General features: G+C 38.7%; 11 protein-coding genes across 17 annotated transcripts; 7 read left to right on the top strand and 4 right to left on the bottom strand.

The window, feature by feature from the left end:
* Positions 1 to 45,806: 45,806 nt before the first annotated feature.
* LOC108039334 (lachesin) lies at positions 45,807 to 69,626 on the top strand. The gene is made up of 9 exons (XM_017116295.2): positions 45,807 to 45,986; positions 53,964 to 54,073; positions 54,422 to 54,607; positions 56,363 to 56,463; positions 59,132 to 59,223; positions 59,305 to 59,433; positions 66,664 to 66,783; positions 67,617 to 67,787; positions 68,349 to 69,626. The coding sequence occupies exons 1-9, from the start codon at positions 45,881 to 45,883 to the stop codon at positions 69,002 to 69,004; spliced, it is 1,671 nt and encodes a 556-aa protein (XP_016971784.1). The 5' UTR covers positions 45,807 to 45,880; the 3' UTR covers positions 69,005 to 69,626.
* Positions 65,338 to 67,389, bottom strand: LOC108039333. Its single transcript, XM_017116294.2, has 2 exons — positions 67,276 to 67,389; positions 65,338 to 66,113 (listed from the first exon to the last, which is right to left on the bottom strand). The coding sequence occupies exon 2, from the start codon at positions 66,091 to 66,093 to the stop codon at positions 65,746 to 65,748; it is 348 nt and encodes a 115-aa protein (XP_016971783.1). The 5' UTR covers positions 66,094 to 66,113; positions 67,276 to 67,389; the 3' UTR covers positions 65,338 to 65,745.
* Positions 69,627 to 78,335: 8,709 nt separating the features above from the next.
* On the top strand, positions 78,336 to 84,234 carry LOC108039335 (dynein regulatory complex subunit 4). Of its 2 annotated transcripts, XM_017116297.1 has the most exons (6): positions 78,350 to 78,439; positions 78,536 to 78,626; positions 79,928 to 79,970; positions 81,933 to 82,097; positions 82,174 to 82,477; positions 82,885 to 84,234. In XM_017116297.1, the coding sequence occupies exons 2-6, from the start codon at positions 78,624 to 78,626 to the stop codon at positions 83,807 to 83,809; spliced, it is 1,440 nt and encodes a 479-aa protein (XP_016971786.1). In that variant the 5' UTR covers positions 78,350 to 78,439; positions 78,536 to 78,623; the 3' UTR covers positions 83,810 to 84,234. The 2 variants fall into 2 exon arrangements, with proteins under 2 accessions (XP_016971785.1, XP_016971786.1); XM_017116296.2 differs by having other exon boundaries at positions 78,336 to 78,626.
* A 2,394-nt stretch (positions 84,235 to 86,628) lies between these two features.
* On the bottom strand, positions 86,629 to 90,050 carry LOC108039347. Its single transcript, XM_044461199.1, has 7 exons — positions 89,995 to 90,050; positions 89,716 to 89,918; positions 88,305 to 89,347; positions 88,114 to 88,237; positions 87,851 to 88,041; positions 87,613 to 87,794; positions 86,629 to 87,250 (listed from the first exon to the last, which is right to left on the bottom strand). The coding sequence occupies exons 2-7, from the start codon at positions 89,882 to 89,884 to the stop codon at positions 87,109 to 87,111; spliced, it is 1,851 nt and encodes a 616-aa protein (XP_044317134.1). The 5' UTR covers positions 89,885 to 89,918; positions 89,995 to 90,050; the 3' UTR covers positions 86,629 to 87,108.
* A 1,240-nt stretch (positions 90,051 to 91,290) lies between these two features.
* LOC108039353 (mitochondrial import inner membrane translocase subunit Tim29) lies at positions 91,291 to 92,067 on the top strand. The gene has a single exon (XM_017116331.2). The coding sequence runs from the start codon at positions 91,407 to 91,409 to the stop codon at positions 91,980 to 91,982; it is 576 nt and encodes a 191-aa protein (XP_016971820.1). The 5' UTR covers positions 91,291 to 91,406; the 3' UTR covers positions 91,983 to 92,067.
* Positions 92,068 to 92,172: 105 nt separating this feature from the next.
* LOC108039352 (alanyl-tRNA editing protein Aarsd1-A) lies at positions 92,173 to 93,862 on the bottom strand. Its single transcript, XM_017116330.1, has 3 exons — positions 93,736 to 93,862; positions 92,907 to 93,673; positions 92,173 to 92,773 (listed from the first exon to the last, which is right to left on the bottom strand). The coding sequence occupies exons 1-3, from the start codon at positions 93,772 to 93,774 to the stop codon at positions 92,269 to 92,271; spliced, it is 1,311 nt and encodes a 436-aa protein (XP_016971819.1). The 5' UTR covers positions 93,775 to 93,862; the 3' UTR covers positions 92,173 to 92,268.
* Positions 93,863 to 94,677: 815 nt separating this feature from the next.
* LOC108039350 (sodium-dependent neutral amino acid transporter B(0)AT3) lies at positions 94,678 to 101,954 on the top strand. 3 transcript variants are annotated; one of them, XM_017116328.1, is made up of 7 exons: positions 94,678 to 94,917; positions 95,663 to 96,142; positions 96,571 to 96,881; positions 97,377 to 98,334; positions 98,876 to 99,079; positions 99,219 to 99,640; positions 99,897 to 101,954. In XM_017116328.1, the coding sequence occupies exons 2-7, from the start codon at positions 96,053 to 96,055 to the stop codon at positions 100,093 to 100,095; spliced, it is 2,184 nt and encodes a 727-aa protein (XP_016971817.1). In that variant the 5' UTR covers positions 94,678 to 94,917; positions 95,663 to 96,052; the 3' UTR covers positions 100,096 to 101,954. The 3 variants fall into 3 exon arrangements, with proteins under 3 accessions (XP_016971817.1, XP_016971818.1, XP_016971816.1); XM_017116329.1 differs by having other exon boundaries at positions 94,678 to 94,974; positions 96,066 to 96,142; XM_017116327.1 differs by having other exon boundaries at positions 94,678 to 94,974.
* A 3,403-nt stretch (positions 101,955 to 105,357) lies between these two features.
* On the top strand, positions 105,358 to 116,575 carry LOC108039354 (glutaredoxin domain-containing cysteine-rich protein CG12206). Of its 2 annotated transcripts, none has more exons than XM_017116335.2 (5): positions 105,358 to 105,627; positions 106,925 to 108,396; positions 115,431 to 115,664; positions 115,727 to 115,792; positions 116,132 to 116,575. In XM_017116335.2, the coding sequence occupies exons 2-5, from the start codon at positions 107,137 to 107,139 to the stop codon at positions 116,303 to 116,305; spliced, it is 1,734 nt and encodes a 577-aa protein (XP_016971824.1). In that variant the 5' UTR covers positions 105,358 to 105,627; positions 106,925 to 107,136; the 3' UTR covers positions 116,306 to 116,575. The 2 variants fall into 2 exon arrangements, with proteins under 2 accessions (XP_016971824.1, XP_016971823.1); XM_017116334.2 differs by having other exon boundaries at positions 106,922 to 108,396.
* Positions 116,576 to 117,219: 644 nt separating this feature from the next.
* Positions 117,220 to 118,914, top strand: LOC108039358 (E3 ubiquitin-protein ligase MARCHF5). Its single transcript, XM_044461096.1, has one exon. It carries the CDS (start codon positions 117,437 to 117,439, stop codon positions 118,649 to 118,651), a length of 1,215 nt encoding a protein of 404 aa, XP_044317031.1. The 5' UTR covers positions 117,220 to 117,436; the 3' UTR covers positions 118,652 to 118,914.
* Positions 118,915 to 119,113: 199 nt separating this feature from the next.
* On the bottom strand, positions 119,114 to 122,887 carry LOC108039357. Its single transcript, XM_017116338.1, has 3 exons — positions 122,198 to 122,887; positions 121,068 to 121,768; positions 119,114 to 119,632 (listed from the first exon to the last, which is right to left on the bottom strand). The coding sequence occupies exons 1-3, from the start codon at positions 122,820 to 122,822 to the stop codon at positions 119,225 to 119,227; spliced, it is 1,734 nt and encodes a 577-aa protein (XP_016971827.1). The 5' UTR covers positions 122,823 to 122,887; the 3' UTR covers positions 119,114 to 119,224.
* A 156-nt stretch (positions 122,888 to 123,043) lies between these two features.
* LOC108039337 lies at positions 123,044 to 124,470 on the top strand. 3 transcript variants are annotated; one of them, XM_017116301.2, is made up of 2 exons: positions 123,044 to 123,275; positions 123,643 to 124,470. In XM_017116301.2, the coding sequence occupies exon 2, from the start codon at positions 123,656 to 123,658 to the stop codon at positions 124,259 to 124,261; it is 606 nt and encodes a 201-aa protein (XP_016971790.1). In that variant the 5' UTR covers positions 123,044 to 123,275; positions 123,643 to 123,655; the 3' UTR covers positions 124,262 to 124,470. The 3 variants fall into 3 exon arrangements, with proteins under 3 accessions (XP_016971790.1, XP_016971789.1, XP_016971788.1); XM_017116300.2 differs by having other exon boundaries at positions 123,334 to 124,470; XM_017116299.2 differs by having other exon boundaries at positions 123,328 to 124,470.
* The last annotated feature ends 17,618 nt before the right edge of the window (positions 124,471 to 142,088 follow it).

Raw genomic sequence — 142,088 nt, 5'->3', positions numbered from 1 at the left:
GTAGGAGGACCCGTCGACTCCATTGAAACAAGTTCATAAAACACTTAACCTGACCGAGCTGACCAAATGTCCCCTGGGAATTCGAATGCGAGTGCGAATGCGAATGCCCGACTGAACTGAACTGAACTGAACCGAGCCGAGGTCTTGTTGACTTGTTAGCAGTTGATGTGCGATGCCCTTCGAACCACCTACGGAGTTGCCCACTGAACCACCCACTGAACCACCCACTGAACCACCCACTGAACCACCCACCGAACCACCGGATGTATCCGAATCGATGAGTGACCAGGCCGAAAGTTTCCCTCCGTCTGCGACTTGGCCTGCGATTCGGACTCCTCTGCCGGGCATCATCAAAAGTTACCAGCAAATTGACCTAATCTATGTACATATGTATGTCCAGCGTGGTGCTGGGCACATATGCACCAAAGGATCTCCGAAATTACACATGGAGAAACAAGTACCTCATACAATACGGTATCGAAATCCTTATCCAAGTCTCCTTCTTATAGTAAATTTTTGAAGAACAAACAATACACATGGTTTGACGATATTATGGATATTGATATATAATATATAGATATCCTTTTGATATTATTCAGTTATAAATTAAAATATTAAGTATGCAAATGATTTCGAGGTTTTTGTATATATCAATACTCATAAAAAATACGTTTCATTGCAATTTAAGATGGACTTGGGAAAACATTAGGCAAAGCTAACTATAATTTGGGCATTACTATAAATTGTTTCATGCCAAACATCAACATTCTCTTGCTTGATTTTGGCGGAACTTTCCAGACTGTGTAGATATTTTCTCGCAGTGTATTTTGTGGAGGAGCTCTTCGTGTTGAGCAGTTGGAGATTGGTGAAGGTGTTTGCCGCCGCCCGCTGTGCCCCGCCATTAGAAATCGCTTAGGCCGATGGCGACGATGCAATTTACGGCGGCTAATAGCAGACAGATGTCTGCACATATTTACGGGTGTGCATCATAGGCACACATCACTGTGTTGTATGTGTGTTTGCCAAATACCTACTAATAGGCTGAAAAGAAGTCGTTGAGGTGGGAAAGGGCTTTTTAACTTCCATTTATACCAGGTATTTTCTTGAATACAAAATGCATAGGTATTGTGATAATATATAATAAAAATACTTATAATATTATTAACTACATGGCAATATATTATAAATATTTTGTAGTTGTATAATTGCAAGTAAAAACAGTTTGAATGTTTTCAGATAAGATGTTGTTGGGTTAAAGGTTAAAAAGCGATAATCTTAGCCAGTGTTCACTGCTAATTTTTCGGACTATTTAAGCTGGCCCCAAGCAAACCAAGCTGCTTTTCCCGAAGGAAACATTTTCCAAAAAAGGGGGGATGCGAAACACGAAATCGTCGAACAGCATCGTGAAAAATCATAACTTACCCCATGCATGTACGTATATATCCAGGCGCTATGTGTGTGAGTAAAAAATCTGAAAATGATAGAAAAATGATTAATTGCAGTTGGCAGTAGTTCAGCAGTCAGTTACTGCCACAGCTTTTCCCCGCCGCTGCTGCTTCTGCGGAAAATGCAGAAAATGCACTGGGTTTTCCACACAATGGTGTGTGTATGTGTGTGTGCTGTGTGGTGTGGTGTGTTAGCATTCATGGCCGCCCATGTATGTGTGTATGTGTGTAGCGGCATTCTTCTTTTCCTCCGTCATTTTTCCTTTTTCCTATTTTCCAAGAGTATTACCAATTTCCTTTAGAGTTCGACAAGCCTTTCAAAAAGCGGTCTTTTTTATGGTTTTTTCTTGTTTTATTTTATAAATTTATTATTACAACCACAGATATTTATATACATAGCTAAATCTTAATATTTAAATTTCAAATAAGCAATATAGATTTTAATTGCATTCTTCAATGTTTAAAGCTATAATTTGTGAGTGAGGGTAGAGATGTATCCTAATCTTTAACTTAGTCCTAAGACGTAAGTGAAATTTAAATCTAGCAAATCTAATACTTTCATTTAAGACTTATATATTTTAGCATAGAGTATTTTTGTTCAGTTCAGTTTTTCGCTTTTGTTTCCCATTTTTTGCCTCCTTTTTTTGAGCACAACAGCAGCTGACTGCAGCGATATTAATGATAGATATGCGTTCGCTTCAATGCGCTGCTCCTTCTGCCCTTTTTCCGCTTTCACTCTGCTTTCTCCTCCCTCTGTGAATTATACGATAATATTCCTGCTATTTTCTGGGAAAGCAGACGCTTTAAATGAGAGCTGTGTCATTTAAAGAGCAACTACAAACATAGATCCAGACTACCAATAAACAGTGTGTGGATTACTACTGAACAATAGATTGTAGTCCCGAACAGTTACGGAAACAATTAAATAAAATAAATAAAAATATAGATAATTACAAGTACATAGGTTAAAACGATATAAATCGCCAAGTGTATAAATTAGAAAGTACAAGAAAAAGTAAAATAGGCCAATAAAGTAATTAATCAAGCAACAAAGGTCGTATAATAAATTAAATGCTGAACTAGAAACTCTCATTAAAAGTAGGCCTTCTAAATAAACTATGGAAAATGCATTGGCCAGATGCTTTATTTTTGAGTACCGCTCTCCGCCGAAATTTGGGCTTTTTTGTCCGCAGGTCCTGATGTCCGTAGAAGTCTGTCCGCAATTCTGTCCGTAAATCCGTCTGTCGTCCGTTCATTGTGTGCGCATCGTTGCCTTTTTGGCACTAATTTCCATTTATTCATTTAGTTGCAACATTCATTTCGGCAGCCATTCACACAGACTCATTCACTCAGACGCAGCGCAGACTGTGGATGTGGTCAGGGGTTGTGCCGGGCTGGGAAAGTGTGGGGAAAGTGCGAGGAAACCCCTGTGGAAAAACCGGGAACGGGGGGAGGCAGACGTTCGCCTTTCATTTATCAGCACAAAGCAGTGCAGTTTGGACCACCCTGATGAGTTGGTTAAGGACTGACAAAATGTAACTCGGGCTAAATGTGACAAAAAAGGTCATATGGCAGAAATAAAACAAACAGACGAAAAATAAGGAAAATGACAGCCAATGCTTTGCCACTGTCACTTGTCCGCTCCGTCCCCGCTTTTCCCTGCTTTTCCCCGCTTTTCCCCATTTCCCACCGCATTTTCCCCACTCCGTTTTCTGGGATGCTGGTGCCAAAGCCACGAGTCGAGTTCCCATGGGTTTTTTGTTTGTTTGCGGCTGCCTGCGAGTTGTGGGGCTGCCTGATGAAAGGGTTCAAAACTATTTTCAAACTATGTATTTAGCGTGCATTATATTTGGGGAGTGGGGTCAAGGGGTCAGCCCAGCGCCATCATCATCAACAGGAGTCGCAGTCGTCATCTTTCGGCAGCTGTTTTTATGATGTCCCCTTGGCACAGTGGGATGAAAGCATGGGAATCTAATATTACTCCACCCATTGGTTCATTGAGACATAAATATATTTAAAAGGAATAGTTCCTTCTAACTTTTACTTGATTATTTAGCTTTTATCGACTAACTTAGTTAACTCATTGTAGGCCATTGTGTATAGATCAAAATGTTTTTAAAAATATAAAAATATCTAAGCTAATGTAATGTTGTACAGATATACACAATATTAATTACATTATTAAACCGAATTTTATTTAAACTTTAAACTTTTATTTGTATATATGGCAAAATATCTTAATCAAAAGATTCTATTTTCAGGGACTTTTTTAGTCAAGTGTTTCGTGTATTTCTGATGTTTAAATATTTATTAATTTTAAGATCTAATTTGGCTGCTCTGCGGTGTTGGGCCACAGTGTCCGGACTGACCAGCTGTCCGGCTGAACCCGATTCCGGATCCGGACTCTCGACCTCCGGACACTCCTGCCCACTTGTAACATATTTTTTGGGCAACGGCAGCGGATTAGTTGCACGTCATGTTGCCACTTGAAGTGTTTATGTGAATGGAGTGGCACTGCGGGCTTAGCATTGGATATATATGTGTATACACATATGTATTTATCGCACATATCATGCGACACTTAATAAAAACAATGTGCTCAACATGCCGCCTTAAATGGAAATCCATTTTCACTCCTTTTTGTCCTTCGTCCTTTTCAGTTGGCTTTTGTTTGCCGAGTTATTTAAATGTCTGCATTTGGTCCTTGTTCCTTGTTCCTTGTTTCTGGTCCCCTTTTTACATCATCCCATAAATTTATAATTAATTGTTTTAAAGCTTCTCACTGCCTGTCCGCTTTTTGTGTGAGTGTCGGGGTTTATCCAATGGGACATTATATCACTTTGTGGTTTTCTATTTTCATTTCGCCCAGTCCCCGAGCTTTTTACTTGTGTTATTCTTATGACGATTATAAGCCAGGAACTTGGCTTGTTTTCTGCTGCTTAATCGTTTTAGTAATTAGTAGTTGGTGGTTTCCCCAAAATGAAGTGGATGTAGGTCATGTGGAATACCATTCGCGATGAGTGCAGTCCTTCATCAAGTAAATTAATAATGGGGGGTCTTAAGATGGAGAGCAGTAGCTATACAAATTATAGACCAAAACTACTCAATGACTTAAAAAATCAATAGTTAAAGCAATTCTAGTTAAAATAACTTCAAGCTGACAACTAGACCTTTTGGCTATATTTTAGGGTGGCGTTCTCGGTTTTATTCTTTAATTTTTTATGGCTTATAATAACAAAAACTTAGTTTAAAATATAGGAAATTCATTTATGAACATCTATCAACCTCCACCTCCAAATATTGGAGACAAGCAATCATCAGCAATCGTTAACATTATTAAGAAACTGCGAAAGAAACGAATGGCAATAACTTTCTAGACAGAGGACCTGTCTCAGGCGAACATAAATCTGCCAGCTTTTTTGTTTTTATCGTTGGGCATCCTACGTGCTCTGCGTTGGCGAGATATTTCATTGCTAGACAAGTGATTGACTTAATGCTAATTCGCGACTCAATTGTTTCAAATTTTTGGACCAGCCAAACAAATGCAGCAACCATTGCCCCCTGAAAGCAAACAGAAAAACTGAGAAAAAAAATTTACTTTGCTTTGCTTTTAATAAATTTTCGAAAATTAAATTGCTAATACTAAACTTTTAATTCATATCTCTTCATTTAATTTAAGAATCTTGAGTATAATTATATATATAATTTATAATTTTGGGTCGATATTTTAGACAAAAATTGACCCAAAACCTGCACTTCTAAGTCCATAACTTTTCGATCCGATGTCCGATTTCAAAATTGCATGTCTTAAAATGATCGTGTGCTAATTACCTAAAAATCTGCATTCAAACTTTGGTTTGTAATTTTGGATCGATTTTCCTCACATTTTCATGATGTCACTTTCTTTATTTCCGAAAAACGGCTTTCCCAAAAAATGACCCAAAACCTGCACTCCTAAGTCCATAACTTTTCCAAATGAAGTCCGATTTCAAAATAGTATGTCTTAAAATGATCGTGGGCTTATTACCTAAAAATCTGCATTCAAACTTTGGTTTGTAATTTTGGATCGATTTTCTTCACATTTTTATGGTGGTTACCCTTTCCAAATTTCCGAAAAACGGCTTTGCCAAAAAATGACCGAAAATCTGATGTCCGATTTCAAAATGGCATGTCTTAAAATGATCGTGTGCTTATTACCTAAAAATCTGCATTCAAACTTTGGTTTGTAATTTTGGATCGATTTTCTTCACATTTTTATGGTGGTTACCCTTTCCAAATTTCCGAAAAACGGCTTTGCCAAAAAATGACCGAAAATCTGATGTCCGATTTCAAAATGGCATGTCTTAAAATGATCGTGTGCTTATTACCTAAAAATCTGCATTCAAACTTTGGTTTGTAATTTTGGATCGATTTTCCTCACATTTTCATGATGGCTTTGCCAAAAAATGACCCAAAACCTGCCCTTCCAAGTCCATAACTTTTCGATCCGAAGTCCGATTTCAAAATGGTATGTCTTAAAATGATCGTGTGCTTATTACCTAAAAATCTGCATTCAAACTTTGGTTTTTAATTTTGGATCGATTTTCCTCACATTTTCATGATGGTTACCCTTTCCAAATTTCCGAAAAACGGGTTTGCCAAAAAATGACCCAAAACCTGCACTTCTAAGTCCATAACTTTTCTGTCCGTAGTCCGATTTTAAAATGGTATGCCTTAAAAGGATAGTGTGCTAATTACCTAAAAAACTGTATTTAAACCTTGGCTTATATTTTCGGTATTTTTTTAATGAAAAACCGGCACTTCTAATTCCATAACTTTTCTGACTGTTAATTCATTTTGATAATATAAAATATTACTTGTGGTTATTGTAAGCCCAATTTTTGACAGTGTACATAGCGATGGCGCAGTCTAGTAAATTCTGGGAATGGGGAGCACAATAATGTCGCCTCGTTGCGCTGTAATCCACTCAAGGCGCTTGGCCACTTAAGGACACTGTCCTTCCGTCTGATTGTCCGTCCGTCTGTCCGTCCGCCAGTTTTGTCCACCAGTTTGTCTGTCCGTCGTAGAGACAACAACAATTGACGAAATTGTTTTCGTGACTTAAATTTTTGCGTGCTGCTGTCGCTGCTGGTTGGGACGTGTTTGGAAAGCATATGATGTGATTTGCCATCAAATTGAGTTGTCTTGTCACTGCCGACCCACTACCGCCCCCATATCGCCCCTATATGTATTGCCCCGCCTACAAAGCCCCTTCCTTGATATATGTGTGTCTGTGTGTGTAATCCAGAGCCCGGACTGAAATGCAATTAAATTTGGAAAAATATCAACAGCCAAGACGGAATAATAGTTTATAATGGCAGGCGAGGCGGGGGCAGCAAGTGCCTTACGACAGCCTGAGAGGCTGGGAGAAAGTGCCTATGCTGCCTTTAAATAAATACTCGAAGCACCCGAAGAACCTCCCATTTTGCTGTGTGTACTTTTCGGTGGGATGTGGAAAGTTTGCCCAGGCTGAAACCGGAATGGATGTGGAACTCTCGCCCAGATGCTAATGCCGCCAGAAAAGTCTTGGGCAAATTGTGCTTCTCGGCCAAGTTAAGTTGCGATGGGAATTACAGTGTGGGACGTAACTATAGGGTCAGCTGGGCCGCTTAGAATTTTGGCAACTCTGCTAAAATTGTTGAAATATTTTAAGTAAGTTTTTGTAAAAGTTCTGAAGCTGGTTTCTTAATGTTTTCTGTTCTTTCTGTTGCAAATATTGGTTCTAAGTTGTTTTCTTATTATTTTTTGAATATTATTATTATTATAATTGAAAACTTAACTTTCTTCATCCGTTTTTTCAGCTTCCCCTTGGCCTTATGCCCCTGAAACGCACTGTCTTCTGCCACGCACTTAAAGACTCTCGTCTATATCCTTGTACACATTTTGTAGAGCAACTAAATTACACAATGTTAATATTTGCTATGTAAATACGCATCCGTGTGAGAATGGCTGGATAAATGAATGGATGGTTGGCTGGCCAAATGGATGGATTGAGGAGTGGATGGAAAGTGCAGTGGCAGCGCCTACGGTTCGTTCTGTTTATTTCTTATATCCACAGCCACAAAAGGCCTACACTTGACACACAGAGGCAGAAACAGAAACTGAGATGCCGAGTGGATGTGCAAGTTGCGTCTATTTAAATAAACTGAGGCAAAAACTTGCCACAATTCCAACGCAATGCTCGACACAAATGACAAAATTGCTCTGTTCTATGCCTCTCTCCATACATGTTAGCATATATAAATGAAGATATCCCCCGGGGGCAGCAAATTCCAAGGAAAACATTACCGCACTGAGAGAACGGCTTGTAAATGCACAAATAATCGTATGTACTTGGCATATATACACATATATGTGTGCTCACATCGGGTCCTAACAACCCACAAAGACATTTTCGAAACAAACAAGTAAAATAACACAACGCAAATACAGGCAATTGGAAAGGGGAATCACACACGTTGGCATCGGGTCAAAAGAGCTTTCCGAGTTTTACTGTTGAGTATTTAAATTCTGGAATGTATAGTAACTTGATTCCAATTCTGAAACGTGTGTTAACTAAATATACCAATATTCTTTACAAAAAAACCGCTCAAAATCATTAACTTTACCCAAATAAATTAGCCCGTTTGGCTATTATATAGGTAAATGTAAAATATAAATAGGAGATCATAATAGGAGTTTATAGAATAATATTAAGACCCAGCCCATCTACAATTTTGTAATTTTTAATGACATTAGTAGAATAAAATACTTATTTTATAACCCAATTGGTAGTTACTTTATGAGTGATCTAACCCTATATTTAATGGCCATCAGATAAAGCGTCTTAGAGTTTTATGGCCAGTTCTCTGGGCCCACAAACCTTTCACACCTTTCAATCTCAGTCTTTTGGCCCTAATGAATCTCCGGCAACTTTTCCGGAGGGGAGGGAGGCGATGGAAAATCCAGTTTTCCTCCCCGTTCGTTCCACTTGCACTAAGTGCGAAGACACTTTAGCAAACAATTAATTGCCGTTAGCGGCTGCTGGCGACACACCTACCCAATTCATTTTGCATTCGCTCAGATCCTCAGTTTTCCGCAGGGGAAAATCGAGGTCCGGTGATGGGAAAAGCGGAATATCCGGGGCAGCAAGGAGGATGACCAGTGGCAGGACACAATGAAGACAGCTGCCAAAAAAGGCGTTACGTCGCCAGTTAAATGAAGACCCAGCACTGGGGGGAAAAGCGAGGAAAGGCGAGGGAAAGCGGTGAAAAGGGGCTCCCAAATGGGGAAATCGGTTGGCAGTGGGACAGAGGCAGAGACAGAAGGGTTATCATTACTTCCACATAATTTAATTTCGGCAGGCCAGCGACCATTTGCATTTCAATACCCAATAAGGGGTTAAGAGGTGGGCCGAAGGGGGCAGCCAGGAACATTTTGGAGCGAGCTTCGTTTGTTCCTTTTTCCCTTGTGACCAGCAGAAGGAATCCGATTTCTTTCTCGCACACAAAGTTTTGGCTGCCCTGCTCGTTGCACAAACTGAATTGAATCACCCAAATTATTATCCCCGCCGATCTCCTCATCATCCTGCAGAAGGATCGGATACTGCAGCCGAGGTCCAGCACGATGTCCTTTGCACTGCTGATTTTAATTCTATGTTTTTGAGTGATAAATATTTGGTTTTTGAACAATAACAGGATTTAATTTGAACTACTTCAAATTTTAAACATAATTGATTAGTTTAATTATAATTTCTAATTAGTCTCATTGTTCTACAAATTGAAAATAAAATATTAGAAATAACCTAGAGTTCCACGAATTAGTTCTTATCTATGACCAAAAACTAAACAAAAATGATTTCGCAAATGAACTGCATATAATTCACTTATGTTTAAAATATACAATAAATGTCTAGGTCCCTGTAATTTTCCCAAGGTTTTTCCCGGCCCAGAAAATCTAATTTCTAGCAATGTAATTGGTTGGTCCATGGAAATGCTGCTTTTCCACTGCTGTTGCTGCCAGATTTTCCATCATCATTCATAACAAAAGCAGTTGGCAGTTGCAGCCGCTTCGCTGGCGCCCCTCACCCCAATTTTTCGCCCACGTAGGAACATTTTTTCAACAATCTCTCTTTTCATTTTCATTTTCAATTTTTTCCATTCTTTCTCATTTTTTTTTTTTTGTGACATTTCCGTTTGCATTTGGCAAGCGGAAACGTCAGTAGCCCATTGGACAATCAAGCTGTGGACGTGGCCAGGAAAAGCTCAAGTTTTCCTTTTTCTTGTTGTAATTGTAATTGTTGTTGTTGTTACAGCTGTTGTTGTTGTTGCTGTTAGACATTGTTTGGTGTTGATGGCCGCTCATGAATAACAAATGCATGGGCTCAGGTGGATATGGCCATCTCATCTTTTGTCCCATCTGGAAAGCCCTTTTCGAATACCCCTTTTCCACCTAAATGGTCTATTGATTTGTGGTCAATCGAGTGCAAAGACGTCATCCATCGTTGGCACTAAAAAAAAAAAATATAGAGCTAACACAACAAAAAAATGTTGTGCGCTAACCAATTAAATCATTTTGAAAGCCAAATGCTGTACAAATTTGGGCTTTTGTGATTTTTTGATTGATCTCAGTCTGGATATCTGTATATCTCTATATCTGGCTTCGAGTTTGAGTTTTTGAGTTGCTTTAATCAAGGCCTAAACGTCAATTTCAGTTTGGCTTTTTTTGGTAATAGAAAATGGGAAGGAGAAAACAGGCCACGACGATGTCTCATTGAAATGTCAATTGCATTCTACAATGGCCTCCTTTTCGAGGACTTATCGCCCATTCCCACGGGGCCTCGAATATATAACTTCCATGCATTGCTGCTCTCTTTTTTATTCGGCAACATCCATTGTGCCAGGACCTCTTTCCATTTATCCCTGTGTGTGTAAGTATTTCAATAAGTCCGTAAAATGGCTCAATAACTGATGGATTTGTGTACCCCTCAATGGGCCGAAAGTCTGGGGTATGATGGCCTCGCTTGGAATCTTTTTTATTCATATTTCCTCAGGGATCTCTTAAGGAGTTCTATAAATTTCAATGGAAATAAGTTTTCTATTATATGTTATTTAGAATATTCTTAACTGCAACTGATGTTTTAATAAATATCTCAAAATAACAAATACTTTCTCTATAAAAATCAAATATTTTACAATATATATATTTACGATATCACGAGGTATCGCCTAGTTCGCCTGACAACTTTCAATAAAGCTGCTTTAGTTGAGCGCATAAATGACTAAACCGCAAATCAAAGTTTCACCAATTTAATGTGAATTAATGTATATAATTACCCGATTCATTAGTCGCTTGGCAGTTTCCATGGCGACAGCCAGGCGGATACATCCCATTTCGTTCTGCAAACGCATTCTCATTGTATATCGGGCCTGAATGTAATAATCTATTGAGCCGCTTCGATTTAATAACTGGTGCGATTTGCTGTTTGTCATATTTTACAGTCCCTCTGCAAGGATAAAAAGAGGAAGCTATAGAAATTCATTTTTCTGCAACGCGGACACATTTTGTCATCGGGGAGTGGAAAAGGGGGCTCCATACCCATAGCCCCCCCTTCGACGCCTCTGTTCTCGGCGGATCCCCAAGGAGGGGGCATTAACTAGAACCATCTGAATTGAAATGCGAATGAAAAATGTGCGCTCTGCACATTCTGGACTGCCGATTGTCAAGAGCACTAATAAATTTCCACTTGCCACCGCTCAAATGCAACTCATCCCGCCCCCTAAAACCCAGAAAACCCGGGTAACCCGGAAAACCCCGTTCTCAGTTCCATTTCCCCAAAGCTTATTAGTCACCAGAACATTTTCATTCAAAATTAATTCGCGAGCGCTGTATAAATCATATCCCTTTTTTTTTTTGGTTCTGCTGGGACGTTGGATAAGTGCGATTGGCATTCGCAAAAATTTGCAAAACTGTCACCTGAGTCGGCTGTTTGCATTTTGAAAATATTATGCCCATGGGAAAGGTGGGAGTGCCGGATCTTGCCGTGGGAATTTCGGGGCTTACCACGAAAAAATGATTGCCTAAAATATGACAGGATTTACTAAGGGTATCTTCCTAAGCCAAGTTTATGTAAAATTCAATAGAACCCAATAATGCATTGTATTTAAAGTAAATTGCACATCTTTAAAAATATCCAACAACTTGGCTATTTTTACACACGACCTAGCCAATTAATATGCAGAATTCCCCAAAATAATTTGATTGATGAATGTGTTAAACTACAATTACCAACTGTTTGTATATTTAGTTTGTGTTTAATTTCGTTTCTAAAGTTGCAAAGTGGCCACTGGGTTAAACAATATTTGTGATACCAATTAAATTGGGCACGGCTACATATTATTCAAGCCTAATTAGTAGACCAAAAAATACAATGCTCTGAACTTAAAGCAAAGCCTAAAGATCTAAATACCAGTTCGAAATGTATATTTGGCCTAGTATTGAATGCACACAGCTCAACCCGTCGAATGCAAATCCCTGCGAAACTTTAGCCCAGGCCGTCGGTATTAATTCACTTTACTCAGCAGCGTACAGTTGTGTTTGGTTAATTACACCAGTGTCCATAAATACTCACATTCTCAGTTTCCAAGGAAAAGGATGCGGACAGGGCAGTTGAAAAGTGTCCGATTCAGGAAGGAAGTCCGAGTTCGAACCCGATACTCCAATGATGAGCCTGCCGAGGTGATGTTGGCCAAATAAACAAGCGGCCAGCACTCTGCTCTTGGCCTAAACGAAAACAAATCGAAAAAGTTCTTAGAAATTCGAATCATGTAACGAAATACAAGGCTGAAATTCAAAAGTCCCAAAAACGGACGCACACTAACAACTGCACTCGGAAAAATTACACGGAACTCGGAACTTATAAAGGAATTAATGTATCTCAAAAATGTACCGATGATTTTAAATCAATGATAATTAGCATATATATTTTTATGTGGAAAAAAGGAAGTAGTAGTATGTAATTCCATAACAAATTTGCAATGTTTCAAGTATTTTTTTAAGTGTAAACATGTACAAAATTCTTTAGACTTGAAACAAGACTTTTGTGCACCCTTCAATGTGGTAATTTATGTGTGCCAGAAAGGGATGGGAATAAGTGCAGCAAGTGCATTTTGTGTGTGTGTGTGAGGGCGTTTGTGTGGGTGTTTGTGCGTTTTGCTTATGTGTGTGTGTGTGTGTTTCGTGTGGGTGCCTCAGTGTGTGTTTTGTGTGTATGTGTGAGTGGGCGCAACATGTGCTCATAATTATGTTTTCTCTGTGCGCCCATTTAAGTTGTTGTTGCTGGCAGACACGTGCAGCCTTTGTAAGTGTTTGTGCAGTTGAGAGTGTGTGTATGCATACAAATTACGAGCACAAATACACACACACACAGATATATACACTGGCGCATCTGAACAATCGGATCCCAACGAACATGACCTCAAGCTGCAATTGTAGACGCTTCATTTGAGGTCACAAAGGCAACCAAATGGCCCTGGAATTGTGGCCGAAAAATGTTCGCCAAATATCTCAAACAATGGCTTGCTTAAATCCAGAAAAGCAACTCAAGAACTGTCTGCCAAATGAATAATAATGCTGGCCAAATTTTAAACTCCTCTGCGATTCTATTTACCAAATAAAACCTACTCTTAAAGAGTTTAAATGATGTGATGATTATATGAATATCACTCATACGCCGTGTAATCCCACATTCAAATTGGAATTTACGCTTTTTTTCTATGACTCCAAAAAAAGAGACTTTAAGCAGATAAAGAGTCGAATATTTGTCCTTTTGTCATCTATTAATAGACTTTTCTTATATTATTCATTGATTTGGTTTTATTTCTAGCCTTTTCCATGTTTTTTATCTGGTTTTGCCCAGCTATTTCCTGGCTCGGACGACAATTTACACCGTGTGCCACACGCAAAACGCTTGTCACTTGCAGCAATGCCAACAAAGAGCAGTTTTCCCACTTTTCACGCTTTTCCCACTCTATTTGGGGTGTGGAAAAAAGAGGGGACCTTTTTGGAGGGGGCGGCAAACAAATCCATTCAGCGATTTGTGCCAAATGTCGGCTGTTGGCTTTTGTCTTTTGTATGCGCGCAGTGACCTGCGAAAATGGCAGACGCTCATTGTGTTTCCCGCTTTTCCCCGCCGATTTTCCACACCGTCCTCTCAGTTTCCAAGCCCCCTTTGGCTCCCCAATATCTGTTTTTTCTGTGCACCTGCAACTCGGCAGGAAAATGGTCAGAACAAAAAATGGGAGGGCCAACTTAACGGGCAGCCAAGTGCGTGGTTTTTCCCGCTTTTTCTTGACTATCTCCCCTCTTTTTCCTGTACTGACTTCCCTCTCATTTCACGTCATCTTCCCCTTTTTGCCGCCTTCTGCATTTAATTTAATTCCTAATTATCACACTACAGTCACAGTGCGATCATTTTTTTTATTGCAACTTTTTACCTGCAAATTTTTTGGACAACAAAGTTAATTCTGTTAAATAAATCATATTATTCACTATTTTGATTTTTAAATCAAATGTTAAATTATTCATTAGCAAATTTGATTACAATTGACACCTTCTTGTGTTTCCATTTTTTGCTCTTTAATAATAGTATCATATTAAAAAAAGAAACATTGACTATTTAGTTGCTTTAAGACATTCCTAACATACAATAACTCATAAAATGTTTAGCATTTATGTTTATTTTTATGAGATTACACTTAAGTACGTACCATTATTTAATATTCTAAAACAAGTTACATCCGAATGTCTGTTTCTTAGGTTTTTCCTAATTTCTCCTTTTTTTTTTGCATGACTGTCGCGTCTTGGCCATTTTAATGTCAGTGGCCAAAATGCCGCTGCAGTCGTTTCTTCTTCCGCTCCTGCCAGAATTTTCCTCTTGGAATTTTCCTCGCAGAATTTTCCTTGGGCTATCTCGTTTCTATGGCTGATTCTTTGTTTGCGGCCCTTTTCAATTTGGCCTTGGCAGCAGAAGGAAGAGGGACTTACTTGGGGGTATATAAGGGTACAGACAGATAGCAAAGGACTTTCTATCCTGACGCAGGCAAATATTGTCTTTGCACAGTCGCATCTTTGACAGTCGCAGTCGCATTCTTAGCCCGACTTTGAGGTCCTTTTGCTCCCCGATCTGTTTGCTTTCTTATGTTTTCCGTGTGGAGTGGAAAAACTGCTGCCCCCCTTTTCCAAGTATTTTTGTCACGAATTCAATAAATGATTTTTAAGCACGTTTTTATTACTTTTGCTTGTTGCTGCACTCGTCTTTTCAGGCCTTCGTCTTTGTAATTTCCACCCAGGCAACCAGAGTATTTTTGTGATATCCTGGGAAATATTTAACAATCTTAATGGTTTTATAGCAAATATACATTTCTTTAGGATATTCTTATATTTTGTTCCTAGTAAAAACCTTTTCATTACTAAGTTTTAAAAATAATAAGATTGTTAGACTTATAAAAACATTTTATTTGAAATATAATAATATTCCCTTGACTTAAACCACCGAATTTCTTTGGAGTTTTTTACCAACACACATTTTAAAGACTGTCTAGGATACTTTTAAGTCGTGAGTCGTCCACCAATTTTTCCAAATTCCTCTACTTACTTGAAAAATGATGCTGTTATTTATTGGTTAGCTTGGGATTCGACTGTCCGGAACAGGAAAGAAAATGGGTAACCGTATGGGAAGTGGAAAATGGGGAAATGTGAATCGCAATTTCCAGAGAGTTGTTCTCAAAATGCGTGTGCATGACTCATATCTAAGCGTCGAGACTTGTTACCAAAAAAAAGGGAACAAAACTGAAACAGAACCAAGGACCATTCACTCCATACAAGAAAATGCACTTTGCTAATGAATTGAATTGTCTTCTTACAGCTAGAAACTTGGACTTTTGTTAAGGAGTTGGGGTTTTCCCTATAAATTAGGTTTGTTTGTTTCGAAAGGAGAAATTAAGAAATAATCATGTCAAGCCTGAGAAACAACAGAGAAATAGTTTAACAATATTATTACTATACAATTATATTAAATAATTACTATTACAGTTTTAAAATTTGCTGCAGATTAATTTTTTACCAATACTGAGATTTTGAATGCCTTTCACAATATATAACAATATATAACAATATACAATTTCAAATCAGTTTTCATAACTGAAACAAAAAAAATTTAAAGATTATAAAAATGCAACAGTACTTAATGAGCGTAATAAAAAGGGTATTTAAGTCTTCGATCTGAGTTTCCTTACATGGTTTTTACCCTTGTGTGTGGTCAAAGTTATGTTTGTTTTCCCTCCCTTTTTGGTTGGGGTCAATTTGGAATTGTTTCGCCTGCCAGTTTAATTGTAATTACCAATGAATGCTTGGGTTATTTCTTACTCGATTTTCCCCATTTTCCTTGCAGCAGCTTTAAAGTTTTTCGGCGCTATGTTGCAACTGCTAAATGCGCATACGTTTTGGCCACATCAATAAATCATTGAGCAGACAGCGTTAAAAGCACTCTGTGTGTGAGATTCAGTGGCGTGGCAGCCGCAAGTCGCAGCCACCATTGGGGGTTAGCACCCCCACCCTCCCCTTTCAACACCCCCCTACTACGTCCTTGGATATGGATATAGATAGATATAGACGGCACGGCATATCAATATTCCGCATAGACGGATTGTATTTTCAATATTTGCGCAGCGGCAAGAAGAATGAGCAGAAGAATAAACTCCAGTGGCTCGCGAAGGGGGGTTGTGAGGAAAGGGGAAGGGGCTGTGCCGCAGAAATGGCAGTGACAGCGAGGCAGTGTGCCTTCATCACACGGAAAATAAAAAAATGTATTTTATCTTTTAATTGTGGTTAAGACTTACAGTAATAAAATTATGATCTAATAAATAATATAATATATAATAATTAAATAAAGATACTTTCTTTTTAAATGTCCGTTTACAAATATTAATAGTAGTTTTTATTACTGACGCTATGAATTCAAAAAAAAAAGATTCTAAATAAAAACTAAAATTAAAAAAGAAATGGATATACAAGTAGCTTAAAAATGTATACCAAGCCCTAAGAAATCTTTTAGTATCTTTTTTAAATGATGGTTTAAGCTAATATTACGGAACATCTAAATGTGTAATTGAAAAGAAAGTTTTAAAAAAGTATGCTTAAAATATTATATTTTTGAAAACCTATTTTAGCCATTCAATGTCCGTGTCACATAGTCATAAGCAGTGCGATATCCGTGCAGGAGATGGGCGGCGAAAAGGGGGGCACCGGAGGGTTAAGATGGGGGTCCGTCGACAGCGGCTTTTGTTGGTTTTGTATTGCAATGATTTAGCAGTTTTTCGTCTGTGTTTACGCTGTGGATAAGGTTTGACGGCGTCGATTGTCGTGAGCTCTCTTGTTCGCTAGCCCCCTCTCTTTCTGACCCGCTCTACCCGTCTCTTTCGCCCAGCTCCCCTTTCGGTTGCATAAGAAATCAGCAAATTGTTGTGTTTTAATCGAACCCCCCTACTACTTTTTTTTTTCATGGTGGGGGGTTTTTGGTGGAATTTTCTATGGCAGACAATAGACGGCGGTGCGCCAATAATCTAGCCGTCTCTCTCTGCCCCCCGTAGTCCCATCCCTTTCCCCCGTGGAACACATATTAAGCCGCAGACTGCATTGAATTGCCGAGTGATCAATATATACACAATGCAGCGATGCCTGCAATGCCAGCTACTTGTGTAAATAACTGTCAGCCAATTGTTGTTTAATCGCCAGCTTAGCTCTGTTCTGTCCCTGTCTCTTTCTCCCCTTTCTCCCCATCTCACTCGCTCCCTCTTCAGCTGGTTGATTTGAGGTTAAGTGCTGTTAATTTTTATACAAAAGTTGGTGTTGTTATTATTTTTTAAGTAAAGTAATTCCCGAAGAAGTCCTTTTAGAACCCAAATATATTTTTTTTGTTTTAGGTTTTGCATTTAAAATTGTGTAGCCCAAACTTAAAAAAAAGCCTACCTCACAATCATTGCATATTAATTAAAAATATAATTTTATTAGGCTCCATTAATGTTTAATATTAAAAATCTCGTTACTGTCTTAAATTACCGAGCATAAAGCGAACCAATTCAAGAAGTGGGCGATGGGGAAAGTCTGGTTTTTCCGAAGTGGAGCACAGATCTGGTGGCTAATTAGTTGCACATTTTACATTAATTAATTTTCATGGAATATCTCCCTTTTTTTATTTTGGATGAAAAGTTTTGTCATAAGAAATTCCATGAGGCATTAGCGACAGCCGACGCCATCGTTGCACTTTCCACTTTTCCCCAAAACACCACCCACCGCCCCTCCCCGAAATTCCGATCAGAGTGGCGGCTGCCTTTGATCCTGTTGCCCAGGCTAATTGGATTTAGTTAGAGCTAATAAAAACGTTTACAAAAGAATTTCATTTTTACTGCAAATTGGCCTAAAATAATTATTTTTTGCCTGAACAACAAAAGAAGCTGTCGAAGTGAGTTGATAGAATAACAACATTCCCATTCGTCTCCTTGGTAAAGTGATTACTTTCCCCACAAGTACTTGGTAATTGCGTCCCAAGTTGTATATGTAAAATATAATATTTTGATTCACTAGAATTGATATACAAATATACATTTTATTTGCAATATTTATTTTTTAGTTTATTGCTATTCCACTCACTTGATCTTTGTCCAATTAACCACAGTCTTACAGGGTATCGAAACGCATAAAAATGGCCCTCTCCTCAGCCGCCAATCCACTCTACTGTAGAGCCTAATGAACTGCCCAAGAGTGTCTGTGATAATTGCCTGGAATTTCCTTTTTTCCGAGCAGGTCGTGGGAGTTTTCACAGACCCCAAAGGATCCCACTCCCTGCCACAATACCCCATCCCCCTGACAGACAGACAGCTGTTGACCATTCGAGGAGCTCAAACACGTCTTATCGACATATATCGATAAAAGAATTAGCTAAATCGTGACTGCCACTTTGAACATGTCGCTGCCATTAATTATGGCTGATGACATGACGACACGACAGTGGCGAAAATCCGCATCCGCATTTCATGCGGGTGATTTTATTAGCTGGCCCACTTTCGATTAGGTCCGTTGCCCAAGTCGTGTTCACCTAATTAAAATCGACTTTTTGCGCAATTAATGCCTCCGAAATCAAATTATCCGCTGCGGGCCACAAAGTTTTTCCAGCTCGTGGAAAACTTTGCCAGCGCAACAAGGAACATGTTTTCGATGAGTGTGTGTTTTCGGGGGAAAAGTGGGAAAGCGGAAGCTCGTACTTTCTTTGACATCGATGAATTTTCTTTCTTTTGTTTGCTTGATTTCGAACAACTCAATTTTACTGACAAATTTTTTGAACAATAAATTGAGGGCGCCAATAAAATGAACTAGCTTGTCTTGCACTGCATTTTAGTAACCGATTAACGATTTGTAAATGTGATTTGGGTACTGATAAAATAATCAATCAATGTTAATGAGCCTAGTAAAAAGAGTTAAGATAATAAGTAATATAACTCAGTTTTGTTTCTAAACTCAAAATAAGAAGGTCCCTAAAAAATATCCAAACCAATGTTAATAAATTCGGGTGTGATTTGAAGTATGATCATCCCCAAAAAAAAACCAAAATTCCATTTCATTTGCTTCCACTTGAGGGGTCAAAGTCAAACTAGGAGCATTAACCCAAAGTCAGGGCTCACAAATTGACACAAATAAAATGTTGAGTGGTCCTTCAGCCCAGCCCCCCTCCACCCACCACCCCCCCTTCGCCCCGAGGCCTTTGGCCAACAGTTTATCATGTCCGCCAGGAATAATTCAACTTTACTTATTTCACACTTCAATTTTGTAGGTAAACAAAGTTCTTTTTTTTCGTGTTGTTTGGGGGCCAACAAAAAAAAAAAGAAAATAAATAAAAATACCCCACAAAATACCCTTGAGTGGTTTTCAGGAGGTGGCGAAGGCAAACAAATAAAAATGATGAGCGGCAATATTTGTGGCTAACAACTGGGAGTGAAATCCCTGAAATCCTTGGGGCATATTTCACCCCCCCCCACCCGTCGTCCTTTGGGTCTTTGTTATTCCAAAAAAGTTTGACTCTTTCGTTGGCCAAATTAAAGCACAAATTGTGGCCAAGTTGTGAAAAATACCAACTAGCCACTGGGGTAATTTTTGTGGCTCATAAGTGCCCCCGCATTTCCCCAGTCGTGTGTCCTTGAGGAGCCCTATAAATATTATCATCATCATCATCGTTGAGTGCAGGCATTTCTTGTTGTTGTTGTTGTTGTTGTTCTTGTTGCTGTCCTGGCCGTAACCTTTGACCCCCTCCCCTTTCCCCTCCGTTGTCTGAGCAAACTTTTCCCGGCCAGAACTTTATTGAGGGAAATTATCATCTGCTTCCCTTTGATATTTAAACCTTCCTTGGGATGCATAACTTTCGGGGAGCTGAACAACTTCCTTTTCAGACTTCGGCGAACAGTTCTCGCAGGTCCTGTAATTTCGGCTCTCCGTATCCTATAAAATACTTTAATGTTTTTATACATATTTATAAATGAAACAACAGTTGATTAAATATTAACCTTACAATATTGAATGTTTATTTATTGTATATTACCTTTAACATTATTGCAATGCATATTTTGCCATTTGTTGTACATTTTAAACTTTTGATATACCATTTTTAGAAGTTAGAATAAAAGTTCCTTAGTAACGATTTTTATTTATTTGGAATTACCACATATTTTGTAAAAGTTAATTGCCATTCTGATTTCGACACCCTCAAGGCATATTCCCATATCGGAACCCAAATCTGTTTCCCCTTTGACCTTTCCCCAGTCGTATTTCCCTGACCCCGTCTCAAATTCCGTCTCACTTACATACATACGTATATCACACATTCCATTCAAATAAGCTGAGGCACAGCGGCATTAAAATGTCAGCAGTACAAGAGATATAGACAGGCAGATATATATACGTATGTATAAGATGGGGGATAAAGGACATCGGGACAACTAACGTGGCAATAAAGTCGACTACAATAAAACACACATACTTATTAGCACTTTTTATAGGTAGCAGCGTCTGATTTGTAATTCTCAAGGCTCTAAAATGGGATGTGGGGCTAACGGGGGTTAAACGGGGGTGCGAATGGGGGGAGGGGGGTTAAGAGCAGGACGAAAGAACAGCCCATATCCGTATCCGGAGAAGAGGAAGCGGCAGCTGTGCTCATAAAAATACACAGACGACGTTGGATTTTTAGAGTTGAACATAAGGAGAGTGCCTCAGAAAAGAATATAAAAGCGGCAAATACCCTGGAAAATTGTTTTGAAAAATATACAAGTTAAAGAACATATAAATATAAAATATATAAAAAAGCAAAATATAATTAGATATACTAAACAGATTAGAGCCTTTCCTAGTTTCAATGCATACTTATCTTGATCAAAGATATATATTAAATATAGCAGAAATCATACGTATATTGTTTCAATTATTTTGTTTTATTAATTAATATATTTAGTATGTTTTTCTTTTAAAATAACGTTACCTTAACATTTTTCTAGGGTGTATTAGAATATGGATAAGAAAAAAAAGATTGAGAGGGGGATGGGTTAGGGGAAAAGTCCCTCTAGACATTTGGCATAGTTCGAGGCGAACTTTTTGTCTAAAGCAGCTCGTAAAAATGCCCAAGTGAATAATAATCATCAGAAGTGGGCTTTCCACGACACCTACCCCCCCGCAAAACCCCCGACCATGTGCGGGGTCACATGTGTAAGGACCTTTCCTTCCTTATGCTTTTTTTTTGGCGCACAGAATAGCTTGTAACATAGGAAAAACTAAACGAAACGAAAGTTTTATTGTCCGTACGGAAAAGACGGCGGACAGAGACTTAAGGACACGCCAAAAGGACAACTAGAAAGTAAAGAAATTCCTTCCGAAGTAGGAAATAATTAAGCTTAATTGAGTTAAGTTATTTCCGCCTGCAGTTGTCTTTGGAGAATTTTCCAGGCGAGATTCGAAGGCGAAAAATAGCACTGCACTGTTTGAATGAGTTCTTTGAATTTCTGCGCTAGTGATTTATTTAAAGGATGAGCTGAAATAATTAAACTTGTGCATTATTTATAAAATATTCTTATGAGGGGCAAACTTTTGATTTAACACTCTTGTTAAAATAGGATACAAAAAACGATAACGGATTATTGGGAGGTAAGTATTTGGCAATTTATAAAAAGACGGGTGAGGTTTAAACAGTAGCTTTAGTTTAAATTGAACAATACAATATTAAATATTACAAGCTTTTTATGTTATTTTTATAAATGTTTAAAAATGGGACCAACAAATCATAAACCAATTTTTACATTATAATAGCTTTTGAGTTTGAAAAGCATGTATTTTTATTTTTATATTTTTATGTTTGGTTTTTATCTATCTGGTACTTTTATATCTTTTCAGTGTATTCCCCATCGCTTTCCGCTGCATTTTTTGGTGAATTGTCATTGGGGTAAGTAGAAAATCATTGAAGCGGCTGTTTTGTATCGATTTCAGTTAATGCGATGCCGCAATTCTGTTTTTCTTGCTATCGCTGCTGCATTCTCCTTTTTTATTCCTCGCTTTTCCGCTTTCCCTTTGGCTGCAGCTGTCAAATTGTGTTTTGTGCAATAAGTAGCAAGCTTTTTCGGGCAGGATGGTGGATTTTTAGGGGCCGACCGAGAAAACTTCTTTATTATAGTTGCCGTCTGCGGTTCTCCCTCTCTTTCCTTCGCCATTCCCATCCCCATCTCCATCTCGCTCGCTCTGTGTCGCATTTTATTTAACTCAAATTGAAAGGGAGCACCCCGCCTTTTTGTGCAATTTATTGTTTTTATGCGTTTGTCGTGCACTTTTTAAGTAGTTGGCATTCTGGGGGCATTATTAGATTTTCCAACGCAAACTTTTCTGTTCAAAATGGATCGTGCTGTTCGAGCTGATTGTCAGCACCCCCATCCTATATTTTCCACAGGGAAAAACTAGAATTAGAATATCTACAACGAGTTGACTAGGTTATTTATATTTAAAATAAAAAAGGGGTAAATTTAATTCAATGAAAATGTTAGGTTTCTAAGATTTAATTGTGATCTTATATGATGGATTAGTCTTCTTCAAACATATATCAATTATTATTATTAAGGGCTTACAGTTCTACAGCTTTGAAATTTCTTGCTGTGTGTCCACTTTCTCTGTATACAATTTAATTTCAATGGCGCTTTAAAGCGGGACGGCAACAACCAATTAAAGTAATTAGCCTCGCTTCGTTCGTCGCCACAAGTTGCAGCCTTGCAATGAGGTGACAAATGCCCTTTCACCCCGACCTCTGACCCCTGACCCTCTGCTGTGTGTTTGTCAAATACGTCAACGCTTGTCGACTGCTTGCTTCACTGCTGTCTCACATTGACAAGTTGGCTTTCGCACAGCATAAGTCATCACACACCGACACACAGCGATCGGGAAATGGGAAATGGGGGCGGTGGAAAATGGTGGGAGTGGCAATGTGGGGGCGGCACAGCGAGTCCTAACAACACTAACCAGCAATAGCAGAAGCAGTCCAGTCAACCAATTGAACCAACACCCAACTCACAACTTTCCACCGCCTAGCAACATGCAATTCGCAAATAGAACTGGCCATCTAGACAATTCAAAAACTTAGCTTGAAAATTAAAAATTAACTAATTTTACAATTAAAAAAAATATATGTTACAAAGTTTTTATACCCGTTACTCGTAGAGTAAAAGGGTATATTGTATTCGTGCAAAAGTATGTAACAGCTAGAAGGAAGCGTTTCCGACCCTATAAAGTATATATATTCTTGATCAGGATCACTAGCCGAGTCGAACTAGCCATGTCCGTCTGTCCGTCTGTCTGTCCGTCTGTCCGTCTGTCCGTCTGTCCGTCTGTCTGTCCGTATGAACGCTGAGATCTCGGAAACTATAAAAGCTAGAAGATTGGCATTTTGCATGTAGATTTTAGAAGTTCCTACGCAGCGCAAGTTTGTTTCAAAAAGGTGCCACGCCCCCTTTAACGCCCACAATCGCTAATATACGATTTTAAAAATTTAAATATTTCGGAAAAATAAAAATGCAGTTTTATTATGTTTATCAATACCTATCGAAATGTAGAAGAAATTTTTCAAATCGGACCATTCGTTAAAAAGTTATGCGTGATCAAAGTTTCTATCTCCATCTCCCTCGCACTCCCTTTACCTGAGTAACGGGTATCTGATAGTCGGGGCACCCGACTATAGCGTTCTCTCTTGTTTTTAATTAGTAAATAGCTAAAGATAGGAACAAAATCTGTAATTTATTAATATTTATTAATATTTTATTTCGGCCATAAATTTGGATTTATTAAATTTGGAATAAATGACGAGAGAAATTAGTTTACCTATGTACTCTCCTAAATTATTAAGCTGGCTTAAAAATATTGAAATAGCATCCTTATTTTTTTTATAGCTAACCACTGTTTTTGACTATTTGAAGTGATTTTGTTGGGGTATCTCTATTAAGCGTTTTTGGTCAGCTCGCTTCGCTTCATTCGCCTGTCAATTCGCTCGATGACTAGACAAAGCTATATGTGTCTCCCTGGCACGCCCCCTTTTACCCGCCTTCCTCCCGGGCTGTGTGTGCGTGTGTGTGTGTGGTAGAAAATCTCTTTTAATTGCCAATCGTGTGGAAAAATGAATTTTCCATCGAATTAGTATTCTGTGGCTGAAATTCATTCATGAAGCACTCATTAGGAAATCCTCAACTGATGTTCGCTCTCGCTTTCGCCACCCATTCCCCCTTTGCTCACACTTTCCCACTTTTTGTCGTTGGGTGGAACCAGCCACTCCCCCGCCACTTGCCGCCCTCCACTTTTCCGCTTTTCCACTTTTCCGGGCCCTCATCACAGCCACGTTCTCAGTTACGTTCAGTTTTTGGGCTTGTTATGAGTTGAGTCAACATATTTTGCAACACTTACGGGCTGCTTACAGGAGATGGGCGAAAATACACTGGGATTCAAATCAGGACATTGATTTTCGAGTTTATTCTGTTTGTTTTTTAAGGCTTTAAATTTTTTTTTTGGGATTCTAAAATAATATTATCCTAATAAATGTATACTTTTTATTTAATTATAAAAAAAACACAAAAGTATAATAATAATTTAAAAAAACATATCGAATTAGAAGTAGTTCCTTTATTAAAATGTATAAATACATACATACTTAACTTGTAACCGTAATTGCAGTTTTAATTACTAATTTAGGAGGTATGTAGATGTTTAACTTTTTTTTTCTCAATGTGGGGGTTCGAGGTTCTCGCCAAGGACCCAGCTCAACTACCAGCCCCCGATACTCCCCGAATACCCCCGATTCTGTACCCCCAATTCCGCAACCCTCCGGAAAATCCCCCCGCAACAGTACTTGAAATCAAAATCAAGGAAGTGACTATAATTTTGGTGTAGCATGTTGTCGGTACGTGTTTCAATATGTCAGCATCCGGTGATGAGTTTGCTACGTTCGCCCGTGCCACGCCCACTCCGCTCACCGCCCCCTCACACACACATACACACAGGCACATGATGTGTGTATGTGTATGTGCGGTGATTTTGTGTTGAGCACTCTTCAGTTATTTTATTGATGTTGTAAATTTCTGGTAATTGAGCTTAATTTTTATACAGTTGCCATCGTCTTTGTTTTATGTTGATTACGGCAAAAGAGACGGCAATATGACGCAGGGAAAGAGAGAGGGGGCGAATGGTTAAAAAGAGAGGGAGATACAGGTCCATTGATTGCTTGAGGTATTTCCAGTTTTCGAATTTCTCTAGTGTTCCAGTGCTCTAGGATGAGGATTGATGGGTTAAGTGGGCTGGCGTTGGGTTAAGAGTGGTGGGTCATCGGTGGGTTAAGCGGCGGTCGGGGGTTAAGCAACAGCATTTTGTCTTGTCTGTAATTGAAATTAAATACTTGCAGTTTTTCTTCGTTTTTTTTCGAAGGGACATTTAGTCTTTGACTCTTGGTAATTTCTCGGCACTTCACTGATTATTTGATCTACTTTTTGGGTTCGGTGACCCAATTCTTAGTGCTTAGAACATTCGGTTTTACGATTGCCACTTTTCACTTAGCTTAATTATTTAATTATTTTTTATTGTTGCTTGAATCTTACATTATTATATTATTTTGGAAGCCTGTTTCGTATCTTGCAAACTGTTTTTGAAAATTATTTGGCTGAGTATTTGATAATTTTGTATGTACCTCTTCAACTATAATATATCTAAAGGAAATTTATTTATGTTTATGGCTTAAGACCCCGTATAATACATTTTAAAGAGGTAGTTTTAATTGAATTTATTTGTTGTCTTATAGTTTTCCTTCTTCTTTCGATGTTTTTCCCTTTAAACTTTCTTTTTCCTCTAACTTCCCGTTCGACAGCTATTTCAATTAGGAACTTTGGCATTCAGATATGAAATTAAAATGATTCGCACACAGCTGGGCTCAGCGCTTGCATATGTCTATGGATATATGTATTTATATATTTTAGCACACATTTGAATTGACAGTGGGTGGTTTTGGTCAGCGCATAGTGGACAAAAGGCAGCTGTCATCGAAAATGACAACAAGCCCAAGAGGACCAAATAGAAGAGGGAACCGGAAATTATGCAAAAAAGTAGTGACTGAAACATTTCAGCCGCAGAAAGAAAATGTATATAAAAAAAGTAGAATTGTCTTTTTTTTTTGTTTAGTTGCAACTTTTTTACCAACTTTGGCAATTCCATTTTCACAATCATGCGTTGAACTTTGAACTCCCAGCTTGTACCATGTATGTGTGTGCATTTTGGAAAACTGCTTTTCAAAATATGCCAACAGACAGAAATGCTGGGCAAAAGTTTTCACTCACACCCATCGCTTTTCCCGAATTTTCGGTATTGTCATCGCTTTTTGCCGGGTCTCAGTTGTGGATTGAAACCCCGGACAGTAACCCCTTGACCCCTTGACAGCCCCCCTTCGAAAACCCCTCCATTTCCAATCGTTTTGGGCGTTTTTAGCTGCGGCCATTGAATGTTCAAAAATTATTGTAAACTTTTCAGACCCCGTATGTGTGTGGGAAAGTTCGAGTTCTAGTTGGGGAATCAATTAAAAACGGTTGTTGGACTCCAACCACCACTTTCCCTTTCGATCGCCCCTGCGGTTTTGTCCAACTGGTCAAGGCCTCCAGTCCCCAAAATCCCCAAACTCCCCGAACACAGTTTGTGTTCTTTTTTTTAGCCCCCAAAAACTTTGCGGAATTTTGACTGGAAATTGATACGGGCAATAATCAGTCCAAAAACTGCTCTCATTAAATTTGGAATAATTTAAATGGCAAATCTTAACAGAAGTCTTATTGTCGTGCCAATACAAAATGTTCAATATAAAAGCACTTTGACACCATCGTTCCATAACCTTTCATAACTCGAGATAATAGATATTAAACAAAAAAGGCCTGTATGCAAACATTAAATTTTATTTAAAAAAAAAAATATTTCAATAGAAATAGTGTGTACATCAAAAAGAAGATCGCTGCGCGAAAACAAACAGAAGCTTAAAGCAGTTCGTTCGCGATCAGACTAAATAAAAGCGAAAAAACAAATGCAAAATAAGTGCAACGGGATGGTATGATCTCAGTCGCAAACTAGTTACTCTCCCGTTTTCCTTCTCTTTCGAACTCATCTGCTTTTGTAATTTATCTCTTTCACATACCGCTCTCTTGCTCTCTCTATTTATCTTTCCGTTTCTTTCGCACACTCGTTTTTCCCTGTTCACTCCCTTATGAATGCTTTCTCTACGCTCTTCTCTTTTCTTTCATTCTGTTCATTCGCTCCCAGATTTTATATACCCTTATAATACCGCAAATAATTTCGTTACCATAGTTGATCATCAAATCAATGAAATTAAACAACATGAATAAGTATTCCATGTTTATTATTTTAAAATAATTATCATACATCATGTTTTGTATATCCCATTAGTACCATATGAATAAATAAGAACTCTAAACATGTAGGTTACGTATACGTATTTTTAGTTTATTGCATTCTAAGCTTACGATTCTAGAATGAATTCCCAATTAATGCAACAGGTTGAGTTATCTAAATAGTAAAAAAAATTTTTAATGTGTTATTAGTTTTATATTTTTTGTTTATGTGGGAAAACTCATACGTATACAAATCCACTGAACAAAGCCAATATAAATATGCAGATATTTCGAAAAGGGTGTTTGGACTTCTGTATCCAACTTTCTCGACGCTATATCTTTACTCTCAGCAAACGCCACGGGCTGTTCTCTCATTTATCCCCAGGTTGGGTCCCTTATGATTCCCAAGTATTTATTCCGCGGGAGGTGTGTATATATAGCGCTTTTCAGCGACATTTATCGGCGGTCGAACGCCTCACAGTATATCAAGGGTTGGCCACGTTCCTCACTAATTGTGGCAACAAAAATTGAAGAAAATGGTTATGTATATGTGTTACTACAAGATTATGAAAGGAAATAATATATATGGTACACAAAAAGCTATGAAAACTGAGTTGAAACGATAAAGAGAAATCGAAAAAGCTATAACGTTGAGAAAACAAAACAAACAAACACCCTGATTAACGGAAAACGCCTATAAAGGAAGGGTTTATCCTGCGACAGGAACAAAGTCGGCGTAACGTGCGCGTCATTTAGTCTACTGAGACAAGAAATATTGGTCTACTGAGACAAGAAATATCACCGGGGCTTTTCTACCGTAGAAAGAGAAAGAGCTATGTGATGACCTTTAAAGGGGTCGACCCACTTTGAACAAAACAAGCAAAAAATCCAAAAAAAAAAATCAAGAATAACAAAAACTGTGAGGCGCGCTGGAGGGGAACATTTCCCCTTCCAGTGATCGCTATTTTACTTATTTTTGTTCTGTATTTTATAATTGGTTCCTATTTTTTAAAAGTAGGCGATGGTTGTAAATAGGTTTTGAAAAGGGTTGTCTTTTCACCCTGTTCGGTTTCACCTCAAAGGATTTGTGGAGAAACTAAAAATCTATATCTAGAAACACTTTACTTTTTAAGTGTATTACGTACTAGAACCATATAAATAAAAACTCTGATGAATTTTAAGTGAATGTTTTATTAAGCCATAAATATTTTAATACGTCTTTCAATAGGTTTTTTCATTTAGTTTTTGAAAAATATTCTTTAATTCACATCTGTCAATAAGAACCAATAAAAATGGCTGATTGATTTGTTTTCGATAGACATGTACCTCGAATTTGTTGTTATTTTTTGTCTTTTTGCACGCCCAACTTCCATTAACCTTTTTGCATGGAATTTATAAATTCCAGTTCAAAGTTCTTGGCCCGTACTTTTGTTGTTTCTGATTGCTTTCTAGCCCTGCAGCTGGCTTCGATTTCCCCTCCCCCTGTTTGGACACATGGCCAAGGAAAACTCGATACTTTTTCCAGCTGCCTGTTTTTCCGTATGCATGAATAAAACTCCAGCAAAAAATGAAAAAGTAAACTGTGAGTGTGGCAACAAAATTCAAATTTTAAAGCTCCGCTCATTTCACGCGTGATTTGTTCTTAGAGTGGAATCATCTCAAGGGTTTGAAATTGCGAGGAATGGAATGTAATCGCATACAATGGATTCATCAGCCAAGTACTCTCGACACTGCGAATCTGGAAAGTCGTGGAAAAGAAATTGCAAATCAAGGGGATCAGATATGGGAATGGGTGAAAAAGGAAGGGAGCGAATGAAGGGAAAAGAAATTAAATGTAATATAATCAAAAAAAAAATCAAGTGAAAAACTTTGCAATAAATATAGAAAAATACATAAAGACACAAAATTAACAATGTACATTTTAAATACAACTACAAAATCATTCACCTTCAACACTTGTAGAAGATCAACCAAACAACAAAGCAGATCCGATTGAAGCACTTCGCTTAGTAAAAAAAACTCAAAAGAAGGGAGTGACTGAATTCAAAAGAAACCAAAACCACTTTAAAGTTGGCTTAAACTTGCCCTTTGACCCGTGGCATTGGCATGTTGCAGCCACAACACCAAAAAAAGGGGGAAAAAAGTGTGGCAAAAAAGCGCAGGATAAACAAAAAACAATGTCAACAATGTTGCACTAATTGCGTGACAGGAAGGCGGCGGCATCTTCACTCTCCCCAATTCCCCACACTTTTTCCGCACTTTTCCGCCACTCCACCTGCCAACCGGGAAATCCCCATCCAGTAATTCCTTTGCATTGAATTAAACAAAATTATTTTGCTCGCCGGTTTTTGTGCGTCGGAAAAGGACCGCCTGGCACCAAATGCATTTGCGGAAGTATAACTGGTACAGTGAAACCTGGGTGCAGTTCAATTTTTTCATTTTATACTGATTTAATTTGCATGCATTATATATGAGAATTGATTTGCAAAATACTTAGACCTATTAAAAGTTAACTAACATTTGTTAGGTTTAGCTTAAAATAAGTTAATCTTTCATTAAGGGTAAAGTGTAAAAGTACAGCTAAGTACAACAAAAAAAACCGTGAATGCAACTTGATTGGACATTTTGTAACGAGTTCAATAAGGTATGGCATTCTATTATTGAACAATTATTAGCAATTTTATCGCAAAAACACTGATAAAAGTCAAAATTTTAAAATTTTTGAGATTACAAATTTTTTGAGAGGCTTTTATCATGATTTTTTTTTGAAAATTTTACAAAAAAGCTGTGAATGCCCCTCGATTAAAACCCCTTTACTCTCCTACACCTATTTTTGTTGGTTTTTCTTTTACTCATGAATCATGAAATCTCATGAAATGCCGGTTGACACTTGGCGACAACTGGCCAAAAGCAAAAATTTCTGCCATCCAAGCCTTAAAGCCATGCACTTTATGTATTTTCATTTGGATAATGCTTCCTGTTTTGTTTTTTTTTCTTAGCGGAAGCAAATTATCAATTTGTTATTGTTTGCATTTAACCTAATTTGTATCCATTTTAGTTATGACAAACACGTCTCCTAGACTTTGTGATAAAGAAAAAGAAAGGAAATAAAAGAACAGTGTCGCCCAAAATTATGCACACGCACAGCGACAATTTGGAAAGGGGAAATTCTTGCGGCTGATGCAAATATTTATGGCACTGGGACACAATTTTAAACAGTTTTCATTGTGAAAATATTTTGGGAATTCCGAAAGCGTGTTCCTTATTGACTGTCAGTGTCTGTAGCTTTTTTCCAATAACAATAACCAAAAAAAAAAAAGGAAAAGGGAAAATATAAACTCTGTGGGATTTTTTGTTATATTTCATTGCTCTTGATAGAAAATGCCATGCACGACCTTGTCAACTCCCCATTCTGCCCCTATTCTCGTTACCCACCCTGCGATTTTCTTTCGTCACTGCGGTTTCAATATGACAATGGTCAAAGGAAACTGGGGGGAAAAAGATGGGCCAAACATTAACAAATAGCCCTTATTTAAATTTAAGTAAGGGAAATCGACAAAGAGTTACCTCTTTCAAAATATTTTACATCAATACAATATTAAAATTGCAGTTTATATTCTTTGATTCAAGGTAGCTTATTAAGTTTAAATAATACACTAAAAAATAAAAATAAAACCAAATGTTATTAAAAATGATTTTCAATACCACACTATTTAAGGATTTCTTTACACCAAATAAATACGAATAAAGTTGCCATTGGTTTTTAATTAAAATACTCTGTATTCCAGGCAACCCACAATTAGAGGGTATGAAGGGCTGACCATTAGGTCGTCGGGCGTGTCATTTTAAATAGAGTACGTGGTGGTGTGCCCTCAAAGACCCACCACCCTTCATCAACCACTCCCCCGAGTGACCTCCAGTCCCCCAAGCGCCAATAAAATGCGTTAAGAAAAATAGTTGTAAAACGCTTGATGAATACTAAAATCGCTGGCAATTGAATTTGAGTGCTGGACTAAGGATAACACTCCGATATCAGATGTACGATGTGCGGATGTACTATATCCTGATGTCTGATGCCGGACGCGTTTCGCAGCTCATTACGCATTTTCTGGTTTGTTTTCCTTTTTCTGGGGGATTTGTTAATCGCCGGCAAGGGGTGACCTCCGACCCCGGACTTGTAACCCGGTCAACTGGCGACTGGTAACTGTGTCATCTGTTTGTGGGATTACAGTTAAGCGATTAAAAAGTTCTTTTTTTTACCCCTTACTTTCAGAGGGTATCCATTACGCTGAGTCATTTTATGCTTCAAATATGCAATGAATACTAGTACATTATTAAAATAGTTTTAATAGCCCTATATTTTGCCTACCATTTTATATATATATCGGTAAACCTTATCCAACTGTGCAAAATATAAATATGCATGCTGGATAATCCATTTTTGCTGTGCAATTATTTCCCTTTAAAGTTTGGCCAAGAAAACTTTCTTTGTTTGCTTTTTTAATCGCGCTGTTGACAAAGTCCAACAAGCGTATCGCGTTTTCAGCGGTTAAGGACAACCTCTTTCTGCCAGGACTCCTCCTTTTGCCAGGACTCCTCCTTTATTGTTTCGGACAAAGGTAAATGAAAAGTTTGGGGCCGAAACTCCGGTGGCTTAACTTAACTGCTGACGGTAAGAGCTGCACTGATATCAGCACTCGTAATTGCAGCAGTAATTAATAAACTGTCAAATTTACGAGCCCGAAAAGGGGAAATCCATGGGGCACATGTGGTGACTCCCCCTAATTGGCTCTTAAGCGAAAGTGAATTATTGATGGCTCAAGCAGTAACAAACGGTGGTACCCAAAACAAAGAAAAAACAAAGCGCAAAATATGAAAGCACCGAAAATTCCTTTTTAAATATGATCAAATAATAGCTCGATGAGGGGGTGAGTTCGCGCCCTCGATTCGGAAATATTGGGGTAAATGTGGCATGGCCAAGCTGTCGAGCACTAAACGAAATAATTTCAATAAAGCAAAATGTATGTTACTTTAGTTTTAATTAATAATACTGTTTTTTGATGAAAAGTGAGGAAACACAAATGTTCTCTTCTTAAAATTTGCTTGGAAAAATTTAAATCTAGTTTTTAATCTCCATAAATTAATGCACTTTTTTCTTCGAGAACGTTTTTTTGAATTTAATATGTTCTTAATTGTTCTTGAATAAAATAAACAACTAAGTAAACTTACATAATATTTACATAGTATTTTTATAGGGATACTTTTTTGCCCAGTGTTGGTCCTTCACTTATGTTTTTTCCCATTTTCTTTCCCCTCAAAAAGGACTCCTTCAAACTGGCGTCAGTCATTTATGATGGAGCAATGTGTGTGTTTTTTCCAAAGGAGCAAAAAAGACGAAAAAAAAATGAACGTATGGTTTGGTTATGTACTAATGAGCGGAATGCAGACACACAGAAGAGCACCGCGTTTAAATATTTACTAAATATTTGAGTTTAATAAACAAAATTAATAACAACATAATAAAGAAACTGCATTTAATGTTTAAGTGTTTTTTAAGAAAGATAACCCAGTTAAAAAGAAAGTCGAAAAATATGACAATACCTGCAAGTTACAATAATAAGGATTCTTTCATAGAATTTTTGGATATATTATATTTTAAAATGTTATATTTTAATATTTTTGTATGTTTTAAGACCACTGTGTGCACAGTGTGCTGTGTAACATTGCATAGGTTTTTGGCGTATAAACATTCGGGGGCACATTCCTTTCAAATTATTTGCGCATTCGAGCAGCTGTAAACGATTACACTTTCAACGGAAGGAAAAAAACTGAACACTAAAAGAAAAAATTATATTTCTTTTTTTTTAATAAAACACAAAAATATTAATTATAATTAGAAGACCAACAAAAAACTTTTTTGTCAATCATTAATTTTCTGCGTATTATTAGTTCGTTAAACAAAATATTTTAAACTATTACACTTGAATATATGGAACTAGCTTTTATTAGCCTTTAAGATTGTAATAATTAAGTTTGATGTTTGATTATGAAAATAAATTGTTCTGTTCCATTTTCACATTTATATATTTTGTATCATTTGTAACCTGTTTTTTTCTGTGCAAAACACAAACACTTATCGACAGGCCAGAAGGGTGTGTGTGTTTTCTGTGCGTGTTGCCAAAATGTTGCCAATCGCCCTTGTCTGCGTGGGTGTCTGTATGCTGCAATTTAGTGGGAGGGGGTGGAAAATAAGGGGCGGAGGGGGAATAGCAGCAGGACCCATTACTAAGGAACTGGCATATTATTGAGCCGTCTATGCGCCACATTGCCCTACATTGCCAAAACCGAAAAGGAAAACAGCAATGAAAGTTTAAGAATATTTCAAAAATTTTCCTATACCCTATTTGTGTGTTTTAAATTTAAGAAAGATTACTGTCTTACTTTATTCTTTAAAGTACAAAATACATTTTTGTTTTGATTTGTTAATGCATAATAAGATTTTTAATGTTTTGTATAGGAAACAGTACAATTTTAAAAATATGTACATGTTTGAAAATATTTTTGAGTAACAAAAAAAATGTACAAAAATGTACAAAGAAATTTTTCTTTGTTTTTTCCATGTTTTCCATTCTTTTGAACTTAATATATAATTCTTGCAAAACATGTTGTAAAGAGTTCACTACCCCATAGAAGGGCAAACAGTGGGTACCGAAAAAAGGGCACCGAGCCACATGCGTACCCAAAATACCAGACCACTCCTGCTCCATTACTTTAGTTGCTCTTATTTCTCCAGTTATTTTTTTATGCTGCTTCTTGTTGCTGTTGGTACTTAAGTTCGACAACTCAATAAAATGTGCTTTATGGCTGCGCCAGCAAAGGGAAAATAATAACGGGGTCGCAGGCTCTGTCTAGGCCTGAGTCCTCGCTTCCAGGAACTCCTCTTCACGAAAAGGACCTCTTCTGCAGCGACACAGCTGCTGCTCCAACTTCAAGGATCCCCGGGAAAACCGGACCCCCAAATTGATTTGCAATAATTTAAGTTTTTTTTCCCTGTCCCCCTATATTTCCCTCGTGATTTCTCCTTTAAGTGAGAAAATCGTTTTATGATAACATTCTGCCCCTTTTTTTTTGTTTGCTGTGTGAACATTTGTTTGATTTCTTTTGCTCTGCTCTGATTACATTTGTTAATTTTGGCATCTGGGCGCCAAGGCCAAATTGTAAATGGAGTTTTGAAGTGTTTTATTTTAGGATTAAAGAATAGGAAACTTAAATCACTTATTTAATTATTTGGAATGACATTTGTTATTTTTTAAACATTCTCAATTTAGTTTAATAAAATAAACACATTACTTAATTTGTATTATAAAATGTATATTAATTAACGTTTAAATCAAAATAAAGCACATACAAAGTTGACCTAGAAAAACAAAGTCTTTAAAGTCCCAAACTACCCAAAACTTTTCGCAACTATATTTCGAAGAATCATGAGTGATATGACAAGAAGGTATCCTGCAGGTGAGTAGCCAGAATGTCCTGGCGGGGTGACAATTAAGGAGCGCGTTAAGCGGTCGAATTCTCAGTTGGACACGTACTGTCGAGTCTGGTCTGGGTTTTTCTTGGGTCCCGGGGAAATTCAACGGGGTTAAAGGACGGGAGGTGGCAAGTGTGGCGATTACCGTTAGCTTAAAAGTTGCAACTTTCCGCGGCACTCGCGTCGGCGATAAGAAAACTTACAGCGTCTTGTTGAACTTGAGAATTAAGTGTGGCTCGGAGATGGAAATTTGCCTGCATGACACTCAATTGAAAGTGAAAGAACCATACATTTTACTTTTAAAAATTAGTTTATTATAAAATAAGGGAAACAAAATTATTACTGTACAGCTTTTATTTTGAGTTTAACAAAACTTTTCAAATCAAATAAAAATCTTCTTATAAATTTCATTTCAAATACTAACTAATCATAAGCCCTGATTTTGTGACTTTAATTTACTTTTTCTAGTCAAGAACCAATCTCTTGTGCTATTTATTTATACACCACATTTTTAAAAAACCAATTTTATAATATGTTTTGTTATTATTTTTTTTAAACTCCAGTGTCATAGCTTCGCAAGTCTGAACATCTCAAGGAGTAGCGCAGACGACACGGGTAATTAATCAAATGCTCGTGATTATCGCACTCCAATCCGTTTCCAAGGACGTCGGTGGGTGGTTGTTTGGGTGGGTGGCCAAGGTGGCCATGTCACGTGTGGGCGGCTGTGTGGGTGGGCGCGGCCTGGGTGCGTGTGCGTGGCTCCTCCAGAGTGTAACGAAAGCAAATATTAAAACATATTTTAATCTAGCAAATGCTCGCCCAGAATCCCCGCCCTTTGCCGTTGGCTGGTAAATAATAAATTTATCATTTGTCAGCAGTTAAATGCCGACGCAGCCGACGTGCAGGGACTCCGATTCCGATTCCCATTCCCATTCCCTTTCCGAATCCGAATCGGAATCGGAATCAACAACAGCAACACCAACACCCACACGGACACGGCTCCAAAAACCCGGAGTACAAACCCGGACCCGGGCCAACGAATTAATAATTCATTGCGTATATGAACATCGCGTTGCCACTAGTAGACAGACACACAGCAAACTGTCACATGGCATATTGACAAACACACACAATGACATGTATCCTTTCGAAGGCACTACAAAAAATTAGACATAATAATGATACCAGGTCCTTGGATCGATTCTGGTTTGTATTTATAACTAGGATGCCCGACCAAACATACAAAGCTTGTAAAATGTTTACAAAAAATCTTACCAAATTTATTCTGATATTGTGATGTGTTTTTCTCATTATTTATGATATTTTAATGTAACTCAGTTTCACAATATTTGGTTGCAGTGTATATGCGTTTGTATATATAGACATTTTCACTTGCCAGCAGACGCTTGCCCATTCAGTTGTAATAAATCGTCAAGTTTATGTTTGAAGTGTTTATTGAATCCCTGATATTACACGCTGCGACTGAGGAAAAAGGCAGTGGCGTAGGTGGCAGAAAGGGGGTAAAGGGGGCTTGGCGAGGAGCTAAGAGCAATGCCAAAAGAAGTGCACTGTAATTAACTAATTCGTGACAACTCATGTTTAATAATATCACTGGTTGTAAAGTACTAAGATACATTTGAGATTTTGGGCTTAAAGTTACTTTTTGATTTGTGTATGTTTTAAATTTCTTTAAAATAAGAAAATAAATAAATTCATAAGTAAATATATACAAACAAAAAATTTTAATCATAATAATAAATTCTGCTTTAGCGATAGAATTCTTATTTTTTACATATATGTTCTGGGCTTTTTTTTTCTGAGTGCTTTTGGGAACCAGGGAATCAGCTTTTTCAGCGATGACAGTGCGTCAACGCCTTTGTTCACATGTGACCCCTTCCCTCTTTTTTTGCCTGGCAAATATTTATTCAAGGATGAATTGGCCTGTTTTCCCCCGCTTTTCCAGCTGTCCACTACTGACCCACACACATCACCAGTCCATCTTGTGATATTTCAACTTTATTTGTATTGTTTGGTTCTTTTTTTTTGGCGTAAATCCTTTCAACGTGTCGTGAAAATGAAAACGAAAAAAAAGCGTTGAAATATTTGCACAGACTGCTCATACCGCCGCCTATTTTTCCGAGTTACTTTTGGGTTTGTTTGACATTTGGCCGTGCGTGCGAAAAAGAAGAAAACCGAGGGAAATGCGGTAAAACTGCCGGCGATATGCCTGAGACAAATATTGACATAAATGCTTACTTAGACACACACTCGGAGAAAGCAGGGGTTGGTTGATGGTGGGAGAATGGGGGAGGTGGTTTAGGGAAAAGCGACTTGTGCATCATCCGCTTAAGTGTCAGCTTTTCCTGTTTGCCTTAGCAAGTGATTGCTGTTTACCTTTTCTAGCTGCTTTTCTTTCCTCTTTTCCTTTCCGAAACTAAATGATTTCAATGCAACAGTTGTTAAAGGTGCATTTAAGTATATTTATTATTTTAATAAATAATAAAATATAAAAATAATCATGTTATATAGAAACTTTATGCATTTATAATTAATAAATATCATTTTAGTGCTTATTTGTGAATTGGTTTTTTTACAAAAAGCTATAATATTTGTACCCTTGATCAAGTTCAATAAAACCAGTAAAGAGAAGGCTTAAACAATCTGCAAGAGTTTTGCTGCAAGAGAACGTGTTGAATGTTATTTTTCCAGCGGTTTTAGCATTATTTGTATGTTGGTTGTGCAAAGTGCATAAATCGCTGGCATCAGCTGATAGCGAAAAACCAACCACTTTCGCTTTTAAGAGGGGGTGTTGAAAGGGGTTGGGGGTAAGCCTCCCCGTGTGTGTGTATGTGGGTGTGTGTTTTGCGGGTGTGTTAGCTAACCGCATAACGTGGCTTAGCTTTTCCATGCTGTCCACTAGTTGTGCTCCTGATTTTAACTCCTTTTCCCGCGCTTTTTGTTCCTCTTTTTCCACTAGTTTTTCCTTTTCCTCCTGTTTTCCTTCCAATTTCCTCCCACTCATTTTTCCATTTTCCCCTGACTATCTATGCTGCTGCACCTGCTTTTCTCGCCCCTCCACTTTTCGCCTCTTGCAGTCCATTAAATGAAAACTCACTTCATATTGTTAGGCCCAACTCTCGACTCGTTGTCTCTTGGCCTGCCCTCTTTTCCTACGCCCCCATTTTCCACAATTTTCCAGCCCCCTTTGCCCCCGGATTTTCCACCCATTTCCCGCCGTGTTCGTGTTGTAAATTAAATGATTTTCACGCCGGTTGGCGAGACTCCGGAGTCCTTCGAACAGGAGCAGGCCATTTTTATGTGTTTGTTTGCGGCCAGCACTCACACACAGATACGCCACACACACACACAGGTACTCCGAAGCACACACACACACAGATACAGAGGCTGTCGTGCCTTTTTGGCCATGTTTTAACGTTAATTCATGGTCGTGTTTTTATGTTGCAGGGACAGGTGGCCAGGGGGCTAGAAAGGGGGCTGTAAAGAGAGGGTGATTCCCTGGTCAAAGGAGGGCACTCAGAGGGGTTAACGGGGGAAGAAAGTGGGGAGAAGAAAGCCAGAAGAAAGGGCGAAAAAAGAGGACCTTTATTGGCCATTGGCACGCCGATGCTGAAAAGTGTTTGGTAAATAAGCAGATTCCTGTTGTCTTTAACCCCCACCTGCCGCCATGTGCTTCCTTATAACCCCGCCCCCCTCACTCCGCCCGCCTTAGCCCCCTAAAAATGAAATGACTTTTCGCCTGGCTTAACTCACCTGATGCCAAATGACTTATTTAATTAAATCAGCTTTGCCACGCTGAGCTTTAAAACATTCACCTCACCGGTAAGCCACTTGGCCATCATGGGTTAAGCCCGCTAAGCCGCTAACTAGGCCTGCAAATCTTAACGCTGATGAGCAGTGAATACCCAGGACTTAAGCCGAATTCCCTTAATTTTGACACATTTAAACAAGAGACATCTTTTCTTATTTAAATTTAAATATATACATGTTAAATAGATTGCTTTCATAGATTTCTGTTAGTTATTTTCAGTAAATTTGTTAGATCTGCTTAGTTAAATAGTTATAAATTATTATTATTATTTTTGTTTGATCATTTAAACGTTAATTTATATAATATTTTTGTGTTTGTGCTTTTTTATCACCTTTTACCATCTTTTTTTAAAGCTTGTTGGAATTGATAAAACTGTGCAACTTGCAACATTGCTGCAACAGCTGTCCCCAGAGGGAAAAAAGAAAAAATCAAAATGGGGACAGGCCACAAGAAGACAGGGGCGGCGGGAAGGGGGCAAGAAGAGACACATTGTCAGGCAGTGTCACCAGGGGGCGTGGCCATAGCTTAACGATGCCAACTAACACGATACAGTGAAGGATCCGCCAAAAGGATAATGTTTTAGCACCCAGTTTTGTTAGTTTCCATAAAAACAAGCTACATAAAACCACATGTCATGCGAGTGAAACAGTAGGCACTCCACTATATAAACAGTTAAATAACACGTACAGAAAAATAAACAGGATTATTTTAAGACTCAATCTAATTAATTACCATTTAATAATAAATATGATTTAGATCCGTTTACCTTTCTGGCTTAAATATTTGTCGTTTTAAAATCTCTAAATTATATTTTAGACCTTCTGAGAAATAAAAAATAATTTTTTTGAAATGCTCTCTTACATATAAAATACACAAGAAATAAAAAAATTTTTGGCTGGTCTTGAAAATTTTAAAATATCGCTGCCTAAGAATGTGTTAAGCGACTGTCGTAGCATGGGGGTCTGTGAATGGGTCTGCATGGCGTGGCTTCACTGTACCTGGGCGCTGTGAAATAAATCTCGCACAATAAGTTCGCTGGGCAAAAGACCGAGAGCAACCGGTTGAAGAAAAGCGCTCAGAGCACCGAAAGCAAATGACACACGAGCCGGGGGAGAAAGAGACAGCTGTAGGGCGGTGAAAGAGACGGGGCGAACGGGGGCAACGGCGCAAAAATGCCCTTATCAGTTTCCTGTTTCCTGTCGAAAGTTTTCATATTTTTCGAGCACCGCCGCGGCCAGCAACAACAATAAAAGTAAACAGCAAACGATGACAGCAATGCACTTCAAAAATATATTTACTCCAAGTTCTCCCCCTGATTTTTAATTTGAAATAAAAATATATATTTTTATCTTATTGACAAACAAATGGCAAATAGATTTAAGAAAATATTCAGACTTTATGTTTTTAAAGTCTTAATCCTTAAAACTTACAATCATTTTTTTCTGTGTAGCCCACCACAAAGCAAAGCACACGGAAAGTGTTGCTATTTTTTACGCTTCGCTCCCGTTTGTTCTGCTGTTGCTGCTTCTTGTTCCACTGATAGTTCAGTTGGAGATATATATGGTTAAAGGACATTTTAGATATCCTGGAAAAACTTCAGCTTGATCAACAGCTTATACACGAAATTGTCGTTTTATTTGTAGTGTAAAGATTTATTTAAATAGTCATTATAATATACACCATTAATATGCTAATCATATTCCGTTAAGGTACTTTCGATTTTCAATAACTTTGTTTATTTATTTTAAATATATACTTTAAATAATAAGCAATAGTTGATTTAAATAGCAAGACTATTTGACTATTATCTTAATATTCATATATAAAAATTACTAAAATTAAAAAACTAGGATACTCGAATATTCTACCCTTTATGAAATCCCTTAGTCTTCCACTTCCTGAGCTTTCTGGTTTTTTTTTGTGCCACTTTCTTCATTGTGGCTCTTATTTTTCTTTTTTTTCAGCTTCACTTCAGCTTTTGATTTTTGCAAAAGAGAGGGAGATAGAGATAAAGTGCGAAGGGGACGGGTGGCGAATGTAACCACAATAAAAAGCAGGAAATATTTAAACATTTTTCTTTTAGTTTTGCATGGCAGGGAGGGGAATGGAAAATAGTGGAAAGGGGTGGCATTTTCACACTTATTGTCAGATTTTGTTTTGTTGCGGTCTGCCCCTTCTTCTTCTTCTTCTTGTGAAATGATGCACAGCCGAGAGATAACACGTCTGTGGGTGTAGTTTTTATGGTGCACCTAAAAATGTGGCCAACAGTGTTGCCAGGCTTGCGAGAAAAAAAGAGCCAGAGACAAATAAAATATTGGATGTATATTAATTTATATATTTATAAAAACATAGTATTTAAGAAATAATTGTAGTATAAATGTTTTACTCTATTTATAAATGTAAAAATTTTATTTGTGGACTTGATGAACTGTATTTCTTCCCATAAATATTATAAACTATTGATCCTCTTGATATAGATCCTTATAACCCAATTTCTTATTCCTGAAATATATTTAATTATAGTTACTTATAGGATTTTGTTCAAACATTATTAAACTAAGTTCCTTCAACATTAAAATTCACTTTTAAATGGCGAAATAACTACATTTTTTTCAGATTTTTTTTCGTAAAAAAAGCGTAATGGACAACAGAGTGGTTGAATTTTAAAAGGGGCGATACTGAGCATATGCTGTGCTCTCAATTTGTTTTGCCTTTTGTCTGCCCTGATGACGTTCTTCAATTCACAGGATATGTTCATAATTCCGTAAGGACTCACATCCACAGACACCCTTTAGTGCCACCGAGTTTTCCAGGTTTTCCCGCTTTCCTCCACAGTTAGTCAACAGGCGAACAACGCTAAAGGCGACAGTTAACATGGGAATATGGGTGCCAGATAACCGTGGCACTCATCAACGTTCAACGAGCGGTGGAAAAGCGGGTGGAAAATGGTTTGGGAAATCGCAGTCAGCTTAGTTGGTGGCGTAAAGGAGAAGCACATCCGCAGGTGACCCCTACATGTTCGCCCTGATGAGAGAGCTTTGTGTGGCCGATTTATTAATGGAGTGATTGATTTGCTTGGAGTTGACTTAAAGGTTGAAATTGAGTAAACAATTCACTTATAAATTTCACAACTTACGAAGAAATTCAGTCAGCAATTAATTTATTCATCACTTGATTTAATCATGTTATTCATTCATTAGAAAAATATATGTTTGTTATGAACATAGTTGAAGCCTTGTGACTATGACTTTGTAGAAAACCGCAGCTCCATAAATATAATATGTATTATAGGTCAACTCTTTGTTTATTGTTCTTTTTTGTTTTCGTTTTTATTGGTTCAGCAGCGAAAGCAATCTCACAGATAATTTGAAATTTTCGGCCATAATAAACGCAATGCCATGTGCAATTTCATTACACATCGATCCGAAGGTGTTTGAAATTCGCCGAGCACGTAGTGTCTGAAAAATATTGATATGAATGTTTGTGTTGGTGTGTGTGTGTGTATGTGGGAACTAAATTTGCATATGTATGGGCATGGGAGTGATGGTTCCTGTTCGTGTTTGACAATAAGTTTGTGGATCTGCTCTCCTTTTCCTTCCCTTTGTGTAATGCGAGTAACACTTATCAAAAGTTTGTCGCTAACACATGCAAATTGAAATGTGCGATTTACACAGAAGCACAGGCACACAGTCACACCTACGCAGCTACTCACACGCACATTTGGTCACACTGTTGTCGCTTGTTCGCAGTGTTGTTGTGTTTGCTGTCGCACACGTACGCGACACATGCAGCTGCTTCCAGCCCCCTTCGGCCTCCCCCTTCCCCCCTCCACCCACATTCGTCCTTGTCTACATGGCCTCCAACTTTCGCCCGCTTTAACACTTAACAACCATAGAACAAGCGCGATTCGAAGCGTCCTTTTTTGAGCCAAGAAAGATACCTTTTAGTTTATTTATTTTTTATCAAGTTTTCCAGATATATATTTAATATGGTGTGACAGAAGACAAGCCCAAATTTTATTTGATATTACTTATAATAAGATCTGATATGCCTTTAATTAGAACCTTCTTTATTATTAGCTTTAAAACTGAGTACGCAAACCCTCAGCAACTATATATAAAATTATACAAGAATACCATTTCAAATAAAATATGGTTTATCGCAAGACACATCTATATTTTCACCACAAGCACGGAATGTATATACCTTGCCCCATCCTCTTACAGGATATGCCAGGATATTATAGTCGCTGCATACTTATTACAGCTCCAGCAGGTGTCTGCCAGACAAGGACAAAAGGGGGAGTTTTTCAAATTCAAAATTCACACACACCTGGCCCCATCTTCGCCCAGAATTTTCCCTTTTGTGCGGGGTACTTGGAACACGAGTTTTAGAAACAAAAGTTTTGGTTTTGGTTTCTTCGTTGTCCCAGAAGTTTTTCTGGGAAAAGTGTAGGGAAAGGAGCCGGATTAGTTAACCATGTGTGTTGGTGTGGACATATTTGTGCCCATTTGTATAGGTGTTAATAATCCCGAAATTAAATTGGGGCTTTGAAACTGAGATCTGGAAAGTCTTTTGTTTAAAATGGCATTGACTAGAAGTAAAAAACAACTAAGTTTTAACTCTATTAAAATGACAATATAATGTATTTATTTTTTAATAATTGTATTGTGTAGAACTAATTTAACGCTTAATGCAAATAATTAAAGAAAAGAGAAATAAAGAGAAGAGAAGCAAAAAGTTAGTTCCATAAAATCAATTACAAGATTAAAATGTTTTTTAAGGAAACCAAATTAGGATAATCAGCATCTGATTTAACTAAAACCTCTCATCCAACTTTTCCCTCATGCATCCTGTGATTTTCAGCTTTTTCTGTGGATAATTGCTGAAAAGTTTTCGTCGTGGCATTCAAAGAATCGCACTTTGATTTGTTGCAGCGAATTTCAGCTGATGGCGGAGCAGCTGCAATTCATTTAAGCGGATCGGGTGGTAAAAATTGCATAATGGTATAATTATGCCTTACCATTTCCCCGCTACCCCGCTCCCCCGCTCTCCCTCTCCCACCACTCATCTCCAAAACTCAGAGGCGTAATTGAGTTATTTAGCGGAAAAGTTGAAGACACTATCCACAATTTAAGATGACTGGCATTCGCTGACAAGTTAAATACGCAGCCCGCACATCCAGAATCTACCGTCTATTGGATAATTAAGCCACTTTGTGGCAGCTTTGACAGCCCTGACTTTGGCTCCTGTCACATCCTGGCCAAGGATGTGCTCCCCCAGCGGTTTGGCGACGCCTCCGAGGACCCAAAAAACTGACAGTTAAAGTTCAATTAAATTCCAGTGCAATCTTCCTATTTTCCCCGACATTGAAATATTGAAAATTATGTCAATTGGGATTTCGATTGGGATTGTGTCGCCTGCTTATCTGACAGAATGCAGAATGCAATTCGAAACTTTTTCCGCCCGTCGTTGGGAAAGTTGCTCCTTTCGATGGCCAAAAGGAAATTGGGTGGTGCGAGTTGGGCGGTTGATCAACCACCGAATGTCAGCTGGAGGCCAGTTGGAAACGGACAACTTATGAGTGTTTCGGGGAAAAGTAATTGGCATGAATATGCGAAAACCGAAAATGATTTATATAGATTTACAGAGGAGTTTACAGATCAATGAAATTAAACATAAATTGATTTAATTGGTAGTTAAATAAATATTTGGATAGAAAGTCCAGTGCTTAAATAAAGCACAAACCATCTTTACGCTTATTTCATATTTAAACATTTTTTATACGTACAAATTAATCGTTTTCTTAGCAGCTGAAATGTCTTTCTTCATATTTTTCTATTTAACACAGAGACCGTAATTAAGCGCAATTTTCAATTATAAACGTCACAAATAAAACTGTTTTTTATTTTGTTACAAAAATATATAAGAATCTGACAATTTGGAAAACAAAAAAACGGATCTCAAATCATTTTAAAGACAGGGCTTCCTTAATAGAAGCTTATCAGTCAAGGTTCGGAGAAAACTAGAGCCACTATCTAAACTAGTTACTTTCCATTGGGGTTAAAGCTATTGATAACTATTATACACCTAGCTTCTGCTTATTAGAACTAAAAAGAGGTCCTAATCAAATCTCTGCAAACAGAGTGTTGGAAAAATGGATCAGGTAACATGTTACCAGCTGATTGCTTCTTGGGATGAAGGGATTTTAACACAGTTAGGATATAGCAAGGTCCCGCATTTATGATCTAGTATGTCAGCACTGTACTAAAATTAGTGACCCTACTAAATTGACCCTCGAAACTCCCGGGTCCCAGTAACCTGTCGCAACCTCCAGCTCATCCGAGCTGGCGCCTGTCATGCCACTTGGTTGTTGTGGCCGCAGGAGATTCTGGCAGGCGGTGGCCAAATGCCACCACAGCTTGTAGCAATTGTCGTACCATTTGTCAGACGAATGCGGACGACACTCCTCCTCCGAAGGACACGGCGCCTGCGCCGCCAGGACAGCCCCCCCGCTGGCGCCATCGAGTCCTGCGTTCCACCACGTGCCCGCCATGTGGATCGCGTTCGGCACATGGTGGACGGCGTTCGATTCGAACATCCACTTCGACAATTGGCAACGAGCGTTCGTCAGCAAGACATTCGGGGCGCCACTTCGGTTTTACAGTATCCAACGGCTAACGGTTACGACCGTGCTTCGTGTCGCCTCGTCCCGAGTTCGTGTCCCTTCGCCGCCGAAGGTCCCTTTCGTGTTCGCTCGTTCCGGAGGCTGCAGGATGGCCATTTCGACAGCTGCATCTTCAGTTGATCAACGTCGGCGCTGTCGGCTGGTTGAAAAACGGTCAAACGGAATTCGAATCCTGTCGCAAGCCTCTGCCAGCGTCGCTGCTTACACGGCAAACTCGCGTTGTTAAAAAATTGATTAAAAAAAATTTAGTTAAAAATATAAAAACCTTGACCACATATACATTGAAGTGAATATTTTTTTGAATTTTTTCTGTGCAGTGAAACTGTTCTGTTCGCGTGCCGATCGCAAATGTCGTTACGGAATTGTTGATACCAAATGCGAGTCACGGCGAAACGGTTATTTCGGAATTCTCAACTTGCCAAGTTTGATCGGAATGGCAAAATGCTGATTCATCTGTTGGTCGTCGTTTCGCTCATGGAAGGTAAAAGGATTGAAAGTATAACAAAAGCAAAACGCAGATGAGTCAAAAGAGTCGTTTCAAAAATAAAATAAACTCTAAACAAAATGTAGATTGTTTTTGTCAGCACTTCCATTTATTTTATTTTTGAATATTGTTCACATAAAATTGTTGTATAGGTCGTAAGTTTTTTTACTCTAATAACATCAAATTGACTTGGCATGTCGTACCTCGATCAAAACCCTGGGATATGGTGATCGAATGTTGAAATGTTATACCTCGTTGAATTCGTACCAAAATTTCTAATCCAGAGGCATTTACAGCTTTTTCGTAAAATTTTTGAAAAAATTATGATGAAAACCTCACGAAAAATGTGAAATGTGAAAAATTGGACTTTTAACCATTTTTCGCTCAAAAATATCAGTATTTTTAATATAAAAATGCTAATAATTGTCCAATAATGGAATGCCATACCTTGTTGAACTCGTAACAAAATTTCCAATCGAACTGCATTCACAGCTTTTTTTGTAAAATTTTCGAGAAAACTTATGATGAAACCTCACGAAAAATGTGAAATGTGAAAAAATGGGATTTTAACCATTTTTCGCTTAAAAATATCAGTATTTTTACGATCACAACGCCAATAATTGTCCAATAATGGAATGGCATACCTTGCTGAACTCGTTACAAAATTTCCAATCGAACGGCATTCACAGCTTTTTTTGTAAAATTTTCGAGAAAACTCATGATGAAAACCTCACGAAAAATATGATATGTGAAAAATTGGGATTTTAGCCATTTTTCGCTCAAAAATATCAGTATTTTTACTATTACAACGCCAATAATTGCCCAATAATGGAATGGCATACCTTGCTGAACTCGTTACAAAATTTCCAATCGAACTGCACTGACAGCTTTTTTTGTAAAATTTTCGAGAAAACTCATGATGAAAACCTCACGAAAAATATGAAATGTGAAAATTGGGATTTTAGCCATTTTTCGCTCAAGAATATCAGAATTTTCGCGATAAAACTTTGCGCCTTTACATTGTTGAACTCGTTATAAAATTTCCACTGGAGTGGCAATTTCGCAAAAATTTTATAAATGAAAAATGGCAAAATTGGCACAAAAAAAACCGTTAATAATAAATTGGCTATTAAATAAATTAAATAAAGCTTGGTGGCTGTATAATTAAGGGCGATGCCATTTGAGAAATCACAATTTTAAATAGTTTTTGTTGGTAATGTTTTCCTGCGGCAAAAAGCAACCAGAGTATTGATGCATTTGATGAGGACTTACGGGAGATATCGGAGGCTTATCGGGTGCTTATCGGGGCCACTCTCCGCCTGAGTGCAACCCTGTAATCAGTGTTGTGCAGCGACGAACAGGAAACGGACATCGGACGGACGGACACATACCGGCGGCCAATTGAACGCAAACCGACTTGATAATTGTTTCGCCGTAATGTGAGTCTATTAAACCCTCTGCTGGAGAGCGGGAAAATCGGAAAATCAGGCGATTAATAACTGCTGGAGACTGCTTAATGCACTGTCATGGCTACCATTCTGCATTCCGCATTTCGCATTTTGCACATGGCATTGTTGCCATTGCCAATTGCCATTTGGCATTAAAACGTATAAATAACAAACAAATAAATAAATAAACAAAAGACAACGGGCTACATCGAAAACTGAACACTGGCCATTCAATGGCGATTTAATTGACTCACTCATTCCTTACATTCACATCCACATTTACATTTTCAGAGCTGATCCTTTTGATATCGTGATTCCTGCAAAATCGGTTCAAAGGGATTGTACTGTACAATGTAGCGAATATATAAAGCGGCTTGAAAAATATTTAATTCAACATTTTATGGTGCAAGCAACTGCCAATTGCTAATTTAAAAAAAAAAGTATTTTTACTGAAGTACTTAAAAATGAAATAGATCAGCAAATATTTTTATATAATTGTATTTTGCTAGCTGTAGAAACTAAAACATAAGAAACATAAAATTGGGTAATGACTTAAGATTAAAATGTTTTTACAAAAACAACTTCCAATAGTTGCATAATTTAAGAATACACTGTCTACTCGCTGAATCGTGCGCACATATTTCCCGACTCATTTTAATTGTGTAAAAATTATGTTTTCACCTGCCCAGCTTTTCCGCCTCTCCCCGACTTTCCCCCGATTCACCCTCACCTGGCCGGCGGTGATTGCCTGCCCGTCGTCTGATAATTGTAAAAAATGAAGTGCCAAATTGTTCACGTCGGCGCGACAATCACAAATACTTTCCTTTCCCGCATTAAATATTTACAGCGCCGTTATTGTTTGCGCTTCGTTCTAAAAACAGTTGGCCTTTTGTTTTTATTCCCCAGCGAATGCGGTTAAATCGTATCATTAATTTTGATTTGCCCGGAGCTTTCAATGCTCCGAGGTAGAGTTTTCAGAAATCGGTAGGGGAGTCATTAATTTAATGGATAGTAAACCAAACTTATTTAGAAATCAGCTACAATACAAGTCCATTAAAATTTAATAGGCAGGCCACTACTTATAACTATGTTGTTAGATCAAGGCAATGCTTGAAAGCGGATGTGAATTTAATGGGTCCTTGCTTTTATACACAATATTTTAGATTTATTAAAATGTGGAAGCCGCTGGTTAAAACTAACTGGAAAACCATTCACTAGTAAGCTAAACTACTTTTGAAATGGAATATTAATTTTAATAGTCACCAACAAAATAAGATAATAAATATATTTTAAATATAGTTTCAAGCTCTTTGGTTCTCCGAATTTTGAATATCAGAGATACAACTATTTTTAAGACAAATAGATCACCATAAATATTTATAAATATTTTTGTTGAACGCTTAAACGTCAATTCAGAACTGATGGGAACACACATCGCATAAGCTCGCAGCTTTTTGGATCTAAATCTATAATTTTACATGTGTCAATGGGCGTTTTGCTGGCGTGACTAAACCCACTGGTAAAACCCCAGAAAGTCCGACTAGTAGCACAACTATTCCCATAAAGTTGATAATTATGCACGGTCGTGGCCCACGCTTCGTCCCCGGACCGCATAAATATTAAATACATGCAGATGTGCATATTTAAAGCACTTAAATCACGGCAAACAATAATTCCCATGCGACGATAATGCTGCAGATGGGTATGTGGGATGTAATGGCAGCTGATAATGATAAACATAAAAGTGAAAATAATTTTCAATTACAGCAACATTAATAACCGATAATAATCCTAAGCAAATATAATGTGTATGTGCGTGTTTGTTACTGTGTGTGCATATCAATGATATGCAAATTAATTGCCAAATAGGACACCGCCCGTAAGACCACCCATCGCCGCCCACCCAAATCCACCCACCGGATGTGAAATGTAAGCTAAACCGCAATATGGCCAAATGGCGGGAGCGAGATAGCGCCATTAATGGCCATTTTGTTGCTGTCCCCCGGGTGACTTAATTGATACCAACAACTCCGGCAGTAACCATGATTTTTATACTCCCATACACGGATAAAAACAGAACAATATAAAATATCTGATGGCAATTAGAACTTCACATTGTCCATTTTTGTTATAATGCTTTTTTGCAAACCCCAAGTATAATAATACTTTTTGAATAGCAACTGTATTATTATCATATAAATAGAATATTAATAAATTATATTTTGGTACTACAACATAAAGTAAATATATATTATAAAGTAAAATTGAAAATATCATTAGGTGAAATCGTTTTTGTCTGTGTATATACATTTATTTATTTTTTTAAGTTTCAACTTTTCACTGCCTTTATCCTGCATTTGTTCACGATTTTTTCGTTCTCGGTTCTTCGGCTTTTAGCGCCTGCGGTCAGCGGCAAAAGCGGCAGACGGAGTCACTAGTTTTTTCCCTGTGATGAAAAGTTGCTCCATGCCAAAAAATGCGCGTAATTTGTAATTAATTATATGTGACGCCCAAGGAATAAAGCCCGAAAATGGGTTTGAAAAAACCAAAGGTTGAAGTTGCAGATATTCAAAAGGATTAAATGTCGAATTGGAAGCTTATTTATTTAAAAGCAGATAAAAAGCGAAAAATATTAAATTTGGAATTTAATATTTTAAAAATGTATTTACAGCTATATAGCTTAATAAATTGTTACACAGAACCACCAAAAAATTGTATATTTCCTAAACGAACTTCACTTAATCCTAAATAATATTGAACAATTTGGAAGATTCTCCCGCCTTCCCTTACTAAAACTTGGTCAATTAAAGGAAAACCCTTTTCAAAACACAAAAAAAAATATAACACAAAAGTGTGAAACAGAAATCAAGACACAATTAATTGCTTGACATTTGTTAGGGGGAAAAAGGGAAAAAGGCGAGAAATTTAAATTGAATTTTTGCAGGGGGAAAAGTGAGTGGGAAATTGGCAGTAGTTCAGCCGACGACGATTTGTAAAAATGCTAATTTCAATGCCAGCCGACAGTCATTTGCAGGCATCTCCTTATTTTTTCTCCTTTTTTCTTTCGCCTCCAAAGTCATTTGTTTGTCTTAGCTAAAACTTGACTTTAAGGCAGAATCTGGTTTCAGTTTCAGCTCCTGTTTGCTGCATTTAAGTTTGGTGTCTTTTGGGTCTCAGAATCCCACACTGTTTGCCTTTCAAATTTGCCATTATCACCTATCATTGGTGCTTTGCAACTGGATTTGTGGACCTGTCCAAGTGTGAGGCCATAAAAAACGGACGGCCAAGGAAAAGGTGACACCGTACACTGAGCTAAATTCAAAGATAATGCAATGCTTTCGAAGTGCTTAGACTGGCCATGTATTCAAAACACACGCATAGCTTTGCTTGAAATATATACACTAGATATATAATTTTCAGACCTCCAAGATATATAATTTTCGGACCTCCAATTCGCGCACTTCTTGACCTATTAAAACCGATTTCAAAATGTTATATCTCTGGCCCTCTAATAAGGATTATTTGTGTTGCCTAATTATTTGTTCTTATGTCTTGTCGGCGATCCAAAACTGTACTTTTATAGCTCATAATCTGATTTCAAAGAGTATTACTTATCAAAGTTAGTAGTCTGAACGGATTTGAATTGGAATGCGTGAATAAACGTTTAATAAAAAGCTATATAAATTAAGTTCCTCGTTTTGAATTAAACTTTTCTCGGTGTGCAGAAATCAGAGTTTTCGGTCGCCAGTCCCCACTGTCATTCCCATGCAGATTGGCATCTTTGTATCGCCCGTAACCGAGTCGTGTGTGTGTGTGTGTGTGCTTACCTTGCCACCCACATATATAAGACACCCCAAAAGCCCAGCCAAAACTAATACGTTTCCTTTGCTTAACTTTTTGCCAATGTCCTTAGCCATAAATTTGCTTCGGCAAATCCTCATTGTCGTTGTGTGATTTAAACTTTTTCCCGAGTAAATGCGAAAATGCGAAAGGGAGCCTCGGGATGTGAGCCAAAAATTGACAAGACTCCAAATGGTGGAGCCGAAAATTGAAATGAAGGCGGAGATTTATGAGGCGGGGGACCTGGATTTTGAGTGGACCAAAGTCGGGGGTTAATTGACTCTGGCTTGGCTTCGGAAAATGCCAGGCAGAAAGGCTCCAAGGAGGCTGACCCACGACCAGAAGTCAGGCCAAAGTTCACAAACAACCGGGTGGATTGAGGTGGGGGAGAGGGGGAGGGGGGGTATGGGGGCTTGAGGACCAGTGACAAGTTCATTGGGATTGGCACAATGCTGGAGAACATCTTCGCCTGCATGCAGACTCTACGGCAGATTGACAAACAAGCCGCAGTCAGCCAAGCAGCAACAGCATTTGCCATTTGCCAGGGGGACGGGGGGACGGGGGGTTGCCGCAGGCCAGGCTCCACTGTACAGTGCGCACCCACAACACTGTGGCTTTGGGGCGTCACCTACCCGCCCGCCCACTTGATGCCAAATCTCAGACTTTACTATTCCATCTGCTGCACTCAGAACTAAGTCCAATGAATTTATTTATTTAACACCACACTAAATCATTTTCAAAATTATTTAAACATTACAGCTAAATTTCAGTTATTTCAACAGTGAATCTATAATTTTCTAAGTATAACAATTAAATTAGAATGTATACAGCTACAGTTTCCGATTTATTTACAACTAAAATTTCTGTCTTCAAAAACTTTACATTGCCCTAAAATTAATAATTAAACGAATAAATTCTGTAGGCTAAACTCCTTACCACTTTGCTTTATTGATATTGTATTTAATATAATAACATTTATAATATTCCTCTGGTCAATAGTAGATTTCTAAATTGTATTGTTTATTGTGATTTCCAAAAGTCCATAAATTCAGCAATAAAATCTTCAATGAAAGGCATCCATTGGCCGCACACTTTAAACGTGGCCATAAATTTAGTTTGTTAATTCAGCCTTTGTTCTTTACGGTAAAATCAACATTGAATTCGCCAATAAATCAATAATGAATTCAATCAATTCGATCATGAATTAAATGCATTGCAGCAATTAATTCACCAATGAATTTCTTCGCTTGCCCAAATAAACTTGCCGGAATATATTTTTAGCTTGTGGCCGGCAAGTGGATTATCCAGATTATCAACTGTAGAAGTAGAAGTAGAAGTTCCTGGGACTCCGTTTTGCATTTGGCAGGCACTGGCACACAGTCACCGAAAGTGCGATAAATCATGCCTTTGGCCAATTGAGTCAATTCAGCACATTCCTCAGCACAGCACATCTCGTCGTGCAACTTATATACGCATATATATTTCTACACACAATATTCGCCCCCGATTCCCCCGAAATCCGTTCGTGAGCCAACGGTACTGTCTATAAATATTTAAATTTCAAGTTTGCCAAAAGTTTTTTGCATGCATTACGATGATGTAGACGTCGGTGGAAAGGGGGGGAACGGGGCTATTCGGGGGATTTTGCGGCCAGGACAGCAGTCGTGCGTGGCTGCTGCTGTCTGGTGAGACCCTCGATCCACTCCGCCCATTATTCCCGCTTAACCTCCTTCGGTTCCATTATTTTTTGCATACCCCTCGAAGGGGTCACTTGGATTCCGCAGGAAGTCTATCACATTTTTCTTTCTCTTAATTATCCTAGAAATTTATGTAGTTCTTTTAAAAAATTTAAATTACTCCAAATTTAAGGATAATCAAGAGAACACAGAAATATTTTTACGCCAGTTCATGTATACTTTTATTTAGAGAAAGTTAAAAATTATATTTTACAGAATTCTCTTAACATTTGAATTCTAATTGTTTGTATTTACATAAATTACTATATAAAGTACAATAAATTACTATATAACAAACCTGAAGATTACAGATATTATTAATATTGATGGCAACCGATTGATTTCCAGAAAAAGTAGAGTATTTTTCCGGTTGACTATTTCACTACCACTTACGGATTTTTTCCTTTTTGCGTTTACGGCCTGGCAAACTTTTTTGCAGCACTTGCAAGTGAAATGTTTGATTTTCGATGATTCAATAAATTATTTATATTTGCGTGTGCCCCGTGCCACTAGCCGTATCCGTATCCGAATCCGCAGCCGTAGTCGTAGTTATACTCTTGCCCGGACTCCGGGATTCGTTTTCCGCAGAGTCGGAGTGCCGTAGTCGAAGGACCGGATGTCGATCTTCAATTAGCCGCCGCGGCTCTTTAAATTGTCTGCCGCCGGTCGTCTGGCACAGTTAAGTTGTTGGCAAGGCCGGAATGCAGTGGGTGGTGGGTGAGGATGGGTGGCTTTGGGTGGTTTTGGGGCACATTTAAAAGCGATAAATCACGGACTTTTTGGCAGGCGCAACATGGGAGGTGGATGAGGGATTTCAGGGGGGTTATTTTGGTGTGGGGGGCCTTGAATGCATTGCCAGTGAACTGGCGCGATATCATTAACTGCCACACACACACAAACATACACACACCGATGCACTCTAATCTCGCTCCTTTTTTTCGTCCTTGCAGCAATTGGCGCCTTTCAGCCGGAGTTCGTGGAGACCATTTCCAACGTGTCCGTGGCTGTCGGACGCGATGCAACCTTCACGTGTCACGTCCGACATTTGGGCGGCTATCGGGTAAGTCAACAGTAAACGGCACTACACTGCAAAAAAACTATTTAACTTATTAAAGTTAATAAGTGCTTAAATTTTTTGTATTTCACTTATATTAATTAAATTCTTCAAATGATTCCACATTACCTCTTTACACATAAAGGTTAAAGAAAGTCAAATATATTTTGTACATTTTCACAAAAATTAAATTAGTGAAAAAAGAACGGGAAATCTTTTTGAATTCTATATTAAATGCATTACAAACCCCTCATTAATTTGTACTGTAATACTTACTAATACTAAGCGGAATAATGTTATTTATTTAATATTTAGAACCTTTAAGTAATTTTATTTTACATCCCTTTCTTTAAGGTGGGCTGGCTCAAAGCGGACACGAAGGCGATCCAGGCCATTCACGAGAACGTGATCACGCACAATCCGCGAGTCACCGTCAGTCACTTGGACCAAAACACGTGGAACCTCCATATAAAGGCTGTTTCCGAGGAGGATCGCGGGGGTTACATGTGCCAACTGAACACGGATCCTATGAAAAGTCAGGTGAGGATATAAGTTATTAGTTATTATTTAGGATCTTTGCGTATACTTAATGTGAGATCGAGTTTGGAAGTAAATAACGCATACGCACTGCTTGTCGGTATATAAAATGAGATAAGTAAAATTAAAGAATTAAAATAACTACATGGGCCAACTAAAAAGGGATCCTATGAAGAGTTAGGTGAGGTTATAGGCTATTACATATTATTTAGGATCACTGCGTATACTTAATGTGAGTTCGAGCTTGGAAGTAAATAACGCATACGCACTGCATGTCGGTATATAATATAAAATGAATATATGTAAAATTAAAGAATTAAAATTGTTGGGCCAACTAAAAAGGGATCCTATGAAGAGTCAGGAGAGGTTATAGGTTATTACTTATTATTTAGGCTTACTGCGTATACTAAACGTGGGTTCTACCAAATAACGCATACGCATTGTGTGTCTATATATAAAATAAGATAAGTAACATTAAAGAATTATAATGACTACTCCAAGTGTCGTTCGCTTTTAAAAGTGTTAATTTTGTGTCCAATTTAGCAACGCCAAATTAAATCAGTGGAAAAGTATTTAATCTTTTCTTCATATTTTTCTCAAAAAAAATCTTCAAAATAGTTTTTTTTCTAATTTGGATTAGTTTTATAACCAGCTTTTCGATTCATATTTTATATTCATAATATTTGTGCGACCCCATTGCTTTTTGCACGTTGTTGTGAAAATGTTTTTCCTATTTTCCGATCCATTCTTTTCATGCGGCATTAAACGGTGAAGGAAAATGCGAATGCATTGAGCTGTTGTACTTGCCGTTGTTATTGTTTGTTTTCCGCCATTCCCACATATCCCCCCCCTCGATTTCCCACATTTTCCACCCACTTGTTCTGCTGCTTGTTGGGGAAAAGAAAGCGCAGCAAATCGAAAGCGAAAACTATGCGAAAGGCAGGGGGGAAAAAGGAAAATGTTGGGGCATATAAATTGGCAGCATCATGTACGCACACATACATAAATTCCGTATGGCTGTGCGGGTGTTTTTCGGCCGTGTGTGTGTGCGGGTGTGTCCGCTCACACGTACACTCGTGTGTCCAGCGAAGTGAAGTTTATGGTGCCAATAAAATGTATTTCATGCTTCCTTAATTTTTATTTGCACTTTTACGCTTTTCACAAAAACAACAACAGCAGGGTCAGAGTGCACCGTACTGCCGCCCCCTTTGGTCGCCCACCCCCCCTTTTTGTCCCAAACTATTCACCTTGGCTTAGTTTATTCTTAGTTTATTCGACATCACTTCGCTTTATTCACCAGTCGCCATATAAAACACTTTGCCGTTACTCCGCCTTTACGGGCCACTTGCATAATCAGCGAATTTTCGCCAAGTGTACACAGGGAAAAAATCTTAAGGATTATCGGGAGACTCCTCTTTGTTTATGCTTACAGATATAATATTATTTAATTTTTTTTAGGCTAAGTAATTAAAGATGCCACCTTCTATTTAAATTGAAATATACTTCTAAAGCCATCTACCTTTAATAAGTTAACTATAAATAAAATAATAAATAAACTTAATATACAATTAAGTTATAAACATTTGTTTTTTCAAAGCAACACTTACCAAAATATTAAGAAGGGCTTAGTTTTTCTCCAAGTGCACATTAGTGTGCATTTGTCCCCTTAGCAATTTGTGATAATTTAAGTAAGTGAAATGAAATCCGCTGCGTGCTAATGTTTTTGTGTCTTTCTCTCTTATTTTTTGGTACTTGCAGATCGGCTTCCTGGATGTCGTGATTCCACCGGATTTCATCAGCGAGGACACCTCCTCCGATGTGATTGTGCCGGAGGGCAGTTCCGTGCGATTGACATGTCGGTGAGTATGTACCGTGTATGGTTTTAGCTTCGGTTTTTATAATCCCGAAAACAATAAACGTTTTATCAAACTGAAGAAGAATTTAAAAGGTTTTTTGTTTATTTATTAAATAAATGTAACACCCATGTCTACGTGCTGAATAAGCATTTTAACCTTGTGCTTTTACAAAAACTTTACGAAGTCAAGAAAACTATTAAACTTATATGGATTTTTTATCAATTTAAAGTAAAATATTACATATTCTGCTTTAAAACTTATTGATGCTCAAAATCCACGATGTAAAACAGCTGAAGAAAATATGTGAACAAATAAAATGCCCCACATTAAAGTAGGATTTATTTGCTAAAACTTAAGAAATACCAATTTTAATTTCGACTTCGAGTGTTAAATGGCAGTTTTCTTTTTGCCGTTCTCCATCTTTCTTTCTCTCAACTTTCATTCTCTTTCGGTGTAATAATGTCAACAAATTAAGTGACACTTCATTTCTCTTGATTTAGCACCGAAACTCCTTGACTACCCTGGTGTTCAATCCGCTGGGTATGTTAGTTTTTTGAAGAAGTTAAGTCCCAGCAGGGATTTTACTTGGATTTGTATATGTATTTTGAAGATAGCCAGCCCTCATGGCCATTTTCCAAAGTCATTTCAAGGGGTATTATGGCATTAGGGTATTACCAAAAGGAGTCTCTAATTTGTGTTTGGGGTTTTAGAGGGTGGTTTTGGTGGCTGTTTTATGAACTTGACCGCAACCACGAAGTGTTGCTCTCTTTTTTTAGCGACTTAACCGCAAAATGATGAAACGATGGCGATAAGCGCGCTTTTCCCGCTTTTTCATGTGTGAATGTGCGAGTGGGGAAAGCTATTAGAGGGCTTGTCTGCGAATTTGCTCTTTGTTTTCTGTTCACTTTTAATGCCACTTAGTGCAAATCCCTTAAAATGAATTCAACTTTAGCGTAATGCACATTAAAAGCATCATCTAATAAACTTTAACAAAATGTAACCCTTGCTTTTGGGAGTTGTATTACATATATAAAATATAAATACTTCTACTCCACTGAAAAAAATGTTATGTAATGAAGTCTCTGTGTTGATCATTTTTATTTGACCATTGATTATTTTTTGATTCCAGACTATCAGTAAAATATTTAAAATCTTTCTTAAGCAAGTCATCTTTAACATACATTTTATGTTTGCCAAAGAAATGTAAACTTAAAATAAACCTAATAGATTTTCCCTATTCTTAAAACGAAATTCAGACATTGAAATTTCTTGCTGTAAAGTTAAAGACAAAACGAACCAAAGAAGGTCACTCAGCGAGGGCTTCTCTATGAGTTGTTGAATTAGTTGTTGGCCAACTGAAGTTTGCTTTGTCTGGCCGTCTTTGGGCCATGTAAATTGCATTTGGTTGGGCGAAAGAGGGACTGTCTTGGCCCGTCTAAACATGGCTAAGAAACTGCCGCTGACTGCTAACTGTTTTCCACCCACTTGCCATTGTGTTGGCCATGTGGGTGGTTGTATTCGTGTGGGTGTAGCTGTACGGCAGTATCTGTGTGCTAGCTGGTTTTCTTTTAGCCATTTTGCATCTGTTTGCGGCATCATAAAAATTTACCACACCCGTGTCTGGTTCGCTGTTGAACAACTGCTGTCTTAACACGCATTTCTCCTCGAATACCCTCTGTTCGAAAAGATCAATGGGTATATTGACGATCGCCCAGCCAAGGCCATCTGTTGCTCTTTTTTTCTCTCACGATTTATAAACTTAACACCCTTTCAATATAAATATTAAGCTCTTAAGTTATCAATCCCTAAATTCACAGTTTTATGTTTATAAATTATAAAATTTGAGGTGAGAAATATATTAACATTACAACAATGTTAAATTTTTCAGAAGCTTTCTTGATAAATCAACTATTCAAAGATTATTTTTATTTTTGGTTTGAAGCCGACTATTTTAAATTTTTCTAACTGCTTAAAAATTACTTATAATCAAATTTTCTATAAATTTAACTATTAAATTTCCAAACATATAATCTTTAAAATGAATTAGTGTTGTGTCGTCGATCAAATGCTTTTTCCGCAAATTTTCCAACTGCACCACACACTTAAGCGCCTGCTGGCTTCAAGCGTTTTGCCTGCCTGCTTTTCCGCTTTTCCACTTTTCCGCTCTGCCTTTGCATTGCATAAAAGTTTTTGCCCCAACTCGGGCACAATGGAGCCCTCGGCTGAAGCATCGTCATATTAAATTTAATAAGCCACTGAACTTGAATATTTCCCATTTGGCATCTCGGCACTTCCATTTGGCATTGGCCATTTTCCATTTCCCGTCATTATTGAGGGGGCGTGGCCATTTGGCTTATAGTTTATAGGTTCTTAAATGCTTTCCGATCTCTGGATCTCTTTTAAGTATTAGTAAAAATTCAAAAAAACGTGTTAATTGTATTATCTCAACAAAACAAAAGCATATATTTAGACATTTTCTAAAACAGTTAAAATAGCTTACTGATTTATATTGATTAGTCTTTGCCAACTAATACTTTTGTCATCTACACAGATGACCATTTTAAAATTAATATTTCTGTATAAGTCAGCTAATATGTAGTTGTCGCCTATGTTTGAAGAACCAAAGCATTTATCGAGCCCTTACTGTACCTTTGCTGCATTTCATTTACAGAGCCCGTGGATATCCGGAACCGATTGTCACCTGGCGGCGCGAAGACGGCAACGAGATTGTCCTGAAGGACAATGTGGGCACCAAGACCCTGGGTGAGTTGTCGACCGGCACTTCGGCGCTTTTCCGGTGGAAACTCTATTTGTTTTCCCCGCCCTTCCGCCTTCCTTTTGCAGCGCCCTCGTTTCGCGGCGAAGTGTTGAAGCTGTCAAAGATCTCGAGGAACGAGATGGGCTCCTATCTGTGCATCGCCTCCAATGGAGTGCCCCCATCGGTTTCAAAGCGCATCTCCCTCAGCATACACTGTGAGTATTTGCCCCCCCGTTCTGGCACTGCGCCATTAATTAGAGGAGCCTGCGGTTGGTCAACTCTTTTCCGTGTCGCTGTTGCATCCACATCCGCATCCCCATCCTCATCCGCATCCTCATCCGCATCCCATCACCTCATCTTCGCCATCGCCATCATGAACATCAGTCAACCAGCTTGGTTTTGGCCACAGCAGCTGTGGCGTTTATCTTACATTAAGTTCACACACTGCGAGAAATTGCGGTGAGAACTACCTTTTATATCTCCCTTTTGCTCATTACAAAAAATATGATTTATTTATAAAATATATTTGCTTTTGAGATAGATATTAAATAGAGCTAAATTTACTTTACATTTTTGTTCCACATCAATTTAATAATAAATAAAATGTTTTATTCTGATTTATCAAGTAAATTTATTAAATCAAATGACAAATAATTTAAAATTTAAATCTTTTCAATGATTTGCGCTTGAAATTTAAAACCTTTCGACAACAAATGAACATTAGCTCCAGTAAAATAATAATAAGTGAAAAGCAAATAAGTGTTATTTAATTCATAGACAATTTAAAAAATAATTGATAATGATATTAAATAGAAGTATGGTTAACCAAAATGTAAAGATATAATCTAGGGAAGTAAAAAGCCTTTATCATTTGAAATTGTTTTCCTCGGTGGACAGGAAGTGCTCTCCACCCGAGAAAATGCCCCGCAGTGCAAGGAAAATAGGAAAAGGTGCGGGGTGGTGTGCTAAAAGGCAAACGGCAGAAGACAGAAGACAGAAGGTAAACTCGGGTCCTATGCTCTATGTGCCGTGCTAACTCGATTGTCCTTGTTGTAATCCGTTTAAATCCTGTCACTGATACCGGGCATTACCTGCTCCGACTTTGCTTGTTGTTTTTTTTTTTTTCTGAGGGGTTATCTAGAGGAAGTTTTTTTTTTATTTTTCGGGTTGGGGAGGTGCTTTTTGGTGGGTCACAGCTTTTTTGTCAAACTGTCTGCAGCACGTGCTGCTTCTCCTACCATTTTTCGCAGCCCCCTTCTCCCAGTTTTAAGCCCCCCTTGGCCCCCATTTCCTTGTTGTTTTTTTTCGCCCTCCGTCTCTGCACTTTTGACTCTGCTGCCATGTGGCAGTTCACTCAATCATCAAGGCAACCAAAAAGGGGTGTGGCAATGGGGGTTTTTTGGGTGGCACTGCGTTTGTTTGTCCTGCCCCCCTCCCTCTCTCTCCATCTTGCATCATCCCATTTGTTTTTTGGCTCGTTTGCCAGTGCACCACCCCTTTTTCGGGTCCACCCTACGAGTTAGGTGGCAAAATCACGCCTTTTAACATTTTGACATTGTGTTAATGCGGTCTTTAAGTGGCACTACGTCCAAGTGTGAGGGGAAACTTTAACCCTGAGGGGAACTATGAAAAATAAGAGTAATTGAAAATGTATCTAAAAATACAGCCAGCCTTTAAGTGTTATTATTGAATTGCGATATTTTATTTTAACATTTTTTTAAAATTAATTTACACACTCGTGGAGGCCATAACTAGGCCAATCTAAATGTTGTAGTTAATGTTTAGTTATAATAATTCACACCATTCCATTCGGTAATATATATAAAGGTTAATCATTTCTGTATTGATTTGCAATATCAATAGACATTTTTTATTTACCATTGTTTTTACGGGGTATCACCGTGTGTGCTACCATTTGAGTTCAACTTTTCGGACCGCTTGTCAGCAGTAAACAGTTGCTGGTTAGCAGTTATCTTCGAGGAGCAGCCGAGGTGGAAACCTGGGAAAACTTTTTGATCAACTCGAGTGGCCCCCGCAGCTTACCCTTGATTTTCCCCAGCCCCACTTTTCCCACTTTTCCCCGTTTCCGGTGCGTGTTTACTTTTCCTGTTGCCATTTTGCAACAACTTCCTTGCAATTTGTTTGCCAAAGAGTTGCTGGGTGCTCTTTTCCCGGAAACTTTTGGCGGAGTCAGTTGCACGAGATGGTTCAGTTGCAAATGGCTCGCCGCTGCTGCAAGTGGCTGATAAAGGAGCACTGAAAACAACTAGGGGTATCAAAAGGAAAATTACAGATTTTTAAAGCAAAGAAACTAGCAAAAAACATTTTTGAATTGTGAGTTATTGTTGAAGTTTTGTTAGCTTGTATTCAAATTTTAAATTTTTTTATGTAATGCCTTTTCAATTTCTAAAAAATGGTGACTCAGACATCAACTTCTGGATAATTTGACAAAACGAAATCGGAATGGCGAGGTAGATTCTTCTTAAAGGCAGAGGTTGAACTCTCCATTAATCTGCATTCAAAATGGCTTAGTTTTTTCTAGCAGTGCACTAGCCTGCCACACTCCACATTTGGCGCTTCCGTTGCACTGTGCTTTCCGTTCGCCGCCCCATTAGGCGCTTCCCCTAATTAGCTGCACCTATGGGATGTGCAACAGGAACTGGTGGCGCTCCACATCCCGCCACCAACATGCAACATGCAACATCCCGCGAGCAGCATGTCGGTCGCCAGGCGAAACACTGCATCTTTAACCAGTCCGGAAATGCCGTCTTCATCTGCATTTTCACTCTTGGTCACGAGGCACGTATGCTTCACTACCTGCCACGCCTCCTTTTTCCTTCTCCGCCTCCGCCATGGGTCGTAAATCGAACACACAGAAAATAAATGCAGCAAAATGAGAAAAATCACGTACGTGCGAAAGCCACCGAAAAAATTCCGGAAAGGAAATGAAACCGAAGGATTTTGACCACTTCTCTTAGAGATCCGTTATTGTGGGGTTAAAAAACAACTAACCCTTTAAACACTGTGTTTCAGGGTAACAAAAAACACTTTTAAGCTCGAAAGCGATATTAAATCATTAAGAAAAGAAAAACAATTTCAAGGAGGGAAAAACTTTGAAAAACTAAATAAATGAAGTTAATTTATAGCCATGATTAAAAATTAATTAAAATTAGTTAACTTATTTTAAAGATAACAAGAAAGGAAAGCAAACTTCGGGCGGAGCCGAAGTTGATATACCCTTGCAGAATATTCTGTAAATTATATTCTCCAAAATTATTTATATGATGCATTCTTAATACTCATAAAAAATCCCAACTTCCCAACTTTAAAAACACCAAAGTTATGGCATTTCCAATCGTTCAGTTATATGGCAGCTACAAGATATAGTCGGCCGATCCTTATGAAATTTGGTAGGTCGGATTGATTGGCGAAAAATTAAACCCATAGATAATCCCAACTTTCTAACTTTACAAACACCAAAGTTATGGCATTTCCGATCAATCAGTTATATGGCGGCTATAGGATATAGTCGTCCGATCCTTATGAAATTTGGTAGGTCAGACTGATTAGCCAAAAATAAAACCCATAGAAAATTACAACTTCCGAACTTCAAAAACACCAAAGTTATGGCATTTCCGATCGTTCAGTTATATGACAGCTATACGATATAGTGGCCCGATCCGGCTCGTTCCGACTTATATACTACCTGCAATAGAAAGACAACTTTTGGGAAAGTTTCAAGCAGATAGCTTTAAAACTGAGGGACTAGTTTACGTAGAAACGGACGGACGGACAGACGGACGGACAGACGGACGGACAGACGGACAGACGGACAGACGGACATGGCTAGATCGACTCTCCTGGTGATGCTGATCAAGAATATATATACTTTATAGGGTCGGAAATGTCTCCTTCACTGCGTTGCAAACTTTTGACTGAAATTATAATACCCTCTGCAAGGGTATAATGAAAAGGTTATTTAAATACTATTATTTTTTTCATCATTTTTCATCAACTCTGTGCCCTCATTAAGAGGTCTTAAAGCCTTGGAACTCTATTCCTCTATTGAGCCTCGTCACTCTGGCAGCTCAGGCCCAAAACTATGCCCATGAAACGCACTGTACGCCGACTAGCAGCTTACAGCACGCATGAGTTCAGACTTTTTGTCACCTTCGACCAACTCAAGCTCTCCAAAAACAATTGCCCGAAATGCGAGTCTGCTGCTGCAGATTGCTGGGAAATTTTTGGGTGAAAACTGGATATGCGGGGAAGGGCGGCTGGGCGGCGGGGCGGCTGGGCAGCAGGGGGCGTGGCAGGAGTGGCAGCAGCTGACGACGTCATTAGTGCATATTTGTGGCTTTGTTTGCCGCAAAACGGAGCGAGCTACAGAGCAAAAGCACCTGGCCAAATGGCTGAATGGCCCAAAGGTGAAAGGTGAAAGGTTGAAAGGTGGCCGTTGGCCAGGCAGGAACATGCTCAGAATAATCATTGCAAAATTGCAAATAGCCCAGCGAAAGTGCCGGGGGACTGCAGGTCCTTTATCCGGCATAAATGCACTGAGGATAGACCCGAAATGTGGCAGTTTCTAGGGAACCATTCCCCCGGTTCCGCGATCCACATATGGATTAAACCAGGGGCAGTTGACCAGCACGTCAGCCGGTCCGAAAACCACCTCGAACTCCAATGGACAGTGGCATCTTTGCCTCCTGCACTTAGATATTTGATTGAACTTCATTAAGACATTCGAAATCAATGTTTAACGTATATCAAAGTACGTTTTTAAGTTACATTTTTTAGTTATATACAATTTGAAGACTTTTAAACATTAATCATACAAAAAAGCTCGCACAAAAATTAGTAAATGTCACTAATTATATTGCACAACTTTTAATTAATTTAAAATATATTTATTTTAACAATTAAAGCATGCAGATAATAATTTATTGATAACTTTTGAAGTGTGCCTGGCAAAAAAGCAAAGTCGCCTCGTTATTTCATATGCATAAATGAAGTTTAAGAGTACTAACCACAAGCGGCATTAGAGATAGTTGATAGTTGGTAGTTGATGGCTGAGACAGAGCGCAGTCGGCCATGGAAATCAATTAAAATCCTCCGGCTGGGAAAGTCCTGTGCCAGGACAAAACACGGAGTTGCTCGCTGCAGGACCTGCAATCAACTATCAATGCACATGGCCACAAATGTCTCAAGGGCGGGGGAAAATAGACGGAGACAATGTGCAATCTGTAAGCTGTGAGCTGTGTGCTGTGAGCTGCGGGGGCAGGGTATTCGGTTTTCGGCTTTTGGTCCTCCGGCTGGTTCTACAAAACCACAAATTTTGGTCAGGACCTCCCCCCCCAAAATGCCAACCCCCCGAGCACCCGGCCTAAGTGACAATAAATACGAAAGTTGGGCCATCGGCAAAAGAGTTGTCAATGCAGCGTCCGACGCTCTCTGCATGAACTGCATTCTGATGAGCCCAGGAAAATGAGTGGGGAAAAGCGGGGGTCCTTCGGGGGAAGGCGGGAAAGCCAGGAGCGCACACCATCAAATTATGCCACAGTCAATTGGCCTTCAAGTGCGCCAGCCAACTTTTGTTCTGCTCTCAAAGGGAGTCCTTTTTGAATGCCTAATGGCTGCAAAATTAAAAGGTTCACAGATATAGTATACAGAAAAAAATAGCAGGTGAATTGAATTTGCAGTCATAAATCTTTTCATATACTTTTAACAAGTTGAAGTAGTATTACAACAAATATATATATGTGCAATTTCTTTAAAGTAAAGTTATCTTAATATATTGCAATATTTTTTGATTTAATTATTTAAGATCGTTTAGATTTCCACATCCCGAGATGGAACAATCCAATCGTAACTAAGTAAACTTTTATTAAAACCATTTATATAATTCTAAAAATGTTTTGTTCTGTGCTCCATTGTCTGCCTGCCATATAGATTTATTTCCTACCAGTGTCGCGTAATTTGGAACAGAAAAAAGGACAAATACACTCTTGTTAAAATAAGCACTGGGTAGAAATCCACATTTGCTGAGTCCCTTAACCCGAATTTTTGATTTGTAAATCGCCATGATATTGAAGTAAATATGGAATTGAATTCGTACACAGTTTTTGGTTTCACAGATTATAATTAATATTTCAAAATTTACAGTGTGAGGAAGAACAAAATAATCTTACAAATAATTTCATGGTAATGTGTATAATATATTACATTTAATACATTTGGTAATGATAAATGGTAATTTTTGAACAGATGTTCTAGAAAGAAATATATTTTATAGCAAATATTGTATTAAATATATCCAACTTAAAGGCTCTATTTAGATTTAGAATTTAAAAGAGCGTTCATTTCATTTTGAACAGATGTTATTTAAATGACCGCTTTGGTGAACGGTATAAAATTACAAAATATATAGATAACGTTGCAACGCACAAAACATCGTATTTTATGTGGTGGAGGGGTGATTTTGTAGGGCGTGTGCAGAATATTGGGGATCCACTAAATCCTCCAGGTTTTTAATGCGACTTGGGCACCACATTCCCGTCGTCCATGTCAGCCCCCTCAAGGTCAAGCTTGATCGGCGCCCCGTTCCGCACCTTGATGATCCCCCGCTTGTCGTCCTTGCGACCACGCCCCTTCAAGGACTTAACCGTTAGGCCCAGGACAACGCAGGCCACGGTGGCCGCGCCCACGCACATCAGCGCCTTGTGGGCGGGGCGCAGGTTGCCCAGATTGTTGCCCAAGTTGCTTAGGTTGCCCAGGTTCCCCAGTCCTCCGAGTCCTGAAAATCCGCTGGTTGAAAGTCCCGGCAGGAGGCCCAGCTGATCCGTCAAGTTGGCCAGGAATTTCGAGTAGTCCGACATCTTGAAATAAGTGATCAATACTGCCGAAAACAATTTTGCAAATTGGAATATTAGTATATATTAGTATATAGTATGGTATAACATACCATAAAATGTAAATTTGATATATACGGATAAAGAAATATAGAATAATACTTTGCCCTCAAGTGATGATATCTTACTTTATCAACAACCTTTTCCCAAAGGTCCTTTCTTATTTGTTAAAAATTATTTAAAATTAAATTCTAAAAACAAATTCCTTATTTTTGTTATTTATATCATTTCAATATTGCAATACCTATTTACCAAACTAATTAGCTCTTATTTTCTTATTTAAAAATATAATTTTCAATTAATAATTTCCGATAGAAAAGTATTTTGGGTAGAAAATGATATTTTGGCAAAAACCCCGACAGAATTGAAATGTCAGGATTATTCTAGATTGAAAATGGCCCTGATTAGTTGACCCAAGCGGCCTAAGAACCTCTGGGCTTCGATGCCAACCTGAGCCAATGGCCGATCGGCTGCAACATTTGTTTTATTTGGACACCTCTCAAGCCCCTTCCCTCCCCCTTCTCCGTCTCGTTGCAGTTCATCCGGTCATCCAAGTGCCGAATCAATTAGTCGGCGCACCACTTGGCACTGATGTCCAAATCGAGTGTCACGTCGAGGCCTCGCCCAAATCAATTAACTACTGGATTAAGGACACGGGTAAGTGTGTGCGAGTGTGGAGTGTGGAGTGTGGAGTGTCGAGACCCGTCTGCCGATATATATATATATATCTATATATATGGGCAGATATGTGGGTACATATATCTATGCAGATGTCGGGCTTCGGACCGAACGCATCATTACTTCAACATCGATTCGAAACGAATCGCTGGCATTGTCATTAGTCAGTTGTCAGATTGCGGCACGTTCGCTCGTTGCAGGTGGTGCAGTTCGGTGTTGCAAGTCGGGGATCCGGGGAAGCCCCTCTGCCCCGGAAAACACTAAATTTTCAAAGCCCTAGTATGTGTTTTTTGGGCCTCTTAGTCGTAGAATACACTGACATATTGGGTAGTTCGGTTTTAAGAAAACAAATATTTATCAGTCACTTTAAATTGTGGAGCGCATTTGTTTACTTATTACACAACCAAAATGCAAGTATTGTTTAACTATGTGTAAGGTAGAAATCGATGTCTTTAATAATTTTGCACTTACCCAATAGCAGAAGAAATAATCAAGTTAAAGCGAGTTAGTTTCACGGTAGAATTTCCTAGGGGAAATTTTTTTACTTTTTTTTTATATAGATTTTTCGAATGAAACTGGTTGTGATGTGAACTACAGGAGAAAATATAATGAAATGAGCTCTCTGCCTTGTGTGAAAGGTTGACGTTTGTCTGCCTTGGAGTCACAGCCTGCTTTTTATTTACAATTTGAATTTTTCGAATTTTGAACTAGGAAGGCTGTGAATTTCATTGAAGAATTAAAAACAAATATAAAATAGCTTTACAATTAGTAGATGCTGACCTCTATTTGCGTATATCTTAACCATCTATTAGGTGAGATGATTGTGACATCGGGAAAGTATCATGTCCAAGAGAGTTCGCAGTCCATGTACGAGACCAAAATGTCGATGATAGTCAGGAAGTTCCAGAAGGACGATGTCGGATCCTATCGCTGCATAGCCAAAAACTCTTTGGGCGAAGTCGACAGCAGTATCCGTTTATACGGTGAGTTTTTCAGCCCCTCAACGGATCAATGGGTAATATTTGCAGGCCTACAGTTGGGGTCAAGAAAATGGTGTGTCAGTGGATGATAAAACATGTTATGGACATATGTATCAAAACTAACCTACAAAGAATTCTTATGCCGTCAGTGATAAAAACCCATAAATTATATATATTTACACCTTATGAATTCATTTAAAATAAATCTTAATTACAGGTTTTTAAAAGGCTAAATATTTAAAAGTTAAATCACTTTCTGTTTTCATGGCATTATAAATGTTTGTTTAACATATTTGCTTATAATTAAAGAAATACCATTGTGTATTGGCTAATTTTAAATTATAAAAAAAATTTCAAGGATATATTGTACACAGTATATTAATATATTTTGACAAATATAAGAAATGTTTCCCGCTGACTCTGCTATTCACCCGACCGCCGCTGTAGTGCCGCGAATCCGCGAAATGGGACGTATTTGCACCTTTGTTTCAATTACATTTTCTCATTCGCTCCTTTGTTTTTCCGCCGTTTTTCTCTGTTTTTTTTTTCCTTGCTGCCTTTCAGAAATCCCCGGACCGAATCGTAATAAAAATCCGCTGAACGGCGGTGGAAAAGGGGGAGGTGGAGGGGGCGGATCTGCCGGCGGAAGCATGGATGCGGATGCCAATGACATTTTGAAGCAGAAACAACAAGTCAAAGTCACCTACCAGCCGGAGGATGAGGAGTTGCAGTACGGATCCGCCGAGGATTTCGAGGCGGAGGGCGGGGAGAACGGCGGATTGACACCGTTATCGCCGCACGTTTACTACACCAGCGGCAATAAACCGGCCACACATAAGCCGGGCAACTCCGGCGGCAATCAGCATCAGCATCAACATCAGCAGCACCACCATCACAACCACCACCACCAGCAGCACGGTGGCGGTGGGCCGGGGTCACCTGGCGGTGGGTCGGGGTCACCAGGTGGCGAAATGGGCGGCATCACACGTAAGCCCCCGCCCTATTACGGCGGCAATACGGAAGTGCGCGGCCCCATCGACAACAACGAAATGAGCTCCGGCTCCGGACTGCGTCGGGGTCACCACTCGCCCCTGCCCCTGCCCCTGCTCCTCCTCCCCGTCCTCCCTCTCATCCTGCCCAGGAGTTGGCACTGTCGACAGCCGCTCTTAATGGGCTTGTCGACGGTGTCTGGCCTCCTGCTCAGCCTCAGCCTCTTATAATACACAGTCTAATGGACTCTACCCAGCGCATTCAACAACAGACTCAACAATACATGGTCGCAACGAAGGAGTAGCTGGTCAGAAGGACTCTACAACAGGACACTCATCAACAACACGTTGTAGTGTTAAATACTCACTTTAAGGATATCAACAACACTTACACCATTACACACCAGAAAAAAAAAACCAATATGGTGGTGAGTAAAGTAAAGTCCAAGGGGCTGTATGCATTCACCAATCACTAGGCAACATTGTTCATCAACGCTCTCTGCGACAGAGTCAACAAGACATTTTTTTTATTGGTAAAAATCAATCTAAATAATTTAAAATTGTCGAGGAAAAAAACACACATTACTAGGTTTTTAATTCAAAGTCCAAGGGACTTTACAAAAACTCAACAACACATTCACCAACAGTCTCCAAAACACAAACTCTCAATCATAAAACACAAATGTTTAAGTATGTAAAAGTCCAAGGGACTAAACATTCAATCACACTTTCATCAACAGTCTCTGAAAGAAGTACTCTCAACCATAAAGTGACCCAACCATTTAAAAACACATGTTGTAGTAGCAAATGTTAAATTGTTTATAACATAAATGAAAAGCAAAAAAAAAAAACAGGGATGGTGTTTGGAGGCATCCATATTTAGTGAATGTATTAAGCGCATGAATTTCTAGTGTTACTGAAACATTTCCAAGGGGGTTGCATAGTTAAGTAATCACAGCTAGCTTAAGGTTAAGCGGTATCCAAAAGCATTTAAAGTGTATCGAACACTGAGCAAAATATTAAAGCCCAATTGGGACAACAGCTCGTTTTTTTTCATAGCATAAATATGAAAGGGAGTTTTACGAAATGAAGGAAAACATTTGATATGTATTGATGTCTAGTTATCAAGTCTACAACTTCCACTTGATTCGTTATTAATCAACCCTTTTTGCGGCCAACTTTTTGTTGATTTTCTCATTTAAATTTTGGCGGCTGACACACCTTTTTTTTACCAATTTCCAATTTCCCAAACCGATTTATACAACTTTCGAAAGGTCAATTAATATGAAAAAGTAACACACAAAAATAAAGGAAAACTTTTTGATTTGTAGAAAAGAAATGATTTCTTTTACTTTTTCCTTGTTATTCGTTAATTTGGGCTACTTTTGGATAACTTCTGTTCATTTGTTCAACTTTGATTGACATTTGTAAGGTTCAGGAAAGGAGGATGGGGTTATGATAAATAGGTTTTGAAAAGGACACCCCTTTTACAATTTATTTTTTCAACAGATTTGTTAATTGTGTTGCTGTATGCTGTGCCTTTAAAAATAATTAAATTTCTCATTTTTATGCAAATTATTTGCACACAAGCTGTGATGCCTTTTAACCCCTTACCCCGTCCTCCCTCTTAACCCTTTCATATGCTGCTCTTAACCCCTCTGGCCCTGCGCTTAACCCCTGTTGTACCAACTATTTCTTGGTGTTTGCCAAAACTTTCAGTTTCTTTCTGTTTTATTTTTCAAGTCTTTGCAGCGGAGTGTTTTTATTTATTATTTTTATTTTTGTTTTTGTTGCAACGTCTTGTCTTCGCAGCTGAGTATGTGTGTGTTTTTAAATGTATGTACATGTGTGTGAGTGTGTGTGTGTTTTTTTTTAAGTGTGTGTGTGTGTAGGCAGCTGTGGGGCACAAGTTGTGGACACAGAAAACTCTCGGCTCCCATCTGCGTTGCATTTGCTTTTGATGAATTACTTGCATGTCAGTTAACCACACACACATATCACACCCACACAGCCTCGTTTTTAATGAAATGAAAACTTTTTGGCAAAGTGAATTTCATTGTAAGAAGCAGCCACCCGACCCCAAACCCCCGAAAAGCCCAAAACAATTCTCTGCCAGAACTTAAAACTAAAATAAAAAAAAATAACGAAGACAGCTACAAATATACAAAACCGCCAAAAGCTGCCACTGATGATGATAATAAGACGCTGACAACCGCAGCAACAGCAACATGAACACAGCAGCAACATCAGCAACAGCAGCAACCCAAAGAAACATGTCAGCAGCAGGGGCTTTAGTGGGTTAAGGGAGGGACCGAAATGTGGGGGTGTTTTAGCCACGTTGACACAAGTGTTTCAAATTACACAGACCCCAAGAAAAGGAAGCCAAGCAGCAACGTACAACATCGAGAACTAGTCAACCGGCAGCAACACTTTTCCTGATGTTGCAAGTTGCTGCTGTGCAAGTTGGTGTTGCTGCTACTGCTGCTGCAGTTGCTGCCGCCATTGTCCGTTGATGGTGTTGTTGCTGCTCGTGTTAATGTTGATGTTGCTTGTTTGCCAGTCACCTCATGTTACTACAGGAAAAGCTCTGCCAAACATTTACATTTTCTTTTAATATTTAAAAGATTGCTGCTTCAAAAGGGCCTTCATTTAATAACCAAAATGGTCAAATGTGTTAATTTGTTTGGCCCTAAATAACAGTTCAAATAGCTGGTTTTGTATTTCAAATGAACTGAGCTTAAATTAAACTCTGAAATCCTATTTTAGTATTTCCAAATTGCCAACTACTTCATTTTAGTGGGGTATTTCTATTATTATTGCAGTTCTTGCCACTTGAGCTAATTCTAAAGCTGATGTTGCCGCGGGGATGTTGCTGCTGCTCATATCACTCGTATTGTTGCTGCTGCAGCAACTTCTTTTGTTGTTATCCTTGTTGCTGCTGCTGCCACAATTGCTGCCTTTAAAATCGCGCATCCTTTGTTGTCCTTTGTTGGATTGCGTAAATGGCACAACAAATATAAATACACAGCAGCAATAATGCCAGACAAACATGCACAAAAGGACAATTACAGAGGGAAAAATATTTTTTAATTGTTACCCAATTTATATTTATTCTGAAACGCTGCCGCTTTAAATATTCTTTCTATTAAAATAATTAACATAGTACAAGATATTTTCAGCATTCATTCAAATTTATGTTTTCTTAATGATTATCTTTTTAAATAGCCTGTCAATTATATATATTTTATAAATTTTAAATTATTGCTCTATATTTTTTGAGTACAATTGTGCATTTTTGGTGACTTAAAGCCTTTTTGTCAGTGTACATGTGCATTTTGCTGCTTATGATTGTTACGGAGCCGCAGTTTGAGTTGTTTTTTGGGGCTTTCCGCGACACTTGTAATCAAGTTTTCCCGAGCACCACTGTGTGTGTGTGTGTGCGTGTGGGTCCTGCTGTCCCTTTCTATCCAAGTGTTGCCTACTTTTGTGGGCGGGGAAAAAGTGAGGCGTTGAGTGGGTGTGGCGGGGTGGAGCGCTTAATTGCTCTATTTGATGCCGTCAAATTGTATTTTAATTTCGCATTTCCCTTTTTATCATTCCTCGCTGTGACTGCTGTCTTTAAGTTGCTTTTGTTTTTAGGCCAGGGAAAAAGAGAATGCGTGGGGAAAACGGTTTTTAAAAGTAAGGAACATGGGAAAACGGTACAGACATTCCTCCTAGTCTTTAAGTGCTTTTCGTTGGAAAAAATAGTAAATATTTATATTATCAATAATGTTGTATCTTAGCCACAAAAATTAAGATCACTAAAACGATATTGAACTTTCATTGATTTCAAAAGACTTTTTAATCTTTTAAAAGTTTATATTTTTTTTATGGAATTTCAAATTTATATACTTAGCAATTTATTTTTGTATTTTGATTAGATTCAAGTTTCCTGGCTATCTATCTGAGATTAAACCGAACTTTTAGCTTAGTGACTATTTTTAATTTCATCTCTTTGGTGTTTTCTTTTCCTATCTTAGTAATGACTTAAACATTTTTATTACTTATTTGTTTTTCTGGTTACCTGAGATTCGCTTCCGAAAGTCTTCAGATATACTTTCCCAACAGGACGTTTCTTGGCCATCCTCAGCCTGAATTATATCCTTGCTCTCCTTTATGCTCGTCATAATTTTCGTGGCCATTCTTTTGGCGTATTTTTTTCCAACCGCCTTTGTTTTACTGCGGTTTATTGTGTTATGCAGTGTGGCGAACTTGTATCTATTTAAATTTTGTGTGTGGCAACATGTTTATTTTATAACCCCAAGGCAAGAGGAAAATGCAGGGGGAGTTTGGGAGTTTGCTTCATGTTTGACGGAAGTTTAATTGAATACACCGCTTACTTGACGTTGGGCGGGCAGGGGGCGTGGCAGGGGGTTGGCGGAAAATGTACTTGTGTGCGTGTGTTGGCCGCAAAACATTTTCCGCATTTTCCGGGGAAAAGACGGGGCAGCAGCTCGCTAAAACAAATGGCAATCAAGTTGAATTGTTACACACACATAAAGGGGGCGGGGAAAAGCGAGCGGGCGTGGCAGAGGGATAATACGTAGGGGAAAATGAGAGGAAAATATAGGGAAAATATGAGCAAAATAAGTACGGGGTCTGTCAGCCGCTGGCTAAAATTTACTCAACTTTTTTGATTTAATAATGAAATGAGTGTCGGCTTGAATATTCCTATAAGCGTATGGCACTGAAAGTGTGGCAGTGTGAGTGTGTTGGTGCGCAGTAGGTACACATGTGTGTGAGTGGATCCTGGTATCCTGGTAAATGGCTTCGCTTTGTAATGTCTCAATGGCTGACAAGCGGCTGACCAGCAACAGCTGGCTCAATAAGTGAAACACTGCTAAAAAGGTTCGATTAAAATGATTGAAACAAGTTAAAATTAAGAACATATTTTTTAATTGCCTAAGAATTGGGCAAAAACTGAATAATAAACAAGTTATTTATATAAACTTGTATTTAAATTTATAAAAAGTCTCGGAATGCAAAAATATTTATTAAATGCTTCACAAAATGTAATATATTTTCTTTCTACCACTTCCCCTTCTACTTTATACACCTTCTAAACATTTGTTTGATTTGACTGTTTTTTTTTTCTCTGTTTTTTTATTTGGCCATGGCAAATAGCCCAGCTTGATCCGAATTTTTGGCTTGCAGTCGTATCATTTCATCAGTTGATGCAGATTGCCGGGCGGCCGAGCGAGAAATAAAATTAAACAAATACGAGATAACAAGCCACTCCAGCAGCAGAAATTCAATTAAAGCTGCTTCAGGTTGCTGGTTGCTGGTTGCAAGTTGCATGTTGCTCGTGTGTGTGGGCAGCACTCGAAGGACGCAGGACGAAGGACTCGTACTCAGTAGTCAGTAGTCAGCAGTCAGTACTCGGAACTTGGTACTCAAGACACTTGACACTGGACCCCTCTGGCCACATGCTCGAATTGATTTAATTGAAATTTTATTCGAGTCCTGCTCAGCCCCATTGTGCAACAGTTGTCCTGCTGCAGGATCCTTTGTGCATTTGTTGCGTTTTAATTAAGAGCTGCTTTGTGCTGCCGCTGCAACAATAAAACCAAATCTAGCCACAACATCTAAGCAACCCCCTACGCATATTTATATATATTTATATATATATATGGCGATACAGTTGTGTTCAAAATAATAGCGATGCCTTAAAGGCCACAGAATAATACTAAATGATTTCGAAATTGTTTCAGCTTTTCAAGAACTTAAAAAACATCTTATATTAATATATTTATTAAGCATTAAATATTTAGTTAAAGCATCTTCATTTTTAATGCTTTAACAATTTTAGCTTTGCAAAGAACCTTTCAATATTTAAAATAAATGGTAGTAAATGTTACTATAATCAAAAATAAAGCAACGTTCTTTTAAATAACTACTTTTAGATTTTTTCAAGACTTTCTTATATTCCTATTTTTTTGAACACAACTGCATATAACCAGTTTGTTTGGTTCGTGTATAAAGCAAAATAAGCAAAAGATAAATTCGTAATGGAAATTTGTAAAAAAAAACGACATATATAGAAATGGAAATCATAGTTATACAGATGGACTCTAAAAGAATCAGAGCCATTAAAGGTTGTTCATATGCTAAGCGGGATATATCTCTCTATATGGTACTGTACTTATATCAAAAAATCGAAATACACAATAATATTATGTGCCATTATTAGCAGACCTAAATGCTGAACGAAAATAAATAAGAGAAACTAGAGGAAATGTTATAGAATCCTGGTATCCTTCGACTTTTCACATTCTGTATATAGTTTTGTTGTGGCTAACAATCCATTTAAATGTGTAATAAATTAAGTTCTCATTGCGTTGCTTTTAAATTACGATTACTTTAAGCCTAAGAATTGTATATAAGACAGCTCATAAACAAAAGTTAAAGCTAAAAATAAAATGTATATAGCCAACGAGGATAAACTGTAATATGTATTTAGGATGGATTTAAGGATCGATCACACAGACGTTCACCCAAAAAACAAACTGAAGCTTAATCAAAGTTCTCTTGATAACCCCCTGAAAAATGGAGAGCCGCTCTATATAAACCAAGCAGTAAACGCATAAAGTACAGTATAACTAATATATAATAAATAAACAAGCATATATATACAAGACAAATTATATATATTATATGGTAAACGAACAAATTCTACAAATAAAGGACAAAAATATATTTATTAAAATTAATCAGAAAGTTTAAATTGCCAGGGTTTGGGTCGCAAGTCAAAGTTTGAGCCGAGGAGTTGTAAAAGCAGAATTTTGCATATGGCGAGGGACGGTCGAGGGGTTTTCAGCTAACAACAGACAAGACAAGGCGTCGGACCAGCTGCACCAACAACTTTTCACGACCCCCCGCCCCCACCCACATCTATATCCATTCTATATATACTCGTACATATCTGGATCTCTCACTCAGAGGCAGGATATCCGTTTCTGCGCCGAGCGGAAGTTGTTGTGAAAATAACACAGCAAATAACTTTTGCCACCGCAATGAGCACTGTCCCACCCACTCCTCAACCCCTTCGGAAAATCCTCCGAATTTCCACACTCCCCAGTACATATATACTTTACCATAGGTTTGTCTGCAGCTGCATCAACTGCGCTGACATTTATCGCAATAATAAATGGTCAACATATGAATGGTCAATTTGAATATGAGATCCCATATAAATTGTTCGATCTGATCCATTTCTATTAAAAGTTCAGAGATAAGACATCTCAACATTTCTATTTTTAATTACATATTGTGACTTTTTATGGATTTTTTGTTCTAAGTTGTTCAAAATATAAGGCACAGCTAAACGACTTACTTTTATGTGCAGCTGACAGCATGATCTATCAATTCCTGTTCGATTTTCGAAAAAAAATATTTTATGGCCAAATTTCGCATTTTTCATAAGGGGTACCCCTTGAATTTTTGCGAAAAATGGTCAAAAATAAAATTTTTTAGCTGAGAATACCAATGGCTTGGAAATTTTGTAACGAATTCAACGAGGTATGACATTCCAAGATCTGATCATTCTTTCCAACGGTTTTGATCAAAAAACATAAAAATCGGACTGATTTTTTCCAGATCTTGGCTATCAAAAAAACACACTTTTATGGGCTTTTTGTTGTAACTTTGTCAAAATAAGACGCACAGCCTAAAGAATGACTATTTTGTGCAGCTGAGAACACATACAATCAAAAAAAACTCAGGTTGGTGTTTTCAGAATTTTTAATAGTTTAAATGTTATAATTTGTCCAAAATAAAGCGTAGCTAAATGACTCACTGTTTGTGCAGCTGAGAAAGCTTTTTTTAAATTATTAAACCTTACAGTTGGTAGGTACTAAACCAAGCTTTATATAATTTTATTTATTTAGTCGAATTTTGCTCTTTAAGTTTTCCATTTTAAAGCAAAGCACACCTCGACCTCGATAAGCAAATTTTCTAATCATATTTTAAATACTTTCACTTTCAATCAGTGCTTTGCTCAGCCCCAACCCCCTACCCCCGCCGCCTTAACCCTTGACAGCCGTTACGGAACTCAATGGGCCATGACCGACCGCAGCCGTTGGCCAGAATAAAATGAAACAAAAATTATGCAGGGCAGAAGGAGAAGTGGCGAAAAAGGGTTGAAGGTGCACAGAAAAAAATGTAAGTGTTTGTTGCAGCTGGAAAAATATTCGTATGTACTTTTGGAAGGAACACCTATTTCTTAAATTGCTTACACATTCCAATAATAAAACAAGTTGGTAACATGCTGAATTCAATAGCGTCTTAGTTAAAGTATTAAACATTAATATAATCTTTCGCATTTTCTAGTTTTTGAAAATAGGTAAAGAGTTAATGGAGTTAGTATTGCTTAACAAATTTATACTGTATTATTTTGTTAGTTAATTTCAAATACTTTTAATAAGCGAATACATTTATTTTTTTACTGTGTAGCAGCCACAGCATCTTCGCTATCAGAAATTGACTTTTAATGAAAACAATTGAAAATTCTCGGTGTCTGTGTGGCGGTCCCAAAATGTTGTGCCATGCGAAAGCCACGGGGTTCTCGTTTCAACTGCCCAACTGGCCAAACTGGCTGCGGTTATTAATTTCAATTAAAGCATTTAACCGGAGAGCCGCCGAAAGTCAGCAATATGCCTTTGTTTACCCAACCGGCCCGCCCACCGAACATTAATTAAGGCGAGAAAGTGCCGGAGTTTCTGGGGAATTTCGCAGGCCATAGGTGGCTGTCTGTTATTCAAGGCACTAATAAAGTTGATTCGAGCGAGATTTTCTGGGCCATCAAGCAGCAGCAAAGGAGCCGAGGATCTGCCGGCTTCCTGATAATATCGTATTTCACGAAATCATCAAATTAGCCAGTCAAGAGCAGAGACTGCAGTGCCATCAGCATTTAAAGTCCGCCAAACAAACGGGCAAATAAACAAACAGATGCAGGGCAAATTCTGGATGGGGGAAATGCAGGGTGGAAATTCTGGGAGGGGAAATGCAGGGGGAAAATTCTGGGAGGGGAAATGCAGGAGGAAAATTCAAGAGACCATTTATAGGAAGCAGACAGCAGACGGCGATAAGAGAAAGAGTCTGGTCTGGTCTGGCTTTTCGGTTTTCACTGGCTTGGGCAGCAAACTAATGCCGGGCACTGTATAAAGTAAGCGGATACTGCCAAAAGTAGGTGTCATTTATTCTGAGTTTCTAGCATTTTACTTAGGATTTTTTTAGTTTATGAGCATCTGTATTATAAATTGAATCAGAAGAAAATTATATGTTTCTTGAAAAGTAATGCGCCTATTACTTTTCACATAAGTTATATATGTATTGGTTAGGCTTGGCATTTCGCTAATAATTAAGTATTTTAGAGGGTTAGTATTGATAAAGGCTTTTCAAATAGGTAAAACATATTCTTCTTTATACGGTTTAGTACTTTCCCCAACTATTAAAAGGTTTGACCCATTCAACATTTTTCCTCCCAGAAACCCAGGTGATAACTGTAAAAATTCTCACTATATTCCGATTGTTCCAGCACATTCCCTTCGCCCCCGAAAAATAATCGAGAGAAGAGAGCGCCGAAAAACAGAGTTTTAACCTTCAACCTTTGCTTTTGGTTGCCCGGTAACCCACACTCATACATGTACACGTACACAGACACCAACACCCGCACATTGTAACTGCTTTATCGATATCGTTTGTTTTGTTGTTGGACGGCAGGACATCGGCGGTTCAGTTGGCAGGAGAAATCCGGAGTGTAAAGGTCCTTTTTAGAGCAGAAGAATCGTAAGGAAGAACCGGCAGCAGCATGGTGAGTAATAAGTTGTTAAATCAGCGTGGCATCAACGAAGCAGTGCATCCTCGTAAGCCCGCACTGCTTGGCCAGCAGCTTCCGCCTCCTTCCGATTTCCGATTTCCGATTTCCGGTCCCGTTCCGCTGCTCCTTTCGGTCTCAGTTTTTCAGTTTCAGTTGCACTGCAAGCGGCGCATTCAATTTTTCATGCCAAGCCAGGCTGTTGCTGTTTTTGCATATACAAACTGCACTTCGCGAATGGGGTACAGTGAAGCCTGGCTGGTCAACAGACTTGACAACGAGCGCTTAATACAGAATTAACCCTGGCACTTGAAAAAAATGTATACAGTTGGTAACAATTTTGTATTATACGCTTAATAATAGTAAAGAATAATAGTTATTTCTATAAGTTAATAAAATCTTTCCTTCTGATTTTAAGAAACAATTAAAAAGAAACAGATTAGCATTTATTCAAGCAAAAATTAATATGCACCTTTTGAAATTTGACAGGTTACAACTTATTGTAAGTGCCAAACACTTGGCGATTTTCTGTTACCGTGGCTCTGCTTTACATTTATTGCAGCCAAGTCCTTTGAGCCCCCTCGATTCTCCTTCTTTCGGTAGTTGTCTATTTTCGATCATTTGTTTATGTATAGACCTGCCCCCCAACATATATCCGCCTTTTTTCCGTCCGATACATATATTTATTTATATATATTTTGCGCCTTTGGACATGGCGAAAGCGCGGTCGCCGGGCGCAGGCGGCTTCGAAAATTTTTGAATAATTTGCAGTCATAAAATATGCAATAAGCCAGCAGCCAACAGCCAACAGCTGTTGCGAAATTGTTTTGAAAGCCGCGCCATCACATTATTTAAAGCGACGATGGCAGCTCCCCGCCTTTCTCCCACGTGGAAGGAATCGAATTAAGCGTTGTTAAAGGATTTAAAGTGCGAAAAATAGTTGCGAGCTGCAGACGACAATTGCGCAATCCCCCATTTTCATTTTCCTGCGGGGAAAGCGCATACAATTTGCATAGACAAATGTGGAAATTCTTTGGGGCAAGTTCAGCGGCGACTTTAACTTGAGATTTGAGCTCAGCTCAAAGAAGCCGGTTGTTGTTTAATTTCTAGAGATTTATTTTAGTTTATTTTAAGGACTTACAGGTTGTCTTTTAAAATATTGTTTGTTATCATATTTTATAGGAAATATTTGCTGTTTTGAAATGATTATAAGAAGACTTTATAATTATTATATTCCATTGCAATATTTGAATATCTTACAGGCTAAATTTGTTCTTTAATATACATTTTTCTTACAGCCGCCGAAGGGGAAAAAGGGCAAGAAGGGCAAAAAATTGCCAGGTAAGTAAAGCTCAATTTAAATATATTTAATTTAATTATAAATAATACATTTTATTTTAATTATATTTGTTTTCATATTTTAAAGAAGTTGTAAGATGTCTATATTTATAATTATTTTAATAACATATTTTTATAAATTATTATTTTCTCTTCGGTTTTTGAAAACACATTCTCGTTATATACATCCGGTTTTAAAAATGCCATATAAAAATAACGGTGAACCCTTTTCGCATAGCACTTGAATATCGAAATAAGCTAGTTATTCCAGAATTCGTAATGTGTCCTCTTTAAGGACGCCGGCTGTTAAAGCCTTTCCACGAGGAGCAAACGGAACAAGGACGAGGACTGCCTGGCAATTCATTTTCGGAACATTAATGGCAGCAGGGTGCCACTGGGTTCCAGGATATCTGGGCAGCTGGAATGGCGGACATTGGTCATTCAGGGCAATTTAAAAAGGCCAAGCAAAACAATTAGTAAATAACGATAATCTGCGTGAGGAGAGGAGCGGGGACAAGGGGGAAACGGAGGAGCACTGCGGACAAGAAATTCCCGATGCAATTGCTTTGGCGGAGTCTTGCAGCCCAAAAATTAAGAGGAAAAAATGGGGGCCAAACTGTCCACTTAATTTCCACGAGTGAGCCCACTGCATTTGCCCCTGACCCCTGACCCCGCCCCTCCCCTCGCTCCAAAGGACATCTAACGCACATAATTGTTTCTATGCATTCACTGAGAAAAATCAGTTGGTCTTTAAAGACCATTTTTTTAAGGATTCTTTAAGCTGCTAAATTTGACAACAATTTAACAAAAATTACTATTTTTGGGATCTTAAAATAATTAGCCATTTAAGTTTCCGATAACCTTAAGCCAATTTGCAATCTTCTGAACAGTCTTTGGGTTTTGTACCTTCATTTTACAAATCTGCAATGGTATTTTCTCTGGTGTGGTTCATGTTAGAGTCCTAGTAGTCCTGGTAGTCCTTCCTAGTTCGAGTCCTGGCACCAGCCGGCCAACGATGCCAATTACAGAAAACAATTACAACACGGTCTGCTGCTGGGCCACATATGCGGGCAGTGGCTAAGAAAAGGGGGCGTGGCCGGGGTAAAAATTGGGAAAAGAAGAAGAAGGGGAAAAAGGGGCTCTTGGATGAGGGGTAGCCAAGCGTGCCGCTCTCATTAAATTGCCATAAAGCCGGGAACCCCAAATATGCGGCCAAAGTTCTCACTAACTCGCTTAAAAGCTAGCTTTAAGAACAAAATCTGCCTTCGGTTCTCAAAATTATAATAATATAAAAACTCACAAAAAACATTATAAGCTGATCACGATTTATTCCGCTTCACCCAAAATTCTACTTCTAGAATCGATAACTTTACCAAATTTAGTCGGATTTCAAAGTGACATACCTCTAAAGACTTCTGATTTAATTCTCTAAAAATCTGCATTCAAAATTTTCATTTTAACGTTGATCAAATTTTTGACCCATTTTCATGTTACTTATTTCTAAGTTTCCGATGAGTTTTAATAAGGTGACTCTCAATCGGAGTTCCACAGTCCATAACTTTACCAAATTTGATCCGATTTCAAAGTGACATACCTCTAAAGACTTCTGATTTAATTCTCTAAAAATCTGCATTCAAAATTTTCATTATAACGTTGATCAAATTTTGGACCCATTTTCATGTTACTTATTTCTAAGTTTCCGATGAGTTTTAATAAGGTGACTCTCAATCGGAGTTCCACAGTCCATAACTTTACCAAATTTGATCCGATTTCAAAGTGACATACCTCTAAAGACTTCTGATTTAATTCTCTAAAAATCTGCATTCAAAGTTTTCATTTTAACGTTAATTAATTTTTGGACCCATTTTCGTGACAGTTATTTTCAAGTTTCCGATTGTTAAGACTTGTATTTTTTTTTTACTATTGTATATAATACATATTGCTGATTACATACCCCATGCTTAGTGCTCATCGATGGCGTGGACACCTCGGCGATGACCCGCGACCAGCTGGAGGCCTTTGCCCTCCGGCTGAAGGCGGAAATGGATCGGGAGCGGGAGGAGCGGAACTATTTCCAGTTGGAGCGGGACAAGATCCGCACTTTTTGGGAGATAACGCGCCAGCAGTTGGGTGAGTTTTGGATTTGTTATTATTAATGATTCTGTTAAATATCAAAACAATTCTTGTTTTATTTGTATCTGTGCAGATGAGACGCGCTATGAGTTGCAGCAGAAGGACAAGGAGATTGAGGCCACGCAGGACCTCGCGGACATCGACACGAAGCACGTGATGCAGCAGATGAAGCACCTGCAGTTCGAGAACCACAATAAACTGGGCGAGGTCCGGGCTGAGGCGATGACCCAGCTGAAGCTGGCCCAGGAGCACCATGTCCTGCAGGAGAACGAACTGCAGAGGGACAAGCGTCAGCTGCGCAGGATGCTCCGCGAAAGGATGGAGATGAGCGAGATGCAGCTGCGCCAAATGGAGGCCCACTTCAACGAGAAGCTGCTGTGGGTACCCCCTGAAAAACCATAGTCCCAGATCGATTTGTTAAGCCCAACTGGCCAGCCAAATTTGCAGTTTCTAATCTATGTTATAATGTCGAAGACTCTTGAAAGGAATACATATTTTTCAAAATTCAGAATAGTAATTGAATAATACATTTCTTGAAGTAATAATATATATTTCATTCAATTAAGGGATTTTAATATTTAACATAACTCTCATAATCAATCGTTTTAGCCATTTTTTGTTCTGGCAGGGCTTCGTAGTTTTGAAATTCATTTTATTTTGGGTAGAACATCTTCTATATAAATGAATGTTTTACGTTATACAAGACTGTAATATGTGTCCAAATCTGTCACATTTTTACAACCCAGTTAATATAACAAAATTAATTGTTTTTCGATCCTGGCAGGGAGCAACGCATCACGTTCGAGCGCGAGCGCAAGGACAACGAGATGCTGCACGAGGAGAAGATGATCGAGCAGAAGGCCAAGCTGGACCTGTTCTACGGCACCCAGATGTTCGAGGTGGAGGAGCGCAAGAACCAGCAGATCAAGGACCTGCAGGACCACCACGACCTGGCCTTCAACGACATGAAGAACTACTACAACGACATTACGCTGAACAATCTGGCCCTAATTGGCAGCATGAAGGAACAGCTGGAGCACCTGCGCAAACAGGCGGAGAGATCGGACAGGATCGCTGCGGACACGGCGGCGGAGAATCGCCGACTGAAGGAGCCCCTAGAGCATGCCAACATCCAGTTGAACGAGTACCGCCGCAAGCTGGAGTTCTACGAGCGGGACAAGCAGCAGCTAAGTCGCCTCAAGGTGCGCAACACTCGGCTGGAGAAGAAGGTCAAAGGACTCACCTGGGAAGCGGAGACGCTCATCCTGCGCAACGACTCCTTGGTGGCGGAGCGGGAGGGACTCAAGGAGCGGTTCAACGACGTCATCGTGGAGCTCCAGCAGAAGACCGGCCTGAAGAACGTCCTTCTGGAGCGCAAGATCGCCGCCCTGATGCGCGAGGACGAAAAGCGCAGCATTGTCCTGCACGAGACCATCGCCACCTGTGCCCCCAATTTCGCCGAAAAGCTAACCAGCCTGGACGAGCGGGTGGGCAACATCGTCGACGAGAAGAACAAGATCATCCTGGACCTGCGCTACGAGGTGGCCAAGGCCAGGAAGGCCCACGACGACCTCCTGGAGACCTACGAGTGCAAGCTGAAGCAGTACGGCGTGCCCACCGACGAGCTGGGCTTCAAGCCGCTCAGGGATCGGGACCAACAGCAGCTATACGTCTGCGGTCCTGCGGGAATAATCACCGAGAACAAATAGGGAATAGAAAAGGATCAAAAATCAAAAGCGTAGGAAAGAAGGCGAAACACATTCCAATACTCAGGCCCAAAAAATATTTTGGAATAAAAGAGAAAACAAGACCATTAATTAGAAGCAAAATAATATTATGTCCCAATAAGATTCAATATACAAAATTAGCAGCATCAAACCAAATGTTCCAGAGACTTTATTAAACAAAATTTCAAAAAGAAAACAGAGGATCAAAGATACAAGCAGATATTCTGAAGATGGAAATAGCAGACTGCAGATAGCTTAAATTCAACAAATTAGAAGAATGAACATTTAAATTGTTAGTACTGCTCGGATCATTAAGAATTAATTCATTCTTTGTCTTGATTTGTGGGCAATCATATGTATTATTTAAAATCTTCTGGGACATATTTTTGGAAAAAAATTAAATTAAATTTTACCAACATTAATAAAAGTATTAATTTTATTTCCTTTTTTTTAAAACACTCTGAAATAGAACCTTACAATCTAGGATCAAAAGTGAAACGATTATAAGGACATGTTTACCACCCAGTAAATGCAAATTGCGAGTGCTGTTCGAATCATTCAGAATTTATTCAACGTTAGCCTAGATTAGTGTATAAGAAGTATGTATACGTTTATGTATATGCTTATAAAAAACCTTCTGGAATACGTTAGCAAGGAGTTGAACATTTTGGGAATGCGCGTACAATCCGAATTTCGACTAACACTACAGACAGAAAGAGATAGAGTGAGAGTGCGGGGCGAGAAATAGAGAGAGAGAGAGAGAGAGTCAAAGTCGAGCCATGTATTTTGCTGATGTGTGTGTTTTTAATACTCAATGGGTCTGTGGTTCAGGATCTTACGTAACTCTTCAACGGGAAATGATAAAAATCTTCGTCTTTGTCTTCGAAACTTCGCTTTCTGAACGCTTCGTGGCTTTAGGCTAATTTTACTATATTCTGCTTTTGTTATGGTTAGGGTTTCTTCTCTTTAGTTTGTCAATTGATTTATTTTTGAAATAGATATCACATGATGTTTTGCTTCTTGTTGCTGTTTTACTACGGATTTAATTCAATTCGTTTCGTTTCGAGTCGATTTCAGTTTTAGTTTTCGTTTTTAGTTTCCTTTAAATTGATTTGATTTGATCAACAACAATAATTTTCCTTATTTAAATTTCCTCTAACTGAAATGTGTTTCCTTGGCATTTTATTGTTTAACTTCTTTTTCACGGTTTAACTTTTCGGTAACTTTACTGATTATACTGTTTGGTTTGAGTTTCTGTGTGGGATACACTTTACAAACTGAAATGTTCCTTTATATAACTTACATAACGATAATAAAGTATAATGGTTTTATGTCTAATAGTACAAAAATTAAGGAATAATATTCAAAATGGAATGCCAAATTCATACGTCGAGATTTCTCTTACATACATCTAAATTCGGACCACAAATTTTGTGTGCTTAAGCTAAACAATAAATTTTCCAAACTTAAATTAAAAAATGGATGTGAAACAAATTAATGAGGAGAGACCTCAAATTTGGAAAACCAAGTATTTTTTTTCTTGGGTCTCTCCAGATGCCTTATGGTAAATCCCCTTTTAAAGAGCCTTAACTTTAGTAACAATAAATTCAAATCTTTGCAATTGTTCAGGTCTTGCCTCAACAATCTGTAAAGTGTATACATTCTGCGGTAGTCCGTAGATCCGTCCTACCATTCCTGCTCCTTTGATCAACCTTATCCTGGCGTTTTTCCAGGCATCGCGGTTTAGTGAATACTTCTTGTGTAGTTCTGATGGATTTTGGAGTTCGATTGGCTGGCTCTGCAGTATCAGTTTCAGTTTTAGTTTAGCTTTTTGTTGTATAGGTACTTTTTCGGTTACGCTCCTACTGGTTTCCATATTTTGAGTTCACAAACTATATAGAATAACTTATAGCTTCTTGTTGCGGTTCGTATTTTGTATTCAGTATTCAGTAGTTTGCAGTTTTGTATTTATGTTTTGTTTAAATCAAAATTTAAAGCGATCACAACGGTTTAATTCACAGACGCGTGTGGAAACATTTGGTTAGAAATGTCCGTGGAAATATTTCCTATTTTCATTCGTATCGTTTCGTTTTCTCTGTTTAGTTAATTTTCGTTTTTCGATTTCCCTATTTTCGGTTGGCTTTTGCTTATCTCCAAATTGGTTGCTATGCTTTCTTTACAAGTAAATGTAATTTAATCGTAATTTGAGTATAATTTCACTTAACTAATTTTAGTCAAATTGGTAGCGTTTGCTCGTCGTTTCGTTATTGTTCTCTATATGGTTTCGGTTCGGCAATTTCTCACAATCCTAATAAATATACTGATCGAGTGTATGGGGGTGTGTGTTTCTGTGTTGTGTGTATGGCACATTGGGAGTTTTCATATTAATTTACTATTTCCTTTTTCTTTATCTTTTTTGCCTTGTACGCGTTTCGACTATTTAGCTAATTTAATTCGATTCTATTCGAGCACAACATAAATCTATGATCGATCTGAGGCTATAACTGGATTTGCTTAGTGATTGGTGATTATTGCTTTGACTTGGACTATTTTAAAGTTACGTTTGATTAATATTCAATACATAGGCCATATGATTAGATTACATTTAACTTTAACTTTATCTAAATGCCATAATTTGTGTTTCAGTTTCAGTTCCAGTATTCGATTTTTGAAAAAGTCTAAACTAAAATGAAAGTTTTACTAACATTTTTGTTTGTAAGGCAATTTGTTTGTTTTTTTCGGTTTTTCTTTCTTTTTTTTGTTTGTTTGTTGTTTGCGCTTGCGTTTGCTTTTGCTTTGAGATTGTTTTTAATCCAAATTGAATTTAGATTGAGTTCAGTTCAGTTGATTCAGTTTGATTTGAAAAAATAAATCCACCAAATCTAGTACAAATACAAATACGAATACAAAGGTGATTACACAAAACGAGCGTTAAAAATATCTAACTAACCCGATTGCAATTGTGGATTCCGGGGTGTAACTATTACCATTATTAATACATAAGTATGTAGCATTAAGTTGGCCTGGATCTACGACGATTGTACGCCAGGGACCTATGTATATGATACATGAAAGCTATTTGGAACGGGATTGGGACTGGGTGGACCGAGCGCCCTAGCGTCAATGAAAGCGAGAGAGATGGCCGATGGCAACGAACCGGGGGCCATCGTCCTTCAACAAATGGAACTGCTTAGCGCTGGCAGCTGTGCGGTTAATTGGGAATCTTCGGTGATTCGATGGACAGCTCCTCCTCCTCTCCAGTCTCCGGTTTAGCTGCTTCTTTAGTAGAACTTTCTGCGGACAAACGCGTTGATCAGCTGCGGCGTGTGCTCATCCAGGCTGCACAATTCCAGCAGGTTCTCGTTGCGCGTGCCGGAGTACTTCATGGAGCCGTGGTGTTGCCGCAAGCTCACCATAACGAACCTGCGGAGAGTCGAGTGGTTAGTCAACTGGACAAAGGGTTTCCTCAACTTAAGATATAATAACATTCCTATCACAGCTTAGTTTAGCAGAGTTAAGTAAATATAGCGGTCACATAGCTCCGCATAGCGAAGGTAAATATTTAATATCAGGATAGCTTAAAAATTACATTATGCCCTCTGCTTACAACTTGTCTTTAGAAAATTAAACTGCTCTGAGACGAATTCCACTTCGAAATGGTCTTAAAAATGGTTTTATAAATCAAAAACAAATAAAGTTCTTAATTTTAAAAAAAAGGGTTCAACACTTGTAAATGGATGAAATCCATAAGCATGTTTAGGCACTTTTAACCCACAAATACTCACTTGGCATTGGAGCTCCGCTTCTTGCGGTAGTCGTCCATTAGGGCAGCTAAACTTGTTGAACTATTTCCCGGGTTTCCCCGCCCTGCCCCCGGCACCAACACTAAAAACACATCGTACGTGTTCTTCTCATCCTCCAGCGCTCTATCCAAAACATCCGTCATCGACTGCTTGATCTTAAGCACCTGAAGTGGTCGTGGGTAAGTACAGGATCGTTCTCTGGATTGTGCCAGCTAATTACCTTCTGGTTCTCGCAGCAGGCCGTAGCCTCCGCCACAGACATCTCCTTCGTCCAGGGCAACGTCTTCAGCTGGCCACTGCGGTCGTGCCAGAACTGCACTGTCACCTTGGGATCGCTGCGGAAATAGCCAAAGGCCAATGCCACGAGAGCATCCAGATATTTGAGCGAACGACAGCGACCCGAGAGGTATTCTGAAGGGAATTTAGAAGATTAATCGGTTGGAATTATACTCGCAATTGAGGACCAGTCACAAGCCCACTTACTGCCCAAGTAGAACTGCTCTAGATTGAGGGTGATGTGCAGGCGCCTGCCGAGCGGCTTGTTCTGGCCAAAGGATGCCTCGTATACTCCGTGCAGGAAATTCGCCCTTTGCGTCCGAGTTGGACACTAAAAAATTAAAATTTCGTATTAGGCATGGTTAAATGGGTTGTAAGGGCCTGGGACCCGCGCTCACCACTATGACCATCTTCCTGGGCATCCTCAGACGCATGTCCTCCAGCAGGAGCCGCACCGGCGCCACATTGCCCGCCTTGATCTTCTTCTCGTCCATCAGCTGCTCGGCGAAGGGGCGCACCTGGTTGTGCAGTCGCGAGAGGCGTGGCCAGCACCGGAGCAGCTGGTCGTAGGTCATGCGTGGAATGAGGTACTTGGCCAGCCCGGGTTCGTTGAACAACTGGAGCGGCACATGCTCCCAACTCAGCGATAGCTTTTTTACAATGGGCAGAGCTTCCTCAGGATCCTGCAGGAGTCGCAGCTTGACCACCCCCTCGATTATGGTGCGGCATTTGCTTAAGGGCGTGAGGAAACTGGGCCACTGGGCTAGCTCTTTTGGCGGCGATGAGAGCAGTCCCAGGGCAGCCATGATTTCGGGTGGAAAATCGGAATCTCGAAAGTGGCAGCGGTGCAGCAGATCGCGGTGCGCCGCCCAACGAGTTCCATCGCCCACCGACCACAAGTGGAGCAGGCGGTCCAGCGATTGCTTGCCGTACCAATCCAGGATGGCCTTACGCACCGTGCGATTGAAGGGCGTCTTGCGGTCGAGCAGTTTCTGGACTCGCTTCACCAGCTGGACAAAGAGGAGGAGGTCCGATTCACTGGTTATCAGATCGGGGAATCTACTCCGCACCAACATGCGCTGCTTTTCGTCTTCGCGCGTAGTGAGAAAGACGGCGAGGATGAGGAGTGGCTCGTCTGGACGCGGCAGGTGCTCCGCATTCGGTCCGCTGCCCAGGACACTCGACAGGCATTCGGCCAGTTCGGCATCATTCACTTGGGCGCAGAGGTCCTGCAGCGATGCGAGGCTGATCTCAACGGTGAGGTCCAGCGTGGGCGTGGCATAGACGGGTGAGTCCGTGCAGCCAATAAAACAGAAGCGGCGCAACTTGTCAATAGCCGGAATGGAGGTTATGGCAGTGGACTCCTCCCTTAAGGACTCATCCTTCATAGGTTCATCTCTCAAAGGCGCATCCTTCAAGGGCTCCTTTTTCTTTATTGTAGCTGGAAACAAGAGATTAGAAAGATTAATGCTACTTTCTTCTCAAAAATTAAAAAATCATAACTTTTAAGTTTTTTATCTAATTCCTATAGTTTGCAGAACTAAATTAAAACTAAAACAATATTGATGTTGCTATTCTCTCACCCTCTCTTTTGTTTGCTGATTTTATAGAATAAATAAAATTTTGTTTAAATCATAAATATTATATTCTTTACGAATATCTTTTAATAAAAGCACCATATCATTATTGGTGGTGCCACATTCTTGCCCTTTGCTGTGTTTGTATGGGAATGAGCACATGTACCGTTTTGAAAGCTTTGGATGGAGTGAGAAAGGGGAAAGGGGAAGGAAGGAAGTGCGTCGTACTCACATTCCTTGACTGCCAGAGAATCCTTTTCCTTCGGCTGCTGCTTTTTGGAGTTCTGAACCACCGATGACCCTGCTAATCCTGAGGAGCTCTTGGGCACCGTGATTCCAGAAGATAATCCCCGGGATAATCCCTTCGATCCCAGGGAGCCCGATCCCTTGCCCTTTTTCATGGCAACGATTATTGCATTTTACGCTCACGTCTCACTTTCTGGGGATTGGGATATAAAGCGTTATATTTCGATTCGCCACGCCCTATTTGTTACGATTTGCCCACACTTACCTCTTTAAACTTCTCGCTTCTGGGTTTATTTTGTTTTAACAAGTTTTATACATAATTTTGCAGAGAGCATCAGCGATAACACTATCGATAAAATCGGTGGCTTCCTCCTTGAAGTTTTTGCAATAACTATCGCTTACTTTAAATGTAATCTTTTTATCAATTAAATAATTAAAGCTGGAGTTATGATAAACAAAGAAAACATAACAAATACAAAAAAATGGGCACAGAGAATATAATTATAATATAATTATAATCCGACTGAAAGTTGCCACCTTAGCTGAAAATGAAAAATGTGAAAAATTGTACATTTAAACATTTTTCGCTCAAAAATATCAGTATTTTTACGATAATGGAATGTCATATTTTATTGAACTCATAACAAAATATCCAATCAGATTGCATTCACACCTTTTTTTGTGAAATTTTTGAAAAAAATCATGATGAATACCTGTGAAAAATGTGAAATATAAAAAAATTGGACTTCTAACCATTTTTCGCCCAAAAATATCAGTATTTTTGTGATAAAAATGATAATAATTATCCAATAATGGAATGCCACACCTTGCTGAACTCGTTACAAAATTTCGAATCGAATTGCATTCACAGTTTTTTTTTTACATTTTCGAGAAAATTCATGATGAAAACCTCACAAAAATGTGCAAATTGGGATTTTAACCATTTTTCGCTCAAAAATATCAGTATTTTTACGATTACAACGCCAATAATTGTTCAATAATGGAATGACATACCTTGTTGAGCTCGTAACAAAATTTCCAATCGAACTGCATTCACACCTTTTTTTGTAAAATTTGCCAAAAAAAATCATGATGAAACCTCATGCGAAATGTGAAATGTGAAAAATTGGACTTTTAAACATTTTTCGCTCAAAAATTGCAGTATTTTTACGATAAAAATGTTAATAATTGTCCGATAATGGAATGCCATTCCTTGTTGAGCTCGTAACAAAATTTCCAATCGAGTTGCATTCACAGCTTTTTTTGTAAAATTAAAAAAAAAAAAATCATTACACTCGATGAACTCGTTACATTTCATTAAGAACCGCCCCAAAAGCTAAAGTTTGTCTGCAGTATACATAAATATATATTAAAAAGATACAAAAATGATTTTTTAAGTTTGGATACAATGAGGTTTTAAAAATTAAAATCTGTTTGAATACAACAATTTCAACTAGTAGGCGTATCCTTTCGTGATCTCTGAATCAACCGAGTAAATAGTATTGTACCTTGCCTATCGATATGTTAGCAACGCCCGCAGCCCTGGTAGTTTACCGCCAGCCCGCCTACGGTCACACCGAACCGAACAGCTGTTTTCCCGCACAGTCTATTTGATAACACTAGGATTTTGATTCCACCTGTTTTTTTCCAAATTGATCACTGAAAACCCGCTGGGAGATGCAGTTCCTCCGTGTGGGGGGTCGTATATCGGCACTGCGCCAAAGACTGGCCGACAGGTTTCAAATGCCGGAGCGCTTCAAGGACACCTTCGTGGAGAAGTGGGTGCAGTACTGGAATGGATTGGTGCGGGACTATTCGGAGGTGGCGGTGGGCGTGGTCCGGGAATCCTACACGAAGCCCAAAAAGGCGTTGCTCTACGGGACCGGAATGCTGTTCTTGTACCAAGCGGGCCTCAATAATCCTGACGAGGAGGCCTTTATGACTTTACTAAGGAGATCCACGAATCGGATGATCACAGTGCCCTTCGAACTCCAGAATCCCGAGTCCGCCGATTATCTTTTGACCCTGGAGCGGGCCATCAACCAAAAGAAACTGCGACTCCTTTCCTTGGGGATCTGTACGATCCTTTGGGTGGATCTCTACGACGAGGACGACTGCACTTATCCGGCCATCTGCGAGTACACCAAAGTGGGCCTCCTCAACTTCCACGAGAGGATCATCGACGTTGGCTTCTGGAATCAGTACTGGCGACTCAAATGGAAGATGCGCAACTACGATGTCAACTACCTGTGATCCTATACTGATACCTTTCGTTATTCTTAATACCATGTTGTTGATCAAGGGAATACAATATATGTATGTTTTTAGTACAGGAAGACGTTTCCATGTCGTTATATTCTGTATTTTTTTTTACGATTTGCAGTCATTTTTTGTAATATGGGTGATTTTGGTAATTATGGGTGATATAGCTCGCCATGTCCAATTGCTTTATAAATAGCCAACGTTTATTTTTGAATATCAATGTTTCTTAATACCATACGAATATTATATATTGGATGGGGCACTACCGAATATTTCTTCATTCCTCCTTTGCCAACTCAACTTCATTTGCAGGCGGGGCCTCTATGATCTTCTTTGGTTTGAACTGTGCCTCCAACAGAGCCTGGCAGTCCTGCAACCGCGACAGGTTGTTGATCTTGCCCTGGAAATTGCCCTCCTTGCCGTTTCCCTTGCCCTCTAGCAGTTCCACGATCTGGGGACCCAGTATCTCGACTATTTCCGGGTCTCCGCGCAGCACCAGATGTCCTTTAGCACTGCTGCCAGCGGAAACGCCCTCGGAAACTGTGAGGAAGTAAAAGATTCCCTCGGGCGCCACCCTCAAGAATGTGTTGATGAAGTCCACCTCGATGCCATCGCGTCGATGGAGGGCGAAGTACTTGGGACGCTCCTTCTTGGGCAGATCCTCCAGGCGCTCGGCCTCCGCGGTGGCAAAGTCCTTCAGCAGCTGCACGAAGTACTTCCGACTGCCCTTCACATTCTGCTGTAGCTTCTGGACGAGCTCCAAGTGCTGACCCGGACCACCTCTGAAAAATACAAACATTGTGGGTTAGTTTTTTTCTCTACAAGTTTTCTAAGACATGTGAAATACACACTCTAAATTTTTAAGTGATTTCGATGTAAAAGGGAATAACCATGGCTAATACTTAAGGAACTCACTTGAGGGCTTGGGTGAGCTGCTGTTCGCGCTGGAAGACCTCGCCGAGCTTTCCGAGGACCCTCTCGCCGACCACGAAGTGGACGAAGATATTGGTCTTCACCTTCTCGGCGAAGAGCAGCTTGATGCACTGCAGTTGGGAAAGATTAGAGACGTGGGTGCCGCAGCACATGTTGCTCTCGATGCCCTCGATGCGGACCACCCTGGCCAGACCCTCGTGATCCTTGGGCAGACCACGTGGGGCTCTGGCATCCTGGAACTCCTGCGCCACCTCGGGATCCACCAGGACCACACTGACCTCACGGCCCTCCCGAATCAGATCGTTGGCCTGTCGTTCGATGAGGTCCAGCGATTCGCGACTAATCAGATGGGGCGTACTCAGCTGGATGTGCGAAACACTGGAGCCCAGGGACCAAGAGGTCGTGTCGTACTTGAACTCCCTATCGAATAGGGCAGTTATTAGATGCTGCCCCGAGTGCTGTTGCATGTGATCCAGCCTCCGTGCATAATCGAGTGTCTGGAGAACCTCTGCATCCTGCTCGAAACTAGTCGGGGACTCCACAAAATGAACGGCCGTGGTGCCCTTCCTCTGGACATTTCTCACCGGAAATCCTCCGAGAGTCCCGTAATCGCAGGGCTGACCACCGCCCTCGGGAAATAATATCGTGTCCTCGCAGATCACATTGAAGCCCTTCAGTTTCTCGACTCCTCCATGGGGTTTCGTCCAATCCAAAGTCGCAAACTCGCTGCTCACGATTTTCGTCTTGAACTGCCACAAATTAGGTTACAATTATGTAATTAGGGGGATTTTGCTGTATTCTAGAAGCTTACCTGCTTCAGGAAACTGTCCTCCTGGCACTTGAACACCATCTTGTCATTAAATAAACACAATTCCTACTGCGCTTATCGAAATGATAAACAATTTATGAGAGGTACCATCAACAAGTGTTCAATGATCGACTAGTTCACTTCACTTTACCGCCAGTTCATTCTAGAGATGCGCAGATATTCGCCGGGAAGAAGTCACGAGTCACTACCGAAAGGGCATGGAATGGTTCCAATAACTTTTATACATTTATATTCGTATATATAAACGGTATACTTTATAATATACTATGGAAAAGTTTTCTTTACGGCATTTGTCACCATCTCAACCCCTATGCCTTTTTTAAAAAAATGCTTTTACAAAATACATTTAAAATAATTGCTACTTAAAAAAGTAGAGTATTTTATATTTTTGTTGTTACCCGTTATTTTGTTTACTTGTTCGGCATTCACTGTTTACATTATATTCATTTGTAAACTTATTTCGGCGCTATGCAACACTTTTTTACAATGTAATTGGCATTGTGGGAAAAGTACTAACGCCTTTAACCAGCGACAGTTGGCACTGATTGAAATATTTAAAAATGTAATACAATTTTAATGTTCAATTAAATTTATCAAATTAATAACTGGATTTAACGTTCAGTTTTAATACCTGTTTTGTGGGCTTAAAATGTATGATCAAAATCAGCTAATTTTCCAGTTAATTGGCTTTTTTGTTGTCCCATTTCCCTCCCTATTCTGTTTACCATCTTCCCTCTCGCTCGAATTCGCGTGCCGCCATCGCGCTCGCACTCACGCAATGTGATGCTGCGTCTGCGCTGCTCTTTTCGCGTTTTCCGCTCTCTCTCTCCGCCGTTTTCTCCCGCTATCGCCTGTTATCCATTTTCCTTTTCGTCCTGCCTTTCGGGTGTTACGTCCTTTGCTGCTCAACAGTTTCCTGCCAACGTCCCGTTACGACACACCGTTACGTTATTCCAATCAGAATTACGGGATAGCGAAAGGAGCGCAAGGAATCGGTCTCTAAATAGGTTTTAATGCAACCACCTGCCGTTGTTAATCAAAGGATATTCGGGTAATAGCCCCCGTCGTCCTTCACCGTTATCAGTTGGACCCCCGTTGTTTGTTTAAGTGCGACTCCATTTTTTCGCGAGTGTTTTCTTCGGTTATATAAGTGAGATTTTGACGGTTAGCAATCTTAAAGCCATTTAAGGAGTATATTCCTCGCCAAAAAGAGCAAACAAAGTAAAACTGCCCCCTTAAATAATCCTTAAACGCATGCTGATATAGAGTTAAAATGTAGGTCTCCTTGACAACGATAAAAACTGCACTTCACCTGATAAAATAACCTCCATTGCCCCGAGAAACATAGCCTAAACTAATTGTGGGTCGAAAAAGAAAGTAAATTCCATTACACTGCATTAGTGAGTGGGCGGAAAAATGTTGAGGGGGCGATGGGGGGTTAAAAAGGACTCACCGTTGATTGATTTATTGTGTGGACTAAGACCCAGTCACGCAAACCTCATAGATGTCCCAGTGTGTGTGGGTCCTTTCTTTTTGCATGATTTGATTGATGGCAAGCACACGTGGAAAAAAAATTCCAACTATCAATATTAAACTATTGATTTGACATTATTACTCATCAAGGAACAATCATAGCTTCAACTATTTTTGTTATCAGAAAAGAACAAAAATAGATTCAGCTCTTTTATATATATTTTAAATACTTATTATTATATTTTTATAATCTGAAAGAAAATGTTTAAATGAAGAATATCAAAACCTGGAAAGTAATTTTTTATTAGTTTTTAAAACCAGAGACCATTGAAAATAATGCCTCCAAACTTATTTATTTTAATATACCAATTTCTCTCTGTGCATGCATGTTGTATACAATTATTAGTAATACGTATTTCACTTAAAAAACAAACAGCTAGCGGCACAGCGATGGCGTCTACTACTAATGCACCGTTATCACCTGCAATTAAGCACTAACAAAATAACAAAAGCACCAAGTCACATTAAAAACTACAACACAAAACCCAAAAATAAACCAACTAAAACACAACCGAAAGGGGTTAACATGCGATTTGTTTAGCCACCCAAAAAGGTATGCTACGAAAATGTCCAGTGAGTTGCTAGTTACCTGAACGCAACACTAGGTGGCGTCAAAAAAGTGAAAGCTGAGGAAAATTTTGAGAAACAGAAACGGAAGTGATAGAGCACACTTGGGCGCCCACACACACACACATACCCACACAGCACCCTCGCACACACAAATATAATACTCTGTAATAAATCGAAATAATAATTAAACGCAATCATGGCCAACACAGCTCAGTTATTGCGTCGCCAAAGCTCCCGGGATATAGTCCTCAAAAGCCAGAAGAGCATCGATCAGCTGGAATTGAGGGTAAGTAAAGGGGATTATGTATTTAAGAAGGAACTTAGACTGTTATTTTAGACAACATATTAGCTATTGAAAATCCAGGAAAGCTCTATAGCTATTATATTAGAAACTCTTAAAATGTTAACTAAGTATATTTTCGAGACATCAGTTTTCTACTTGAAAGGGAATAAGAATTACAAAATGTTTCAGTATAAAATAAAATGTTTATCAATTATTTTATGCTACTTTTATGGAACACATTTCTTTAAGTGGTAAATATATGTATAAGGGTGGCACAGAAAATTTCTAAGAATTTGAAATCCTGTTCATTTAGAAGTTTGCTTAGAAAACTGCTAGGAAATGCGATTATTTTTTGCGAAAAAAGGACATAAGACCGTTAACATTTGTGTCCTTGTGCTTCTGCAATTACTGAACCCAATTAATTTCCCCAGGAACTGCGAGGTCGCCTGGTAACGAAGGAGCATGGCGTCAGCCACCACCACCACACATCCTTGCACCACCACCAGCCACTTTATGGGGCCACCAACCAGGGATTCATGTCGGACGCCTTCGACGAGTCCTCGGAACTGGAGCAGGACCCGCCGCCCTTCGGCTCGGAGGCGAGCACCTCGAAGGCCAAGGCCGAGCTGGTGGCCAACGCCTCCTCCGCTGCGGATCAGCAGGACATCGTCGAGGGCGAGAAGGAGGGCGAGGAGCGCGAGTCCTGGGACAGCAAGATCATGTTCCTGCTGGCCACCATCGGGTGCGTTCTTACAGCTTACAGAGATTTTCCGTATTCATGCTCAGAACACACCAGTTGAAACTTAAATATTACTTGAATATAATTATAATTTAAGGATCTGAGTAGATTTAGAATTTTTGATAGATTTTAGCAGACTTAAAACTTTAAATATTTATAAAAGATCTACAAAATATTAAAGTTTCTTTGCATTTTTTTGGTATTTTAGACCATTTTATAAAAGTTCTTAACAGTTTGCTCGACTATTTCATCCGAATTATATATATTATCCATAATTTTAATGCAGATCGATGGCTTTTTAATTGTCTTCATCACTTTGTCAAGTAGTTAAATTCTGTACAGACTTTATATTTTTAGTGATTGACACTTTTGCACATTGTTTCTGATTTCTGTGTAGTGTACTGTTTGTACTGGCATTTCGAGAGCATGAATACAAGGGTTCTTCAAGGATTCTTAGTCACAATATTATACCGCCACTAACTAATTTCCCATCCACAGCTATGCCGTCGGCCTGGGGAACGTGTGGCGCTTCCCGTACTTGGCCCAGAAGAATGGGGGCGGGGCCTTCCTGGTGCCGTATTTCATAATGCTGTGCATCCAGGGCATACCCATCTTCTACCTGGAACTGGCCATTGGCCAGCGGCTGCGAAAAGGAGCGATTGGCGTTTGGAGCCAGGTGTCGCCGTATCTGGGCGGGATCGGGATCTCGTCGGCGGTGGTTAGCTACATAGTGGCCCTGTACTACAACACGATCATCGCCTGGTGCCTGATCTATCTGCTGCACAGCTTCGAGTCGCCATTGCCGTGGGCCGACTGTCCGACGAGGCTGTACAAGAACTTTACCTACGATCACGAGCCGGAGTGTGTGGCCTCGTCGCCCACGCAGTTCTACTGGTACCGCACCACCTTGCAATGCTCGGAATCGGTGGACCTGCCGGAGAACTTCAACTACCACATGGCCATCGCCCTGATCGTCTCCTGGTTCCTGGTCTACATCTGCATGGTGCAGGGCATCACATCGTCTGGAAAGATCGTCTACATGACCGCCATATTCCCCTATGTGGTGCTCATAATATTCTTCTTCCGGGGAATCACCCTGAAGGGAGCCGCCGACGGGGTGGCCCACTTGTTCACGCCGCGGTGGGAGACCCTCTTGGACCCGGTGGTTTGGCTGGAGGCCGGCACCCAGATCTTCTTCTCGTTGGGCCTGGCCTTCGGCGGACTGATAGCCTTCAGTTCGTACAATCCGGCCAACAATAACTGCTACAGGGACGCCATCCTCGTGTCGCTGACGAACTGCGGCACCTCCATGTTCGCGGGGGTGGTGGTCTTCTCGGTCATCGGGTTCAAGGCCACCGCGACCTTTGACCGCTGCACCGAGGAGCGCAACGGGCTGATGGCCCAGAACAAGACGCACAACCTGCCCATATGCGATCTGCAAACCGAGCTGGCCAATGTGAGTATAAGTTCATTACAATGCAATATCAATAAAAAAGTAGAGAAAAAGAACTTTTCAGCATCTTGCAAAAAGATTGTAATTGAAAAAAAAAAAGTCTTATAAATATTGCAGGCGACATTGTGGACCACTTGACGTATGCATAATTTTTGTAACGGTCTTAACCTTAAATGCCTTACAAAAATTACGCATACGTCAAGTGGTCCACAATTAAAAATATATATGCACATGAAATGAAGTAACGTAATAAGAAATAATAAGATTATATCTTGGTAAATAATATATTATATTCTATTAAAAGTCTTATAAATATTGCAAGAGACATTGTGGACCACTTGACGAATGCGTAATTTTTGTAAGGGTCTTAACCATTAATGCCTAACAAAAATTACGCATACGTCAAGTGGTCCACAATTAAGAATATATATATCCAGATGAAATGAAGTAACGTAATAAAAAATGATAAGTTTATATCTGGGTAAATGCCTTTTATATAGTATATATAGTAGTTACTACTAATATCTTATATGTACCTTTGCAGAGTGCTTCGGGCACAGGATTGGCCTTCATTATCTTCACGGAGGCGATCAATCAATTTCCGGGCGCCCAACTCTGGGCGGTTCTGTTCTTCCTGATGCTCTTCACCCTGGGAATCGACTCGCAATTTGGAACTTTGGAGGGCGTGGTCACCTCGCTGGTGGACATGAAGCTATTCCCCAATCTGCCAAAGGAATATATTGTGGGGGTGAGAATTTATCCATTAATTGCTTTTAGAAAATAACTAAAGAATATCAATATACAATTGTGTTTATTTCGTTAAAAATAAATTTTATTATGAGACTGATTCTTAGTCTAAACTAATATTTACCTTTCATTTATCGCAGGCCCTCTGCTTTTCCTGCTGCCTGATTTCCATGTGTTTCGCCAACGGAGCTGGCAGTTACATTTTCCAGCTGATGGACAGTTTCGCCGGCAATTTCCCGCTGCTGATCATCGCGCTTTTCGAGTGCCTGTCGATCAGCTACATTTATGGGGTGCGGCGATTCTCGGACGACATAGAGATGATGACCGGATCGCGGCCGAACTTCTACTGGATGTTCTGCTGGAAGTATCTGTCGCCCTGTGCGATGGTCACCATCCTGCTGGCCTCCTTCTACCAACTCCTGACCGAGGGCAGCAGCTATCCCGCCTGGATCGGAGCCAAGGGCGCCTCCGAAAACCAGGAGTGGCCCCACTGGTGCATCGTCGTCGCCTTCTTCCTGATCCTCTCCTCCATCCTGTGGATCCCGATTGTGGCGGTGCTGCGGTGAGAATTTAAATATGTTCACAAAAAAGTTGAATGTGGGATACAGAATTTTTGATTTATCATATATCCATCAAGATTAATACTTTCGAATAATTTCATTAGCGAATTAATTTTGATTATGATTTTTGAAGTATAGATTAATCTTTAAAATATGTATTTAAGGTTTTCATTCAAAATTCAAAATAGGTTACGTCCTCTGTAGGTTGAAAAACCAATTATTTTAAATTATTTTTTTTACCCATTTTCTGGATTTCAGTTTGTGTGGCATCAAGGTGGTGGAGGACTCGGATCCCGCCTGGTTTCCCGAGGCGGAACTAAGGGAAGTCCATGGCATCGTGCCCCACGAACCAACCGAACTGGAACGCAGCATTTTCTGCTTCAACATGGACGGAACGGAGGGCATGTGCTGCCCGAAGTATGGACTTCCAGAGAAGTCCCTCGAGGAGGAGGAGTAGAGGCCCAGAGGATCCCCGCGGAACATACACAACAACGACAATAAAACAGATCAAAACCAAACCGAAATAGCAACGGAGGAAATATAACGAATCTCGATGTAAATATGGACAATAACTAAGCACTCACCGATGTTAGGCGGCGTCGATATCAAAACACTCCTATATGGTCCCAAAGACTGTTCGAAGATAAAACCAAAAACGGAATCAAAAACAAATAAAGCAATGCAGCCACAACAAGGAAAATAGGAAAATAGCAATAGTAGGTATAAACTCGACGCTGGATGCGCGGTTTCATTCAAGCAGAAAGCTATAGAAAATCAGAAAACATAAAAACAAAGGCCGTAATCAATGGAAATATTTCCGCATAACTTCATTACCATGTGGCCATATATATATGCGCGATTATTATTATTTCCACTGCCTTTTTCTTCTGGGTTTCTTTTTTTGAAAAGAAGAAAAGAGAGAGTGCTGAGTTGTTGTATGGCCACCCTTATAGGGTCCACATATCCGATTTCGCTAGCGAAGAGAAACGCACTCTTTGCCACATCCACGACTTGCTGACTATATACGATATAACTATATACGATAACTACGCTGTATTCTAGACTTAATTGTTTGATTTGACCATATCATGCGAGCATGGGGCACCACCTATAAGAGATATATAACTATATAGTGACTCTATACCTACCACAGCTCATTCTCTGTTGTGATCAGCTCGGCTTTCTGTGTTTACTGTTGTTTATCGAGGATAATGTTGCTCGTGCAGGCGAAATCATATCACATCCGAAACTATGCTTAAAACTTTGAAAACCACTTTAACGTCTCAGTGTTATTATAGAGAAATGGGAAGGGAGATATATTGGACACGTGTTATGTTTTGCTCTAATCGAAAGTTATACGATTCAAATTACTTGTTGATAACCGATATCATCGCCATAGCTCTCCACTCCATTGTACTTATGATCTACACACTCGAGATTAAATAGTGTATCCGTAGCTATATAACATATTATATATTTACATTGAAAGTAACATTAACAAAACGCAAACGCAACCGTTCAACTAGGTGGAAAAGGAACTCTATATACATATACATAACTGGAGAAGGCAGCTTAGGGTTTAATGACTCACGATATCATCGCATTGAAGAACTATTATTATACAAATAACGAATATATATAAACATATATTTATGTGTGTTGAAATGCAGCTAATGGGTGTGTGAATTCGTCTTAAAAGATCACGTAGATGTTTTGGGTTTTATTTTCCAAAGAACATGGACGGTACTTGGCCATTTTTAATATCGAGCAAAATAGAATACTCTTTTAAATCAATTCACTCGCCCAAAAAGCCATTGATTTCACTGTATTATAAATTCTACATTTATTTATGGTATATTTACATCGATATATTATATACATCTATTTAGAGCGAAAGGAAAAAAACATATATTATACATGTATTAAGTGTTATTGATGTTGACAAAAAAGAAACCCCTACGAAACGAGTTTTAAACCAAAACGAAACATATACGACCTTCTACTACCCGAAAAGAACACACAACCCACAGTTTGAAAAAATCCAAATGGAGTATAATGAAAAAGCATAAATATATTTACGTCGAAGCAATAATTATATATACTCGAGGAGATTCTATTATTATTACTATATTGTTACCATTATTTTACTCGCTTTCAAGGGTCTCGTAATTGATGTAAAATTCACTCATTCGTACTGAACACATGAAATGATGATAAAGATAATACAACGTATCATAATTTACTAATGTTTAATTCGCAACTGATAAACCAAAACGAAAATTCCAACTAAACGACAATAAACAATACAAAAATTAAGTTCATATTGCATTTCAATTGGAACATTGAAATTTTGGGCTTTTCAAGACTTTGTTTTTTATTGTTTGCATTGGGGCTTATTTTTCTTATGTTCACGATTTTTGCTATAAATATGATTAATTTCTTAAAACTCTTATAATTTGCTTAAACGTTTTAATTACTTTAAACATGCCTTACAGTACCAGAAGTCATAACAACTTATGAAGTTGAAACTTCTTCAAATGCTGTGAAGCTTGGATAATTTCTTTCCAGTAAGTAACTGTGAGTAGGACACAGAAAAAAATAAAAGCTTAATTAGTCTTTTCAATGATTGTTAGCTATTTAATGGATGTTTAATCTTAAACGATTTAATCAATAAAAATGTTGCATTTAAAATAAATGATTTTTCCTAGCTAAAATAATAGATTGTTTTAATATCACAACTGAAAAACTAATCTATCTGTATTAAATAATATAGAACACTGTAAACTTTCCAATTTTTTTACATATTTTACTTTTCCTTTTGAGAAAATATAATTTATGGAAATATTGTGGAGGTTTAAAGACCAACATTTTTATGCTTTTAATTTCCAACATTCTCTTGGCTCAAACTTAAAATATTTTTTACTTTGGCAAATAATGAGCTATTGGCATAAAGGGTGTCTTAAAAATGATCTAAAATTCCAAACTATTCAATTTTGTAAAACATGTTTTTTTTTAAGTGCATTTGTCTGTGTGGGCATGTGCAACGGCAATCTGCATTGGGCAACGCCTGCAGCAGCCCTTGTGATTTCAGCGGAGCGCAACAGGCGGAAACAAACTGGCCAAGTGACCGGCCACCGAGTTGGGCGGGACGGGGAGGAGCGGTACGGGGGGATGGGCGGCACGGGCGGTTCATAGTCGTCATCGTTGGACGTCTCACTGCATCGAATTAGCGGTAAATTACAAGCTGCAATGCCTGTTGCATGTTGCTGCTGCACTCGTACTTTCTGCATACTCCGAGTTTTACATTCCGTTGATTGCACACACAAATTCGAGGCGTCTTTCTTTCGGTTTCTTCTTTTCCTTTGCATAAACACTTTGGTATTAAATATAATTAAAAGCACAAATCCATCGGCAATTGTTCAGCCAGCGGAGCCGCATGGAGGAAAGTTGTTGCTTGTATTTATATTTTTAAGCGGAAATTTCGGTTTTATATATGGCTCGTAGAGGTGGGGACAATAAGCGATGGTTCCATAGACCTTAGGTTTTTGACCAAACTCTTCCGTTCTCGAACCACCCAATGGAAATCCAGGTAATTAGCATTAACATAAACTGTTATGATTCTCTTAAAATTAAAAATTAAAAATTAATCTGTCAATATATCGATATAAATTCATAACCAGAAGATGAAACTAAATTAACATATTTTTTAATTGTAATATAAATCAAAAATAAGCCAGCTTTTTATATTTGCGTGTGGACCACCTTTATTGTTATCTTATAAATGCATAAAAATATCAAATGACTTTTATAAGTTAGTTAAGTTTTATATATGTATTAGAGTTTATTGTTCATAAAAACAAGTATTTCATCCAATAAAGTTAAAACTCAGATAATACTGTACCCTCTGCAAGGGATAACAAATCATAAATAACAATGCACTCAACTTTGTCAGATGAAAAGGCAAGAAAGAGAGGTAGTAAGAAGAAAGAAAGAGTCAGCAGCAGCACAGATAAAGATAGATATATGCATAGTTAAAAAAAATGAAATAGCTAAGCCAAAAAAAAGTAAATGCAGCCACAGAAACAACAAAAAAACCAAAGACGTGTATGCGACCGCCAGTGGCATGCACAGTGGGCTAAAACGCGTGGGAAGTGGAAAGATACTAGGTCAAAATGCAATATTTATTACGAAAAATATTTGACAATGACAACCAATTTTATTCGTTTCACAAGTATGTGAAAGAACTCACTTTAGTTCTTTCAACAACCTATTCAAGTTTATCTCAGCAAAGAAAAAGTTTTTTTTGTTTTAAAATTTGAATTGTCAGAAAACATGATGAATAAATTTATTTATAAAACAATGCTTACAGATTGAGAGCTCTTAGAATGTATTCATTGATATTATATAGTTTACCCGAAAATACTTGACCATCATATTTAACCGTTTCAATAAAAAAAAAATAATTTTAAATAAATTAAATTGAAAAGAAAGTTCCCTAAAATATTTCCCTAATATTTCCTTTTAATAGCATAACACCATAAGATTGAATACTTAGAAAAATACTGATTAATAATTCATTTTCGATAAAACATGTTTAGTTTTCTAGCGGAGTCTCTAAACGTTTCCTATATTCATAATTCTTGGTTCGAACTCGACCAATCTTACCTGTGAGTTGTTTTGATTGCCAGCGGAATTCCTGCTCCGGAGTTGAAGTCTCAATCGCGGCATCGTCGCACCTGAGCCCCTAAAAACTGAAAACCAGTTTGAGGCCTTGCCACATTCCATTCGAGTGCCCACTGTGCCCCGCACTTTTCGATGTTCCACTGTGCAGCTGCGGCAGCAAACAATTAACTTTGGCAACAAACGAGTACTGCGCCACCAGCAACACTAACAACAATAACAATAATAAAGGCGGCGGACAAGTGCCGACGTCGACGCCGGCCGAAGCAGCGACTGCGGCAGAGGCATCGACGTCGACTGCGGCTGCGCCTGCGCACGTAAACAAATTCTCGCACCGCATATTTGTTGTACTTGTCGAAAGGGTAATCTGAGTTTTTCACACAATTTGTTACATTAATATACAATACATTGTTTTACTAATTTTTTTTTATTTTTAAGAGGTAAGGAAATATATAAAATACAATAATGTAGAAACACTTTTTTTTGAGGATCTGTATTTAGCTTAAACAAATTGACTTACGATAGAAAATATATTAATTATAAATATTATACATTTAATATTAAAGGTGATAATTTTGGCTTATAATATAGATTTAATAGCAAACAACCAAATTTGTTTTCTTTTTTTCTTAAACTTTTATCTGATCACTACTTTTGTGGTCTTGAATTATGTTTTTAAAGAATATTTTCAGGTGGAAATCAAATGTTAAAATATAATGAATACTTATCTTTAATCTATGTAAACTCTGTATATAAAATGTCTCCAAGCCACAATTAAAAGGGTATTCAATTCTTCGCTTTGCGAAAGTGCAGCTCTCTTGTTTTTGTTTCAGGTAATTTCTGCGGCTGCTGCTTTTTTTGTGAGTTTCTTGAAAGCAAAAATTAAAAAACCACAACAACTGGCTTCAGAAAGAGATGGAGACTATGTGGCAGAAAGAGAGGGCTCTAGACGAAGAAGAAGTAAAAAAAAAAACAATCCCTGGCGAAACACGCCAACCCAAAGCGACTTTGTTGCTGCGGTTTTCAGTTGCCAGCGCGATTTTGAATGAGTTGTACGCGCGGCGAGTACTGAAAATATTTCCAAACCGATCAATTTCATATATCAAATACAAAGATAATAAAAACCGAGAAGGAAAACAGCCATCGTGCGTGCTCAATATATGGAAAATATACCCCAATAAAAATCTCTCGAAGTGCAAAACTGTTTTTCCGAATTTTCTGATTTTTGTTTTATTTTTCGATGTGTGTGTGTAATGAAAATTGTGTGCAATAAGCGGCGAATGCAGGCCAGCAGCAACAACATCAACGGGTAAGCGCCGCTTCAAATATTTCCAAACAACGAAAAAAAAAAAACGGAGAAATACCAGGTTCAAGTGTAACCAGTTTCCAGATTCCAAACAGAAAAAAAATCGGAAAAAACCGAACAAAAAATGCCGCGGGCAGAGCGCGCCCAATATTTCAAGTTCCCCAGCTATTCAAATGTAAATCCCGACTTGTTCTTTACTCCGAAGAACATTCCCTGTCGATTTCAAGAAGTTACTGCACTAATTGATACGGCTTGACCCACTGTCATTACAATGGGTGTCAAAGAAAAGAAAATAAACACAACAAACTAGTCTAAAAAAACAGACTTAGTTTTTGTAGAAAATAAATTGTTATGCCTTATGTGAAACCGAACATTTTGCGATAATTAAACAATTTGTTTATAAAGTAGTTTGATTGCAATTTATATTTCTAAAACACCTGCTATTGTGAAAATTAAATATTGCTTACTTATAGTTTTTAAGAAATGCTAAATGTAAATAAAATAAAATAAATATTTATAACTAACATATAAGTTTTCTTTGTGAATTATTAAGTCTTTACCAATAATTAGATATTGGTAAAGGCCAGGAAATTCTTCAAACATGATATCTAATTAATTAAATATAACCAGTTAGGCTTTATTTTCAATATACAAGTTCGTATCACAAGAAATCACATACCACTAGATAACGACACCTTCTAAAATATCAGGGTATTTCAGGGTCTCGACTCCCTTTTGTTTTAATGGCATTCTTCTGCCGGTTCTGTGTGCTTTTTGTGGTTTTGTGTTTATCATTATTATGATTATTGTTTTTTCTGGTTTCCCATCTGTTTTTTTTTGTACGCTTGCAAAGCTTTTAACATTTATTCGGCATCATCTTCGGCTTAAATGTCAAGCTCGTGTGGCGGCTTACACACTCAGAAATATATGACCCCAAAATTAATTATACTTAAAAGATGCCTAAGATGTGTTTGTCTATTCAAAGCAGCTTTTAAAAATATTCTCTGCGTTTAAAAAAATGTTCAATAAATATTAATACTTTCAAACATTTTGGGCATTTTGCATATTTAAAATATAATTTTTCAAACAATATTTCTCAAGACGAAGAATATTTTAACTTGACTTTGGGGTGATTTTTACAATCTAATTAACTGATTTTTTTAAGTCACTTTTTCCTACCTTTTTGGAATAATGTTTCGGAAAATAAAAATCTTTGTTTTATAACCTTTTTGGATTGTTAATTTAAATTTTTGTGAGTGTCTCCTTAACGCAATTCTGGTTTGCTTCTTCTTTGCAGCAGCAACTGCAACAGCAAATGCAGCAATCTACATGCGGTCGTCTAACTGTAAAGCACTTGGCAACGGTCAGCAGGAAAATCAGCAGCAGCAGCAACAAGTGGAACGCACAGCAGCAACATCATTAGCCGGCATTTGATTGCATCAACTTGCAGCCATTAGATATAGGCATTTGATATCTGAAATCGGATAAAGCCAAACCAAATGCTGTAGAACCATGGCGGCAATTACTAGCAATGTCTCGCGATTGGAGCCAATGCGCGGTATTTCCATAATCATTGAATCGCCAGAAGTGGCCACAGCCACAGCAGCAACAGCAACAGCAACGGCAACACAAGTAGCAGCAACTGCCAAGAGCAACAGCAACACTGAAATGTCGCTCAAGTCCCAGGCTGGCATGTTGCTGGCATTTGGCGACACAGCAGCAACAACCAAAGATAATTTGGAAACTAGTTACGACACAGCAGCAGCATCAGCAGAAGCAGCAGCAACTGCGGCAACAGCAACAGCAACATCAGCGGCAACAGCAACAGCGGCAACACCACCGACCACCAAAATCTATCCACAATTGCTGCTGCGCATTGGCGGAGAAATTGCCGGTGCAACAGCGGTAACATCACCGACCATAATCAGTTGCAATGGTGAAATTGCTGCCAGTCAGCCAGCAGCAACAGCAGCGGACACAGCAGCAACATTGCAACATAATAATACGGTGAAGATTCAAATTGAAAGCCAGGGTCAACCGCGAGTACTGGGCAAGCAGATAAGTGTGGTAAAACTGAACGAGGAGGAGATGCAGCAGCAGCAGCAATTGTGCTATTTGGTGGACACCAGTGGTCAATACTCGCCATGCGAAACATTGGACAGTGGCACGGGCAGCGACCTGGAGGGTCAGGGTCACCAGCAGCAGCAGCTGCAGCAGCAGCAGGTGAGGTCACCGCAGCTGGAGTTGCATCTGCAGACCACCAGGCTAAAGGTCAAGGAGGCGGACAACCTCCTGGTGACCCCGAACCCCAATCCCCCGAGGGCCTACAGTCTCACCGACGACAGCGAAGAAGGCGACGAAAGCAGCAACTCCTCGCTCAGCTGCGACTCCTTGCACTCCGGTGGCCTTCTGCCCACCACTCTCCTCCGGGACATTCGACTCAGGGAAAGGGAGTCCCACAGTGATCCCCTGGTGACCAAGATCGATGGCAGACCCCTGCAATACGAGGCGGATGGCTACTACACCTTCCACGTCCACGAGCACGACAACTTCCGGAGCTTCAACTCCAGCTCCTCGACGGAGTACGAGGCGCCGACTTTTCCGGAGGATCCGCAGGACGAGGACTTCGCCGGCTATCGGGATGTCCGGACGGAGGGCAAGCACTCCACCAACTCCACCATCAGATCGGCCAAGGGAACGGTGAGGGGCGTCAAGAATCGTGTGCGCAATGGAGTAGCCACCTTCTTGCAGCTGCAACAGCCCAATGTCAAGGTGAGTTCATCAACCAAACAGATGGGTAAAATACAATAGAAATAAAATAAATAGATTAGGGAAACTAAAGGCTGTTATGATGGTTAAAATAAACGTAAGAGAGAACTAGCTTCTAATTCAATTTAACAGATTAAGGTTATCAATCAAACTCATAAAACATGTTAAAGAAAATTTCATGATTAAGACGTTTCACATAATAACATAATAATAAACAATATATGACCTTTTTTTTATAAACGAATGCCTTTAAAAACAAACCTATTAAGCAATCAAAAGTCAGGGAGAAGTGCAGTCTGCAAATATATTCAGTGAATGTCTACATCAAGTGTATTTATTAATTGCAAGTGAATTACTTTGTACATATCTTTGCTGAGTGAAAAACATTTCAGCAATGAAAGTAATTAAATTCACTTGCATTCACCGCCAAAGAAAGAAATTCATCAAAAGTGTCAGTAGTCAAGTTGTCAGATACATTTTCATTTTCTTTTCTGTTTAAACAAAGTCTACTTTTTGAATCGCTTTAATCAACATTTTAGAATGTTTATTTTGAGAAGCCTTGACAACTGCAATTAAACTTTCAGTTAACTGAAGCAATTATATGTGTTCCAAAATGAGTGAACTCAATCAAGTGTTTTGAAGTCTGTAGTTATTTTGTTTAAATATATAGCTACCATGTGTTTAATGTTTTTAGGAAAGGCTTTATAAGTCTTAAAGAAAAAATTCTAAAAGATTTTTAAACAATTGTATAGCTTTTAAACATTTCCTGGCCATACAATGTTGCTAGTTTTAGTATGATTTGTATTATTCATATAAGTTAAGTATTAGTTTGCATTGAATTAGCACATGGGAAATTTCCAAGACATAATTGAATAAAACCAAATATTCAAACTGGCCAAGTGATTCACACAAACACTCATTCAATCGCATGTGGGTGTTATTCATTGAGAAAGTTTTCGGTTTCGTTATGGATTTCTTTTTATTTTTTGTGTGCGTAATTTTTAGCATTTTTGTTTTTATTTGTTAAACTTTTGTCTTTGGGTCGCTGACTTTTCGACGCCCACACTCGCAAAGATACAGATGCAAAGATACAGATGCAGCCGAAACTAAGATACAGATGCAGTCAGACGGCATTATGTAATGCCGATATATATATATATATATATATATATATACGTGCGCATACATAGTTGCATGTGAGGACGCGTTTGTTGGCCCGTGTGAAAGTGAATCCAGACTTTTCTGTGATTCATCGGTCTTTTGATTTTTTATTTGTTTTGGGTCTTCATATTTTTTATTTCATTACGATTATTTTGAGAAATTTCTTTCTCGAAACACAATTAACACCTGACTGCCGCTGTCTATTTGCGGAGCTTGTTGTTGTCTTGATTCGCCGTTAAGTGGCTTAATATGTCACATACGCCCTTCATCTCTATATGGATCCGAGATCCGAAAAGGCAAAAGAAAGCTGACGGAAGTACGAACTCAGATAGTCGGCTAGATAAGTTAGATAAATGCCGGCTTAAATGGTCCGCCACTTGACTAATTGCAAGTGTCTTTTTGCCTCTTTGTCTTTTTTTTTGTTCCCCCCTACTTTTGATTTCAGTTTTCTCTTTTGGGAAAGTTCTCTTCTGAACGGGGGGTATCCAAAATATAAAAAACCGAAATTAATTGACCCATTTTTCGGTGGGGGGAGCGCGTCGAATCGCAGTTTTATTGAGCCCGAATTGGCCACGCTCGCACCTCCAAAAAAACACACACTAGACTTTTGCCCAGTCATCTGGTTGCTCGGTCAGTGATATTGTATTTCGGGTCTTGAGTTACACATTGCTTTTTTCGAACGCCCTTTTCGTGGGATTTTGCGAAATCAATTTACCAGACTGGGGGTATCGAATTAACCCTGCAAGTTGGGCAACATCGACAACTATCTAATACTCGTGTCCGATCTGATTGGTTAAGTGTAATGGGATCAGCATTTAAGTGCTTCGGAAAACCAGAGTAACTTTGAAAAATGTATAAAAATGTTTCATTATAATGCAAGTATTTCTAAATTATTAGGAAATTCTGCAATGCATTTAACTGACTTTATAGTTTATATTTAAGTATATTTTTAGTTGGTTCAAAGATTGTAATATTCTGATTCTATAACCTTTTGTAATAAACATTTGATATTTTTAGATTCAATACGAAAAGTTACACAAATTAGCCTGCTTTACATTTTATCTTCAAAAGCTATCAACAACCTTTACGAATTTAATTAAAATTCGACAAGTATATCATAGGGCTGTCATCTTCGATGACCCCTGAATTCATTAATTTTTCATCCGCAAATTCAATCAAAAGTTTTACTGCCTCATCAAATTAAATGTCAACTTCTTGGACGACTCAAAAGTTTTTGTCTTGTGATTTTTCTTAGTCAAATTAGCAAAGCCAACCTTGAAACCAAAATCAATATATAATTATTGCCAAAAAAAAAAAAAAAACCGACATGGAAAAAACGAAAGAAACCAAATTATTTGGCTAAAAACAGCTTGCATAATGTTTCAAGAAACACACAAATTATCATAATAAAGAGCGACTAATGCGTTAATTATGCAACAACAACAATCGGATATAGCAAGCAGACAGATCGAATTATATTTTATGGGCCGCAGTCGATTCCTTTTGGCTTTTGTTTCAGAGACGAGTTTTTTTTGCCTTTGGAGTGGTGTCATTAAAATATCATTTAGCTAATTTGAGTTTAAGCACAGGCAAATATACGTATATATGCGCATTCGTGTCTAAGTTTAAGCACTAATAGGTATTGCCAGAAAATGAAAGTTTATCTGTGTGTAATGACCCGATGACAAGCCCACTTACACACGAAAGTCCCCTTCCAAAAGATTGAAATTTAATAATTTTCCCCAGAAATTGCACTGGCATTAAACAAAAATAGAAACAAAATTTAGGAAAAATGCTCAAAAAAGTTACTTAAAAATTGCTGACCCTTATTTACCAGTAATCCTCATCTTTCTCATTTTTTTAATTGCTTGAAAACATTTTTACTGCCCCCAATTAAACGATCAAATTTAAGGCAAGTAGAAAAAGCTGCGAATTAAAACAAAAACAAAACCCAAATGACATAAATAAAGATCAGCCATAAAACTGCAATATTTGATGTGCCAAGATTAATGCTTATGACAGCAATCTAAAAGTATTTAGTCGTTGAAACCATTACAATAAGTAACGTCAATTAGTAATCGTTGACATACAAAACACCTGTTTATTTAAAATCGTAATATGAGCATAGAGATTTTAAGATTTTCTATATATGGTATACAAAAACATTGTGAATTAAGCCATCGGATATTGTAGAATATAGTTGAAACCAAAACAAAGCACTGGCAATTGAATAAGACCCAAGTAGAAATACCTTTTTATGGGAGCAACAGTCAAACGAAAGTGAAAATGAAAACGAAAGATTTACGTGACTGAGGTGCAGATTTATGGCATTTTTCGGTGGATCTTTTACATTGTACGAGAGTACAATAAATAAAGATACATTTCTGAGCGAACAATTAGGCAACAAAGGTTCGCGGGGCGTTAGCTGCATTTTAATTTCAATTTGCATTCAGGGCCAAAAGAAAGCCGCGAGAGCAGCCTGGAATGGGCTTATTAAAGTATCCAATTATTGCCAAATTGAAGCTCGTTCAGGGCATGGCAAAAAGATACAAAAAATACCAAAGCCTTATAACTGAAAACTGAAAACAAAAAACCAAACGAAACGAAACGAAAGTGAAATGTTTCCACTGCGCTCACGTACGTGTGTGAATTTATGCAAAAAGAAAGGGGCATTGATGCGGGGGGATGGCTTTATAAATATATATATTGGTATAGCTGGGTGTGAGAACCGACTTGCAGACAGATCATGGCTTTACCTTAACCGCAAAAGTCGACAGCCACACTTCAATACCAAATAGCAAGTGCTTTTACAGTGCGTTTCGGGACTAAAATTCAAATGAAACTATTTAATAGGTTGGGCTTTATGACCATATTTGTGGCTTATTTCCCATATATTGTGGCTTTATAATTATTTAAAAATGTTAAATAAATAGGAAAGAATGTTCTCTATTGACTTGATCATCAAGACTCTTGAATTTATTTATTTTAAAAAACCTTTAAAATGAATTTAATTTTTTTATTATTGAAATAATATTTATATTGATTTTAAGCGTGTTAAATTCTTACAAAAATCCATGCAGAGATATTTTCCCATGCATTACGTATGTAAAAGACAGCCGGAGGCCGGTTTAAAATTTATTCCCATGATTATGTGGCGCTGCCCAAAAGGCCAAAAGGAAAATAAAACAAAAATCCATCGATCGGCATCGAGAAACGCACTTTCTGGCCGTCCCGTCCGAAAGTCTGAAACAAAAGGCTTACGCAACGCCCGTGTGACGTATTAATTGAGATTTTTTTTGGTGGGCATAACTTTCGGGGCTCCTTGGAGTTCCAGATCAAAAGCTAGCGATTGCCAATCCCCTCCTTTGCCGAACAACTGACCTGCTTTCTCTTTCGCAGCTCTTAAAAAACTGCTGAAGATGCTGTTTTTTCAGTGTCTTTTTTTCGTGTATTTCTTTGGCTTGTAGTGTTTGGCGTTCTGCAGAAGATGGCCAGATTTTTGAGTTGTCATTTGGCCTGCGGTTCACAGTTCACAGCCTTGTTTACACTCATATTCATATTCATACTCATAGCCCTCCTTTATTTTTTTTTAGTATTTTTTCATTACATTCAATGCACAGATTTTTAAGTTATTTGGCCTGCGGTTCACAGCCTCATTCATATTCATACCCGTTTAGTTGGCCATCTTTTTTATAGTTTTTATTCTCATGAACATGTTCATTACATTCGATGGCTTTGAACTCTCGTTGGAGGAGCGACAAATGAGGCTTAATGGCAAATGGCAACTATTAATGTACCAGTTTACCAGCCATACATTTGTTTACATCTCTCGCGAGCGGCGTTATGTTTGGTTATGATATGCCATATATTAAATAACCGCCACCTGAGGCGCTGCCACCTGCCAAGGGGGCGGGGAGGGGGTTGGATATGCGACGTGGACTTGCAACTTATGCAAGTGCAATGCGCCCATGCAGGTCGAGAAAACAGCAAAGTAGTCGACGGGGTAGATTCCCTAGGAATTTTCAGTTTCGCCCGACTTCACTTCCATTTGCCACAAGATAAATCGGATAACTTTGTGGTTACAAAAATATTGTGGGGCATTTTACTTAAAGAAAAATGGTGTACTTTATAACTATTTAGTAAGAAAAAAATATTCAAAAAATTTAGCAGATAAATAAAGTCTAATAAAATGTTTCAGTCACTTTTGTCAATTTGTTTTTCAACAGATTCAACAGTCTATTAAATTTTATTAATGAAAGTTCTTTGAAAATAAACTAAAGTTAAAAAGGGCATTTTTACCTCAATACTAATCAAAACTATACGTTAATAGACTATAAAATATATTGATTAAGTAAGCAATTATTATAGCAAGCAATTATTACTCATTAAGATAAGCTCAACTTGATTTATTGTTTTATAGTTCATGCCAGCTGATTTCCTTTTGAAAGATTATTAATATTAATATAATCCAAATAGTGCACTAAAATTTGGAAACCTGTTGATGTAGTTAGTGAAATAAATGGCTTTCATTAGTTATTAATTAAGACCTGCTCGGTTTTTTATGCCATTTCGATGGTTAATGCAAACCAATTCCCTTGCGACAGCGCTCGAAACGCGAGAGACACAATTAATTTGATCCCATTTCTCATGTTCAGATCACATTTCACCTTCATAACTCTCTGGATAGTTGCCATATGTCCTGCTCTATTAATTTATGTTTCTGTTGCCGATAAATCTTGGAAAATTTGACAACTCACTGCGGCAAACTATTCGCCGCGGGAAATTCGATCGAGTTTAAGGTATCGTCTGTCTCCGGCGATGAAAATCTAGTTAATCAGGCTGACTAACGGAAGAGCCCCCCTTCTCTTCTCTTCTCCTCGATGAAGAAAAAAACAGGTCCCCCGAATCGAGAAAAATAATTCGCATTTCGCATTGTGCAAAGTTTTCACTTCGGACATTCATTTGCCATTTACACAAATTGGCAATGTGTAATTTTCAATTGGATCCGTTGTGATTGGAGTGGGCTCATGCGGTATGGGGCATCAATTCAATGGATAGTGGATAATGGATAATGGATGGCACTGAAAGAACCCGTCTGAGAGAACGCTCTGTTCCCCGATCCCAAGTGCGATCCGCTAATGAGTCTGGAAAACAAACCGGCTCGGTTTCGTTTAACAAGTATTTCGCTTGGCAATTAGCGAGGCGAGCGATTTGTAACCACAATTCTCCATGTGGCTCAAGTGTTTCGGCCAAGGCTGTTACCATTTTTCCCGCTTCGTGGGGGGAAGGTTAAACACTGAAAACCTGCAACTAAAAACTAAAAACTAAAAACAAAGGCGATGGAGCAAGCCGAAGATGCCCTCGATCTATTGGCCAACCTACAAGTTGGCTTATTGTAACAAACATCTCATTTCGGGGTGTGAATCAGCGATCGAGTGCCAGATATCACACACAATTGAGCTTACGAAAATATCTGTGTTTGCATGTCATATTAACCCTAGCTGAAATCACTACAGACAAAATTGAAATCAAAAAAGTTTTTTTTTTTCCAGAATAAATTTATTTTTTTTAAATGGAACTGATACTAACAACTCTTTAAAGTTTGGGCAAAGTAAAAGGCCAAAATAAATTTAAATAATTTAATTTAGTAATTTGTTCATTAATAATCATACTCACTAGAATTTAAAATAGTTCCCAAAAAACTAAACAATATTGACACTTAATAGTTTTAGAGTGATCAAGCTGAGAAGAATACAAATATTTTACTGGCCTTGAGGTGCAGTACTACTACACTAAATGTTTTCTATTTTTTAACGTTTTGTATCACTTATATTATATTTATTTATTATATAATATTAATCCTCCTTCAATTGCAGAATTACATGGAAAAGGACTTGGGCAAGGTGGTCTTGTACACCACCAGCATGGGAATCATCAGGGACACTTACGCCAAGTGCGCCAATGTTAAACAGATCCTGCGAACTTTGCTAATAAAATTCGAGGAGCGAGATGTCTTCATGAGCGTGGAGTACCAGCAGGAAATGCGGGAAAGGATGCACGATGAGACCATTCGGGTGCCACAGCTCTTCGTCGAGGGCCAGCACATCGGGGTAAAATATATAAAAATAAGTAAATAAGTTTATCAGCTAATTTAAATTTAATTTAATCACAGGATGCCGACACTGTGGAGCGACTGAATGAAAGTGGGGAACTGCGACAGCTGCTGAAACCGTACAAAGTGAGCTGAAAATATAAATAAAATATTAGTTAATTTAAGTTTGATTAAAGAGAGATAAGTTCTGCAAAGATTTTTGTAAAATTTTAATAGGCAAATTTGTTGTATAAGTAAGTTGTTACCTAAAAAAAAAAAAAATTTTATTTTGAAAAGTTTTATACTTTGACTCCGATATGCCTTAAAAAACAATTTGTCCAAATTGTCTTATTTATTTTTTCCTGCTGAAAATTCTTTTAAAATATTCTACTCATTTTTCTACACTATTAGCAGATTTTTGTTTATATTCCTACCAATTTTCTTACCCAGTTCAATCTTAATAAAGTGATCTTTCATTTTTTGCAGTCGATCGCCACTGCGTATACGTGCCAGACGTGTGGAGGATATCGCCTTTTGCCGTGTCCTTCGTGCAGCGGATCCAAGAAGTCGGTGCACCGGAACCACTTTACGACGGAGTTCGTGGCCCTAAAGTGCATGAATTGCGATGAAGTCGGACTGGTCAAGTGCCCCAATTGCTGAGGAAATCAACGCTTTCCACGTTTTTTTTCTAGCTGTAGTGCTTTTTTTTGTATCTATATCAAAATGATTTTTTTTTGTGCGCAATTCTTGTAGTCGCTTATTATTAACAGTTGTGATATTTGAGAGCAGTTTGAGCCGGAAATGAGTGGCCGAAACGGGAGCAAAACGAATGGAATTGGAACGGAAATGACACACACCCACACAAACGAAACAACCTATTCATATGTGAATCGAAGAGATATCGAATAAAATCTAAACCCTATTAAATGATGTCTGATTTGTTTCTTGGTATTTAAAGCAAGCTTTTGGGCAAAGTATTTTTACAATAGAAAATAAAATTGGTTTCCTACAAATTCATAGTCTACTTTCAGGTGTTTAAGTTTGCTATTAAAGTGAAGAAGATGAAAAAATATCAAATAAAGTTAATATATCATTTCTTCATTTACTGGTTTTAATAAAAAACTTATGATTATGTAAATTAGAAACTGAATGTTTTTTGCAGAAACTAGTTTTATTAAGACTAATATAAATAATACATCACAGTACATTAAGGGCAGAGGAATACAAAAAAGTCCTTGCAGAAAATATTATTTAGTTGCCCCTAAAAGTATACCACAAAAAACGAACTGAAAAAATTAACAGTACACGCATCTATTTCTGATAAAATCTACACAAATAAAACCTAAAACTATATAGCTGCTAATATAAATGAGATTTGGTTGCCAAAACTTAAACATATTTTAATTACAAAGATTATGCGTTTACATTTAATACTCACTATGTTTTTTTGAATGTTAAAACTATAATCTAAAAAGCTAGAAAAAAATCATTAGGGTCCGAAGTGATCAGTTTAGTTTATTTGTCTTTTGAAATTGAAAAAAAATTGATTTTAATTCAGATTACCCCCGATTGTTCAATCATCATGGTTGTACCTTCAGTGTCATTACAATTTTCGTTTGGTTCACAGTAAGTGTGTGGCTTCTGACCCAAAATTGGGCAGTATTGTGGAGGAGAAAAACCAAATATAGAAATTGCATGACGAGTCACAGCTCTGCCAGTGCCTTCCCCCAATATCTGGACAACTTTTGGACCATCTTTCGTAACCAAACCGTAGTGTGATAAGGGTACTCAATGGAGCAGGAACTGGACCTATCCTACCAGCATGTCGACTCCCAACTGGACCTGCAGTGCGATCTCGATCTGTCGGAGATGCGGGGCAGCGGTGGCTCCAATCACTACTCGGAGGGCTCCGAGCCGGACCTGGACCGCTCCTGCTGGATATGCTTCGCCAACGAGGAGGACAACCGGCGGGCCAAGTGGGTGCAGCCGTGTCGCTGCCGTGGCGCCACCAAGTGGGTGCACCAGAGCTGCCTGTACCGCTGGATCGACGAGAAGCAGCGTGGCAATCATCGCACTTCGGTGCTGTGCCAGCAATGTCAGACGGAGTACATCATCGTGTTTCCCCGGATGAATCCCGTGGCCGGAGCGCTGGAGTGGCTGGACTACACGGTGCGGAGGACGTGTCCCTATTTGGCGGCCGGGGTGTTCATGTGCTGCGTGTACTGGACGGCCATCACCTACGGGGCCGTTACCGTCTTCCAGGTGGTGGGCCAACGGCGCGGCCTGGAGCTCATGGAAAACGAGGTGTTCCTGCTGGTGGGTCTGCCCTTCATCCCGGTGGGCCTGGTCCTATCCCGGCTGGTCAGGTGGGAGGATGCCGTGCTGCGGGTCATGCGGAGTAGGTACAACATCCTGAGGAAGCTGCCCTTCTTCAGTTGGGCCGGCGAACCGGAAACGGATTTGGCTGCTCTGGGGGGCAGTTCCAGCAGCTTGATACCGCTGCACAACATACCGGCCATATCGGAACCCATCAACATCTCCCGGCTCTTCTGCGGAGCCGTCTTCCTGCCCACCGTGGCCACCGCCATGGGGAATCTGTTCTTCAAGGGAATGGAGGATCCGCTGCATCGCACCATCCTCGGCGGGATCTCCTACATCGGGGCGAAGGGCCTGCTGAAGATCTACCTCCGCCAGAAGCTCTACGTCCGTCGCCGGAATCGTCGCATTGTCAACTACACCGACGAGAATGTGAGGATCTACATGGGTGGCCAGGTGCGGGAGGCACCTGCCCAGGGTCCCCAGAATCCCCAGATTCAAGGCAATCCAAACTCCTCAGCGGGAAACCGCCGACAATTCGCCGGCTATGACGAGCACTACGAGGACAGCTCTAGTGTGGTCACCACGGGATCCGAGGGTGGTGACCCCGACAGCGAGAGCCCCGTCGTAATCCAACCCGATGGGAGCGTTCGCATCGTCGTCCACCTGGAGGCTCCTTCACTGGACTAGTCGGAGTCTGAATAACATATATACACAGTATTCCTTGGGCTAAGGTTACCCAGAATCCAAATTTTCGTGAAGCAATAATTTTATAACATCATTGGGTAAATTAGGCGTATCTATACCTTTTATTCAGGTTCATTTTTTGGAATACCTACAATCTGGAAAGTTAACCCAAGATTCCACGAAAATTTATACAAAACAATCGACTTGTTATCAAATTTGCATGTTATTTAATTTTATATTTTTCGTTAAACTCGTTCAAAATAAACATTAAAACAACGTTTGTATTTATTAGTTAAATATTTAAACATAAAAACATCCTATTAATTCAAAGCAAACGAAAATGTTCTTACAGAATTTGCAGATATTATTGATAATTTTTTAATATATGACATTTTCTTGTGGGTTTTTTAATTGAAATAAAAACTAACCAGTTTCGCTCCACGGATTTTAATAAACTAAAGTATCTTTGGATTTAAGCGATGCCAAGACTGGTGCTTGCAATTGATTATATTTACGTTATATGCTGATCAATGTTTCTGATCCGAAAATCTTGGTAAAACAAAAACAATGTCTGGATTATTCGCGGGGTAAACGCTGGTCCCAGCGCAACGCTTTGCGGTAGATGGGCGGTTTGGGGCAGGTCCGCTTGCAGTGGGGGCGGAACTGGACGTCGACGCAGCAGCGGTACGAGTACCAGTACTTGTTCGGCACGAACCGCAGCCCGTCCATGAACTTCTGGCTGTGCGATTGGAGGCGGTGCAGGATGCGCTTGAAGGACTCGAAGGTGAGTTCGCGGTGGCGCGGACAGCGCATGTCATGGTGGTGCGGCATGCCCCGGCAGTAGGTCCAGTACCGCTCCGGTATCTTGTTCTGCTTGTACTTCTCCAGCAGCTTCTGTACCGCCTTGCCCTTCTGTCTCGACGGCTGGCCGTTGACCAACATCGCTTGGCAGTACTGGTTGCCCTCCCAAAGCCAGTCGACTACCTGTAAAAATATTAAGTCATTAAAGTACATTAAAATACGTTAAAAAATCAAGCAGCAAATACATCAAGTACTTAAAAAATTAAGCAGGAAAAAATAGAAATACAAAGCTTTGCTGATAACTCTTGTATATTCTTTTCCAAGCGCGAATTCTTTAGCTTCATGTTTATATTTTGAATCTAAGTTGGCATTAAGATATTCTTTAGACTCAGATTCTGTTATAAAAGTATTCTGTAAACCCGCTCTTTTTAATAATTTTTATACCCTTGCAGAGGGTATTATAATTTTGGTCAAAAGTGTGCAACGCAGTGAAGGAGACATCTCCGACCCTATAAAGTATATATATTCTTGATCAGGATCACCTCCTGAGTTGATATAGCCATGTCCGTCTGTCCGTCTGTCCGTCTGTCCGTCTGTCCGTCTGTCCGTCTGTCCGTCTGTCCGTCTGTCTGTCCGTCTGTCTGTTTCTACGCGAACTAGTCTCTCAGTTTTAAAGATATCGAATTGAAACTTTGCACACACCCTTATTTCCTTTGCACGCAGTATATAAGTCGGAACGGCCGGGATCGGCCGACTATATCCTATAGCTGCCATATAACTGATTGATCGGAAATGCCATAACTCTGCTGTTTGTTAAGTTAGGAAGTTGGGACTTTCTGTGGGTTCTATATTTGGCCAATCAATCCGACGTACCAAATTTCATAAGGATCGGCCGACTATATCTTATAGCTGCCATATAACTGATTGATCGGAAATGCCATAACTTTGGTGTTTGTAAAGTTAGAAAGTTGGAATTTTCTATGGGTTTTATATTTGGCCAATCAATCCGACCTACCAAATTTCATAAGGATCGGCCGACTATATCTTATAGCTGCCATATAACTGATTGATCGGAAATGCCATAACTTTGGTGTTTGTAAAGTTAGGAAGTTGGGATTTTCTATGGGTTTTATTTTTGCCCAATCAATTCGACATATTCAATTTCATAAGGATCGGCCGACTATATCCTATAGCTGCCATATAACTGATTGATCGGAAATGAAATAACTTTGGTGTTTTTAAAGTTAGGAAGGTGGGATTTTTTATGAGTATTAAAAATGCATCATATGAATAATTTTGGAGAATATAATTTGCAGAATATTCTGCAAGGGTATTTCAACTTCGGCTCCGCCCGAAGTTAGCTTTCCTTTCTTGTTAAGTATGCTTTATTACGAGCATTTTGTATCATTAGGATTGCTTTTAACTATGAAATTCTTAAGCTTCACTTGCTCAAATATATTTTTTATATTACCCATAAAGCTAATGTAATAGTGAGTTCTTCAGCTTCATATGTTCTAATATAAGATTTCGTTAAGCCTGCTTTGGGTTGACTAGGATAACACTTTTACATTGCCCAATTAAGTTTTCAATTCATCACTAAAATAATATTTTCACCCACCTGCGGCAGTCGGGCAATCTCCCCGATGTGGGCGGTCTCCGGAAAGTTGCACAGGGAGCGGCGCAACGAGGGTGAGAGGAGGGCGAAGCGGATCTTGGCCAGCAGATGGACCGCGTGCTTCTTGCGCTCCGCCCAGGCGAAGTCCACCCAGTAGAGGCAGGCGAAGAAGACCTCGTCCTCGGTGTTCACGCACAGCATGTCCTGGCGCAGCAGGCAGGCCACCTCGTTGGCATCGAACTCGAGGAACTCCCTGGAGGCCACCAATGGCAGGAAGCACTTCCGCACCCGCGACATCATCAGGGCCATGGTGTCGGGGCACCGGAACTCCCTGGCCACCAGATATGTGTGGAACGCATTCAGCTCCCACACTCCACTGCGGCCACCCGGGGAAAAGGCGTTCCAGTACTGCTGCACCAGCTTCCTCACACCCAGGAACTTGGCCGCCATGATGAAGGGTATCAGGTCGTTGCCAATGGGGAACCCCTTCGCCTCGCCCAGCATCCAGTTGTAGATGTGGATCATCAGGCTCATCTGCACCTTCTGCACCGGAATCTGCAGAAAGGATCCCGAGCAGCCGCGGAAATTGCGGGCGAAGTGGGTGAACAGGAAGCGGTCCACGTGGTAGAACTTCGACTCGATCTGGATCTCCAGGTCATCGTGCAAATAGTTTTTAATGGCCTCCCAGATGATTTCATAGTTGGCTGGAAAATGTAAAAAACTGGTTTATATCTTTATATCACTAGGTAGTATAAGTCGAAAATGATGTCCTTTTTAATTGCTTTCTTCTGTAATTTGAAGTAAGAAGTGAGTGGAGCTAATTTCAATTGACTATGCCAATTAAAATTTTCTTTATGTCGCTTAAGAAAATAAAAAGATATACAATACAATATAAATATATTCTTAAGGGCTTTTTATACTAGTTAAATCTGCGGCTTGGTGGTTTTTGTTTTAGTGATTTAATTTAAATTAATAATGATTTATCTAGCAATGCCATTAAATAAAGTGATGTAAATACCAATTTTGGGTATCGTTTATAAAATTTGTATAAATATTCCTTTATTTTTCTAATTACTAAGTTTCCAAGCTTGTTTATTAAGAACTATATCTCCTTTTAAGCTAGTACAACTCACCCAACTTGCGATTTGCCTTTTGCTGGAGTGCCTGGGCAAAGGATATATTCGGGTTGGCGCTATCCGTCCTCCAGATGAGCTCGAAATCGTGGGCGGTGACCGCATCGGTGAGCATGGAATCCAGGACAGGAGGTATCGGATCCGGAACCTCCGGCTTCTGCTCCACGATCTCTATAAGTGCTGGCTTAAGGTGCCCCTTTTTCTTTTTCTTGTTCTTTTTCTTTTTGGGTAGAATCTTCTCGATGTCAAAGGTGTTGCCCATATTTCGCAGGAGTCTTTGTCGGGAAATGGTGAGAATGTCTTCGAAATCGGGATTCATTTCGTTCGGAATCAGTATCGGCGGCGGAGGACACGGTGTTTTAATGCCACTAATCGAACTGGCGGCCAGGAAGCCACTGGAGTCCATCATGTGGAGCTTGGAGCTGTTGGACAGGGGTGACCCCATCTGGGGATCGGCCACCTCCACCAAAGGACGGGCCACTGGGGGCGGTACGATCTGTTTGTTTATGTACCGCGTCCAGAACCAATTCGGAGTTAGCAATTTGCCGGGATCCTCCAGCAGATTCACCTTCTTCACGACATTCTTGGCCTTTTTGGACTTGGATTTTTTCTTTACCATAAGCATGGTTTCTTGTGCAAAATGTAGAAAATTGTCTTACAAAATACAAAATTATATTTACGAAAATCAAAGCGTGTTATATTCAGAAATCAATTTGAAAGGTATTTGGGGGCCAACTTTGTAATATTTGTACTTTTTCTGTCTTCCACAAATAATATTTAAATTTTATATTTTTTAGTAGGCATTGACTTTACCTTTGCCCTTCAAGATTGTCAGTACTCCGGGTGGAGCATTATCACACAGCTCGTTCAACGTTTCGGTCGACACATTCTCGAGTTAAGCTGAGGCACTATTCGTAAATCCAGAAAAAATTCAAATTTTAAAATTTTTCCCTTCCGTTATTAAGAATTTTTTGCGTTATCCCTCGATGAAATTCCATTTAAAAGCCCAAACCAAAACAAAACCCACAGAACGTGAGCAAGAAGTCTTCACCTTGCTTGAAAGCAACTAAGCACAAAAGTAAGTTAGCAAAAGCACATTTTTTCATCCGCTCACTTTTGCAACCAATCAGAGAAAGAAAAAATCGTTGGTCTTCATCTTGCTCATAAAACAACACTTTGGTTCACATCTTCCTGATAAAGCAACGAAGCAGTAAGGTAAATCAATTTATTTTGCTTAGCAAGCAAATCGACAGCAAAAGCAAGGGTTCAAAAAAATCGTTAAGTAATCCCTAGTTTTATGGGCACCATTTAAGAAGTTTATTTTATCAAAGAAAGAAAGTAAGAGCATAAGAGTTTTAGCACAAACTTTTAAAATTAGTAAAAAGCACAAAGCAACCTAGCATAAAAGCAAGAAAGCAAGTTTCTTTCTGATAAAGATCTATTAGGAAACCCACCAGGATGTCGGACAACACGGCTGTGAGCACCGTGCTCAATGTTTTACTTTGTGGAGCCACGGGTTTTGGCTTCTACAAGATCGGACCCAGTGAGCACCCATATGCCTTCACCGCCTGTGTGATTGGGTTCTGCCATGGCCTCTTCGGATTGGTGAGCGGCCTGACCGGCGACGACAATGCCAAGAAGGTGACGGAGACGACCACCTGCTTCATGGAGATCATCCCACTGCCGCTGGTCAACGTGGATCTGTACTTGGGCGCTGAGAGCAACAACATCGCCTTGGGCCATGGCCTTTTCATAGTGCCGCTGGCCGTCAGCGTGATTCTGAACCTTGTGAAGGGCGAAGGTAGCGGCGAGGATGGCGAGGGTGGTGTCGTGGAGACCCTGAAGACCCTCACCGTCCTGGGCAACATTACGTCGCTGCTCTACCTGTCGATCAACGAGAGCAGCTGGAACCTGGCCGGCATGGCAATCCTGGCCTTCATGGCCAAGTTCGGGGGCCAATTCTGCGAGGAGCAGGTCACCGAGGGCAGCGGCGAGCCCGTCACGTACGTCAGTTGGTCGGGCTTCTTCTTCCTCACCGCCTTGGCCGTTTCGGGAGAGAAGTAGACGGAGGTCCTTCCCAGGTGCCGAGATCCTGGCCAGCCACGGAATCCCCTTTCCACGAAACTTCAACAACACTTCCTGGAACCCCCAACTCAAGCGACCTTGGACGAGCAGAGTGATGAATAAATTTTTGGAGCGATGCTACCGCGACTCGCAAATTTGAAATTATTTTGGCTTGCAATTTTAACAAATACATATATTTTGGAGTGGGAGCCTTATTTTTTGTATTTATATATAAGGCAAAGGCCATTTGTATTCAGTTTTATATTGGGCCATAGATTAGAATATTTCGGCCCACAATTTTAACAATTTAATATCTATTAGAGTTATTTAATGTGTATTTATTACTTTGGATTTCCCTTTTTTTGTTTGGTTTTTTTGAAGTCCAATGTGGAGTAGAATCTTGGCAAAAATTCGAAAGTAAAAGTTTCAGAAGATCAAAGTAAAAGCCGGCCAAGGGTTTAATTTTCAGTGTGGCTTGCCCACAGAACCTGGAGTTGCTGCATGGGTACCTAATAAAGAGCCACCACTTTTAATTGTCACTAATTCAATTGTTATGGCATTGCATTCCGCTCGAATCGATTCGCTCGTGGCCGGGGGCATTACATTAGGCAACCGAAAGCCCATTGGCCACGCCCCGGGGCTTGCCTCCCCCCCCCAAATAAAAGCAAAACAAAGGCCTATACCAACTGCTGACAATAAGAACTAATAAATTTTAAGACCTAATGTCAACAAATCGGCGGTAAGTAGGGGCACGCACAATCCGGACAGTGAAGCCCGGCTACCAGGGCAGCCTCCCCTTGTCTTAAGGCAAAAAGCGTGCTCAATGAGCATGACAGCCACAAAACAAAAAGACCAAATAACCAAGAAAAAAAAATAGAGAGAAAAAAAAAAAGAAAAGATATAATAAAAATTGTTGTACATTTTTGGGCCGTGTCTTGTGTCTTGTTCATTGTTATTTTTATGACTTAGTGCCAATGGGTTTTCGGTTTTTTTTGGGGTGGGGTTCGGCCCGAAGTTACGTGCTAATTTCTGGCCGACTGACGAAATCGAAACTGAAACTGAAAACTTAAAACTGAAAACTCGGCCCGAGAACTGGTTGTTACAGAAATATTTGTGTTATCGCCGGTAATTGGCTGGCATTGTCTGTTTTTCTTTCGCTTTTCCCCGCTCCAAAAGTCGTGGCATTGGGCGAGTCTTAGAGATCAGGGACTACGGGGGCTTTACTGTCTGCCGATCACATCCGCTTGCAAAGAATCGGATTGGTGAAGGAGAAAATCACCTTAGATTTACGAGATCAAGCACACTCTTTACATTTTATCCAAAGATTTTCAAGCAATGCGAAAACAATTTGCATTACTTCAAGTTGATTTTTTTTTAATAGTAAAGGCACTATTGATTTATTTTTTTAATGGTAAAGGCACTATTACCTTTAAATTTACATTAAACTGGTATCAGTTAAAAAAGAAACCATTAAATACCAATTACTTAATTGGTTGTACAAATGACTGAATGAATATTAAACTTAAGATGTAAAGTTCAATGTGTTAATTAATTTGAAAGAAAACAAAAGAAGATTTCTAGCTAATAAAAATTACTTCATTTTACGATTTCTAAAATGCTTTAATATAGAATGCTAAAATTCCGGGTTCAACCACTATATATGTATATGCCTTATTTGCATTGTCTAAAAATTCTTGTCGCTCATTTTCTGCTCTGTTTTTTATCCAAAGCTTTTGAATATGAATTGAAGTGCCTTTGTGGAGTGGAGATATGGCCAGTAAGTTGATTGGTTTTTGTGTCCGCATGTGTAGATCGATCGATTGGCGGCTGCTCTGGGGGAAATTATATTTATTACACCAGGCGATGATTAAGGGAATTTGTGGCAAGTGGCAAGTGGCACTCCAGATGAGCCGGTGGCCCCTTCAACGGCTCCACATGCCAAATAAAGCACTGAGAAAATTCGTTATAGCTATAAATTAATTTCAAGAAATATATTTGTAATTACCCATTACAAAATTGAAAGCAACAAATAGGTTGTAAATTAGACAAATTATAAAAGTTGTATGATTACAGGAAAACAACCATTGATCGGCATTTAAGCCTGTACATTTTAAAGTTGTTAGATATTTTATCCTTAAAAAATATTCAAACCTAAAAAAAATAAAAGCTTTAAAAAAAAATGCAAAATGGAAATTCATAAGCAACTTTTCCTGTGAAATAAATATATAGTTAAGTTTTAAATTACAATGGAGTACTTACATAAAGTTCTGGTCATTTAAAAACAATACTTAAAATTGTGTTTATGACTACTGTGCTTTTTAGAAGTTTGAATTTTAAATCTGCAGCCACTTTTCGCTGAGTGTAGGTGTACTGCTTTGCGGTGTTTCCCACAGCATCGTAGCAGGAGTATGAGCCAAAATCCGAATCTGAATCGGCCTCAGACATCGGCTATGTTAATCTCTTGTTATTGTTGTGGTCTAAACAGGCGGCGGAGATGATTAATCGCTTTTCGGCAGCGAAATACTTCGAGTGGCGCAGCCATTGGGCCTGTCTATCAGCTGTGGGCCTTTTTCGGTAATATTTATAGCACTGCCCCCAGATCATATCGATGTCCAGCCCGTTTCGAAATCCCTACCCCTTGTGGCCTTATCGCACCTGCTACAGGTATATACTATACAGTGCCTCCTCAGATACAGCTGTCAACGCCCTCTTGGGCCCACAAGTTATCTATATTGTATTAACCATATATATATATATATATATAACATATCAACCGATACAGAACAACTTTCTAGGGTCTGTCGAAACGTCCACTCAACTCTATGCTTAACGGGTAAAAACCTTTTGATATACGCTATATAAGAGTAGTTGTTACTATTCAATGGGAAATAGTTATACAAATAGTTAATACTATTTTAAAACATTATTTATTAAAAAATATATACATATATATATATATTTCTATTTCAACTTTAAGCAATAAAACAAATTGTTCTTTAATGGTTGACTTAGTTTTCTGGATTCACATGGTCATTGAAGTAATTTATTTCTCATACTGTCTACTTACTCTTATCTTTGTTATCATCAATTCACTTTGGCTTCAAAGAGTTTGAATTACAATTTCTATTTATTAAAATAAGACTTGAATGTAACAATTAAGTTCTGGTAGTGTCATTGTCTTTATTTTATCCACGCTTCCCAGTTCCTTAACTATTCATAATGGTTGTCCACAATTAAATATTTAATTTGTGCCATCGATTTGGCCGCCTTTTTGAACTCCGATCGATAGTTCTGTTGTTTTAGTTGGGAATTCTTTTAAGTTTTTCATTTATGTAGCTGCACAGGGAAAAAGTAATTATACTAATTTAGAAAATACAAATAATTGTGTGTCTATGTTTAAATTATTCATTTAATGATAAAATCATATTTACATACAAGTTGTTGAAGTGAAAAGCTAAGTTAATCTTTTGAAAAATGAAATTAGCATATATTTTGATAATATAATATAAGTAGTATATTTTTAGAATCAAAAAACCCATTTGAATATAACGACTATTGTTTTTGGACATATCAGATTCAAAACTAGTCACATACCAATTTTCATGTCATTATCCCACCGATAACAACCATTTTCACGCGGAAAACGGCAAAGTAATGACCGATTTTGGTGATACTTTTATTTTGCACCGTGCGCGCTTGCATAGGTTCACACACATACATATTTTATAGGCCGCCCGAGGGGGAAATTGGCCAGGTACGAGGTATTAGCATTAGCATTCATCGGGCATTCAGGTTTTGGCCAAGAAGCCAAGAATGCCGGCCTCCCCCGCCGCCCCTCTCCCACATATCGGGGTCTTGGTATGCGAATGCTGGAACTTTTGGAATTAGAATGTAAAGTGAAAGGAGTTCTACGGGTTAATGCCATGCCAAAAGTCCATGCCGCGTCTTCCGTGGCCCCCTCTTCAGTCTTCAGTCTCCAGTCTCCAGTCTTCAGTCCTCAGTCTTCAGTCTCCAGTCTTCGGCTTCTTCTGCTGCTGATTCTTCTCCATTCTTCGCCATCGTCTTTCTATCTTTCTTCTGCGGACGCCATGCGACGCTTTAATGAATGAGGAATGACTGCATGAAAATTACCTCGGCACGATACGTTCAGCAGGCAGATATGTACATATACTAGGAACTGGGTATGCCCATATGTTCGGGGGGCAGAGATGCAGAAATACCTGCAGAGAGACCGCGATCGAGACCCAGACCGAGACCCTTGGGCTGACTGTGCAAATATCAGCCATTGCGGTAAAGTAAAGCCGGCAGGCAAATTAACGCCGCTCGGCTAAAAGTCAGACGGAGCCTCAAATGGGTCGCAGTTTCCATGGGGACACGGATGTGAGATCCGGAAATTTGCTTTTCCAACAGCAAGCGATTTTTCCAGGCGGGAGGTATAATAATACTACATGAAATGGTTAACATTAAGACAAAATATTTAGAAGAAATATTTATTATTATAAAAATGTAAATACATTTTACAAAAACTCAAATTAGCACAGTCTCATTCCTGTAAACAAATACATGTTCTGTTGCTTAAACCATTAATCAAATTAAAATCACATTCCATCTCTTATATTTTCGGAATGTTAAACATTTAATTAGAATCTATTAACTAACAACTATTTTAGTTTATCAACACACTCCTTTAATAAAAGAATTATAACAAAAAAACAAGAAAGGAAAGCTAACTTCGGGCGGAGCCGAAGTTGAAATACCCTTGCAGAATATTCTGCAAATTATATTCTCCAAAATCATTCATAATGCATTCTTAATACTCATAAAAAATCCCAACTTCCTAACTTTAAAAACACCAAAGTTATGGCATTTCCAATCGTTCAGTTATATGGCAGTTATAGAATATAGTCGGCCGATCCTTATGAAATTTGATATGTCGGATTGATTAGGCAAAAATAAAACCCATAGAAAATCCCAACTTCCTAACTTAACAAACACCAAAGTTATGGCATTTCCGATCAATCAGTTATATGGCAGCTATAAGATATAGTCGGCCGATCCTTATGAAATTTGGTACGTCTGATTGATTGGCCAAATATAAAACCCATAGAAAATCCCAACTTCCTAACTTTACAAACACCAAAGTTATGGCATTTCCGATCAATCAGTTATATGGCAGCTATAAGATATAGTCGGCCGATCCTTATGAAATTTGGTACGTCGGATTGATTGGCCAAATATAAAACCCATAGAAAATCCCAACTTCCTAACTTTACAAACACCAAAGTTATGGCATTTCCGATCAATCAGTTATATGGCAGCTATAAGATATAGTCGGCCGATCCTTATGAAATTTGGTACGTCGGATTGATTGGCCAAATATAAAACCCATAGAAAGTCCCAACTTCCTAACCTAACAAACAGCAGAGTTATGGCATTTCCGATCAATCAGTTATATGGCAGCTATAGGATATAGTCGGCCGATCCCGGCCGTTCCGACTTATATACTGCGTGCAAAGGAAAGAAGGGTGTGTGCAAAGTTTCAATTCGATATCTTTAAAACTGAGAGACTAGTTCGCGTAGAAACAGACAGACGGACAGACAGACGGACAGACGGACAGACGGACAGACGGACAGACGGACAGACGGACATGGCTATATCAACTCAGGAGGTGATCCTGATCAAGAATATATATACTTTATAGGGTCGGAGATGTCTCCTTCACTGCGTTGCACACTTTTGACCAAAATTATAATACCCTCTGCAAGGGTATAATAACTTTATGCTAGCATTCATGGACTAGACATGGTTACTTAATAGTTGATTTGTGGAACTTTAATTCCTCGGTACAGGCACCAAAAATAAAAACGAAAAGTAAATTCCAAACAAATATTTCCCCACATTTCAGCAAAACAGAATAATATATGCGACTTTAATCCCACACTCTTCCGAGGTAAGAGAATATATCCAATGGAGCAATTCGGATCGGATCGGATCGCATAGCTATGAGTTGCGGATGCAGATTATTAACACCGAAATAGTTTTTCGTGTAGGATTAGTGGGGAATATTTTTAGGTGGACAGCCAGACAGATCCGAACAGAAGCGACCCGTCGAGGAGGTGGAAAAGAGTGGGCGGGATTGGATGGATGCTCGGATGAGACGCGGAGAGATGAGATGAAGACGTCGCCTGACAACCGAACACACTGCGAGAAAAACCATCTACAGAATCTAAAAACAATCCTTAGGGTTTTTTTTCGAATGAAAAATTATATCTAACAACCAGTTTTCATTAGAGATCTGATTTTAAATAATAAATACTTATTTCACTTTACAAGATGGCTTTCTAGACTACTTTCTTTTCTATTTTGACTTAATATGAATTTGTTTCGTAAAAAGTTTTTGGAAAATATTCAAAAGGAAATTTTCAGGATTCTTGATTAAAATTTTTTTGTTTTAGATTTTTACAACATTTGTTGAGATTTTTTTCGAGTGCAGAGAACCTCTACGTTCGTTCTTCCGCATGTCTGAGTCTATTTTTAAGGCAACTAATCGCCCAGAACGGTGACAACGTCGCCAAAGGCCGCCAACGCAGTCGCAGTCGTTTTCCATTTTACATTTTCCACTCTCCATTTCCCGAGTCGGAATCCACTTTTCATTTGGCCGAACTTCAATCTTCAGTTGGCCAGGAAAATGTCTGGTTGCCATAGGATGCACATAAATTAATTGACATTTATGGGGACGATTCTCTTATCTCGGGGGGCGGCGAGGGGGGGTTGGGAAATTCCGCAGCGAGGAAAAGCTAACATTGCCCCAAGTTTATTTTTACACTTGCATGGAATTTTCTATTTGTCAGCGGCGACATCTCATAGATACACCTCTCAGAGAGATTTCAGCATTTGAAAATGGTCTATTTTATTTTTATACAGCCAAATATTTGTACGAAAACGGGGCTACATTTTCCCCCAATTTTTTTTTAGAAATAATTTGATGGCGCCTTGGAATACACTGGTCAACAGGGCTGTTGACTAATAAATTAATGAGGAATATTTCAGGAAATTAACAAGAAGTGTTTGATTTTGATTGTCTTACATTTATTTTCTGCATGTTTTGGTTCTTGTTTAAGGGTATATTTTAGTGTGTGATTTAAATGTTATTAATCAAATGTTTTAATTTTATTACTTTGATTTATGCTGTTTTAATATTTTAAGATTTTCAATAAGTTCATTTGGAGTTTTTGTTTAGCACACAGCTTTTTTAAATGTTTGTATTCAAATTCGTTTTAAATCATTCATTTAGAATCATTTCTTTTGAATTCCAATTAGAAAACTACAGACTTTGTTCTGCTTAATTTATTTATTTATGTGCAATTTATTAAAAATTTTCTTTGCCGTTTAGTGTTGCGTTGTTTTGGCACTAGTTTTGCTATGCTGGCACTTAATTATTGCCACGCCCCCACCTAAACTTCTTGTTTTTGTTTTGCGATCAAAGTGCACTATACTTATGTTATTAAATAATTGCTGAGCATTTTCAGTGGAAAAACTCCGACGTGACTTCCGTTGCCATGCGAAAACTTTTTCCCCCGCCCCCCCCTGGGAAAATGGGGGCTGGAAAATGGAGGGGTAGAGGGGGGAGGTGTGGGGTCCGCTGTCAACAGGATATGTCTGCTACGTCGTCGTGGTCGTCGGTTTGCTGATGGCATAATTAATGCCTTGCTGTGACAACGACTGCAAATGCAATACGGTATGTTTTCCACCCCTTTCAGCTTTTGAAGTTTTTCCTATTAACACACGCTTTTCCGGTTTGGCCCCAGCGCTTTCCATTCCAGTGGGAAATTGTGGGAAAGAGGGGGGTTCATGTAGTGAAACATTTAAAAGAAAAATGCAAGTTTGATTGACAGCAACCGAGTGCTGCCCACATTTTGGCATGCCAAGTGCGACTTCCAGGTTTCCAGCAATTTTTCAAGAATTTTCACCATTTTCTCACTTTGATATCCGAGTTGGGCAATCCAAAAGTGAAGAGAACACATCCACATCAAGATGGTACTCTTCGTGTTCGACTTTGAAAGGAGCTCCGGGCATTTTTATGGAATTTCAGGGATTCTGACGGTTAGCTTTTAAAAGTTACATGATCTCCTTAAAAACACAGTATTATTTGATTTTTTGCTTGCAGAAAAGTGACCTAAAACCTGCACTTCTTAGCCCATAACTTTTGCTACGGACATCCGATTTCAAAGTGGCATACTTTAAAATGATTGTGTTTTCATTCTCCAAAAAACTGTATTTCCAGTTTTTTTTTTGTTTTTGGGTCGAATTTTCATCATTTTAAGCAATGTAACCCCTTTCCAAATTTTCGGAAAATGGGCTTGCAGAAAAGTGACCTAAAACCTGAACTCTTAGCCCATAACTTTTGCTACGGACATCCGATTTCAAAGTGGCATACTTTAAAATGATTGTGTTTTCATTCTCCAAAAACTGTGTTTCCAGTTTTTTTTGTTTTTGGGTCGAATTTTCATCATTTTAAGCAATGTAACCCTTTTCCAAATTTTCGGAAAATGGGCTTGCAGAAAAGTGACCTAAAACCTGCACTTCTTAGCCCATAACTTTTGCTACGGACATCCGATTTCAAAGTGGCATACTTTAAAATGATTGTGTTTTCATTCCCCAAAAAACTGTGTTTCCAGTTTTTTTTTTTTTTTTGGGTCGAATTTTCATCATTTTAAGCAATGTAACCCCTTTCCAAATTTTCGGAAAATGGGCTTGCAGAAAAGTGACCTAAAACCTGCACTTCTTAGCCCATAACTTTTGCTACGGACATCCGATTTCAAAGTGGCATACTTTAAAATGATTGTGTTTTCATTCTCCAAAAAACTGTATTTCCAGTTTTTTTTTTGTTTTTGGGTAGAATTTTCATCATTTTAAGCAATGTAACCCCTTTCCAAATTTTCGGAAAATGGGCTTGCAGAAAAGTGACCTAAAACCTGAACTCTTAGCCCATAACTTTTGCTACGGACATCCGATTTCAAAGTGGCATACTTTAAAATGATTGTGTTTTCATTCCCCAAAAAACTGTGTTTCCAGTTTTTTTTTTTTTTTGGGTCGAATTTTCATCATTTTAAGCAATGTAACCCCTTTCCAAATTTTCGGAAAATGGGCTTGCAGAAAAGTGACCTAAAACCTGCACTTCTTAGCCCATAACTTTTGCTACGGACATCCGATTTCAAAGTGGCATACTTTAAAATGATTGTGTTTTCATTCTCCAAAAACTGTATTTCCAGTTTTTTTTTTGTTTTTGGGTCGAATTTTCATCATTTTAAGCAATGTAACCCCTTTCCAAATTTTCGGAAAATGGGCTTGCAGAAAAGTGACCTAAAACCTGCACTTCTTAGCCCATAACTTTTGCTACGGACATCCGATTTCAAAGTGGCATACTTTAAAATGATTGTGTTTTCATTCTCCAAAAACTGTGTTTCCAGTTTTTTTTTGTTTTTGGGTCGAATTTTCATCATTTTAAGCAATGTAACCCTTTTCCAAATTTTCGGAAAATGGGCTTGCAGAAAAGTGACCTAAAACCTGCACTTCTTAGCGCATAACTTTTGCTACGGACATCCGATTTCAAAGTGGCATACTTTAAAATGATTGTGTTTTCATTCTCCAAAAAACTGTATTTCCAGTTTTTTTTTTGTTTTTGGGTAGAATTTTCATCATTTTAAGCAATGTAACCCCTTTCCAAATTTTCGGAAAATGGGCTTGCAGAAAAGTGACCTAAAACCTGAACTCTTAGCCCATAACTTTTGCTACGGACATCCGATTTCAAAGTGGCATACTTTAAAATGATTGTGTTTTCATTCCCCAAAAAACTGTGTTTCCAGTTTTTTTTTTGTTTTTGGGTCGAATTTTCATCATTTTAAGCAATGTAACCCCTTTCCAAATTTTCGGAAAATGGGCTTGCAGAAAAGTGACCTAAAACCTGCACTTCTTAGCCCATAACTTTTGCTACGGACATCCGATTTCAAAGTGGCATACTTTAAAATGATTGTGTTTTCATTCTCCAAAAAACTGTATTTCCAGTTTTTTTTTTGTTTTTGGGTAGAATTTTCATCATTTTAAGCAATGTAACCCCTTTCCAAATTTTCGGAAAATGGGCTTGCAGAAAAGTGACCTAAAACCTGCACTTCTTAGCCCATAACTTTTGCTACGGACATCCGATTTCAAAGTGGCATACTTTAAAATGATTGTGTTTTCATTCTCCAAAAAACTGTATTTCCAGTTTTTTTTTTGTTTTTGGGTCGAATTTTCATCATTTTAAGCAATGTAACCCCTTTCCAAATTTTCGGAAAATGGGCTTGCAGAAAAGTGACCTAAAACCTGCACTTCTTAGCCCATAACTTTTGCTACGGACATCCGATTTCAAAGTGGCATACTTTAAAATGATTGTGTTTTCATTCTCCAAAAAACTGTGTTTCCAGTTTTTTTTTGTTTTTGGGTCGAATTTTCATCATTTTAAGCAATGTAACCCTTTTCCAAATTTTCGGAAAATGGGCTTGCAGAAAAGTGACCTAAAACCTGCACTTCTTAGCGCATAACTTTTGCTACGGACATCCGATTTCAAAGTGGCATACTTTAAAATGATTGTGTTTTCATTCTCCAAAAACTGTATTTCCAGTTTTTTTTTTGTTTTTGGGTAGAATTTTCATCATTTTAAGCAATGTAACCCCTTTCCAAATTTTCGGAAAATGGGCTTGCAGAAAAGTGACCTAAAACCTGAACTCTTAGCCCATAACTTTTGCTACGGACATCCGATTTCAAAGTGGCATACTTTAAAATGATTGTGTTTTCATTCCCCAAAAAACTGTGTTTCCAGTTTTTTTTTTGTTTTTGGGTCGAATTTTCATCATTTTAAGCAATGTAACCCCTTTCCAAATTTTCGGAAAATGGGCTTGCAGAAAAGTGACCTAAAACCTGCACTTCTTAGCCCATAACTTTTGCTACGGACATCCGATTTCAAAGTGGCATACTTTAAAATGATTGTGTTTTCATTCTCCAAAAACTGTATTTCCAGTTTTTTTTTTTTTTTGGGTAGAATTTTCATCATTTTAAGCAATGTAACCCCTTTCCAAATTTTCGGAAAATGGGCTTGCAGAAAAGTGACCTAAAACCTGAACTCTTAGCCCATAACTTTTGCTACGGACATCCGATTTCAAAGTGGCATACTTTAAAATGATTGTGTTTTCATTCCCCAAAAACTGTGTTTCCAGTTTTTTTTTTTGTTTTTGGGTCGAATTTTCATCATTTTAAGCAATGTAACCCCTTTCCCAATTTTCGGAAAATGGGCTTGCAGAAAAGTGACCTAAAACCTGCACTTCTTAGCCCATAACTTTTGCTACGGACATCCGATTTCAAAGTGGCATACTTTAAAATGATTGTGTTTTCATTCTCCAAAAAACTGTATTTCCAGTTTTTTTTTTGTTTTTGGGTCGAATTTTCATCATTTTAAGCAATGTAACCCCTTTCCAAATTTTCGGAAAATGGGCTTGCAGAAAAGTGACCTAAAACCTGCACTTCTTAGCCCATAACTTTTGCTACGGACATCCGATTTCAAAGTGGCATACTTTAAAATGATTGTGTTTTCATTCTTTAAAAAACTGTGTTTCCAGTTTTTTTTTTGTTTTTGGGTCGAATTTTCATCATTTTAAGCAATGTAACCCCTTTCCAAATTTTCGGAAAATGGGCTTGCAGAAAAGTGACCTAAAACCTGAACTCTTAGCCCATAACTTTTGCTACGGACATCCGATTTCAAAGTGGCATACTTTAAAATGATTGTGTTTTCATTCTCCAAAAACTGTGTTTCCAGTTTTTTTTTTTTTTGGGTCGAATTTTCATCATTTTAAGCAGTGTAACCCCTTTCCAAATTTTCGGAAAATGGGCTTGCAGAAAAGTGACCTAAAACCTGAACTCTTAGCCCATAACTTTTGCTACGGACATCCGATTTCAAAGTGGCATACTTTAAAATGATTGTGTTTTCATTCTCCAAAAAACTGTGTTTCCAGTTTTTTTTTTTTTTTGGGTCGAATTTTCATCATTTTAAGCAATGTAACCCTTTTCCAAATTTTCGGAAAATGGGCTTGCAGAAAAGTGACCTAAAACCTGCACTTCTTAGCCCATAACTTTTGCTACGGACATCCGATTTCAAAGTGGCATACTTTAAAATGATTGTGTTTTCATTCCCCAAAAAACTGTGTTTCCAGTTTTTTTTTTTTTTTGGGTCGAATTTTCATCATTTTAAGCAATGTAACCCCTTTCCAAATTTTCGGAAAATGGGCTTGCAGAAAAGTGACCTAAAACCTGCACTTCTTAGCCCATAACTTTTGCTACGGACATCCGATTTCAAAGTGGCATACTTTAAAATGATTGTGTTTTCATTCTCCAAAAAACTGTATTTCCAGTTTTTTTTTTGTTTTTGGGTCGAATTTTCATCATTTTAAGCAATGTAACCCCTTTCCAAATTTTCGGAAAATGGGCTTGCAGAAAAGTGACCTAAAACCTGCACTTCTTAGCCCATAACTTAAAATTTTTTTTTCTTCATATTTTGTAACTTTATTTTAACTAACCCCTCAACTTAAAATGCGGTCAACAATGTTGACAATTCCTGGCGAAATTTCTCTGGCGAAAATGTTATTGGCCCTCCAGCATTTTCCTGCATTTTCCTGGCCAAGCCCCCGTTGAATTTTCCAGCTTTAAAAAAAGAGGAGGGCGAGGCCACCCACAAAAATGCCTGCGGGCCGTCGAAAGTGAAATACTTAACCGACCTGGAAAAACTGTGCGGCATAGCGCATAATAAACATATTTTCCAATCCCCTGAAAAACCCGTTTATCCGATTCGATCCGTTCCAGCCGATTCCGTTTCGTTCCGTGCCATTTCGTTCCGTTTTCGACCAGACAGCACGTCTGCGGCAATGCGGATCCTGGGAGCGAAAGAGACGGGCTTAACGAATAGAAAGAGACGGCTATGGCCGGGAAAACTCAATGAATGGCACTCACAAAATAAAAAAGTCACTAGCTGAAGGCTGACTGCACTGAAAAAAATTCGCGGGAACTAAGCTAAAATCAAATAACAAACAAATATTATGTATGTGTATATTATGTATCAATGGGATTTTTTTCCTGGATAGAACTTTGGTTTATACTGAATCCAAACCATTTTATTATGTTTTTTTATTGATACTTTTACATTTTTTTTAGCTTGATAACAAGAGAAACAAAATATATTGTGCAATATTTTTTCGCCTCGCCCTCCTCTTTTTTTATTAAACACCGAAGGCTAAGCAATGCAACTGCCCTTCTTGCACGTACAATATGTATCTTACCTAAAAACCAATAAAATGTAATAAATTATCAATTAGTGTTAAATAATCATTTTCTTGGCGTGTAAGCCTGAATATTTGTACGTAGGCAGCGACTGAGGATCGTAGACAAAAGCGCCATGAATTGCTTTGGCCTGTAGTTGCGATCGCTGTTGTAGCTGTTGTCTTTCTATATTTTTTCTTGGCATCAGATAAGTTAATTGGCCGCTTTGGCCCAAAGGGAAACGGCAAGACTTTGGCCGCTGATGTTGCTGGTTGCAACAGCCGCAATGCTGTCAAAACTTGTTGCTGCCGTGCCTCTCAGTGTGCAGCAGCAACATTGTTACACCGGCAACATCAACAATTGCAGCGGCAACAGCAATGGCAAATAGCAACAGTAACAACAACAGCAACAATTGCCTCCAACTCGTAACCCAGTGACACAGTTTTGATTGAATTGAATGGAATGGAGTGGAATTGAGTCTGTTTGTGCAGGTTGTGCCCCTCAAAAACCGATCCGATCCGATCTGATCGAGTGCTAGCCGCATTTTAAGTGTATATTTTTAAATGTAGCGGTAATGGTTTCCTAAGTCCAATAGCTGCCTATTAGACTTTTAGGAATTTTCAAAGTAAATGCTTGGGAATTGTCTTTTGCTTACTATAGAAAACTTATTTAAAATTTCACTCTTACAATATTATATCTACAATTATTTCATATCAAATGTGTATTGTTTTTAAAATCCCTTTGGTACAATTTTGAACATATACTTTAGATAGAGATATCACACATTATTAATAAAGACACAAAATAAAGTGATTTTATTGAATATATAAAAATACTAAAATATCAAACATAGTTTTGTTACAAATGCATTGTCCAATTTAAATCGCAAAATGTATTACATAATTTTCGCTAAATGTTGTCCCACATTTGTGTCATTAATGCTGATCCATTCTATGTTTGTAATTTAATTAATTTTCCAAATGAATGCCATTTCCTATTGGCCCCTTAAACCACGAGTTTTTCTATTTTAACCCATCACAATGTATACCGGCAGATTCATTCATTTATCTGCTCTAAAATTCCCCGTCCCTGAGTGCGATAATTTAATTAAGCCGACATGACAATTCACAAAGAGATAATTGCTAAATTATAGTCAACAACAATGGCAACAACAACTACAATAACAACCACAGAAATAGCAACAAATGCTATGAAAAATGATTTCAATAATTGCCCGAAAAGGTAAACACAGAAAATTTGTTTGAGAAATTAGTTAGCCGCATGCAATTGCATTGATCGGGAAACCAGAGAGCGTATCAACCGATGTCCATGTGTGGGTTAACAGTGGCCACAAAAGGGTTAAGCAAAATGGAATGCTTGAAAACACACAAATTTTCCGAGTTTTTCTCACCGGCGCCACATGAAATTTCATTCATAAAACTGTGGAATTTTCAAACACTTTTGCAGCACTGTTTTTAATGCACTCTTTTAATATATAATTTTTTTAGATAAACAATTTTTTTATAATTTCTAATTTATTTGTAATATCTTTTCTGAGATTTGGCATCTGTAGATAACAAATCATACAAAAAACTGTAAAAACACTTAGATTGTTCTCTTTTTTATTTAAAAAGTAAAATGATTTAAAATAAATAATTTTTCCCCCACAAATCACAGATTGTCGATTTAAAAACCCCTTACAAAGTGTATTGAAGTTTAATGATTGAAGTGCCAACAATGGTGAGCGGAAGTGACGTAACGACAGCACTAGGACCGTGCGAGCGAGACAGCGCTGGCGGTGCGAAAGAGACAGCAAGAGACGCGCGCCGCAGATTTAACGCACCGCTGATTTCGAGTTTGTGGCCAAAGTCTTTCGTTTTCGTTCCCATTCGTGACCTCGCGCTGCATTTTCAGCATTTTCAGCTTTTCATCAGCTCTGCGAGGGGCCTGGAAAATTGCAGTGGTGGGGTGCTGGGGGAATGCAATTGTCAACAGCATGCAAATCGGAGAGAGAAGGCACGAGTGCCGCCGACAGAGACGGAAAACTGGCCATGCAACCCGGCTTGGCCCCCTTTTTTCGCGCGGAATTCCTCGTTTTATTATACACTTCAAAGGGGAATCGTAACTTCTTTCGGAATTTTGCCATCCCATCTAAAGAATATATATTCCAGATATGCATCACTAAGAATGTCAAGCTATATTAAAGGAATGGTATACACATTTGTCTTAATATTTCTTTAACAAATTTATAATTAAGAAAGTAATTTGTATATATTTATGTATGTGTTACATAATCTTGTTTGCACTTTTTTATACCCTTGCAGAGGGTATTATAATTTTGGTCAAAAGTGTGCAACGCAGTGAAGGAGACATCTCCGACCCTATAAAGTATATATATTCTTGATCAGGATCACCTCCTGAGTTGATATAGCCATGTCCGTCTGTCCGTCTGTCCGTCTGTCCGTCTGTCTGTCCGTCTGTCTGTCCGTCTGTCTGTTTCTACGCGAACTAGTCTCTCAGTTTTAAAGATATCGAATTGAAACTTTGCACACACCCTTCTTTCCTTTGCACGCAGTATATAAGTCGGAACGATCGGAAATGCCATAACTTTGGTGTTTGTAAAGCTAGGAAGTTGAGATTTTCTATAGGTTTTATTTTTGGCCAATCAATCTGACCTACCGAATTTCATGAGAATCGGCCGACTATATCTTATAGCTGCCATATACCTGAACGATCGGAAATGCTATAACTTTGGTGTTTGTTAAGTTAGGAAGTTGGGATTTTCTATGGGTTTTATTTTTAGCCAATCAATCCGACCTATCAATTTTCATAAGAATCGGCCGACTATATCCTATAGCTGCCATATAACTGAACGATTGGAAATGACATAACATTGGTGTTTTTAAAGTTAGGAAGTTGGGATTTTTGATGAGTATTAAAAATGCATCATATGAATAATTTTGGAGAATATAATTTACAGAGTATTCTGCAAGGGTATATCAACTTCGGCTCCGCCCGAAGTTAGCTTTCCTTTCTTGTTATAAAATAAATTAATAAATAAATTATTCTAATATTCAAAATCTATTATTGAAAAAAAGTGTATTAAAAGCCGCCGTCTTTGTGTCATTTTCATTTGCAGTTTACGTGTAGCGTGAATCGTGATGGAAGTGCACCTCAAAGGAGGCGGTGGTTTGGTGGGGGCGGGGCCGGCGGTTCATTGAGCAAAGTGCGCAAATGTCACTTGGCTTTGACACATTGCCAATGAATTGCCAACTGCAGGTACCATCAATGAGCAATATGCCAAGGTGAATTCGCGGAAAAATTGCACTTACGAAAATGCGGTTGTGGGAAAATACGTAATCAGCTCAAATTATTGAACATTGAAGAGGGTTCTCAAATATTCTATAATAATACAAAAATAGAATTTTTTATAAATCATCAGAAAAGATATTAAAAACAAAGAAACTATTTAAAAACCATATATAAACATATATCCATTTGTTTCAAAAATATTTGGTAAGTATAAACTGTCATTGCTTTAATAAATAGTTTTAAATAAACATGTGCACTAATTTTAATTTGTTGAGCAAAATTTAATTCCTCTCCTGCTGATTCATTTAACCCATATTTTATTTAGGATGGCGACCACTTGGCATACCACATCGTATCGGTCGCATAAATAACTCTTCGGGCGCGTTCAATTGCAATTATTCACTGCTTGCATTCTGGAATGTCGGTATGCTAATCACTTTAAATGGGTAGAGAAGGGTGTCAGTCCAACATTTTTAAATCGAAGTCCAACAGCTTGGGTTTTGAAACAATTTGACAACAACTTTTTAATCTATGACAAAAGTAGTGATCCACAAATTTTACCCAAAAGTCACGAACTGAATTTGTATTTGTTTCAAATATCAAAATGTCATACCCCATTAATCTTAAATATGGCAACAAAAAGAATAAATTTAGAAATATCGTATTTTTGTAAATGTCAGAACTAATTTTCTAATAAAAATTTCAGATTTTTTGGAAAAATATGTCAGACCAAAACAATGCAAAACCTTTTATCAAAAATGCGAAGAGGTATTTAAATTTCTAATAGATAAGACCTTGTTGCGAACAATTGTTCCAGCAACATGTTGCTAAATAAATTTAAGCAACCCACTCAAAAAACAAAGACAAGGCAAAAAACCCAGAGAAAACCACTCAAGAGAGCGAGAGCGACTGAGATATAGTGAGAGAGAAATAAAGAGTGAGATACAGAGAGTGAGAAATATAGAGAGAGAGAATGAGAGATTAAACAAAGCAAAAGCTTACCCGGCAAAATGAGCTTTTCAAATTTCACAATTTGGCGCGAAGAACACGAAATCATCCCAAAAATTCTAGATTTTACTTAATGAGCATAATCATTAATAATGTAATAAAAAGGTACCATACAACTTATACATGAATACTTAATCTTTTGTTAATTAAATACTTAACCGCATA

This window comes from Drosophila rhopaloa, unplaced genomic scaffold (assembly GCF_018152115.1).
Source record: "Drosophila rhopaloa isolate 14029-0021.01 unplaced genomic scaffold, ASM1815211v1 contig_3, whole genome shotgun sequence".
Classification (NCBI taxonomy): domain Eukaryota; kingdom Metazoa; phylum Arthropoda; class Insecta; order Diptera; family Drosophilidae; genus Drosophila; species Drosophila rhopaloa.
The sequence above is the reverse complement of the archived record's forward strand: the minus strand, read 5'-3'. Positions and strand labels throughout refer to the sequence as shown.

Excerpts from the sequence above, each read along its gene's own strand:
- LOC108039334 (XM_017116295.2), top strand. The coding sequence starts at position 45,881 with ATGCGAGTCACGGCGAAACGGTTATTTCGGAATTCTCAACTTGCCAAG. Across the intron at positions 45,987-53,963 it reads CGTCGTTTCGCTCATGGAAG|CAATTGGCGCCTTTCAGCCG; the intron begins GTAAAAGGATTG and ends TCGTCCTTGCAG. Across the intron at positions 67,788-68,348 it reads CAGCAGTATCCGTTTATACG|AAATCCCCGGACCGAATCGT; the intron begins GTGAGTTTTTCA and ends GCTGCCTTTCAG.
- LOC108039333 (XM_017116294.2), bottom strand. The coding sequence starts at position 66,093 with ATGTCGGACTACTCGAAATTCCTGGCCAACTTGACGGATCAGCTGGGC.
- LOC108039335 (XM_017116296.2), top strand. Across the intron at positions 79,971-81,932 it reads GAAGGGCAAAAAATTGCCAG|TGCTCATCGATGGCGTGGAC; the intron begins GTAAGTAAAGCT and ends CCCCATGCTTAG. Across the intron at positions 82,478-82,884 it reads CACTTCAACGAGAAGCTGCT|GGAGCAACGCATCACGTTCG; the intron begins GTGGGTACCCCC and ends CGATCCTGGCAG.
- LOC108039347 (XM_044461199.1), bottom strand. The coding sequence starts at position 89,884 with ATGAAAAAGGGCAAGGGATCGGGCTCCCTGGGATCGAAGGGATTATCC. Across the intron at positions 89,348-89,715 it reads TTCTCTGGCAGTCAAGGAAT|CTACAATAAAGAAAAAGGAG; the intron begins GTGAGTACGACG and ends TCTTGTTTCCAG. Across the intron at positions 88,238-88,304 it reads CCAGGAAGATGGTCATAGTG|TGTCCAACTCGGACGCAAAG; the intron begins GTGAGCGCGGGT and ends TTAATTTTTTAG.
- LOC108039353 (XM_017116331.2), top strand. The coding sequence starts at position 91,407 with ATGCAGTTCCTCCGTGTGGGGGGTCGTATATCGGCACTGCGCCAAAGA.
- LOC108039352 (XM_017116330.1), bottom strand. The coding sequence starts at position 93,774 with ATGGTGTTCAAGTGCCAGGAGGACAGTTTCCTGAAGCAG. Across the intron at positions 93,674-93,735 it reads AGGACAGTTTCCTGAAGCAG|TTCAAGACGAAAATCGTGAG; the intron begins GTAAGCTTCTAG and ends AATTTGTGGCAG. Across the intron at positions 92,774-92,906 it reads CAGCTCACCCAAGCCCTCAA|AGGTGGTCCGGGTCAGCACT; the intron begins GTGAGTTCCTTA and ends TGTATTTTTCAG.
- LOC108039350 (XM_017116328.1), top strand. The coding sequence starts at position 96,053 with ATGGCCAACACAGCTCAGTTATTGCGTCGCCAAAGCTCCCGGGATATA. Across the intron at positions 96,143-96,570 it reads TCGATCAGCTGGAATTGAGG|GAACTGCGAGGTCGCCTGGT; the intron begins GTAAGTAAAGGG and ends TAATTTCCCCAG. Across the intron at positions 98,335-98,875 it reads TGCAAACCGAGCTGGCCAAT|AGTGCTTCGGGCACAGGATT; the intron begins GTGAGTATAAGT and ends GTACCTTTGCAG.
- LOC108039354 (XM_017116335.2), top strand. The coding sequence starts at position 107,137 with ATGGCGGCAATTACTAGCAATGTCTCGCGATTGGAGCCAATGCGCGGT. Across the intron at positions 108,397-115,430 it reads TGCAACAGCCCAATGTCAAG|AATTACATGGAAAAGGACTT; the intron begins GTGAGTTCATCA and ends CTTCAATTGCAG. Across the intron at positions 115,793-116,131 it reads AGCTGCTGAAACCGTACAAA|TCGATCGCCACTGCGTATAC; the intron begins GTGAGCTGAAAA and ends CATTTTTTGCAG.
- LOC108039358 (XM_044461096.1), top strand. The coding sequence starts at position 117,437 with ATGGAGCAGGAACTGGACCTATCCTACCAGCATGTCGACTCCCAACTG.
- LOC108039357 (XM_017116338.1), bottom strand. The coding sequence starts at position 122,822 with ATGCTTATGGTAAAGAAAAAATCCAAGTCCAAAAAGGCCAAGAATGTC. Across the intron at positions 121,769-122,197 it reads AAAGGCAAATCGCAAGTTGG|CCAACTATGAAATCATCTGG; the intron begins GTGAGTTGTACT and ends TACATTTTCCAG. Across the intron at positions 119,633-121,067 it reads AGATTGCCCGACTGCCGCAG|GTAGTCGACTGGCTTTGGGA; the intron begins GTGGGTGAAAAT and ends ATATTTTTACAG.
- LOC108039337 (XM_017116301.2), top strand. The coding sequence starts at position 123,656 with ATGTCGGACAACACGGCTGTGAGCACCGTGCTCAATGTTTTACTTTGT.